At 32.0% G+C, this 144179-nt stretch overlaps 5 protein-coding genes across 5 annotated transcripts; 3 read left to right on the plus strand and 2 right to left on the minus strand.

The window, feature by feature from the left end:
• The first annotated feature begins 11932 nt into the window (after nt 1-11932).
• LOC145953908 (uncharacterized) lies at nt 11933-12621 on the plus strand. Its single transcript, XM_083067679.1, has 3 exons — nt 11933-12189; nt 12263-12430; nt 12498-12621. The coding sequence occupies exons 1-3, from the start codon at nt 11954-11956 to the stop codon at nt 12604-12606; spliced, it is 513 nt and encodes a 170-aa protein (XP_082923805.1). The 5' UTR covers nt 11933-11953; the 3' UTR covers nt 12607-12621.
• A 14587-nt stretch (nt 12622-27208) lies between these two features.
• Nucleotides 27209-27745, minus strand: LOC145951890 (uncharacterized). The gene has a single exon (XM_083064073.1). The coding sequence runs from the start codon at nt 27743-27745 to the stop codon at nt 27209-27211; it is 537 nt and encodes a 178-aa protein (XP_082920199.1).
• Nucleotides 27746-28929: 1184 nt separating this feature from the next.
• Nucleotides 28930-30647, minus strand: LOC109807225 (uncharacterized). The gene is made up of 3 exons (XM_020369743.2): nt 29952-30647; nt 29472-29840; nt 28930-29376 (listed from the first exon to the last, which is right to left on the minus strand). Exons 1-3 carry the CDS (start codon nt 30645-30647, stop codon nt 28930-28932), a joined length of 1512 nt encoding a protein of 503 aa, XP_020225332.2.
• A 23110-nt stretch (nt 30648-53757) lies between these two features.
• On the plus strand, nt 53758-66100 carry LOC109807952 (PH, RCC1 and FYVE domains-containing protein 1). Its single transcript, XM_020370711.2, has 9 exons — nt 53758-54262; nt 58343-58429; nt 60306-60395; nt 60527-60613; nt 60720-60839; nt 61536-63623; nt 63862-64008; nt 64411-64943; nt 65564-66100. The coding sequence occupies exons 1-9, from the start codon at nt 54215-54217 to the stop codon at nt 65715-65717; spliced, it is 3354 nt and encodes a 1117-aa protein (XP_020226300.1). The 5' UTR covers nt 53758-54214; the 3' UTR covers nt 65718-66100.
• A 53638-nt stretch (nt 66101-119738) lies between these two features.
• LOC109808774 (U-box domain-containing protein 28) lies at nt 119739-121506 on the plus strand. Its single transcript, XM_020371910.3, has one exon. It carries the CDS (start codon nt 120075-120077, stop codon nt 121299-121301), a length of 1227 nt encoding a protein of 408 aa, XP_020227499.2. The 5' UTR covers nt 119739-120074; the 3' UTR covers nt 121302-121506.
• Nucleotides 121507-144179: the final 22673 nt, after the last annotated feature.

Below are 144179 nucleotides of genomic sequence, written 5' to 3' on the forward strand. Positions count from 1 at the left end.
AATTTTTTAGCCCTGAGCATTGTGCACGAGCCTATTATTTATAGGCACTGAAATCCACCAGAACGGGTTGTTTTAAATTCAGAATGGGTCGTTTTGGACTTTTTTGTTACCTATAAAATTTGAACCTAGAATTGCCCGTTCCTTGAGCAGAACGACCAGTTATGAATTTGAATTTTACATGTAATAGACTAGGTTAGAATGAGACGTTCTAACCTAGCATTACAAGCTTCTTTCCTAGATGGCCCGTTCTGATTTGGGAACGGCCCGTTCTAAGCTACTAATTCTAGAACTTTGTGTTTTGATCTCTAGATGTCATGTTAGCTTGTTCTGGTATTGTTTCCGGGCTTTCGGGAACTCCTTCTTCATGCTAAAAGTTCATTTCTTCGTTCATGTGCCCCCTGATGAAATAGGTGTCTACACTCGGTAGTCAACATGGGTAGGTCCATCCTAAAAGGGACTACTAGAGCACTAGGAATGGAATGAGTGAAAGAAGAAGATGGGTTGGAAGATCTAGATGAAGATGAAGAATCATAGAAACTCAAGGAAATAACATAAACTTTCATTCCACCTAGGAAATGAGACTTCCCACTATTTCTTAAACTCATAAAAGGGATTTAAGAGGACACACCTGGTAGGTACTTAATTCTTAGTTGCTTTAAAGAAGGTTAAGGAAGGGATGTTCTTAGAGTATTCGGAAAACAAAGGTTATAGGTAAATCCTTATGAAGGCTAAGGGGTCATATTTATAGGATTGAAGAGCTTCGAGAAATGAAGAGTCACACCTTTATAAATTATTAAATCTCTTTAAGATCAACAATTAGAACAAATGCAACTCTTTGTGTTCTTTGCACCTACATTTTTAGAATCTTCCTAAGGTATCTAACATGCCATCATCATAACTGACACACCTTGATATTACATATCTCAAAATGATGATGTATCTTGAAAGCAATGACTTCAAAACTAAAAGGTGGGAAACAAATGTTTTCCCAACAATAAGACAACAAACTCTTCTCCCAAGAGTTGAAGACTTGGAGCACTTATGTACTAAATGAGTCCCAAAATCCAACATTAAGGACTTGTTAGTTCTCTTCCTAATGCCAGAAGGATACTCCCTTGACTATATAATAAGGATCCTAGTATTGATTGGTTAACCAAACAGGTAGTATTCCTTAAGGTTGAGTAATACTCGGCATGTTGAACATATCCCTCTATAATCAAGTCTAGTAGATAATAATGTTCAACCATTACACAATAACAAAAGGTTTTAAATACACTTAAATTCCCTATCGATTAACAATATTTTCTCTCCTATATATACATTTATATTTCACCTTTAGAAGATATGCTCATTCTTGGGATTATACATATACACTTTGAACACCTGTTAACTTAGGCATCAAAGTTTTGTTGGTACAATCACAAATCTGAAGATCGAAAATTGAGGATCAAAGACTGAAAACTTTGGGATGAGGATGAGTACTTTTTTGAGCAAGTACAAGAGATAAATAAAAGTAGTAAAAACAAAATGAGTGAAACAAGAAGATAGTTTTTTAAAATAAAATTTATTTCGAAAGGTAGGTTCGTTCTTGAAATTACACATATACACTTTGAACACTTGTTAACTTAGACATTAGAGTTTCTTTTGTAGGTACAACCATTAATCTAAAGACCAAAACTCGAAGACTTTATAGAAAGAAAATGAGTACTTTTCCCAACAAGTACAAAAGATAAATAAAATAATAAAAAAATGAGTGAAAGAAGATATTTTTAAAATAAAATTTATTTCAAAAAATTAAAAGATTATTTATAGAAATTGGCAAAAAGGTTAAAAAGAAGAACAATATTTATTAAAAAGGAGAAATATATACATGCCATTTCTTTCATTTGTCATCTAAAAATATTTTTTTTTAAAATGATAAACAAACAAGACTCGACCCCGCAATAGTGCAAAGATAAAACCTCATGATATATACACCTCCTTTTTTTTAATAAGTACACCTACTTTATTCTTTTTTTTAAAAAAAATTCTTAAAATATTCATAGTGTTTTTTATTCTTTAATCTTTAATTTTATACCTCCAACTTTTAATTTACTACTTTCTTCTTCTTTTTCACACACTTTCCTTCTCTTTCAATTTTCATACACAATCTCTTGTCTTCCTCCAATTTCCCACCTATTTTAGTGAGTAATTTTAGTTCTCTCGATTTTTACATTACTCTCTTCTTTCCTCACCTCTTTCACTTCTTCACATGCACCTAGATTGTAAAATTGGTATGCAACAACATTGTAGGTATGTGCAACTTTCTTGACAGTTTTTATCGAACTAGACACACATTTTTTTCTTCCAACACTTCCTCTCTTTTCACCCCTCCAAAAATCCTAATTAAATTTAGTAATATGAAGAAAAAAAGTTCACTATTTTGAAGTACTGTGCGGGATAGTAAAATTAGTGTTTCAAAAATAATTTTTCAAAATTGTGTTTTTTAATACTTCCGAAAAAGTACTTTCCAGAATAATAAAGTTAATGTCCCGGAAAGTACTTTCGAGAAGTATGTTAAAACCTCAATTTTGAAACATTTTTTAGTAACATTAATTTTATTATTTCAAAAAGTATTTTCTAAAACCTTAAAATTATTTGAAGTTATATTTTTTAGACGTGTAAATGGGAGAAGTGCTCGAAGAAAAAATGCACATTTGCCTTAGCACTTTTGACATTATCGAGAAAGTCACACACGCCTATAATGTTGTTAAAAATTATTTCTAAGTTCTAAATGTGTGTGAAAACTAAAAGCGGGAAAGAAGAAGATAATAGTGAAAAAAATTGGAAGAAAGGGGGAGAAAGAGTAATGTAAAACTGAAAGAATTAAAACTACCTACAAAAATAGGTGGGGTGGAGCAAAAATTAAGAGGTGCATGTGAAAACCAAATTAAATATTAGATGTGTAAAATTAAAAAAATTATGAAAATTTTAAAAATTTGATTACTACTTTTTTTTATAAAAAAAAAAGAAGGAAATATACTTATAAAAATAAAGAGATGTATATATCGAGCCGAAGATAAATTATGGAAAGCCCTTTGCTCTTCGCAGCCCAATAGCTAACATATCGGGTTTGCTTGTGAAGCCCGTGATAAGCTCCAAAACATTAGAAGGATGTAGCTCTCTTGTCCAACATAAAATGAAAAGATTAAAAAAAAACAAACTGGGCTCTAGTCTATGCTACAATTTCTGCGACCATTTTCCATGACAGTGATCAATTTCAATTTATTTTCGATTTTTCATGATTATAAAAGTTTTTTAATATTTTATTTTATTTGTATTATTTTTGAACGAAAAGAGTAGAGGAAATATTATTTCGTTTATGTGCAAAATGCTTCAATAATTCATTCACGCCTTCTCTCACGTTGGTCCAATTCTTTAGGTTTTTTCTTTTCTTTTCTTTTCAATATATATGTTTCTCCCATTTGTTTATTAATTTCTACTCTATCATTTTGAGTTTTGAATTTGTTAATTTTCCATTAAAGTCCTCTCGTTCAAAAGTTGACTGAATTGTAGGTGTCGAAAGAATTTTCTTATATTTTTTTTTGTCGGCAACAATTAATTGTGTTTTTTAGTCGTTTTTTAAAAATAGATTAATATTATAATTTTATTTAATTATACTTAAATAGAATAATAATGTGATGAAATATAACAAATCTTGAATATTTAATTTTTTTTAGTGTTTAGGGTTAATAAATGGTGTGATTATATTTTCTTTATCATGTTATGGTGTTTAGGGTTAATAAAAAATTATTTTTGTGATAGTGATAAAGCATGTAATGAGATAAAATAAAATAAAAATAAAAAAAACTTAATTTCTCAATTTTAAGGATTCAAACAAAGCATAAGAAATTATCAAAAATATAATCAATTATGTTTTCAACCGGTAAATGTATAATTTAAGTATTAGTGTTCTAAAATCATATAATATTAGGTGTGCTTTACTTGTTTCTCTTACATATATAAAAACAAATTTGAATCCCATAGGTTCATTTTGTTTTTGCAATCTATTTTTTTTCTTCTGCATTTTCATTTAGTACCAGAGAAATATTAAATTAGAAATTTCTGGGGAAATTTAATAACGGCAAGTTAAAGGTGGGGGATAAGGTAGGGATGGCAAATAAACCCGTACCCGTGGATAATACCCGAACCCGTCCCGACTTTGACGGGGAATACCCGGTTTGACCGGGTACGGGGACGGGTACGGGTAAAACCCGATAAATTAAACCGGGTACGGGTATGATACCCGTACCCGTACCCGTACCCGATTTAATTATATTAAAAAAATTTAACATTTTATTATATGTAATTATTTATTATAATGTGAAATATTTATAGTTGTATAATTATTAAGAAATCTCTTGATTAAAATATGAGATAAAGAAATAATCTAATTATAACTATAATATAATAGAAAAATAATTTAAAAATATTATTTATTTTTTTTTGCAAAAAAAATAATTTTTTACGGGTACGGGTACGGGTACGGGTATACCCGATACCCGACGGGGACGGGGATGGGGATAAAAATCACATACCCGACGGGTACGGCTACGGGGATGAGTTTATGTCGCGGGGACGGGGACGGGTATCATAAAACCCGTACCCGACCCGCCCCGTTGCCATCCCTAGGATATGGGGATGTTTTTAACATTCTCTTTAATTTAAATATTGTACTCTTGTATTCATGTATCAACTCATACTTTTTTTTCCCGGATTGAATTTCTTTATGACAATTCATTTTTGAAAATTGTTAATCGACTATTATCTGTTATTGGTTTTAATTAGATGCATTGACCTGAATTATTATACTAATTTCCTTTATATAAGAAATAAGTAAAATTATTTTTATCTTAATTATAAGAAACACAAACTAATTAATTTTTTAATATACTAATTATAAATTTTTTATATTTTTAATTTATTGTAAAATCTATTAATGAGACATCAACTTATTTCTCATAAAAGTAAATGCAATAATTAGACAATTAAACATATAATTCATACCAATTAGTTAAAAATTAATTTTTAAATTACAAATAATGTCATTGAATGTGTAGGTGTGTTAGAGAGAGAAACAAAATATTGTTCATTTTTGGTAACTACAATAAAGAGTACCACATATTATATACAAAATCTTCTTAACATTTTTCTTTTTTTGCTTTCACCAATCGCGCATGGAGAAAAATTAAAGTCGAAATATTTGTGTATTGGGGAATTGAATACCCCTTCGGCTAGTGCACAACTCGAAAGAGTACTCGACCTAAAGGAAAACTGGATACTCATCATCACTGAAGCCATGTCATCCTAGGTCGAGCAGCCACCCAGAAGTCATGAAGGTCAAAGGCCAAGTACCAGTTTGGCTAATGCATACACTACTACAAAAATACTATTTAATATCGCCATATTTACATCGGTTCTAGTAGAACCGATGTAAATCATAAACGCGGTGACAAACTTGTAAATAAATAGAAAATAAAAACATACTTACATCGGTTTTGCTTATGACCGATGTAGAAATGAAATCCGGAGAGTTATTCTACATCGGTTTTGTTTACGACCGATGTAGAAATGGGACCTAATTTTCTCGCGCAGTGCACACTCTCCTTTCACTCATCAGTGACGTAAACCTAGCCGCCTCCTCCCACTCCCAATCCCAATCCCACTCCCAATCCCTCTCCTCCATCCACCAAGTTTAGTATACCCCTATTATTGAAGCCACATTTTGCTAATTTTAATTAGATAACAGAAATTTACTTCAACCCAGATTAAGGTATAAAATTCAAGTTATTAATCTCTTAATCAAAAAGACCTATCAGACCCAAATAAGTCACTATAAATACAATAATGATGGGACAAAAGGTATTTATGTTTATTTAATATTACAATATTATTGTTTTGTATCAAGTACTGACTTGAGAGTCGCAATGCTTTTGCAGGTACCTTCTCCCCCTTTTTGGGAAAAGGATTTGGAAAATTATTACCTCAACTTGGAAGAAGATCAAGTATTAGAAAGCATCAATGTAAGAGTATTTTCTAACAAGAATAATTTGTTTTCTACAAGTTGATGCGTTGCTTTGAGCTTTTGGACACATATTGTTGTGTCATAACAGATAAATGTAGTTGTATAACTATTTTTATTGAACTATCTAAAAGATTAAGATATACATAGGACTCGAAGAGATGAGATGCTTGCATATAGTCAAGTAGTTTTGACTTATCTTTGTGTTCACACCACATCATATTATTCTACCTATATGGCTACAAGTAAAGTTTTGTACAAAATGAAGTTTAAACCTTAAGTCTTACCTTATAAATAGAAACGGAGTTGTAGTAATTATTCGTGAAGCATATTGAATTGTTGATACAGTCAAGAGATTTAATTTGGGAGGTGCAAATGCATGGGAAGAAAAATAATCTATGGTTGTTAGCAAGGAAATAGCAAATAATAATATCATGTTCATGGTTTTAATTAAATTGCATTTGTAGTTATGATTGCTATGTCATGAAAAATCTCAACATTGTAAAATTGTAATAAAATGTAATTAGGATTGTTATTGAATATGGTTGCAGATACCTTAAATCCTGATATTGCATCCGTATAATTGCAATTTTAGACTGTAATAATTTGCACCTCCCAAATTAAAGAACCTTAATATTAATTCCTTAAAACCTTGATAATATCATAGGTCGAAATTAAGAATACAGAATTTGTTCGGATAAATTTTTATAGAAATATTTTTAGGACAACAAAATAAGAAAAACAATGAAATAACTTCTCTATAAATTAAAATTAATCTATACGTAAATTAATTTATAAAAATTCTCACTATTAATTTTTTCAAAATCTTATTTTTAACTTAAAAATAAGTTAGTTTAATTTATAAGAATCTTATTTCATTTTTATTTCTTATTTTTCTTTAATATAATATTGTTCAATTTAAGTATAAACTCTTATAAATTTGTTTTTGTCATTACCGATAAGAAATTTTAATTGTAATTCAATAAGTATTTATAGAAAATTTTACTCAAACAACCCGCATAACGTGTTCTCTTTTCTTTCCATATCATAAAATATTACACCCACAGCCACTTAACCTTAAAACTAATTTGGCTCCCACACCACAATTCATTGGAATCTCAAAAACACAAAGCAATGCAGGACAATAATATTATAACTATGCCTTTAAACTGGTCAACTAACAATGCTAATGAACTTTTCGTAATAGTTCATGGTTTAAACTTTATTTTGTGTAAAACTATCATATAGCCATATAGAGGGAAATGATCGATATGATGTGAAGATGCATAAAGATGATTCAAAAACACAACTTGACTGTATACAAGCATATTCTCATCTCTTCTGGTCCCAAACTCATTTTGCCCCACAATGATATTTTTATTTAAAATGTATTCAAGAAAGGAATTTTCTTTTCTTGAAGCCAAATTGTTGACAATGACAACAGTTAGCAACAAATAAGACAATAGGCAAAGGCAGGCATGTAGTTGTTCCTTTAAAGTGTACTAACAAACAAAAGCAGTGTTCATGTTAGGAATGTTGCAATCACGCCAACTTTAATTGGCCCATCAAAACAAAGTTCACAGTCTCTCCTTTTCCCTCTCTAAGAAAAGCAAGTTGATGAGGCCAGGTGGGTGTTGCAAAGCCAAAGATCAAAGTATACTTACTTGGAAGTCACTTTACTTTTAATATGGTACGTGTAACTCATGTGTGATGAAAATTAGTGCCTACAAAGTTACTTTGTTTTAGATGGCTCATTCCTGTTTAGACTATCCAGTTGCAACTTGTAGTACAAATCTACTCTTTGTTTTGGTTAGAATAGACTATGTTAAAAGTTACTTAAATAATCTTTTTTCTCCAAAATAGTAACTTAAATGAGAGATTATAATCTCTCTCAAACATACTCTAATCCAAAAAAACAAATGTCCATATATGTTATGTGTAAATTTGTAAAGGCAAACATGAAGTCAGATGCATTATGTAATAATTTAGAACAGAAAAAGCAAAAAGCAAAAGGTATATATAAAAGTGACTGACGAGATTGTGTATTATTTAGCAGCTGCACTTGCATACCCTACATTTGTGTCCTTAATTAATTCATTAAAAAAAATTTGTAATGGTTATTACGTTATTATCAGTGAGAAAGGAGAAAAATATTGCTTCAGGTTAATGTGTCTTGAAAGACATATCCACACGCGTACATACACCGGGAACAGCATCATATCATTCCCTAATTCATATAGAATCAATTGTTACACCGTAGGTTTACTCAACAATGCTCAAAATATGGTATTATCTACATGTTTGAAAACAAACTTCAAAGAATTTTTTTTATATAGAATTTCTATACTATTTATTTTTGGTAGAAATTTTTTTAATTTGTTTAAAAATTGTATCCAAACATGTTCTATATATATAGTGTGCAGAAAATCTTCTTTTTGACAACAATGCTTATATTTTGAATAGCGTAACTATTTCTGTTTCAACATTCAAGTTTTAAAATTAAAATTACTATTTTGCTCATAAAAGTGTATAAGTTAATTAAAAAAGTAAAGAAGTAAGTGAGTAAAAATAGTTAAGAAATAGAGTAATAATTCAATTATTTGATTTAAAAGAAATATAAAACAGAGAAATAAAAATAAAAAATAATAATTCTTTTTAATAATTTTTTTAATCAGTTGATTTTCTTAATCGTTATGCAATTTTAAAAAATAATTTTTGGGGTTTTAAAACCGCCGGTACCCTTTAAAAAAATATTTTAAAATGATTGTGGTGGTAAAAAATAAACACAAATATATGATAATAAATAGATAAATAAATAAAGATTTGGCAGTTTAAAACCCACACAAATTGTGAACTCATCCTTCTGCAGACCACTTTTTTATACATCACTCTGCATTTTTCATCTACTAAACCAATGAACTCATTTTCACTCTCCCTCCTACTTTTTACTTATTTTCTATCTATCCTTAATTTACTAGTGCAAAATATAAAATTTACGCCAGCGTTTTCTCATCGGACATAAAATTATCCAACGTAAAAAAGACGCGGTAATAATTTTGAAAATAAATCAAACTTTTTTACGTCGGACTACACTAGATCCTACATTTGAAATCTACGTCGAACAGTAGCCACATCCGATTTAGATTGTAAATTTTACGTTGGCCCTAGTGTAGTCCGACGTAACAAAGCTTTTTATTTCCCCTGAGTGCCTTCGTCTTCTTCACGCGCGCAAGGTTATTACACACTAAGGAAGCTTTTTTTGGTGGTGCGATTTCCGACGAAGGGCTCCTCAAGTACGTGTGGGCGTTTTCAGTCACAGCGATTTCTAGCAAAGGGCTTCTCGACATCCGTGGATGATTCCAGATCTTTCTGACCGATTGGATTGGGCGCTTTCTGGGTTTTGGATGATTTGAGGTTATTGTCTTCCTTCCATTGTGTATGAATCGTGTTAGCCCAAGAGTCTATTTTAATGTTTGCTTGCATGAACTTGTTCAATAAGGGTTTTCTTCCATTGCATTTCTCGTTGGTGTTAGAACTTATTTTAAACCATTAGTGCAAAAAAGGGTATTTACGTCACCCAATTTACGTCGCAAACACTAAACACCGACGTTGTAAAAACGCGGTGGCAGTTTCGTAAATAAGTGGAGACTAATTTACGTCGGACCTCCCCTAGTCCGACGTAAATGTGGGAATTAACGTCGAAGTCTCATAGTCCGACGTAAATTTACGTCGAGCCCCACTAGTCTGACGTAAATTTACGTCGGGCCCCCACTAGCCTCCAGTCTGACGTAAATTTCAGTCGGAGCAACACAATCCGACGTAAAAAATGGCCCTATATTCCCCCGCTTTTCATTTTCCATTCCCGCGCTCACAGTTTACAAGCAACCCCTCTCATTTTCTCTGAATTTCTGAGTCTCCCACTGCGTTTACTGCTACATTCAACGTATCCAAGTCTCTAAGTGTCAGCACGTTGGTCGTTTGAGGTTAGTTTGTTGTCCCCGTAATTTTTTTGTTCTTTTTTTGCTATTTGTTCCGCTGGAACGGCCCGTTCTGCAAGGAGAACGGGCCGTTCTGCAAGCAGTACGGGGCGTTTTGCAAAGAGAACGGCCCGTTCTGCTGGAATTTTTGTTGTTGTAATTTGTTGATATGGAACGGTCCGTTCTAGTTTCAGTACGGGCCGTTCCATTTTAATAATGACAGTTTAATTTTTTCAGGATTATGGAGGATTCTGGGTCTGGCAGTGGAAGGAGAGAAGGTAGATCTGTCACCCAATTGTCTAGGTTGACAGCTGGGCGCATTGCCAAGGAGAGGACACCGGTTGAGGTGGATCCTCGTTCTGGCAAGGCATCAGGCCCAAATGCTGCCAAGTTTAAGAGCTATTTGGGAGTCCTAGCTCGACGACATGTTTCTATTATCATTCCATCATGGGATGACGTTCAGGAGGTTGACAAGAACCTCATGTGGCAGGATATTCAGGTATATACTTTCACTTCCTTTTAATATTATATAACTTAAATACATTATTTATTATTTGTTGTTATTTTCATAGCAAAATTTTGACATTCCCAACACTGAGGGCATGAGGAGGAAGATGTTATCTGCCCTTGCCACCAGGTGGAGAGACTTCAAGACTTTCTTGACACGGGAGTATGTATTTGGAGAGCGCCAAAATGAGACTCCCTGTCTAAAGTACCAGATCACTGATGAGGAGTGGATGCAATTTTGTGCCACTAGATTGGACCCTTCGTGGCAGGTTAGTTATTGATAACTTTTACATTGACACAAATACTTAAGGTATATTTTAATTTATCTCATTTTCTTTTTTGTATTATTGCAGGCTAAAAGAATAGCTGCCCAAGAACGACAGGCAAAGAATGATGCACCCCATCTATTGTCAAGAGGGGGATATGAAAGAAAAAAAAAAGCAAATGAAGAAGGCTAAGGCACAGGCAGCAGGGGTTGAGGATGCTGACCGTGTGGAGTCACCTCCCCGCCATGAGATGTGGATAGCAGCCCGGACAAAACCAGATGGGCAAATGACTTCTGAGTCTGCAAGAGTCGTTGCTAGTAAAATAGTAAGTAAAAATATACAAACTAAGACTCTTCATTTCAACTCATTTAATTCATAAGATTTTTTAATCTTCCTTATTGTTGCAGGAGGGTTTAGTTGAGCAGAGCACCCAGGGCTCATTTGTTTCCGATGGTCGGAATGATATCCTCACAACAGCCATAGGAAAGCCAGAGCACGGAGGTCGTGTGCGTGGTGTTGGTGGTTCTTAGAGCCACCGAGATTTCTTTGGTGGCCGATCATCGAGGAGCATTGTCAACTCTTGCAGTCAAGAGGTTATACAGGAATTAGAGCAGAGATTGGAGATGCAGTTTGAAGAGAAACTGAAGAATATTGAAAAATAGTTTGAACAGAAGTTTGAACTTTTGGCTCGTTCTCAGCAACAGACTGCACATGATGGTGTTCGAGTCAGCACTAAAGGGAGTTGTGCTGCTCTAGATCCCTCACCGGATCAGACTCACACTGATGTACCAAACCAGTGTGAGTTATATGTTGAGGATGACCCCCCACGGTTAGTGGCTATTGGCCGAGTATTTGAGGGTGGCTCAACCATCCATGGTGTCCCTCTACAGCCAGACTAGACACGGGTTGTGGTTGACCAAGTTCAAGATGCTGCTGCTCCAGTGCCTTTGCCCAATACAGAGGTTCAACTAGTGGGGCAGGCAACTGGCACATTCTTAGCTTGGCCAAAACGTTTGGTCATGCCGCTTTCAGCACGGGCAAAGGTAATTATATTATTGCTCTTTTAGATTCTTATAATTCTATTATTGTTTAACTAATTTTGATTATTTTTTTAGGATTTTATCAATCGTGGTAAGGAAGTCATGAGAGAACCTCATGTTCATGATGCCAATATCGCAGAAGCTGAGGATGATCCCATATCTAAGCTTCTAATCAAATTACCACGAATAAAGAAGCATCCAATTCAATTGCAGTGGGACATTAGAGTTTTTGGAGTTGATAGCTCTGATGTTCAACTATACATATCTCTGCCTGATGCATTAGAGATTGTTGGGGGAAACTGCATGTTAAATATATCTGTCATACAGTTGTGGGCCATGTAAGTCATATTTTCTTTTATGAGTCTAAATTTACAATAATTACATTTAACTTATAATAATTATTTGTGTTAGGTACATGGACAAATTGAGTGTGGAGCAAGCACAAGCAAAAGTATATGGATTTATTGAGCCTCAATCCATCCAAAAATCAGGAAACACTCAGGTCCAGATCCAACAATATATGCAAACATGGATGAGTGACTCAAGAAGACATATATACATGGCTCCATACATTGACGGGTTAGTTTTTTAATTGGTTTTTTAATCATGATAATTTTTTAACTGATTTGTTTGTCATACAATGTAGGTCCCATTGGCAGTTAATGGTAATCATTCCTAAGGAATATACCGTGGTGTGGTTTTGTTCACTTCATCGAAAACCAAGTCACGAAATTAAAAGCCAATTACATGGGTAACTAAATTTTTTCATTATGTTTTAAAACTGTAATTATATATATTGGCTAACATTTGTTTTTATTTCAATTAATTAGAATCGTGTCTGGAGCTAATATATTAAGTGGAAGAGCTAGATCATCAAAGTCATTGCATTTCATATACCCTAAGGTTAGCAAATTAATTCATACAGTCAATAATATTTAAATTTATTGACTTTGGAATTAATAGTTATTTGTTTCTCATTTTAGTGTAATAAACAACAAGACTCGTTTGAATGTGGCTATTACATCATGTATTGGATGAAAGCCATAGTTTCTGCGGGTATTATTGATTCTTGGGCGCAGGTAATTCATATCAAAATTTATTTAACTATATTTACCTTTAGAATAATTAACATTGCATATTAATGACACTTAAATTACCTTTTCAGGTCTTTCAAGATCCATCTCCATTGCCCGAAGATGAGATGCTCAAGATAAGAGAACAATGGGCAACTTTTTTTCTAAGTTTAGTTAGTTAGATATTATGTTAATAGTTTGATAGTTAGTTAGTTTAGTTAGTTAGATAGCATTGACAAACATGTTTTATAGCTTTTTTAGGATAATAGGATTTACATTGTCATAATTTATGTTTTTTAAGATTTATATATTATTTTCTTTTTGTCATTCAATTTTGAAATACAATTTGAATTTCTATTCTGGACTGCCTGGTTTAGATTTGGTATTCTGGATTATATTTATATGCAGGTGTTGGGTATATCAATTTACAAACGTTTTTAAAAAAAAAAACTGCCACAATTTACGTCGAACGTGGCCTTGTCCGACGTAAAATTGTGGCATGATTTTGCCCCTTTTTACGTCGGTCTGGAAAAATCCCCGACGTAAATTTACGTCGTCTTTCAGAGGCGACGTAAATTTACGACTCCCGTATTAACGTCGGACCCTTTTCCGACGTAAAAGGGTCAAAATACACGATGTAAAAGACCCTTTGTGTACTAGTGAACCCTTCTTGGAATACAAGGGTTTCCTGATGCATGTTGAAATATGCTAAAGCCTTCTTGGTTAAGTTTGCTTGATGTAATAAAATCACAAAATTCTAAAACGAGAGCAGGGACATTCGCACGAGCGCAATGTAGTGGCACACTCGTGCTAGCGCAACATTTCTAGTCTTCCCAATGCGTTGATCTGAACGGGGTAAAAGTCCTATTATATTGTTTTTTATGTTAATTGAAGTTTCAATTAACTACTTTAGTGTTGTGTATTGATATGATATTAATTTGCAGCTATTACATCATGCATGTATTGGATGAGAGCCATAGCTTTTACAATATTACTGATTCTTGGGTAGAGGTAATTCATATCAAAATTTATTTAAATATATTTACCTTAATGATAATTAACATTGCATATTCACGACAGTTAAATTAATGTTTCAGGTCTTTCAAGATTCATCTCCATTGCCCGAAAATGAAATCACAAAGATAAGAGAGCAATGAGCAACTTTTTTACTTCGAAGTATATGATAGTTAGATTTCTAAGTTTAGTTAGTTGGATATTATGTTTCTAGTTTGATAGCATTAACAAACTTAGGTTCTGTAGTTTTTTTAGGATAATAGGATTTACATTGTCTTAATTTATGCTTTTTAAGATTTATATATTATTTTCTTTTTATTATTTATATATTATTCTGGACTGCCTAAGTTAGGTGTACTACTTGATTTTGTATTCTAGACTGTATGCAGTTTTTGGATGTATCAAAAAGTAAAGCAAATTTAAAAAAAATGCACAAATTTACGTCGGACTATACCATGTTCGATGTAAATTTATGTCGGACTATGTCATGTACGACGTAAATTTACGTCGATTAGTAACACATTCGACGTAAATTTACATCAGACATGGCATAGTCCGATGTAAATGTTTTACTGTTATTTTGTTAGTTTACAACTTTTTTTACGTCAATCATGGAGAATCTCCGACGTAATATTATGTCGGTTGTGTAAATCCAATGTAAATTCACGTCTTTCGCATTGACGTTGGACTTTTTTCTAACGTAAAAATCTCAAAATAATAAACGTAAAATACCTTTTTTACACTAGTAATTTTTGTGGTTCAGTTTGTAAAGCTCTAAAATATAGGGAAAAAAATATTTTTTAAAGTATTTTAAACACCTAATTTTCTTTTATGTATATTGATATGTCTTACACTTTGTCAATAAACTGACCTATTGATTCAAGAAACAAAAACCATGGACACCCCATGTTATGCTATTAGACAGAAGAAAAAGAGAGAGAAAAAGGAATATAGTTACTATTGGACTGTCACATTTCTTTGAGGTATATAATTAAGTGATCATATACCAAAAGTTGTTAGTAAAAGTAATTTAATATTTGTATTTCTTAATCAAAGAATAAGATTTAATTTCTTATTTGAATATGAGGTCTTGATTAAGTATGTGTTTGATTTTCCGTTGAAAACTCACAAAACCACCTTCAACAGAAAAGACAGAAAATGTTACTTCTTAATTAGTTAGATATTTTAAAATGTGTGTTTTTTCCATTCAACGAAATTCAATGATAAAATAAACATACCTTAAAAGTACTATTATATCATGATAGAAGTTGATTGTGAAAAATAGTTATACTTTCTTATATGACAAAAAAAAAAAAAAAAAAAAAAAAAAAAAGAGGAGAAACCATATATCATTATTCAATGATTTATTGGGTTGCAAGTAGGTAAAAATAGGGGTGTTGTTGTTTGTGAATCAAACGCATCAATTGTTTCGTATGTTGTTTCGTGTAGTCTTACAGGTTCGTCTTCATTAGTCAATTTGATGAGTTTAGACTTTATACTTTATCTTCATTATTTTGATGAGTTGGGTTTTTGTGATGTCTTTAGAATAAAAATGGCAACTATTTATTCTTTTACTACTAAAAATGTCAATTAGTTTAAAACTGGTGATCTTCGTTAACATTTGAAAAGCGAAATCAGAGTTCGAGGGTTTGTTCAATTTTAGCATCTTGTTTGCAAATATTTTGAATTTGGGACCATCTTTTTCCTCTTTTGCTTTTCTCTCTCAGATTTATCTTTCTTTTCATCATTGTAAGCTATGCTCGCCTTGGATCTACATTTTACTCACTTTTTCATAATTTCATCCCAAAATATTCACGCCCATGCAATGAAATCGATTTTTAAGGATGCCACAACCGAAATCACCATGATAATGATACAAAAATATTTTTATGAAAGTCGTTATTAATATTTTATTAAGAAAAAACTATGAAAAAAAAATCCTTTAAAGAAAAATTTGTCTTTGAAAAAAGGTTAGATTTGAAAATCAATTATGTATAAAGAAGATATTAATACCTACAACGCATGTTAAAAATAACATATTTAATTAATTACATAAAATTATATAACTTTACAAATATTTATTTTATTGTTAAGAAAGAAATATTTTTTATCCTTTATTTTTTTAAAACTTTTATATGTGAAAATAAGATTTTTTGGTATTTTTATTAATATAAAGAAACAAAAATTACACAAAGATTTAATTTATTAAATGGCTAATCAATAAAACCTTACAATAAAATTAAAAATAAACTTATTATTCAATGAATGTTATTGATTGCTGTATATTTTTTTTAATACTTATTAAAAAGAATAACTTCTATTTTTATGCATTTTATTTAAAAAGAAATCATTTTTATACAAGAATTTAAATTAACAAATGATTCTTCATTAAATCTTCACAATCACATAACTTTAAAGATAAGAATTATTATTCAATTGATGTTATCAATTGTTATATATTTGAATAATTTTGTTTCTGTATTTTAAAACACAAATAAAAAATCTATTTTAAAAACAAATTTCATAATAATAAACGTTTATTCATTGAACCAAATAGTATCAATTACTCAATTAACATTATACATTATTTTTCTAAAAAAATGTATTATCAAGAAACAATTTAATTATGAAAAATTACGCAAATATATAAATATATACAAACATAAAAATTGGTAAAGTTCTTTGAATTTTTATTATTTTTGTTTTACATTTACAAAAGTAAGTCACGTGTTACTCACAAAACTGGAATTAACATGTATTAATTGAGAACCACACATAAGTTATCATTTTTATTTTTAACTTGCAAAATTTTTATAAAAAAAAATTGAAGATAGAAAGAGCAAGGAAAAATAAACGAAAATTTACCTGAAGTGAAGCAACTTTCTTTTACTTTCCATTAGAATAAATCTTTTATAAAGGACAATGCAATGTCCATGTTCAAGGTTCAGTATGCAGTGTAAAACAAAATAATAATCAAACTAACCAAAGAACATGTGAGTTTAAGGATGTAAAAGCACAAAACCAAAACTTGTGTGACCTTGTGTGGCATTGCAAATGTATGTTGCAATGGTTTTTCTAAAAGTCAGTCACAAAATCTCCTTTTTCTTTTTTGCATCTGTATCCTCTTTTATAACTCTCTAAAATTCTTTTTTTATAGCTAAAAATATGCTTTAATTACCTATCACGATCCTCTTATTTTTTATTTTTATTTTGCAGTTGTAATTGAATAGTCATTTCATTCTCGCTTTATAACTACTTTTATTTAATATTGATCGAATCATCTCATATTCTTTCAAATATTAATCAAGTCTTACACTTCAATTTTTCTTTTTTATTTTCAATAAAATAGAATAAAATTTGTTATTCACAAAGACAAGGGAATAATGTCCATATTGTTGTAATTGTGTAATTATTGATCCCTAGCCTATTGTACAGAATTTATGAACTGTATGGGACCGTATTTAATTGAGGAATTTCATTAATGTTCATCATTAAAGTGCATGGGAAGAACACGGGACTAGTTGAAGTGATGAATCCCATAAAAATGCTAGTTTGCAATAAAATGAGTTTGTCAAGTTGGCACACCCTCAAAAACATATTTTATAAAAAAAAATTATTTATTAATTATCTATTTATGATTTATGATTTGTTTGTAAAGGAAAAATGGTTGAGAAATAAGGTGGAAATAGGAGAGTGATAACAAGATTAGAAAAAAAAAAGATTATAATTTTTATTATATTTGGTTAGGGAGAAAAATAGAAAGAAAATAAAGAGAAAAATTATTTTTTTAGAGATAAAATTAATTTTTTCCTTTCTTTTTATTATCTTTCAACTCAAATAATTTTAATTTTTGTTTACTCCTGTAATGCAGTTAGTAGGCTAGAGCAGGGCGTTCTAAACTACAAAAACAAGGGTGATTTAGTAGCTCAGAACGGGTTGCTCCCAAACTGGAATGGGTCGTTCCAGACTACTAAATAGGCTTGTAAATCCTAGTTGAGAACGGGCCGTTCCAACGCTAGAACGGGCTGTTCTGGTTTAAGAATAGGTTGTTCTGCATGTGAATTTTACGCATGACGAAGGAGCCCAAAACGGGCCGTTCTGGATTCAAAATGGGTCGTTCTAGCCACTCCTGACCTCTATAAATAGGCGTTGAGGAGGGAGAGAAAGGGAAAGAAAGAGAGAGAGGAAGGGAGAGAAGTTTAGAGAGAAGGACTCTGGTCCGTTAAGAAGCTTACTTTTGGAGGATTGAAGTCCGGGAGTCGAACTTTGGAGGAAACTTCTTCGTCTTCTCATTTCTTGGCTATTTCTGAGCCAATATTCAGGTTAGGGAAGCTTTATACATTGTGTTTTTGTTGAAATGGTTGAGTTGTTGGGTGCTTAAGTTGATTTATGTTGTTTACATTGTGTAAGTTGGCATGATAGATGAACTTTAAATATGTTGGTTTATTTGTAATTTGTGTCGAATATGTTGTATATTGTTGAAGTTGTTTATAAGGTTGTAAAGTTTTTAAGTTGCCTGATGAAGATGAGCTGATTAGTTGTTGACTTAAGTTGTTTATATGTTGTGTGCTAATAATATGTGATATGTTGTTAAAGTTGCTATATGTTGTGTATTTGGTGAAACTAAGTTGTTTTTATGTTGTTTATTGTTGAATTATTAATAAGTTGAGATGTATAAGTTGAAGTAGTTCATTGTTGTAAAGTTGAGATTGATAACTATAGTTGCTTATTGTTGTAAAGATGGTTATTGTTGTAAAGTTGTTATGACGCCTATAGTTGTAAAGTGATAAATTTGTCAAAGTTGTATAGTTGTATAGTTGAATAGAAAGTTGTCAAGTTGGTATGTGATGTCTATTGTTGAAAGCTGCTTTTAAGTTGTAAGTTGCCTTAAAGTTGTTCAATTGCTCTAAAGCTATTGAAGTTGATATTTTGATGACTAAAGTTGCCTATTGTTGTAAAGTTGAAAAGTTGGGGACATATGGTGAAGATATATGTCATATGTTGAGATACACGGTACTAAGATGATAAGTTGAAAGTTGTTTTAAAGTTGAATCCCTTAGTCCTGTGTGGGCGACATGGAAGTAGTCGATCCATGTCATGGTTGAATGACCAATTTGAGTAAGGTATCTAGTTAGAGATGTAGTCTTTGACTAAGTACTGGAGGGTGCGTGGTACTTGGAGGGAAGTGGGTGGGCTAACTCCATCTGTGGATTGGTTATGCAAGCCAAGGCTGTGGTAGGCCCATACCCAAACCCTTCTGCCTTGATAGTAGTATTGGACCTTTGAGTCTAAGTGACACACCTGAGCAATTGCCTATTTTTGTCTATACCTGGTTCTCTTCGGAGTTCTTAACGATGCCCTATACCTGACCTGGTTGAGATAGGTCAAACGTTGGATTCGGTAGGGTTTATGCTACCAAGACTGCTCAATCTCAGTTGTTGGAGATATCCTAGTTGTATATATGTGCCGACGCATTAGTTAGTTTTGCATGGGTTGTTGCATTCAAGTTGTATATAATGTTGTATGAATGAGTTGATAGTTGAGCTACTGTTATAAATACTATGTGATTGTGTTGTGATGAGTTGTTGATCACTAGGACTAGAGGAGAAGTTTTCAAAGTTGTTCATCCCATTGTGCGGATTGAGATAGTTGTGGTGCTCTGAGAGCCCAATTTGTTTAAAAATCCTCCTTGGAAAGTTGTCCCTTGGAGTGGATGATTTGTTGTTCTCCTCTAGGACTTGGTTGGTCCCATGTGTTGGCAAGGTCGAGGCACACGTGTATGAAGCAACCACAGTATAGGGGTCAGGCCGAGCTATACCGATTACAAGCGGCCAATTTGAGTAAAGTGCGATGTGTTGAAAGTGTTGTTGATGTTGTATATCTATTGTTGTAGGTGTTGTGTTGCTTTAAGTTGCAAGTTGAAAGTAGAATTCTATTGTTGTTTTTTATATGTTGATGCTATTTTTTTTATGATTATTGTTGTAAGCTTACCCTAGCATGTTTTTTCTTATGGTTGGGACTGCGATGACCATACCTTGGTATGCGAGCAGATCAGGATTAGGTGCTCTGCTGAACTACGTAAGCTTTTTTTTTGTTGGGACTCAAGAGGAGGGTTGAGTTGTATTTAGTTGATTGGTAGTATTTGACTACCTAGTTGTTGTATAGGATATTATTCCCTACTTTCAGTTATATATATTATGGGACATTTTAGTTGTGTATTCTCATTATATATATAATTGTTTAGTAGTGAGATTTTATTTTATACTTGTATCTGGACGCTATAGACAGTTTGAGACCTAGCGGGTCATTACAACTCCCCTACTTTCTTTTTCCTTCTATCTAAACAAGTCATTAATTCAAGGTAGAACAAGAAAAAAAAAAGGAAGAAAATTGGAACAAACAAATCAAAATCTAAATATTTCTTGAGATATCTCTCGGGAACGGAGAGGAATGGAGACAAGGACCGTAAGAATGTTAAGAAGAAAAAAAAATCCATGTACTTATATTATTTATGGATAAAGTCTCTTAGGATAGAAAATGCACATTTAAATGGGCGTATGCAATTAATAGGTATGAGTATTTTTCATATTTACGTGTTAATAGGATAAATATAGGTATTATAGTATCGTATTTATTAATATTCAATTACATAAATACTCATATATATATATATATATATATATATATATATATATATATTTTAGTAAGTACCTTAACAATTATCTTTTAATAATGAGGTATTGTACTTCATTATCTTGTATTTGAATTTATGTGTAATCAAATTATTTTATTTTAATAATTATTGTTTGAACTTTAAATTTATTGAACGTTTAAAATTTAATATCTAAAATTCACTTATTTTTATTAGTATAATTGTGAAAAATATTTGAATTTTAATTTTATATTTTTTAAAAAAATTTATTTAGATTTTATTTAATTTTTAGTTTTATAATTTTCAAACTATTTTATATGCATATTTTTATAACCTTAAAAAATTATTACGACTAATTAAAATGTATGGTTAAAATGTTTTGTAAAATATTTTTAAACTATTTTTTTAGTAAATAATTACAGATATCCGTGGATATTCATGAATATTAAAAAAAATCATAGATACATATTTAATGAGTACTGCATGAATATAAGAATGAGTACGAAACAAATATTTTTCTAATGAAAAAAGTAATAAAAACTTATTGTCCATATCTTCCTCGTTGCGCTCTACTGATATCTTTAGTTATGTGATATATATATATATATATATATATATATATATAAGGCAAGGTTCAACAGGTATACGAGCTGACCTGGCATGTTTAAGGTTTGGCCCACGAAACTTACATTTTATATAGGGCAGGCAAGTTTGGTTCGTAAAATAAATAAACTTTTTTTTTCAAGTTTGTACCCAACCTACCAAAACTCGCGGATAAACAGACTGGTCCGTAGTTCTAAATAATTATTTGAAAACGTATTTAAAAAAATGTGTAAAATTATAAGGAGAAAAAATCTTTTTATTTTAAAGTTAAATTCCATCACACTAAAATTTATCAACATTTAAAATGATCTTAAACACTAAATATTAAAATGTTAAGATTAACAATATTAACAATACTTATATAATAGCTAGTATCAAACATTCAATAATAAAAATATTAAAATGTCTTAAAAATAATATAAATGACAATTATAATCAACTAAATATAGTTTTTAATGTTATAATAATTTAAAAATTTAAATACATAACCAAATATTAAAAATTCAATATCTAAAAAATTAATTAGTGAAGTCCACGAGAAAACTCATGAGTCCACAGATCAAGTTTATCAAATCCGCAAACTTCATAGACCAAACTCAAAAATTAGATATAATTATATAAATTTGAAAAAAAAAATCATTATTTGTGAAGCTTGGTAGTGGTAGCTTAATATATCGGCTCGTAAACCTAAATCCATTGACCTATCCCTAATCATCATCCTTATATCTCCTATACTCATTTCTCTAATCCATATGTGGGGTGTACCTGTCTGAGGGCACACTCCTAATCTTCTGTGGTGAAGGGCCGAACGGGAGCTTCAGGTGGATTCTTCAGAGGGGGGAGGTACCTGCAAAAGGCACTTCGATGCTCAAGTCAGGACAAGCACGATTTTCTAGGATAATAATTGAACAGTCACATACATCGTTACGTGTGATCTATTTATAATACCTGACATGGGCCTGAGCATGGTGGGCCTTCTCTAACATTTACCAAATTAGGTAATACGATGTTAATTGGCTGATTATGTCTTAATCATGTACTTGTCCTTGCTAATCGTGATCATTGTTGTAATCCTTGCTTTATCCTTCGGCTCATTATCGAGCCGACAAGTAAATGCTTGGGTTGTTGGGTGTCTTCGGCCATTGGCCGGGCTGACAGGCATTTGTTCAGTTATCCAAGCTCTATCGGCATTCGGCCGAGCCGATACGTAGCGTATGGAGACGCATCGTGGTGCTATTCTTATTGGTCATCAGCCGAGTCGAGGTTGCTAGCGAACTCTTCTCTGCCTTTGGTTGTATGCCGAGCTGATGTTAACGTCGAGGTTCGTGGGGGCGTGGTTGTTTTCAGTCCACGTGGGTGTCTAACGGAACGGCACGTGTTGGTCCACGTGACCGATAGGATCCCTCCGGTACACAAGCCCCCCAGCCTTGAGGAGTGGAACGACGCGAAGGGTAAATGTGATATGTCGGTTGCGGGAATTGCTTGAAAATGTGGGGAATCGTGACCATGGGGTGTGTTTCTTGGGGATACAACTGGTGGGCATTGATGACGCATGCGAGGGGTTACAACTGTTGGTGGAATGCCAAGGGTTGTAACCGTTGGGCATTGATGACGCGTACGAGAGGTTACAACTGCTCGTGGAATGCCAAGGGTTGTAACTGTTGGGCATTGATGACGCATACGAAGGGTTGCACACTGTAGACCGTTGGATCAAGTTGATCCAACGATGTTCAAGGGGGTGTGGCGTTTGAAATGATTGCAAGGGAGGCCAATAAATAGGCGTGGTGGTGGGGACCCTAATGTGTGTAACCTGTGTGTACTCCGAGCTGAGATCAATTGAGTTGCAGCGTTCGAGTAGCTTTCAACGAAGACCGATTAAGTTCTACATTTAGGTACGTAATGGCAGATGTTAATGTTGTTCATATCGGCTCCTCTGGGATACAGGTGACTCTGCCGGCGCTGGGTCAAGAGCAGCACTAGACCGACACCATGTATCGGCTTTGGCTTCCAATGGGTCAGACGATGCGGGATTCGCTTCGGGGTCAGGGCGCACAGCAAGTGAGGGTGATTCTTCATCTGTAGTAGCTTCAGATGGCCGGCCGGCTACGGCCTCTAGGCAGTTTGCACCTATCGAGACTCCTGATTATTCATGGGTGCATGGGGAGGTGGGCAGTGTTCACTCTCGGTATACCGACAAGAATTCTATTGCGCTCTTCATTTCGGCTGTGAAGTTTCTAACCTTCCCCGAAGAAGAGGAGCCTTCTCCAATTTTCTTTCAGCCGTGCCGAGGCAATGGCGGGCCGAATCCGGACTTCTTCTTCTTGGATCGAGGGAATTGTAAATATCATTTCTTTTATGTATACGACTACATGTTTCGCGATCTGAAGGTAACGCTGTCGTTTGATGAGTATTTTGCCGGTATACTATGGTTGTTAAACGTGGCTCCGACCCAACTCCATCCAAATACTTGGGCCGCGATGCAAGGGTTCAGACAGTTGTGTCTGGCTCTCGACATCAGGCCCACTCCTCACCTATTCCTATACTTTTATTCGTCTCGGCCTACCAAGAAGGTTAAGTGGTTGTCTCTGGTCCGGCATGCCGACTGTTTGCTACAGCCGTTTACCACTTCCTATAAGAAGTTCAAGGTAGGGTTCATCAAGGTAATGATTCGGCCGACTACAAGAAATAAATACTTTTTTGATGCTGAGGAGAGGCCGATGTTCCCGCTCTACTGGACCCGAAAACCGCGCAAATATGATACGGTGTCGAAGTCCCGAATGTCCCCGGAGGAGCGGTCTAGCTTGAATTTTTTGGAGAAGCTTCCTCGGCCTTTGTCGTGCCGACCGTTGGTTCGACTGTTTGAGTCGGCTAACGTGACAGAAAAGTTAATCGGTATAGTAGCTTTCTTACTTGTTTAAATTCTTACGTTATCATTGATTTTGACTAATGATGTGCAGGTATCATGGCGAGTTATGGAGACGACGATTTGGACATCCGTCATCTGATCGGAAGCCGCGTGGCTTCTGCTCCGGCCACGAGGGCCCCGACAAGCGCGCGCAGGTGAGAATCAACCAGCTCCCCAAGGCGGTGGAGCAGGACCGACTGCCAAACCAAGGAAGGGAGGCAAGGGTCCAACTCGGCCCCAAAGCGAAAAAAGAAGGCCCGAAGAAGCGAGGGCCGAGGAGGAGAGCCGCCAGGCCAAACATCAACGCGTGGCCAACCCGACCGTTCCGCAAGGCTTGGTTCGATCAAGCTTCTTGGCTAGCAACGTCAACGCTCAGGATTTCCTAAGCCAGGACTTGACCTCTAAATCGGGGCAAGGGGTTCTGAGCCACATGAGCTCGGCTTAGAAATGGAGCTTCTTTTGCGAGTTCCAAGTGCGGGCGATGGCATTAGCACAAAGTATTGTGATGGAGCCGAACGGCGAGGCCAATGGGCTTCGTCGGCAATTGGCTGAGCAGGAGAAGTCTCTACAAGAGACGTTGACGGCTCTGACTGACGCCCAAACAACCAACAGCAAATATCAGGCCGAGCTGGATGCCAAGAAGCTTGCCTTCGGGGCTTATAGGGAGAAGGCACGCAATAAGGTCCTCTCTCAGCATCAGGCTGGGTTTTCCCAGGCGGCTCGGCAGGCATGCTTCTTTGGCGACTTCCCCCCTGAATTTCACCTGGATATGACAAAGGACTTCTTCTAGGGTAAGTTGGTGGACCTGACCTCCATTCCTTCGGACCAGCAAGCCGACGAGGAAGCTCTGGCGCAACCGACTGGGCCGAATGAAGAGGAGATGGCGTACGAGGAAGTTGCGCCTGAAGATGGTCCGGTTCAGGGGGAGACGGAGGTGGGGTCTTAAACTTGTTTCTTGCTTAGTTCTTTTTGTAATGATGGGCCGATAGTGCCCTTTTAATGTACTTGCTTGGGCCGATAGTGCCCTGTTAATGAATTTGAATTTTACTTGTTGTCATATATTGGTGCAACATGATATATCGCCTTTTTCGAGAAGGAAGACTTGTAAATATTAATGTACGCCGCATCCTTGGCCGAGAGAGATCTCGGGAGGGAAGACTTGTAAAAATTAATGTAAGCCGCATCCTTGGCCGAGAGAGATCTCGGGAGGGAAGACTTGTAAAAATTAACCTAAGTCGCATCCTTGGCCGAGAGAGATCTCGGGAGGGAAGACTTGTAAAAATTAATGTAGGCCGCATCCTTGGCCGAGAGGGATCTCGGAGGGAAGACTTGTAAAAATTAACGTAAGCCGCATCCTTGGCTGAGAGAGATCTCGGGAGGGAAGACTTGTAAAAATTAACGTAAGCCGCATCCTTGGCCGAGAGAGATCTCGGGAGGGAAGACTTGTAAGAATTAACCTCAGCCGCATCCTTGGCCGAGAGAGATCTCGGGAGGGAAGACTTGTAAAAAATAAAAACAAAAGTTGTGAGAATCTTGGGTACTTGGAATGTATTTTCATTAATGAATTGATGCCTCGTTAAAAACCTTGCCGACCAAAAACCCCTTTTCACAATTTTATAAGAGGAAAAAAGATTGGTTCAAGGAAAAGAGTGCACCATTTTACACAGACTTGAAATGTAAATACAACATGATCTTAGTTCAACTGTAGTATGTCTTCAGATGGTGGAGTTCCAAGTTCTCGGGATGACCTTGCCGAATAGTTCCTCTAACTTGTACGCTCCATTGTGGACAGCGTGCCGTACCCGGAACGGGCCGTCCCAGTTAGCCGAGAGCTTTCCTTCAGAGGAGTTGCGTCTTGCTGACCCGGTTGCTCTCTAGACTAGATCACCTTCATGAAACGTTCTTGGCTTTAAGTTGGAATTAAAGCGTCGGTTCATCCGTTGCTTACATGCTTCGGCAACAACCTGTGTCTTCTCTCGCACTTCGTCTATAACATCGAGCTTGGCTCGGAGTGAATTGTCGTTAGACTCTTCATGGAAGTGCTGCCGCCGGAATGATGGTTCCCCTACCTCGACCGGAATCATCGCATCCGCGCCATATGTTAGGCGAAAAAGCGTCTCCCTGGTGGTTGATTGTGGCGTGCATCGGTACGCCTAAAGGACTTCCAGTAATTCCTCGGCCCATGCTCCTTTTGCCGAACCTAGCCTCTTCTTCAGTTCTGTCAGTATGACCTTGTTGGCCGCTTCGGCCTGCCCGTTTGACTGAGGATGCTCAACTGACATGAACACGTGCCGAATGGCCTTCGTCCGAGACGATGACGTATGGGATGTCGAAACGGGTAACCATGTTGTTCCAGAAAAACTTCTGGACGTTGGCGGTGGAGATGCAGGCGAGCGGTTCGACCTCTATCCACTTCGTGAAGTAATCCACCGCGACGAGGAGAAACTTGACCTGCCCCTTTGCCACAGGGAATGGTCCAAGTACGTCGATATCCCACAAAGCGAACGGCCATGGGGAGCTGATGTTGTGCAATTCGGCAGCCGAGGCGTGGATGAGGTTCACGTGCTTTTGACATTGAACGCATTTTTTGACAAACTCGGAGCAATCTCCCTTCAGAGTCGGCCAATAATAACCGGCTCGCAAGACTTTGGCCAGGTTCGCCCCCCAAAGTGAGAACCACAAATGCCATCGTGGATCTCCAACATCACATAGTCGGCTTGTAGGTCATCAATGCATTTGAGCAACGGGGTGGAGAATCCCCGCCTGTAGATCTCATCGTCTACCATGGAGTACCGAGCCGCTTGCGTTCGTATTTTCTTTGCTTCCATCAGGTCGCCCAACAGTTCACCGTTAATTATGTAGTTTCAAATGAGGGTGATCCATGAGGGTGCTTCATTTATTGCCATGCATTCGGCAGCTACACTTGGGGAGGGAATCTCAAGCTGAATGGTGGTCCGTAATTGCCCCGGCTTTCGGCTGCTGGCGAGCCGAGCTAGCTGGTCGGCTCGTTCGTTGTTACTTCATAGGACGTGCCATACCTGAACTTCACTGAAGCCGTCCTTGAGTCCCTGGAATAAGTGATAATATTGCAACAGGTTCGAGTCCTTGACCTAGAAATTATCGTTGACCTGTTCGGCCACGATCTTCGAATCGGTCCAGCATATGATCTTGTTCACTCCCATTTCGGTTGCTAATCGCATCCCGGCTATCAAGGCTTCGTATTTCGCTTGATTATTCGATGCTCGGAAGCTGAAATGAAGGGATTGCTCAACTGTGATACCTGAAGGACTAGCAAGAATTACTCCGGCTCTGCTACCTTGGGCATTGGAGGACCCATCGACGTGCATGGTCCATGGCTCTTCTTCAAAACGTCCCGGAGGAGTGAGCTTGTTGACAAAATTGGCTAAGTGTTGCGACTTGATGGGGCCTCTCAGCTCGAAAGACACGTCGAACTCCGAGAGCTCGACCGACCATGCCATCATCCGGCCGGTAATCTCTAGTTTCTGGAGGACTTTTGCAATTGGGCAATCAGTTCGGACGACTACCTTGTGACTTTGGAAATACTGCCTGAGTCGGCCGGCGGTATAGATGAGCCTTAAGGCTACTTTTTCTAACAACTGGTAGCGCCGCTCGGCATCCTGTAGCATCCGGCTGATGAAATATATAGGGTGTTGTTGTCTTGGTTCTCTTGCATCAGGACGACACTTATTGAACTGCCCGAGACGACCAAATAAACGATCATGTCGAGGTTGGAAATTGGTTTGGAAAGTATTGGAGGTGTGCTAAGACGCTTCTTGAACTATCGGAACGATTCTTCACACTCCTGAGTCCATCTGAATCGCTCCTTCTTCTTGAGTAAAAGTAGGATAGGCTGGGCTATCTCGGCAAGGCAAGGAAGGAACCGAGAGAGCGAGGTAAGCCGGCCTGCGAGCTTTTGAACTTCTTTCAAGGTACCCGAGCTTTTCATATCCAAGATGGCTTGGCATTTTTCGGGATTTGCCTCAATACCTCGATTAGATAACATGAACCCCAAAAATTTTCCCCCCGAGACCCCAAAGATGCATTTTTCGGGGTTGAGCCTCATCTGATGTTGCCGAAGCGCCTGGAATACCTCGGCCAAGTCACGCACATGCGCGGAGACGTCGCTCGACTTTACGACCATGTCGTTGACATATACTTCCATGCTTTGACCAATTTGGTCATGAAAAATCTTATTCATCAAATGCTGATAAGTGGCTCCGACGTTCTTCAACCCGAACGGCATCACCCGGTAGCAGTAGTTGGTCGTTTCGGTAATGAATGTCATCTTCTCTTCGTCTTGGGTGTGCATACGGATCTGGTTGTACCCCGAGTATGCATCGAGGAAGGACAAGAATTTGTGACCGGATGCTCCCTCAACGAGTCGGTCAATATTCGGTAATGGGTAGGCGTCTTTCAGGCAGGCTTTGTTCAAGTTTGTGTAATCGATAGACATACGCCACTTCCCATTCGGCTTTCGGACCATGACAACATTGGCCATCCATGTTGTATACTGTACTTCTCGGATGAACCGAGCATCTAGCAACTTGGATACTTCCACTTCGATCGCTGCTTTCCTCTCTTCCCCGACCTTCCGACACCGTTGGGAAATCGGCTTTGCCTCCTTACTGATTGAGAGCTTGTGGCAAAGGAAATCTGGGTTGATGCCAGGCATGTCGGAGGGATTCCATGCAAACAAATCACTGTTGTCAAGAACTACTTGTTCGATAGCTGACTTTTCTTGTTCGGAGAGGACGGTCCCCAGGTAAGTGAGCTGGGAGTCCAAGACTCCGACTTGGAGAGGCTGCTTGTCTTAGATGGGTTCAACTCTCTCGTCCTGATCGATCCGGGGGTCAAGGTCTATGGCCGATTGCTGTGACACCGAGTGGATGCGTCTCGGCTCTTTAGGGATTTCTCTGTTCGTCGTTGGTAACCGCAAGCTAGCAAAGTAGCACTCGCGTGCGGTTTTTTGAACGGCATGGACAGTGATTATTCGTCCTGAGTTGGCTAGGAACTTCATAGCTAAGTGTGGAGTGGAGATGATTGCACCGAGCCAATTCAAGGATGGCCTACCGAGCAAAATGTTGTAGGACGTGTTGGCGTGAACCACCACATACTTAACCGACATGTCTCGGTATTCGGCTCCTTCAAACCCAAACCGGGTCGACAGCTTGATATAACCCTTCGTCTTAACTCTCTCGCCCGAGAATCCCACCAAAGGCTCATCGTAGGGAACTAGTTCAGTTTTGGGGATGCCTAACTGTTTGAACGTGTTCCAATAGAGGATGTCGGCAGAACTCCCCTGGTCGACCAAAGTCTTGCGTACTATACAATTGTGATTTCCACGCTAATTACCATCAGATCGTCTTGGTCCGGGTCGATGCCTTTGAAATCGGCCTCAGTGAAGGTTATACTTGGTAAACGGCGATGGACTTTTTCTACTGCGTGTACATGCCGAACAGCACGCAAGTGCCTCTGTTGTGCCGACGAGGAGGAGCCATCGCCAACGAATCCACCAGCTATGGTGTTGATGACTTGCCGAGGTTGTGTAGAAGGTTCCTCCGCTCTTCGATCCCTGGACCGATTGCGTTCGCTGTATGAGCGTGATTCTGTTCTTTGTTTAGGTTGATCATGTCGGCGGGACTGATCGGTGTATCGGGATGAGCTCTGTCGGTTCACAAAACCTTGCAGTTGCCCCTGCTTGATTAAATCCTCGATCTTATCCTTCAGAGCCGAGCATTCCTCTGTTGAATGTCTTCAATTGCGATGGTACCTGCAGGATTTGGTGGTATCGGCCCTGGGAGGGGTCGAGGCTCTTTTCGGGATGGTTAATACCTCTGAGGCAAGCGCTTGCTCTAGTATGGTCGATCTACTAGTATTAAGCGGCGTGTACTGCGAGTACCTCGGCCCGCGAGGGGGCTTCTCGCGGGGGACCAGTTCTTTCGGACGACTCCGAAAACTACTCTCAGCCGGCTTTTTAGATTTAGCCATCACCCCCGCCCTAGCCTGGTTACGGAACTCAGCTAATTCCTCCATTTGCATGTACTTGTCGGCTCGTCGACGCAAATCATCCATGTCAGTGGGTGGTTTCTTACAAATGCTATTGGCAAAGGGCCCTGGCTTCAAGGCAGTGGTGAGATGGTGTAAGGTTATAGCAGGATTCAAGTCCCGAATTTCAAGCGCCGCCTTGTTGAACCGGCTCATAAACGTCCGAAGGGATTCCTTTTTCTCCTGACGGATGCTGATTAATGCCAAAGAAGTCAACTGGTGGGGTCGGCTCGTAGCAAATTGGATAGTGAACTGGGAGGCTAACGTGTTGAACGAGTCGATCAAGTTAGCAGGGAGTTGAGTTAACCAGCTCAGCGCACGTCCTTTTAGCGATGTCGGGAAGATTCGGCAGAGTGCCGCATCATCTGTGGTGTTGAGAGTGACTTGGGTTAGGAACACGTCCACGTGCTCATTTGGATCGGTCGTTCCATCATACTTGTCCAACGGCAGATATTTCCAATGGTCAAGGAGTGAGGACTGCATAATGTTTGGGGTGAACGGGTGTCGATGGGTGCAGCCAGGATGGGATGAACGGGTCGGCCGGGTGACTGCACTAAAGTGCGATTGCCTGGGGCAACAACAGAAGTGTGCGGGATAGAGGTGTGATGGCCGAGTGAGTGAAACGACCCCTGAGTGTGGGTCATCTCAGAGGGTTTCCACGTGGGATCACGGTACTAGTTTTTAAGGGAAGCATTCTCTTCTTGCAACGCAGCCATTTCGCGAGCATCTTTCTCCCGTTGCTGCTTCATGGCCGCCATTTGTTCTTTCATTTGGCGTACCATCTCGGTCAGGTTTGTCTCGTCTACTGTCTCGGCATTGTCCGCCCCAGCCTGGTGCTCATCTTCGGACTGGTGGTCTTCAATGTTAGTTCTCCTTGTCTTTGCCATTCATAGTGCTCAGTTTGTCTTCGAAAAGCTATCGGTTCGGCCCCACGGTGGGCGCCAAAATGTACCTGTCTGAGGGCACACTCGTAATCTTCTATGGTGAAGGGCCGAACAGGAGCTTCAGGTGGATTCTTCAGAGGGGGGAGGTACCTGCAAAAGGCACTCCGATGTTCAAGTCAGGACAAGCACGATTTTCTAGGATAATAATTGAACAGTCACATACCTCGTTACGTGTGATCTATTTATAATACCTGACATGGGCCTAAGCATGGTGGGCCTTCTCTAACATTTACCAAATTAGGTAATACAATGTTAATCAGCTGATTATGTCTTAATCATGTACTTGTCCTTGCTAATCGTGATCATTGTCGTAATCCTTGCTTTATCCTTCGGCTCATTACCGAGCCGACAGGTAAATGCTTGGGTTGCTGGGTGTCTTTGACCGTTGGCCGAGCCGACAGGAATTTGTTCGGTTATCCAAGCTCTATCGGCATTTGGCCGAGCCAATACATAGCGTATGGAGACGCATCGTGGTGCTATTCTTATCGGTCATCAGCCGAGCCGAGGTTGCTAGCGAACTCTTCTCTGCCTTCGGTTGTATGCTGAGCCGATGTTAACGTCGAGGTTCGTGGGGGCGTGGTTGTTTTCAGTCCGCGTGGGTGTCTAACGGAACAACATGTGTTGGTCCACATGACCGATAGGATCCCTCCGGTACATGGGGTGAATATAATAAAGGAGAAAGAGAGAGATGTCGCTATGAGATGGCCATGGTTCGCATAACCTTCTTTTTTGTTCTTTGATTTTGCATCTTTACATAAGAGGCAAGTTTTATCTTCTTTTTGCATTTTTGATCTTGTTCTTCATTCTTGTGTTTTCATTCTATTTGTTCTCTCTCATCTTTGCACAACTCCATCTTTGTTCAATTTCTTGCATAAGAGGTAAATTTCTCTTTTCTTTTTTCCATTAATTCCCTTTTTTCTCATTATATTATTTTTGTAATCTCTTAGATTTTGATACTACTTTGAATTCTATCTTCACTAATTCACTTTAGGTTTCTCATTATGTATTGCATTACAACTTTGTTTTTATATTTGTAGAGGAAGAGCTTTAGAGAGACAAGTTCCATTTTGTGCTATAATTTATATCAAAATGCTCCTCTATATGAATGAGTATATTATATATATATATATATATATATATATATATATATATATATATATTTTGCATACTACACTTCAAAAATTAAGTTTTCTTCTTCTTCTTAGGTTTATTTTAATCGAACAAGTTTGTAAATAAACAAAAAAAGCATAATATTTATTAGTGAACAAGGATAAAGAGAAAGTGAATAAAACAAGTGGAAAAAATTTATTATTATTTTTTTATCAAAACATATTAATCTTCCTCTTTTGCATTAGTTTTAATTATATATTAATATAACATTCAAAAATAACTATTCTTTTATATATATATGAAGAGGGCTATAATAATACTAGTGTAATTTTTACTAAGTATTACATTGCTAAATAAATTTATATTAAATATAAATTTATAAATCCAACAGTTAGATTGAAAGTTTTTTATTCTTAGAGCATATATACAAAATTTTATATTAATCCAAGATGATTTGATACTTCATTCTTATAAAATAAAATTGACGTAATATATTCATTTCAAAATATACTAAAATATGAATACTTTAATAATCTTCAAGTCGTTAAATTTTAACAAAATTTGATATACACATATAAAATGATATAAACTTTCAATTTAACAGTTGAATTTACAAAATTCACATTTAATATAAAGTTATTGAGCGTGTAATACTTAGTAAAAGTTACACCAATGTAATAATTGCGCATAGAATGACCCTATATTGAAGATTTCATCAAGTTATTTCACTACAAGAAATTTCAGAATTACAGACGATCAAAATCCGTAAGTAACCCAAAAAATCTATGGTTAACACTTTGTTTCTGATGGATTATAGACAAACAATAATCCATCAGTAAATTGTTCATATGAAACATTTACCAACGGATTTTCAGTTGTGGGTAACTTTTTGACGACTTTATCGACAGATACATCCGTGAATAATTACATACGGATATATCTGTGGGTAGTTACTTACGGGTAATTACCTAGGGATACACTACAAGAATGTTTCAATTTAGAGTCGGCCAAAAGCCGACTCTAAATCATAAAAGCCGACGCAATATTGTCGGTTATTCGTCGGTTTTTGGCCGACGCTAAATAAGTCGACACAATTTTTTTTGTGTCGGCTAAGCCGTCACTAACAAATTTATTTATTTTAATTTTTTATTGTCGGTTAAGCCGACACTATGTTGACACAAATTTTATTTTATTTTTTCTTTATCTTCTTTTTCTCGCTTATCATTTATTCGTTCGTATTTTTAACATTCCTGGGACTCGATCCGTGAACCTTGAGATCTTAAGTGAACTTGATAACCAAGTGTACTAGAACACATTATGCGTATATAACATTGGAAAAATTATTTTTATCTCTCTCAAAGCACGTATATTATTTAAATATAGCGTCGACTTTTCCGACGCTAAACTTAAAATAAATTTAATTTAAATTTATTTTAAGTTTAGCGTCGGAAAGCCGACGCTATTCTTTAAATATAGCGTCGGCTTTTCCGACACTAACTATATTTAAATTTAAATTAAATTAGTGTCGGAAAAGACGACGCTATATTTAAAGAATAGCGTCGGCTTTTCCGACGCTAAACTTAAAATAAATTTAAATTAAATATTTTAAGTTTAGCGTCGAAAAAGCCGACGCTATATTTAAATAATAGCGTCGGCTTTTCCGACGCTAAACTTAAAATATTTAATTTAAATTTATTTTAAGTTTAGCATCGGAAAAGCCGACGCTAAATCTTAAAAAAGCCGACACTATTTGCTTCAGCGCCGACACTTATTTTCCGCCTCTTATTCAACGTTTTCTTGTAGTGATACATCCGTCGGTAATTATCCATAGATGTATCCGTGGGTAATTTGTAACGCACGATTTATATAATAATAATTATATATTTTCTTATATAATATTTTCGCAATTATACCATTAACAATATTTTTTTTAATGAAGATAAAGATAAAGAAAAAGAATATTTTGTGAATTTATTACATGACATATCGTTTTAAAATATTTACAATAATGTACTATTTTACAGATTATTTCTTTCTTTCACTTCTATTATAATATTTACATTGATAGTGAAAAGAAAATTACAATTGAAATAATATGGTTGGCAAATAAAATTATAACAGATCCATCAAATAGCCTCTATATTCCAATTTCTTCCAAGTAGGACAGCAGTAATAACAACTGCAAAATTATTTGAAATCCCAAGTAGATCCATCTATTTTATAATATATTTAATTTTAAAAACAAAGAAAAGAGGAGTGAGAACAATATTCAATAAATACGATAATTCAAAAGAATATACAAAATTATTTATAATCAATATTAAACATATATATACATATATAAATATATATATATACAGATCATATATTAGATTTTTATGATACAATAAAATTTTAATTATATTTGTAGTGACTAGTCATGATAAATGAGCATCATCATAATACCAACCAACAAAAGGATATTTCACCTTAACCAACAAGAGGATATTTTACCTTCATTCCTTACTCATTTAAATCCCCAAGGTCAAACCTCCAGCTACAAATAATTCAAACTTTATCTTCTATGGCCATAGAATAAAATTTATCTTCATAAATACGTAAAGAAATAACAACAAGACGAGTCCAAGATATCACAATTATATCATAGTTGATTATAAATATATTTATAATAAATATATTTACGTAAAAAGAATATATTAAAAATACCAATGATATAAATAAATATGACAATCATTATAAAATAATTAAAAAATATAAAATATGAACACATTAATAATTATTATAGATAAAAATAATCATAGGTTAAGCAAATAAATGAGGTTAGGGACACCCCACTAAATAAAAATACATAAAAGATAACATAAATAAATAAACATCAATAAATATATTTACGTAAAAAGAATATATTAAGAGTACCAATGATATAAATAAAAAAAATGAAAATCATTATAAAATAATTAAACAATATAAAATATGAACACCTTAATAATTATTATGGATAAAAATAATCATAGGTTAAGCAAATAAATGAGGTTAGGGACACCCCACTAAATAAATACACATAGAAAATAACATAAATAAATAAAGATAGTAGTATATAAAATTTTAAAGAGATAAAGTTCTCCTTCCCCTTACCTTAGAACATCGGCTTATCTGCATAAAAACTTCAAGACCCTTTTTCCTACTCATTTTTCCTCTCTTTCCCTCTTTCTTTCTCTTTCTTTCTTTCTTTCTCTCTCTTTCTCTTTCTCTCTCTAAATTTTCACCTCTGGCTGTTATGATTTTTCACAGCCCCCCTCCCTCCTATTTATAGAAATTCGGAGTGGTCAGAACAGCCCGTTCTGAAACCAGAACGGCCCGTTCCGGACCCATTCCTCCTATATAAAATTTAAAACTGGAACGACCCTTCTAGGGTAAAAATTTTCTCACAAAGACCATAACTGGAACGGCCCGTTTTCAACTAAGATCTTTAGACATTTTTTTAAGCTTGGAACGGCCCGTAACGCTTTGGGAACGACCCGTTCTGGGCTAACAAATATAGTTTTCTTTGAAAATATGGAACGGCCGTTCTAGGCCTTCAAACATAGGCCTCTTTATTAATTTGGAACGGTCCGTTCCAATGGGCCAACAAACACAAGTCTTTTTAGAAATTTGAAACGGCCCGTTCTGAGCCTTTAAAATACCAAAATATTATTTTATTATTTTTATTATAAAATTACTTTAATAATTCCCATAAATATTTAAAATACATAATAATCAATTATTAAAATCTTTAAAATATTCTACATAAAAGACCTCTTTTTATTAATTAATAACTATAGGAAAATAATTTTCATAAATATAAAAATAATAATTAACCATTGTATGAAATTTGGGATGTTACATAATTACTCATGAATATTTCCTTGGGTATTGTTGATAATATTTTAAAAAAATCATTTTGAAATTGTATTAAATAACACCCTTATTTAGTTCAAAACACAAGACTTTTCACAAGTATGACCCCACAAATTAACGAAAGATTTTCATGTCAAACACGTTTAACTGTGAAGTTCTTATGAAATAAGCTACCAAAGAGTATATGCATCTTATTGGTATAAATAGTACAATGTAATTCCTTTAAGACATCCTTAACTATATAATTTCATATTTGTACAATCTTTAGATTTCTCTCATTCCGGTGTATTTCACAAGTTACATTTTTATTATATATAATTAAAATTTATTATAAATTATATATAAATAAATATTATACTTAAATCAATAAATCATATTTAAAATTTGAATAAATATATATTAAATTAAAATTAGTAACTAATCAAAGAATAATTAACTTCTATATATAAAACACAAATATTTTTCTTGTGCCATAACATTTTTAGAGATGTTTCTTGGACTAGAAAAATTTTATATATTTTTTAACTTTTTATCTAATTTAATTTTTATTTATCATTATTATTTATAAATTAATTTTATTATTTTAAAATAAATTATTAATAAAAATAATTACCCACAAATATATCTATTGGTAATTACCCATAGATACATCCGTCGATAATTACTCACGGATACATCTGTCGATAATTATGTGAGTATTGTAATATTGTTGATAACATTTTTAAAATATTATTTCAAAATTGTATTAAATAACAATCTTGTTTAGTGCAATCCCCTTAAATTTGATCTCTCAGCAGCTAATCTTCACTCTAATCTCAATCTTTTTTTTAAATCTATATTCATTTTAAAATTTAAATAAATATATATTAAATTATAATTAGTAACTAATCAAAAAATAATTAACTTTTATATATACAACATAAATGTCTTTCTTGTTCCATAGCGTTTTTAGAAACTTTTATTTGACTAGAAGAATTTTATACATTTTTAACTTCTTATCTAATTTAGTTTTTATTTATCATAATTACTTATAAATTCATTTTATTATTTTTAAACTAAATTATTAATAAAAAAATAATTATCTACAGATACATTCGTATGTAATTATCCATGATTACATCCAAGGGTAATTACCTATAGATACACCCGTGGGTATTGTTGATAATATTTTTAAAAAATTATTTCAAAATTATATTAAATAACAACCTTGTTTATGTAATATCCCAAATTTTATTAAATAAAACAAGTTATTTTGATTTTAAATATTTATTGAGATTATTAGAAGGTTTATCATATTTTTATTTACGTATTTTACTATTTACATATACGTATTTTACTATTCACATATACGTATTTATGTATTTATGAATAGTAAATATATTATTATTTTAATGAATAGTAAATATAATAATATTTTAATAAAAAGTATATATGATTAGAATGCCAATCATTCGAAGGAAATACGTAAGCCCTTACGTAAGTTTTCAAATAATTATATTAATATTAAATTATATTATATAATATTATTATCCTTATCTACATGAATAGTAATTTATGAGTCTTCAAATTGATGAATAGTAGCCTTCAATCAGAATTCAAATCGAATTTTCATGAATAGCGGATTTCAATTAGCAATTCAAATCAATTCGTGAATCTTACTATTCACTGAATAGTGAATTAATAAGTGTTTCAATTATAACGGAATTCAAATCGATTTCAATTTCACTTAATTCGAATATAATATCATGAATAGTAACCAGATGAATAGTACTTTATAATTTCTATAAATAAGAGGCAGGAGGCCGTGAAGATTTAGAAATTTAGAGAGAGAGAGAAAGAGAAAGAAAGAGAGAAAGAGAAAGAAAGAGGGAAGTAGCGAATCTAAAAGAGGAGATTCTGCTCAAGTTGTAGCTCTTATTTATCTAGGTAAGGGGGAGGAGAACCTTATCTTTTTAAAATTTTATATACTATTATGTATAATTAGTTATGCATTTATTTGATTATATTTATTTAGTGGGGTGCCCCTAACCTCACTATATTTATATATTTATTCAGTGAGGTGTTCCTAACCTCATCTAACTACTTAACTTTTAATTACTATGTTATTGTTATAATTATTCAGTGAGGTGTTCTTAACCTCATTTAACTACTTAACTTTTAATTACAATGTTTATTTATGTTATTATTATATTTATTCAGTGAGGTGTTCCTAACCTCATCTAACTATTTAACTTTTAATTATTATGTTTATTTATTTACGTTATTATTTAGTGGGGTGTTTCTAACCTCATATATTTGTTTAACCTTTAATTACTATTACTTATTCTATGATTATTCTTAAATCTATTTTGAGTAATTTTTGTATGATTAATATAATTTGTTAAAATGTCTTTTACTCATTTTAAAGATAATTAATACTCTATGGCCATAGATGATAAAGTTTGAATTATTTGTAGCTGGAGGTTTAACCTTGGGGATTTAAATGAGTAAGAAATGGAGGTGGAATATCTTTTGGTTGGTGTTATAATGATGCTCATTTATCCTGACTAGTCACTACAAGTATAATTCAAATTTTATTGTATCAAGAAAATCTAATATTTAATCTGTATAAATATATATTTATATATATATATATATATGTTAAAATTTTATTTATAAATAATTATGTTTATTCGTTCGAATTATTGTATTTATTGGATATTGTTCTTACTCCTTTCTTTTCTTTGTTTTTTTTTAATTAAATATATTATAAATAGATGGATCAACTTGAGATTCCAGATCATTTTGCTGTTATTGTTACTGCTGTTCTACATGGAAGGAAATTGGAATACGGAGGCTATTTGATGGATCTGTTATAACTTTACTTGTCAATCATATTATTTTAATTGTAATTTTCTTTCCGTTATGAATATATATATTGTATTAAAAGAGTAAGGAAAAAGGAATAATGTGTAAAATAATACGTTATTCTAAATATTTTAGAACGATATGTTATGTATTAAATTCACAAGATATTTTTTTCTTTACTTTTATTTTTATTAAATAAATATATAGATATTGTTAATGATTTAATTGCGAAAATATTATAAAATTTTATAATTTTATATTGTATAATTTGGGTATTAGAATTAGGCGTTACATTAAATGGTATCAGAGCAACGTTCCATGTGTAACTTGGGGAAATGTGCTAACCATGTTTCTATTATAAACTGATCTATAAAATTACAGATGGCAGGAAGAAGGAATACCGAACTAACAGAGGCTGTACAAGCTATTAGGGACATGGCTGCCGCCTTGTTAAGGAATCAACCACCAGGAAGAACAGGAGAGTCACAAGGACTTGTAGAATTCAGAAGCAATAACCCTTCCCAATTTGATGGAGGATACAATCCTGAAAAAGCTGAATTATGGATTAAAGAAATAGAAAAAATATTTCGAGCTATGAACTGTCCTGACAACCAAAAAGTAAATTATGCAGTATTTATGTTAGTAGGAGAAGCAGAATATTGGTGGGATAGTACCAGGAGATTATTAGAAGGAGGGGGAATAATCATTACATGGGAAGTATTTAGAACCAAATTTTTTGAAAAATATTTTCCTAATGATGTTAGGAGGGCTAAAGAAATAGAATTTATGCAGTTAAAACAAGGGAATATGACAGTGGGAGAATATGCTTCTAAGTTTGAGGAATTGGGAAAATACTCTACTTTCTTTTATCACCCTGATGAGAGGATGAAGTGTATTAAATTCGAGGATGGACTTAGATCAGAATTAAGAAAGGCAGTAGGGATATTGGAAATCTCTGATTTTCCCACATTAATACACAAGTGTCGATTTTTGGAAGGTTTTGATCATAATAAGGATAATAGACCAAAATCTTTTGGCCCTCAATTTAGTAAGAAAAGGGATAATGAAAGAAAACCTTATGTTCGACCACAATGGAAACCCCAATCCTCTCAATTTGCAGGAAATTCCAGTAGGTCCATTAATAATCAAGCCAAGTGTTTTAAGTGTGGACAGGGTCATTATACTAAAGATTGTCATCTCAAAGGACCTGTTTGTTTCAAGTGTGGAAAGTCTGGTCATGTATTTTCTGAGTGTGGACAACCAAAGACGCACGTGAATACTTCTGGATCCAAACCAAGACCTTCTACAACTGGAAGAGTTTACACCATGACCGGAACTGAAGCTGCTCAAAACAATGATCTAATACAAGGTAAATGTTTCATTAAAGGCAAAACTTTAAATGTACTGTATGATTCAGGCGCAACTCATTCTTTTATCTCCAATAATTGTGTTCAATATCTCCAATTACCAATTTCTTCTTTAGAGAATAATTTGATTGTTTCAACCCCTACAAACAAATCTGTAATTGCCAATAAGGTTTGTTCAGACTGTCCTATTTTTATTGGCGATAAAAAATTTCTTGTAAATTTGATCTGCTTACCTTTATCACAATTAGATGTGATTTTAGGTATGGACTGGTTATCTTCCAACCACGTTCTTCTTAATTGTGCAGAAAAGTCTATAATATTTTCTGATCCTAAGGACCTATCGATTTCATTATCTAAACCAATAAACAAGTTTCCTTGGGGTAAAGTTCAAGGATATTTAATCTTATCCTCTATGGAAGCTAAAGAGGAAGTCAACTTGAAAGATATAGCTGTCGTTCAAAATTTTCCTGAAGTCTTTCCTAATGATATTCCTGGTTTGCCACCTGACAGAGAGATTGAATTTTCGATTGATTTAATACCTGGAACTGGACCAATTTCAATGGCACCTTATAGGATGTCACCTTCTGAATTAGCTGAGTTGAAGAAACAATTAGAGGAGTTACTTGAAAAACAATTCATACGCCCTAGTGTATCACCTTGGGGGGCTCCTGTTTTGTTAGTCAAAAAGAAAGATGGAAGCTTTAGACTGTGTGTGGACTATCGACAATTAAATAAGTTTACCATAAAGAATAAATACCCTCTTCCTAGGATAGATGATTTGATGGATCAATTAAGAGGAGCCACTGTATTTTCTAAGATAGATCTAAGATCAGGATACCATCAAATCAAAGTGAAAGCAGAAGACATACAGAAAACTGCATTTAGAACAAGGTATGGTCATTATGAATATCAAGTAATGCCTTTTGGAGTAACCAATGCACCTGCAGTGTTCATGGATTATATGAATAGGATTTTTCGTCCGTATTTAGACCATTTTGTGGTGGTCTTTATAGATGATATCCTCATATATTCTCGAACTCATGAAGAGCATGAAGAACACCTTCAAACTGTTCTCCAAATCCTGAAAGACAAACAACTGTATGCCAAACTTTCTAAGTGTGAATTTTGGTTAGAGGAGGTTAAGTTTTTAGGACATGTGATTTCCAAAGATGGAGTGTCTGTGGATCCATCTAAGGTAGAAGCAGTTCTACTATGGGAACCTCCAAAGACGGTAACAGAAATCCGTAGTTTTTTGGGTTTGGCAGGATATTACAGGAGATTCATTGAGGGATTTTCTAAAATAGCTATGCCTTTAACTCAACTCACCAAGAAAGGACAACCCTTTGAGTGGACAGAAAAATGTGAGAATAGTTTTCAAGAGCTTAAGAAAAGATTAACTACTGCACCAGTCTTAGCCTTACCCAATCCTAATGGACAATTTGTCATATTTTGTGATGCCTCAAAAATGGGATTAGGGTGTGTTCTTATGCAAGATAGAAGGGTAGTAGCATATGCTTCTAGACAGTTAAGAGCTCATGAAAGGAATTACCCAACCCATGATCTAGAACTAGCTGCCATTGTTTTTGCACTCAAAATATGGAGACATTATGTGTATGGTGGTAAGTTTGATGTTTTTAGTGATCATAAGAGTTTGAAATATTTGTTTGATCAAAAGGAACTGAATATGAGACAAAGAAGGTGGATGGAATTTTTGAAAGATTATGATTTTGAATTACATTACCATCCAGGGAAAGCCAATGTTGTGGCTGATGCACTGAGTAGAAAATCCTTACATGTCTCCTCATTAATGATTCAAGAGATGAATTTGATAGAAAAATTTAGAGACATGAGTTTATCAACTACGGTAAGTCAAGATAAAATACAATTGCATACGGTTCAAATTACTAGTGACTTACATGAACAAATTGGTGAGGCTCAGGTAGTTGATAAATTCATTCAGAAGAAAAAGAGGTTGATAAGTCAAAAGAATAGTGAAAAGTTCGATTTAGATCAAAGAGGAGTTTTGAGATTTAATAATAGGATATGTGTACCAAATGATTCAGAAATTAAGAAAATAATTTTAGGTGAGGCACATAAGAGCAAGTTGAGCATACACCCTGGGGCAACAAAGATGTATCAAGATCTCAAAAGGATGTTTTGGTGACCCAAAATGAAAAAGGAAATAGCACAATATGTGGCTACATGTTTGATTTGTCAAAAAGCTAAGATAGAACACCAAAAGCCAGCAGGAATGTTACAACCCTTAGATATACCTGAATGGAAATGGGACAGTATAGCAATGGATTTTGTAGTTGGTTTACCACGAACAATTCATAAGTTTGATTCCATATGGGTTATTGTGGATAGACTAACAAAATCTGCTCATTTCTTACCCATCAACATTAGGTATTCTCTAGAAAAATTGACTGAACTGTATATAAGAGAGATTGTAAGGTTGCATGGGGTACCATCTAGCATAATATCTGATAGGGATCCTAGATTCACTTCTAGATTTTGGGGAAGTTTACATCAAGCATTAGGAACTAAGCTTCGTCTTAGCTCTGCATATCATCCTCAAACAGATGGACAATCAGAAAGAACCATACAATCCCTAGAAGATTTATTGAGAGCTTGTGTGCTAGAGAATTCTGGTAGTTGGGACAAATACTTGCCTCTGATTGAATTCACTTATAACAACAGTTTCCATTCTAGCATAGGTATGGCACCCTATGAAGCTTTATATGGAAGAAGGTGTAGAACTCCTTTGTGCTGGTTTGAAACAGGAGAGAATTTAATCTTGGGTCCTGAATTGGTGCAACAAACCACGGAAAAGATCAAAATGATTCAAGAAAAATTGAGAATGACTCAAAGCAGACAAAAAAGTTATGCTGATAAAAGAAGACGACCTCTTGAATTCCAGGAAGGTGATCATGTATTTTTGAAAGTTACACCAACAGCTGGTATTGGTAGGGTAATGAAATCAAAGAAACTCACTCCTCGATTTATTGGTCCTTATCAAATCCTTAGAAAAATAGGTCCTGTTGCTTACCAAATTTCTCTACCACCTTTTCTTTCTAATCTCCATAATGTCTTCCATGTGTCTCAGTTAAGAAAATATATTTCTGACCCTTCTCATATAATAATGCCTGATACAGTACAATTAAAGGATAACCTTACATTTGAAACAATACCTGCACAGATCGCAGACAGGAGGATCAAGCAGTTGAGAGGCAAACAGATTGCACTGGTAAAGGTAATCTGGAATGATGTTACTGGAGATGCTACTTGGGAACTCGAAGAAGAAGTTAAGAAAAATTATCCTTACTTATTTTAAGCAATAAAAATTTCGAGGACGAAATTTCTGTAAGTAGGGAAGAATTGTAATATCCCAAATTTTATTAAATAAAACAAGTTATTTTGATTTTAAATATTTATTGAGATTATTAGAAGGTTTATCATATTTTTATTTACGTATTTTACTATTTACATATACGTATTTTACTATTCACATATACGTATTTATGTATTTATGAATAGTAAATATATTATTATTTTAATGAATAGTAAATATAATAATATTTTAATAAAAAGTATATATGATTAGAATGTCAATCATTCGAAGGAAATACGTAAGCCCTTACGTAAGTTTTCAAATAATTATATTAATATTAAATTATATTATATAATATTATTATCCTTATCTACATGAATAGTAATTTATGAGTCTTCAAATTGATGAATAGTAGCCTTCAATCAGAATTCAAATCGAATTTTCATGAATAGCGGATTTCAATTAGCAATTCAAATCAATTCGTGAATCTTACTATTCACTGAATAGTGAATTAATAAGTGTTTCAATTATAACGGAATTCAAATCGATTTCAATTTCACTTAATTCGAATATAATATCATGAATAGTAACCAGATGAATAGTACTTTATAATTTCTATAAATAAGAGGCAGGAGGCCGTGAAGATTTAGAAATTTAGAGAGAGAGAAAGAGAAAGAAAGAGAGAAAGAGAAAGAAAGAGGGAAGTAGCGAATCTAAAAGAGGAGATTCTGCTCAAGTTGTAGCTCTTATTTATCTAGGTAAGGGGGAGGAGAACCTTATCTTTTTAAAATTTTATATACTATTATGTATAATTAGTTATGCATTTATTTGATTATATTTATTTAGTGGGGTGCCCCTAACCTCACTATATTTATATATTTATTCAGTGAGGTGTTCCTAACCTCATCTAACTACTTAACTTTTAATTACTATGTTATTGTTATAATTATTCAGTGAGGTGTTCTTAACCTCATTTAACTACTTAACTTTTAATTACAATGTTTATTTATGTTATTATTATATTTATTCAGTGAGGTGTTCCTAACCTCATCTAACTATTTAACTTTTAATTATTATGTTTATTTATTTACGTTATTATTTAGTGGGGTGTTTCTAACCTCATATATTTGTTTAACCTTTAATTACTATTACTTATTCTATGATTATTCTTAAATCTATTTTGAGTAATTTTTGTATGATTAATATAATTTGTTAAAATGTCTTTTACTCATTTTAAAGATAATTAATACTCTATGGCCATAGATGATAAAGTTTGAATTATTTGTAGCTGGAGGTTTAACCTTGGGGATTTAAATGAGTAAGAAATGGAGGTGGAATATCTTTTGGTTGGTGTTATAATGATGCTCATTTATCCTGACTAGTCACTACAAGTATAATTCAAATTTTATTGTATCAAGAAAATCTAATATTTAATCTGTATAAATATATATTTATATATATATATATATATGTTAAAATTTTATTTATAAATAATTATGTTTATTCGTTCGAATTATTGTATTTATTGGATATTGTTCTTACTCCTTTCTTTTCTTTGTTTTTTTTTAATTAAATATATTATAAATAGATGGATCAACTTGAGATTCCAGATCATTTTGCTGTTATTGTTACTGCTGTTCTACATGGAAGGAAATTGGAATACGGAGGCTATTTGATGGATCTGTTATAACTTTACTTGTCAATCATATTATTTTAATTGTAATTTTCTTTCCGTTATGAATATATATATTGTATTAAAAGAGTAAGGAAAAAGGAATAATGTGTAAAATAATACGTTATTCTAAATATTTTAGAACGATATGTTATGTATTAAATTCACAAGATATTTTTTTCTTTACTTTTATTTTTATTAAATAAATATATAGATATTGTTAATGATTTAATTGCGAAAATATTATAAAATTTTATAATTTTATATTGTATAATTTGGGTATTAGAATTAGGCGTTACAGTTTAGTGCAACACCCCTCAGATTTGACCTCTCAACAATTTCACTCTACGGCACTTCACACTAATATCAATTTAAAAAAAATATATATTCATATTTAAAATTTAAATAAATATATATTAAATTAAAATTAGTAATTAATCAAAGAATAATTAACTTCTATATATAAAATATTTTTCTTGTGTCATAGCGTTTTTAGAGACTTTTCTTTTACTAGAAAAATTTTATATATTTTTTAACTTCTTATCTAATTTAGTTTTTATTTATCATAATTACTTATGAATTAATTTTATTATTTTTAAAATAAATTATTAATAAAAAATAATTACCCACGGATACATTCGTCGATAATTTCGTGGATATTGTTGATAATATTTTTAAAAAATCATTTCGAAATTGTATTAAATAATAACCTTATTTTATTAAAAATAATATAGTTCAACATTGATAAAATTATTATAAATGTTAAGAAATTACCTTTTAATTTTAGACTATCATGCATCAATGTTATTTCACTAGTTATATATTTCTCAATTTAAATAAAATTAACTATATATAATATTAAAATATATTGATAGTAAATTATTATTTTATACTATTATTTAATTATAAATTATATATCTATATAATATTTGGTATGGAAAATTAATTAGCATGATAAAATTAGTTAAGTATTTAAAAATTTAATTTGTTAATCTTTTATCACTATATTTTTTAAAGTTACTAATGAACTTTTTGCATTTTCGACAAACAACGTTTTAGATATATAATCTGTGAAAAATATCTGTTTGAAACATCATAATTTTTCCACTAAAAAAATTTATAGGTAACATCCATCTAAAATTTTAGATGGAAAAAATTCTATGGATAATATCTATCGAAATTGTTTATGTTTCAAATAAACATATATTCGTTGGAAAAATCCGTCGATAATGTCATTTTTCAGATGAATATTTTTTCATTAAAAAAAGTTCGTAGATTATGAGTGTTTTTTTTATAGTGTTTTTCGCTTTTGTCGAGGTTTGAGTTATTGATTTCGGAAGATCAAAGACAAACTTTGATTAGAACCTTTGCTTATATTAGGAATTTTTTTCTTTGATAAAAATATATTAGGATTTATCTAATTCTATTTTTTACTTATGATTGCAATTTTTCATAGAACAATCTTCTTTATCTCATTACTTTTGTATCTTTTGATTCTTTCTTTGTAGAAATGAGACAACATCCACATGATACTTTTAGGTTTGCTTTTTTATCTATGCTAAAATAATATTTATCTATGAAAAAACATGTCCTACGAACATATATTAACCTTTAGTTATTCATTATAATCTTTTGAACATTATTTAGATCATGTTTATACACAAAAAATAATGAGTCACAAAAATTAAAATAAAATGTTATAGGACTATTATATGTCCAAATTAGAGTTCATGGGTATTTAAGGAGCATTATGGTACCCTTATTAATAGACAACCTACAATAAAAAATATTGACTAATTTTTACAAGAGACTATGTGTGCATATGAAGTGTGCATTCTCCTCCTAATATAATAAAGTTGTTAAAGTGATTAGGAATCTATGAGTTAACTCAGCTCCGCACAGGTTTGAGTCGAGTTGAGTTAAAAAAATTTGGTCCAACCACAAAGGGCCAACCCATGATGAACTAAGTTGGCTCATGAGTTAATCCACTTAATATACTTATTATTATTATTATTATTATTATTATTTTTTAGGTTTCTAAATGTTAAATTAGATGATTATATATTTATACCATTGACTCAATTTTGTACATATATACTAGTTATGAATTATGATAATTATTATCATTTGTCAATATTTTATGTAACAAATTTGATATTATAAGTTGATTAAGTTGGGTGTGGTTGTGATCTATTTTTTCTTTGACATTTTTTTGTCCTATTACTAACATATTTATATTGTAATTCTAAAATACAAGACTATATATAATATGTATTTTTATAAAGTTTAATATATATATATATATATAAATTTTTAATTTAAGTGAGTTAATTCATTTAATTCACTAATTTGTAGTAGACTAGGCTAGGTCGAGTTATTTCTTTTTAAACTCATCAAAAGGGGAGTCAAATTGAGTTAACCCACTTATTGTCCAACCTGCAGGGAATTAGACTGAATTACCCACTTTAATAACTCTATAATATAGTTTATTTCATATGCAAAGTCAAGATTCAAACTCTTATAACTTTGTTAAAAGACACAATATTATTACTTATATCAACCAATGTTGATTTTTACCTTGATATAAGTAATTAAGGCTAACAACTTTTCTTTGTTGCTCATAGAAGATCCAAACTAATATAGAGAGAGAGCTTAATTTGTACAACTTTGCGACATAGTGCATATGTAATGGGTAAGCACGAAAGTATTTTGTTTTAGACTTTTCACATTTTCTTTAGGCCAATAGCTAAACGATGACTCCTAAGGGGACACCAAAACACCAAAATAGGCAAGTACTTTTCATCTACAAAGCTTGTCATGATAAGGAGTAAGCTCACAATCTTTCATCAAATGGAGGCTGATTCTCTCTATGAACACTAAAAAAGATTTAATGAGTTCCTCAAAAAGTAACAACCCCCCCCCCCCCATGTCATACCAAAGTGGATTTTATTAGAATCCCTTTACAGGTTGCTTCCCACAACAAAGGTATATGGTAAATGCCACTTGTGGAAAATCATATAATTTGAAGCCACCATATATAAAAAATGACATGAAGAAACAATGGCAGCACAATTTGACATGCAACAAAGAAGATAAGTTATGGAAGTAGAGACTTTAGATTTTTTTTTTGGTTAAAAAAAAAAAACTTGCTAGCCAACAAATGATAACTCTAAGTCAACGGGGCAATTCTAAAAGTGAATGCAGTAGAGACACATACCACAATATGGGACTTATGGGAGGTCCATACACCAATATCAATTTTCATGTTTCTCTTTGTATGCGGGACAATAGAAAAACAAATAAATTATGTCAATAACAGTCTAAATACAACAATGAAACCCTTACTTCAACTCATTCAATTCAGGATGGAGGAATCATCCAAACAGCTCTCAAAAGCAAATGATAAATGTTGATGACATTCACTCTAATATTCTTTTTATTATTGTTTAAAAATCATGTATTTTTATGAGTCTTATCATTAAATCATGAGAGACTCATTAAATAAAATACAGAACAAAAAATTTGTAAATTTTAACAAATTTCAACTAAAACTAAAGATAATGTGAGTAAGTGAATGTTAGAATAAGTATCTAATACTTCTCATTAAAGTATTATAGAGACAAGATGCTCAAAGGAAACAATAAGAGAGACATCAAGGGGGTTACTTCAATCCAACACCTACTAAGGAGAAGCCCGAATGAGAAGCAAAATTAACAAAGTTGCTTCTTTGAAATAATAATATACTACTTATTCTAGTTATAAGCAATGACAAACTATCAAGATAAAAATAATAATTAATAAGATTAGTTTTAGTTAATTCTACTATAAATTTAAATTTTATTCTAAATATATATTTTTTACTTTAGGTAATTATCATATTTAATAAATTATGTTAATAATAAATAAAGAGTATAAAAGAAATTTAATTAGAATAAAATTAATTTGATTGCTTATTGTAACGACCCGCCATGGCCGTCACACTACGGAACAATACTACACATTACTAGAATATATATATATATACACTAAAATAGTATAATAAAGTAATTACAACCCAATAGTTGCTAATCAAGCAACCAACAACAACCAACTATATACAACAAAATATGCTACTATAAGGTAGCCTACAAAAAAATTCAACTTCAGGCACCTCTTGTGGCCTCTAGTAGCGATCTCTCAGCCTATCCCTGTCCTACTCCCATACATCGTATGATCATCGCAGTCCAAACCGCATGGAAATATGCAATGGTAAGCTAGAGACAATAAAAAATTTGTAATAATTGAATATGCAACACAACAACTATATAATCATCTTCACATCTGACACAGAAGACAAACAACACATATCATATACATCTTAACATCATTTCAACTTGATTCAACATATCAACACTGTATCAACACTTCAACGCAACTACTGTACAAACCATTAGAATAGTTACCATATTCATCATAACAACAACCAACACATGTATTACACATCTTTCAACAACACATGTTTAAAACAACTTACAACACAGGTAATCTAGCAACGCTAGCATCATCATCAACTTGTATACAAATAAGCAACTTACAACATAACAACACTATCATCATCCTCAACAGGGTCAACATACAACACAATCATAGCTTAACAACACAACAACATATATACAACTCATATCAACATCAATTAAACACATCAACAGCTTATGCGTCGTCACACATTTCAACTCGGAGATCTCCTACAACATGGGTGAGCAGTTTAAGTGACTAAGTCCTACCGAACCGACAACAAAGAACCTTTTTGGGCTTGCTAGGTAAACAACAAATTTGGATGCCAATCTACACCACGATAACGATTTCTCAAGCTTTGCCACTTAAACAAGGAAGTATAATACTATGTCAAGATAGAATAGCTGGGTTTAGGCCTACCACGACATTAGCTAGCTCAACTAAACCACCTATGGAATTAGCCTACCAACTATCCTCCAAATACTACAATCCTCCGATACTTGGTTAGGAACTAAGTTTCTAACTTCGTACTTTACTCAAATTGGCCGCTTGTAATCGATATAGCTCGACCTGGCCCCTATACCGTGGTCGCTTTGTACATGTGTGCCTCGACCTTGCCCAACACGGGACCAACTAAGTCCTAGAGGCGAACAACACAACGTCCACTCCAAGGGACAACTTCCCAAGGAGGGCTTTCAACAAATTAGGCTCTTTGAGCACCACAGCTTTCTCAATCCACACAATGGGATGAGCAACTTCAAAAACATCTCCCCTAGTCCTAGTGATCAACAAACTCATCATCACAGCTTAATCAACTTACAACTCAACAACACAACTCAGCTCAACAACTTAAACAACATGATCAACTCAACAGAATAGCTCAGTTCAACAACTTAAACAACATGATCAACTCAACAGCACAACTCAGCTCAACAACTTAAACAGCATGATCAACTCAACATCTTAACGGCTCAACTCATAATCTACAACTCAATCATCATAAAATAATATCTTTCAACACATAGTACAACATACAACTTTATAGCAACATACAACTTTCCTCTAACAACTTAGCAACACAGTCTACTAATAACTTCTATATAAATCTCAACACATCTACACACTTCACATCATGCTTCTCACAATATTATCATCATGCACTTCACAACTTTCAGCTATATCATTTCATCATATTTCACAACATAATTAGCCAACTCATAACATAAAATAACTTTAACCACTTAATTTCAACATGCTTCAACAATATCATCAATTCAACATATAATAGATCAACAACTTCACAACATACAACATATTCAACACATAATACAACTCACCCATCATGTTTACAACTCATCTATCATGGCAACCTACACAACATATACAACATGAATTAACCTATGCACCTAAGACAACATTTAACTTATCCAAATCACTCCTTGTGAAATGACAACCTTTACATAAAACAGCATATCGGAAGTTGTACTACTCCTATCATGCTCATCCTTATCTCATATAAAAGATAAGAAGATTTCCTAAAACTCTCATGAAGACACCAAGTCTTAATTCCTTCATCTACCTTATTAAAAATTCTAAAAACCGCAATAGCGAAAACCAATGCTGGCAACTTGAAACCTCTTCACTAAAACAGCCATATCTAGAGTTCTAGACCTCCTTTCTGGGTGATTCCAGCGCCATTAGAAAGCTAACATCCAAGGCTACAACTTTCATGAAGACTTAAAGACCAACATACTTACGCCCAACGCATTAGTATCACGCCTACGCAAACTCAAACAGAGACTCACAAGAATCCCCACGCCCAGCGCGACTAGTCTCTCGCCTGGCGTGATTTAACACTAATGGCCTCGGATGAATGCACGCCCGACGCCAAGAACTGAACCCGACGCATATTCAACCAAAAACCTCCAAAAACCTCAAAAATTCCTTCAAAACCTGAAAATCAGCAACTTCAACCACATGCAATCCATGAAATGCAACATATTGACTCCCTACAACTAAAAAATGAGTTCATATTCAACATGCAACCAATCAATGCATCAAAATTGACAAAAACCCCATTTTTCCCAAAAAACCCAAAAATAAGGAAATCACCCGATTCAACCACTTCTTCTCGAATTCCATACATCAATGGAGTTCCTAAACTCCCATGCAACCAAACAACATACATTCTAGCTTCCCTTACCTGAAGATTGGCTCCGAACAACCAAGAATTTGGGAAGAAGAAAACTTTCCTCCGAGCTCGACTCCCGAACTTCAATCCTTCAAAATCAAGCTTCCTAGCCTGAATTCCAAGAGAAGACAGAAGAAGTTAGTGATCTAGAGAAGAAGAAGAATCAACCAGAGAAATTTGAGAGAGAAAGAGCTCACGGACCTAGAGTCATTCTCTCTAAAACTTCTCTCTAGTTTCTTTGAGAATGAACTTATGAAATTCCCTTCTTAGAGAAACTCTTATATACTCTTCTCTCTCTAGAGTCAACTAAACTCAAAAATCTCCTCACTACGTTACACTTATAATTAACATCAGAGATAGTAATTCAATACTTTACAAAGATATTTAAAAAAAATTAATTTTTTATCATCATAAAATTTTAAATTTATAAACAATATTATGATTAATTTAAAATATAAAAAATTTAAAACATGAAACCAAATATTAGTTAATATTTTTAAAACAAATTATTACTTTTATATTTTCAAGTACTTGAGTTAAATAAATTTAAATAATATGTAGAACTTAAAATATTTCATATAATGTATCTAATAAAAAGCTTACTACATATATAAATATTATAAGACAATATAATACATGAAATAAAATAATAGTATTTATTCTTTTATAAATTATTAATATTCTACATTGATAAAATATTTTGAATATATTTCTTTAATAAATTATTTTAAAATTTTAATGTTATTAATAATTACTTGACCAGAACTATCTTTGGTAGAAAATAAGTGATCTTTAGAATAAAAAATTTAGTAGTGAAGTTTTTAGCATAAGTGTATATATTTGAATATATCTTTTCCCAAACAAAATAATAAAACTCAGGAATTATATTTTGTCATTTTCTCATTTATTACAACCTTAGCCAAACATCAACGTAAAGTTAACTGCTCTGTCCCCTTCAGATTACGAAAACATCCTCATCATTCCAACGTGTCTCCTTTCCAAACATGAAAATCATTTTAAAAAAATCCAAATTATTACACATTTTAATCAACCGATAATTTTAAAAGAAAAAGTCAAGATTTGTGTTTTAGAAAATCTCATCCGATTTCTTTTCAACTACAATTTTTCAGAGAATTTCTTCCTTTTATTTGCTAGCATTGCATGAATAAATAAATAAATTATTAATTTTATCTAAAAAGGCTCCATAACAAAAGTAAGCATGATCTCAGCAAAAGAAAAACAGATAAAAAAAAAAAAACTAACACTTGTCGTAAGGAATCATTTTTTATGTTTGCATGATTTATTACGTCAAAATTTAATATGTCCTTTTTAATAAAATTTTTAGTTCTTTTAATATATAGTAATTATTTAATCATAATTCATTATAAAAATTAAAATTTATTGATTTTTAAAATAATTATATTAAAAATTATACAAATTATAATATTTAATTAGTTGTTTCTGAAAATTTTTTACATTAACAATATATCATCATTAAATTTAATATATTATAAATATATAAAAACTAAACTTTACATTTATATAACTTTAATATTTTGATAACATTTATATAACCCTAAAAAATATTTAAATTTATGTTGAAAATTTTGAACTAATCCGCAGGCTGCAGCTTCACAAGTCTAATATTACAAAAGAAATAAAATAAAATATATTCGAAAATATCAAATTTATTATTATTTTAATATTTTTCCGTCTTTCTTAATCTTTGACTAGGTGTACTTTTACATCTTCCGATTCTCTCTCTCTCTCTTCACCTTTCACTGTTTTTTTTCTCTCTTTTCTCTGTCTCCCCACCGGAGCCAACATTCGTCGCCGGAATTTCACTTCGGAAACCGCTTTCCGCCGCGAGCCACGGCGACCCTTTAGAGAGCCCTGTTCAGCCGGTTCGAAAAGTTGGTTTTTTCCCGGTTCAGAAAACCGGGGTAGTCTTTGACTTGAAACGGTGAGTGAGTTTCGGGGATTTTTTTGGGTTCTGCGAAGAGGGGCAGATCCAGGAAGGTTCTAGAGCGAGAATAGGAAGTGGGTTTCTCTGGTTTTTGAGAGAGAGAGAGGTTTTGGTTTGATTTGAGGGTGAATGGTTGTGGAGAGAAGAAGAGGTTGGAGTTTTCTATGATGACCGGAGCTCCGGCGAGTGATCGGAGAGGGTGGTGGCGCGTCGGCGAATCTCTCACATGGAATGGCAGATCTTGCTAGCTACGGGAATGCCAACCGTGACATTGAACACGTAGGTTCCTTCTTTTTCCTCTCTCTATAGGTGGAGGTTGTAAGTTTTGTGTGAGAGTACAAGTTTTGATTCTTTGTTTCAGTTTTTGTTATAGTGTGTGTGGAAACGGTTCATTTTTTTGTTTTTTAAATTCCTTTGTGATGGCTAAAAATGTTATGAATTATGATCGTGTGTTATTTTCTTCGTTATTGGGAAGTCAACATAGCTTGCCTCAATTCTTAGGGCGCAACACCTTATATATCTGTTGAGCAATTTGGGTTTGAGATGGAAACTAACATGGGAACTTCACTTAAATGAATTGATTTTGGTCAACTTGTGTTTGAGATGGAAACTAACACGGGAACACCACTTAAATGCCAATTGATTTTGAGATGAAATCTAGCATTTGTTTGGGAGATGAGAGTTGAGAGATATACTTGTATATCGTAGTTATTTTCTTCTAAAGGTTTCATCTTGTGAATAATAAGTGTTATTTTCAATTTCAACCCTTTTACCTTTGGTAGAAGAGAAAAAGGTAACGTGATATTTATACCCCAATAAAACTTTCTTTTAACTCGAGAATGTTAAATTTTCACCATAATGGGAATAATTTTGTAGAAAATCTATGTAAAATCGCTTACTCAAATCATGGTTCTAACTTGAGGTCGCGGTTACGGCTATTGTGGCTACTGTGATACAGATTGTAGCTGTTGCCGCATGAAATTATTATGTGTTTGCATCGAACATAAACCAATAATTCTATAATAATTAAACTCAATCAAATCCTTTCTTCACAAATTTTCACTCCACACTCATTTCCCATTTTCCTAAAATGCATCATGCAACCTCCCAACACACTAAAACAACCTTCATTAGTTCTCTCCCTCCCTCTCCTAACATCCTAGGTGACCACACTTATCAGAATAAAAGATTAAAGCTTGGATTTTTTTTATTTTGTGAAAAAAATTGGAATGAAACGGTATTGTGGGTTTGTTATGGTTTCGTTGCGGTTGCGTTGGGGGATTTTAAATATTTCAAATGGTATTGCAGACCGCAATTTAAAACCATGGCTCAAATATTAGGGTGTGACTTATATATCATGGCTCAAATATTAGGGTGTGACTTATATATCTGTTGGGCAACTTCACATAAATATCAACTGGGGTTTAGATGGAATCTAACATGGGAACTTCACTTAAATGGCAATTGATTTTGAGATGGAATCTGACATTTGTTTTAGAGATTTCTTTATTAAATGGATGGAGGGATAACTTTTATTTTTTGAATTATTAATAGCTTGGTGCATGTTTGGCAAGTCCCATATGGCTTGCCTCAATTCTTGGGGTGCGACTTATATATCCGTCATGCAACTAAACATATCAATTGGATTTGAGATGGAATCTAACATAGTAACATGGGCACTTCAATTAAATGCCAAATGATTTTGAGATTGATCCTAACATATTTTTAGATTTTTTTTATTTATTTTTATTTTTATTAAACAGATGGAGTGGTAACTTGTTTTTTGAATTTTTAATAGTTAAGTGTGCGTTTGGGAAGTCCCATATCGTTTGTCTCAATTCTTAGGATGTGGCTTATATATCTGTTGGATAACTTCACTTAATATCGATCAGGTTTGAGATGGAATCTAACTTGGGAATTTCACTTAATATCAATTGGGTTTGAGATGGAATCTAATGTGGTAACTTCACGTAAATGCCCAATTGATTTTGAGATGGAATCTAACATTTGTTTGGGAGATGAAATATATACTTGTATTGTATTTATTTTCTAAAAGTTTTATATTGTGAATTATAAGTTATTTTTGACCCTTTGAGGCATCAATCACACCTTAAGTCAGTAGATGTCTTTTGACCATGTTACAAAAAAGTAAAAATGTTGCATTTTGCATTTTATAGTTGTCTTGGATTGTTTCAAACATCAAATTGAAGCTTGCATCATTGATGTTTATTTTTACGATTTTTTAGTGCCTTCAATCGTCATAAAAGCTTTTTTGCACCTGAAGTCTTGATTGCACTGACCAAGTGACTGAACATTTTATCATCTAGTTCTATATGGAAGCTGACTAAATTAACATTTATCTAGTGAAATTGAGCCAGAAACCTCTGTTTATTTTTTTTTTTGGGCAACTGTTAGTGTACCTAGAAATATCTGTAGTTAGTATGACATCTCTAACCTGTAACATAGGTAAAAATATTAGGAACGAAGAGAAATAGGCTTCTCATAGATTTTGAATCATTGTTGTGATGTACTGGATTTTTTTATGGAATTTCACAGCCCTTATAGTATAAGGTGGTTTAAATTCTTATTCTTTCTCATTAGTCAAAACTCGGACACAATGTTGTCAAACTCAAGATTATGTAAACTCTTGAAGGATCTATAAACCTTACTTCTAAACTCATAAAAGTTACCTAATAAATACATAATATTTAAAATGCCTATAGAAGTATTAAAACAGAATTTAATTCCATATGCATAATAAATATTCAATGTTTCTAATTTTATAATAAAGCAAACCACAATTGTGATGGCAATGAATCACAGATGAGCCGATTGATTTGCATTTTTGAGCGAGCTTCTACTTGAAGGTGAAGCATATAAAAGTCATTTTGCAAAAGCTGGTCCAAGCCTTTCAAGCTAAAAATGTTTCATTTTGGTTTGTGTAAAAGTAATGTGATCCAGTAACTCTCAAACTTGTCCTTGTATAACCGAAGTCTACCTAATTCCAACCAAGTATACTAACCAATGAGTTTTCATGCAATTCAACTCCTTTCCTCCATGTGAAAAGTAAACCCCATTCAAACCTACATGTTTACTCGAGAGTTCTATAACCATGTTAGGACATGCCTCCTATACTGACTTTATGAAACATGTTGAACATTGGTCATTATGTGTCTGATTAAAAATATATTTCTCGTCACTTTAGACCCTGAGTAGATTCTTCCATATGGCTAGATACTTTAAGGACACTGGTACTCTAAAAAAACCTAAATTACATCCCCCTTGAGAGATGCTTATATTACATTGTCCTCCCCTTTTATATTAAAACATACACTTCCCTCCCTTGAAAGATAAAAATAAAAAATGCATTACATTTGAATTCATTTTAATGTAAATGAGTTTTTTTAGAGATTTTTCCTCCTTGCAGTGATTCTTGACATGATTAATAGTTAATTTTGAACATATACTATCAATTTTGTGGTTTTTGAATATTAAATGAAGATTTTGTATGAAATTTCAAAGTCAATAAAAGTAGTATTTAAAATTTCATTCTATTCTTTAAAATACTAAAATCAATAATAGGATGTTCAAAATTAGTTATTAGTGACACAAAAAGTTGTAAAAGACACAAACTATCATTGGGAGGGACATTCACAGTTATATACCACTGTTAAGAGGTTCATTTATATTGAGAAGGACCAAAGTGCCTCTCACATTCATCTTTTAAAGGAGCTTAGTGTAAATTTTAAAATAAGATAGGAGGGGAGTGTATTTAAAGTTTAAACATCTCTCAAGAGATGATAGATTAATTTACTCCACTAAAGAAATCCATTTCTTTAACGTTCAGAAAAAAGTCATGTTAAAATATTAAAAATTAATGCTTTATATGTTTGGTGTATTGGAATGTGTAAACTTCTGCTTAAAAGGGTGGAAATGGGTTTTCAAACACTAAAAAATGTGTTTATTTAGAAGTGAAAAAAGGTAGCTTTTGCATTAAGTTGAAAATTTATATTTTTGCTATAAACTTGCTTTTGTGATGAAACTTTCCAAACATAAATAACTTTATTTCAAACTCGATTTTAACAGAAAAACAATTTTACACAATTAAGATTATCTAAAATAAAGTTTGCAAATGCTCATTCCAACAAAATAATAATCATCTTGTTTTGGGTGCTTGCATTATAAAATGATGCCTTTGAGTATTTTGTTGTAAGGCTCGTTGTCATAAGAAGGTGAATTTACAAATCTTGATCGTCGATTTAGATCTTTTAACATGTTGCACGTTTTAAATTTCATTTGAGTCTATATATATACTGCTGTGTTTATTTGATCTTAATTGCTGTTTATATTAATCTGTAGGCATTGATTGCTTTGAAAAAGGGTGCTCAACTTCTTAAATATGGTCGTAAAGGAAAGCCCAAGTTTTGTCCATTTAGACTTTCCAATGTAAGTTAAATGAAAGCCTTTTCAGGAATGTGTTTGTGGATTCTCGACATTGCATCTTTATTAACTGCGTGGTTGGATTGTTCTTAATTGATTATGTGTTCATGAAAGATAGCTGCTATTGCATTTTTTTATGCTAATCATGCTATAATTATATGAGCAGTTTAGTATGGAAAGACTGTTAATTTGTAGTTTCCTTATTTTATCAGGATTGAATTCTGACATACTTTTGCAGTGTGCACTGTGATTCCATTTCACAGTAGGGAGTGCCTGAAAAATTGTAATTTGTAACTAACTTTCATGTGTCAACTGTATAGCCTGGTTCCTGAACTTCTTATACCTTTTAGAGAATAGGAAATATATTACTAAACCGTTGATGAATTTCACTGTTACTTATATGCCACATACATTTAACTGTGGCTAAAATTGGTAATTTCTTGGGTAGACATTGGGAACTCTCTGGGTTCACTGCATTATAATGGCACATTTCAGGTCAATTTGTATTACTATTATTACTATCCATATTTTTATGATTTTGCATAGAAATTTTGTTCTATTATTTACAATTTTACATAATCTTAGGATTTGGACAACAACAACATCATCAAAGCCTTATCCTACTAGGGAAGTTCTGCTACATGGATTGCACATTGCTGTTGGACCTAATTAAAGACTAATTTCTTAGGGATATTATTCACCATGAGACTTCTCTTAACAATTTTGTCTAATGTCCCTTATAATTGATACAATTTTTTTTTATTTGGTTTTCTTTCCATAAGTTTTATTGTATTGCTTGACCATACTCTATGGTAGTGAATGTAGGGGTGTGTTTGGTAGAAGAAATTTTTTTTCATGCAAGTAGTTAAGAGGGATCTCATGGTGAATAATATCTTTAAAGATTTGGTCTTCGGCTGAGCCACACGGCGTGGTGTGACCCATATAGCTAATCCCACCTAGTGAAATAAGGGTTTTGTTATTGTTGTTGTTAGAACCATGCACTGGTTTCAATTCAGTAATGTAAAGTATGTATTTTTAGGATTAGTTTTGAAATCTTTTATTATATTTTTGCTACTAAAAAATGCATTTGGATTTTGGAAGTGATGGTGGATTCAAGAGTTTGAGGGGGTAACTGGCAATTTGTTGTTTTTGGATACCATGTTTTGGGTTTATTATAATTACTTGAGGTGTAATAATGATAATCAAATGTTTGTATATAAAATAAATGAGTGTTTTTTGTTAGATGAAATGCTGACTTGTTACTTGAGCCTAATTTCCTAATTTTAGTAATTAGTGCTACTGCTAACTAGGGGTGTTTGAAAATGTTGAACTGAACTGAATAGGAAAAACAGTTTGAACTAACTGAACCAAAGTATTATATTAGTTCGGTGAACTATTTTCTCAAATTTGAACAAAACTTTATTTTGAACTGAAATGAACTATTTGAATTGCACTAAACTATTTTTTGGCAATGATAAACATGAGAAAAAAATAAAGTAGGAGAATTTGAACCCTTCATAAAAATAGTTTAGTTTTTATAGTTTAGTTTAGTTGAATTCTTAAATCCTTTATAAAAAAATAAGTTTTCAGTTTTATACTTCAGTTTAGTTCAATTCATGACCAGTTCTGGTCGGGTTTATTTGAACACTCCTACTGCTAACAAGTACTTGTATTGTAGCTTTATTCAAGGGAAGACATATTTCTTATTTGGTGTATGCCTTTATGGCTGTATACTTGTCTCACAAGTTCTAATAAAAAAACATGTTTTCTGTGCTTCCTTGATTGTAGACTATAAAGTTGAACATTCATATATAGTAGGCTGGAATTTTACACTCTTTTGAGTAATTTCTATGTATACACATTAAATGTCTGTAAACTGCAGGATGAGTCATCATTAATCTGGATTACAAGTAGCGGAGAAAGAAACCTGAAGCTATCTTCTGTCTCTAGAATTATTCCCGGACAAAGAACTGTGAGATTTCTTCCCTTATATCTAATTGCACAGAAAACCATGACATTTTTTGTTATTAACAGTGATTTAAAAATTGTTTCACTGACTTACTCTTATCCCTTCTGTATTTTCTTTTCTTAATCTTTTGGCAGGCTGTTTTCCAACGTTATTTGCGTCCTGAGAAAGACTATTTGTCTTTTTCACTTATTTACAGTAACGGAAAGCGATCGCTTGATTTGGTTAGTAACAAATTATGTATTTCATGCATCACTAAATGGCTAAATCATTTGTTTTTATTTTCAGTATTTTTCCTTATTATAATAATTTCTATGTATTAATTTTCAGATTTGTAAAGACAAAGTTGAGGCAGAAGTGTGGATTGCAGGCCTCAAAGCACTGATATTTTCTGGTCAAGGTGGTCGGTCCAAAATTGATGGATGGAGTGAAGGGGGCCTCATTCTTGATGTAAATATGCTAACTTGTGGTTTTGTAGTTAAATGCATTTTAGTCGCATTAGGTTTCTTGTAGATCGTAGTCTCGGGTTAATAGTTGGGTGTTGTATCATTTTCCTTGGGCTACATTTTGTAGACGCGCAAGAATGGAACGGGACAACATATGGGTGTGATTCTACACTTGGTGCATTATAAAAATGAAACAGTATTAGGCATGAGGTTAACTTGTTAAGAAGTGGTACATTTTGGTTTTACTAAAAATTATGGAACCTAGAAGAATAGAATAATTTCATTTTGTTATGTTTTTTCAATTATTTTCTTTCTCCACACCAAAATGCTACAGTGCTTACAATAATGTATATTTTGAACTAATCAAGATGGAGAAAACTTATTTGCTCCATTATAAGAGTCTTTATTTTCTCACTTGGCAGCTTAACCTGAAAGGATATGTACCGTAGTTTTTTTATTTTATTTTTATCTGAAAGATATTGCCATTCATTCATGCTCTTGTTTGGTTGTTATTTGGTGTAACTGACTGTGCTGATTAACCTACTCTAATTTTTTCTATGATGTGATATTTTTGTGGAAAGATGATCTGATTGAATACAACTTTTCCAAATTCCTGTACTTCTGTTGTTGCCATTTTGCTTCCATAGCTCCTGATGAAATACCCAAGTTGCTTATAGTTCTGTGGCTCAAATAATATCAGGATAGCAGAGACATAACGTCAAGTCCAAGTGAAAGTTCTGCTAGCACATCACTAGGCATCAGTTCTCCTGAAATTTCTGCAAGTCTTCCAAACACTTCACCAAAGTCGTTCAGACCTGACAAAACAACTTCTGAAAGGTCACATGTGCCACCAGACCCAACAAACATGCAAGTGAAAGGATCTGGTTCAGATGCTTTTCGTGTCAGTGTTTCAAGTGCCCCCAGTACATCTAGCCATGGGTCTGCACCGGATGACTATGATGCTTTGGGGGATGTATACATATGGGGGGAGGTTATCTGTGAAAATGTTAAAGTTGGTGCCGATAAAAATGTCAATTATTTCAGCCCAAGGGCAGATGTACTTCTCCCCAGACCACTGGAATCCAATGTAGTTTTAGATGTGCATCATATAGCATGTGGTGTTAGACATGCTTCTCTTGTCACTAGGCAAGGTGAAGTTTTTACATGGGGCGAAGAATTGGGAGGACGTCTCGGCCATGGAGTTGGGAAGAATGTGGTTCAACCTTGTCTTGTTGAAGCGTTGACTACTACGACTGTTGATTTTGTTGCCTGTGGGGAGTTCCATTCCTGTGCTGTTACAATGGCTGGGGAACTATTTACATGGGGTGATGGTACTCATTATGCTGGGCTTCTTGGTCATGGCAGAGATGTAAGTCATTGGATACCAAAGAGAATTGCAGGTCCATTAGAGGGACTTCAAATTGCATTTGTTGCTTGTGGTCCATGGCACACAGCCTTGATAACTTCAACAGGGCAGCTGTTCACTTTTGGTGATGGAACATTCGGCGTCTTGGGCCATGGAAATAGGGAAAATGTTCCATATCCTAGAGAAGTGGAATCCTTATCAGGATTGAAAACAATAGCTGTTGCATGTGGAGTGTGGCATACTGCAGCTATTGTAGAGGTTATTGCAACGCACTCTGGTACAAGTGTGTCATCAGGTAAATTGTTTACATGGGGCGATGGAGACAAAAATCGCCTTGGACACGGGGACAAGGAGGCACGTCTTAAACCTACTTGTGTGCCTGCACTTATTGATTACAATTTTCATAAAATTGCTTGTGGGCACAGTTTGACGGCAGGCTTGACGACATCTGGACGTGTTTTTACTATGGGAAGTACTGTATATGGTCAGCTCGGGAATCCTCAGTCTGATGGAAAGCTTCCCTGCTTGGTTGGGGAGAAGATTGCTGGGGAACCTGTTGAAGAAATTGCATGTGGTGCATATCATGTTGCTGTATTAACTTCCAAAAATGAAGTTTATACTTGGGGAAAAGGTGCAAATGGGAGACTGGGTCATGGTGATATTGAAGATCGAAAAACACCATCTTTGGTTGAAGCATTGAAGGACAGACATGTGAAATACATTGCATGTGGTTCAAACTACTCTGCTGCCATATGCCTTCATAGGTGGGTATCTGGTGCTGAGCAGTCTCAGTGCTCTACTTGTAGACAGGCGTTTGGCTTCACTAGAAAGAGGCACAATTGTTACAACTGTGGACTTGTCCACTGCCATTCATGCAGTTCAAGGAAAGCATTAAGAGCAGCACTAGCTCCTAATCCTGGCAAGCCATATCGTGTGTGTGATTCTTGTTATGCGAAACTGAACAAGGTTGCAGAAGCTAGCAATAATAATAGAAGGAATTCCTTGCCTCGTTTGTCGGGTGAAAACAAGGATAGGCTAGACAAGTCTGACTTAAGATTGTCCAAGGCATTAATTCCTTCTAACATGGATTTGATAAAGCAACTAGATAGTAAGGCAGCCAAGCAAGGAAAGAAAGCTGATACATTCTCGCTCGTTCGCACCTCACAACCACCTTTGCTACAGCTGAAAGATGTTGTCTTGTCCACTGCTCTTGATCTGAGACGAACAGTTCCGAGACCAGTGGTTGCACCATCAGGAGTAAGTTCCAGATCTGTATCCCCTTTCTCTAGGAGACCAAGCCCTCCTCGGTCAGCCACACCTATTCCAACAACTTCAGGACTTTCCTTCTCCAAAAGTATTGCTGACAGTTTGAAGAAAACAAATGAACTTTTAAATCAAGAAGTGCAGAAGTTACATGCTCAGGTGCATTTTGCTTTCCTTCTCTATGTAAATCCAGTAGAAGTTTTTGACAGAGTACAGTTATCCTCCATTTTATTAATTATTTCTTACAATTTTGAGCTTGATAAATCAACTTTGCAAAATTGCATCACTATCACTTTGCTCAAATTGTCAGAAAAGTTAATGTCACGTGCATATAAATATATGTTGTTTCTTTCACTTTTTATGGTATGAAGACAAGTCTAATCATAGATATCATTAGGTCGAGAGCCTGAGACAGAGATGTGAACTGCAAGAGTTAGAGCTTCAAAGGTCAGCAAAAAAGACTCAAGAAGCCATGGCACTGGCTGCTGAGGAATCTGCTAAATCTAAAGCTGCAAAAGAAGTTATAAAGTCACTCACAGCACAGGTTTTTTCTTGTTAATTCATTTCTCTTGAAGTCAGATGTCTTTGGAATGGTTTATTTTCATGTGGTGCTTTATTATTTGTAACTTCTTTTTAGCTTTTCCACATTGAATAAATGGACATCCAGATTAAACCATCTATCTAATTGAAGTTTATTTTTATAAAATTTCTTAACTGTAACAACAGGAATTAAGAATTGATTTCATTTTCAGTTTTATTTGTTTCACTTTTGGTTTAACTGTATATTACAAAATTAAATTATTTTATTTGTTAGGACATATACACGCAGGTTTGAGTTTCACTACATACTCTTTACCCTTATCTTTTTCATAATAAATTACCCCACATATCTCTTATACTTCTGCATTATTACACTTATACTGATTGCTCACTAACATTGTTTCAGCTCAAAGATCTGGCTGAGAAGCTTCCTCCTGGAGTTTATGATACCGAGAACATTAGACCAGCTTACCTACCAAATGGTCTTGAGCCAAATGGCATCCACTATCCTGATTCAAATGGGGAGCCGCAATCCCGGGCAGAGTCAATCAGTGGCTCTAGTTTGGCCTCCATGGCCCTTGAATCCTCCCAATTGAATAGAAGTGCAGGGAATTCGCCAGGAACTTATGGAACTAATCTTCACCAGCAAATCCGGAGCCCCATGACTTCGAACGGGACCAACAGTTATCCAGATGTTAAATTGCCAAATGGTGGTGGTGTCATTCAGGCAAGCAGCGGTAGCGTGTCTGACACTGTTGATGGCAGGGATTCTGGAAATTTCCATGACGATGAGAGTGGTTTGAAATCAAGGAATGCTGCACCAGCTGCTATTAGTAATCAAATTGAGGCAGAATGGATTGAACAGTATGAACCTGGTGTCTACATAACACTCGTGGCACTGCGTGATGGAACAAGAGATCTGAAGCGAGTGCGCTTCAGGTAATAAAAAATCCTCCACATTATTCGTATCTATTTGGTTCTACTTGTATATTTGACTGTCTAACTGTAGATGCCCCAGTAATGTTTCACCAGTGATGATTGTTAGTGGGGGCGGGGATTATGGAATTACAAAATATGGACCTTAAATATGTTCTTCGACTTTGCATGACTTTAACTAGGCCTTGTATCTAATTGCTAGGGTTACACATTAAATATCTTTTTCGTTCTCAAATATGTAAATATTCATTTTTCATCTCCCATTTTTAAAACATCAACTTGTGGTCCTTCATTTTTTAAAATTTGTCAAAATTTATTCCCGCCATCAACTCCTTTAATTCAATTTAACGGTAATGTCTAGTCGGTGAAAGACAAGTCATCACCATTAATGACGTGTCTTTTGCTGGCTAGGCATCACTATTAAAATGGATTAATAGAGTTGGTGATGTGGATAAAATTTGACATATTTTAAAAAATGGAGGATCAAAAGTTGACATTTTAAAAATGTGGATGAAAAACGAACATTTAAATATTTATGAAGATGAAAAAGATGTTTAACCCTAATCACTATTACTTAAAATTGAGATGTTCAAATTTTCTTGTAATCATCGCTTGTATGGCAGCCGAAGGAGATTCGGAGAGCACCAAGCAGAAACATGGTGGTCGGAGAATCGGGATAAGGTATATGATAGATACAATGTTCGTAGCACAGACAAGTCTTCCAACCAAGGGGCACGTAGTTCAGGGGGTGCTGGTTCGCCTGCTTCCCAAACTTAGGAGAAGTAGGGGAAGGGAAATTCTCCATTAACACATTTTGTCACATGAGCAACCTTGTAGGGAAGCAAGAATGCATATGGAGTAACCAAGCATCCTTGTTTGTTGGTGGTTCTTATGTCTATCCTTATTCTCTTCTCAATCTTCATTTTCCCCTTTAATATATCTTAAATTAATTGTCTTCCATTTAATTTGGGCATATGCCCTTCACATGTTGTAGTGTAGTGTATATAAAATCATCAGTTCTGATCATTTTGGCCAAGGAACCACCCCTACCAATTTAACCTAAATTTTTCTTTGCTTGTTCACTTTTGTTTCCATCACACCTTTGTACATGGTGATAGATGTTATTTCATTCATTATTTTTTTCACAGGTTTTTATTTTACTTGGTGTTGAATATAGTAGGTTGATCATTCCCACCCTTAAAATAAATAAATGGCTCCCTATTAGGAAAACAACCCATATTTATCATCCTCTTATATGCATGTGTAAATGCTGCCTTAAGGGGCAATTTTAATCTTACATGAGACATTGTAAGTGTGATGATTTTACTTAAATGTTAGTTGTCTACTGTGAACCACTTATTAGAGGGGAGATTATTATCAAATTAATTTGGACATTTGTATTTTTTTTTTTTAATATTAGCATCCAAATTTGTTTCGATCGTATTTGTGACTAACTATATAATATAACTAGGTATGATTTCACGAATTAAGTGGTAGGTGATTGGTACAATCTTTTTCTCTTAATCAACCATAAAAAGGACTTAAATTTTATTTGAATAACCTTTCCACCCTGGTTAAACTTACCTCACTAGGAAAACACTTCTATTTTATATATTTTTTTGACCAAAAAAAAAATGTTAATACCCTTGTTTTTAGTTTTCCCACTTAGTTTTAGAGGAAGTTGAGTTTCACTCAGCTCACTGAATAAAAACAAGAAGCAAGTATTTATAATACTATTTAGATAATTATTATATAAAGGCTAATAAGTTTGTCGTAAATATAATTATAATCAGATAAAAATGTACAACTCTACTATTAGATTACAGTATTTACTCTCTAAATAATTAGACATCTTTTATAGTGCAACTCTATTAAATAAGTCATATCTAGTATTATAAATTAATATGTCCTTTATTATATGGACACAACTCTTTTCGGCCACCGCAATCAATAGTAATGCTACATGTCCACCCAATTAAACAGTTTCTTGATCCCTAAATTTCAATGAAAGGTTCAAATAACAGTGTAAACAGAGCAAAAAGGACTACATACATGTTTAACCAAACCCACGTGAAACTTGAAATTTGCCTCCCTCAAATCACCAAATGTTTAATATTAATTAACCACCATTGACTTGGGGTTTTGTCTTTGAAAATGACCATTAGTAATGGTCTCGGATGGTCACATGGGTTCAAAGATGGGTTTGAAATCAAGACATGACATAAGACAGCTTAACCACCCAACAAAGTTATATCATTTTCAGGAGCCAATTGATTTCAGTCGTTTTTCAACTCTTCACAAAATACAATACATGTCCCTCAAAAATTAAATAAATAAAATCTATAAAGACTATCAGAACCAGCCAGTTACTTGTGACCAATTTGGAACACGTCTTACATTTGGAGTATGTATATTAGGAAATGGGAACTATTTAGTAGACATGAATTTTGGCAAAAAAATATTGGGGAAATCAATGTAAAGATATATAGCGAGAAAGAATAATTCAATGTGGAAGGACATAAAAAGAAAAATGATAAGATGGTTTAAATTAAAAAAAAAAACAACTATTTTATTTACCTAAGATAATCTTCCTGCCGATAATAAAAAAAATTAATTATTTTTAAAACGTAAAAATTATTAAAGGAAATTTCATCTTTTTTAATAAAGTCTTCTTATATGCTCACCAGAGAATTGAACTTGTCGATATACATAAGAATTAAAGATACAAATTATCTTATCAACTCCATCATGTTGTTAGTTATAAATTTGATTTTATGGGCAAAATATCCTTATAAAAATTTATAATTAGTATTATATCTTGATAAATGTTTTTTTTTTTTACTATCATATAGTTGGTGTAAAGTATTCACCAGTTTTGTTAATGTTTGTCTCCATCAATGAACCAATTTGTATCACTGTAAAAGTTACATTAGTGTATATATATATATATATATATATATATATATATATATATATATATATATATATATATATATATATATATATATATATATATATATATATATATATATATATATATATATATATATATATATATATATATATATATATATATATATATATATAGAGAGAGAGAGAGAGAGAGAGAGAGAGAGAGAGATAAGTCTATTTACTTCAAGGGTAATGATCTAACTGTTAAATTAAAAATTCTTAATGCATATATCAAGTTTTCAAAAAATTTAAAAATTTTAAAAATTATTTAATGCTTTGCTTCATTAATTCAAATCAACTTACAAAATACTTTTATGATTATTTGCCAATTTGAATTTATGAGACAAAGTATCAAATGATTTTTAATTTTTTTTTTTTAAATTTGTAGATGTGATCTATGCACTAAGAACTTTTAATTTAATGATTAGATCGTTAAAATTTGATTAGAACATTAATTATTGAGTAGAGTAAGTATAAGTAGATTTACTCTTGTGTATGTTTATCCCTATATATATATATATATATATATATATATATATATATATTTATATATATATATATATATATATATATATATATATATATGGAGAGAAATTAAATTATTCAAAGAGTAATTCTTGATAAAGTTACTTTACTCAATAATTCATGGAATATGTTGAATTTCAACAATTTAATCGTTAAATTGAAAGTTTTTAATACATAAGTCAAGTTTATAATTTTTTTAAATTTTAAAAATTATTTGATAAGTCGTTTTATTAACTCAAATTGACTAATAATTATAAAAATATTTTATACGTTGATTTGAATCTATATAATAAAGTATCATATATTTTTTACTTTTCTTTTAAATTTGTAGAATTGATCTATATATTAACAATTTTTAATTTAAATGTTGGATCCTTAAAACGTAATATACATTATGAGTTATTAAGTGAAGTAACCTTACTTAGAGTTACTTTTGGAGTAATATATATATATATGAGAAAGGATTCATTTGCTACAGGAATAAGTCTACCTAGACTTATTATACACTCAACAACTCATGTTCCACATCAAATTTCAATCATCTAACCTTTAAATTCAATAGTGATGTAGAACATGAGTTATTGAACGAAATAAGTCTAGGTAGATTTACTCCAAGAGTAAACAGATCTCTCCTCTCTCTCTCTCTCTCTATATATATATTTATATATATATATATGAGTATATGTAAATGAGGAGGGGTTCACTTATTCTAAGAATAAGTCTACTTTCACTTACTCCACTCACTAACTTTGTTTTATTAATTTAAATTAACCTATAAAATACTTTTGTAGTAAATAGATTTTTCCTCTTTCTTATTCACTCACCCTCTCACCATCGTCACTACCACTAGTGCCACAATCGATATCGTTGTCATTGTTATTGGCATCTCTACCACAACCGTTACCACTATTATTGTCGTTACCACTGTCGCTACTATTACGACCAACATGTGACTTTTTTCTTTTAGTCTCTATCATGATTGTTTTACTGTTTTGGATGACATGTCAAATATTTGAACATTATTTCAAGTGAATTTCAATCGTTTGATGTTTGACACATCATTTAAAATAGTGAAAGAAACTCACAACAAGGACTCTAAACAAGAAAAAAATTACAAGGACCAAAAAGTTAAGTAAAAAAATTTTAGGGACCAAAAGAAAAGAACAAGTATATTTCAGAGACCAAGAAAATATTTAAGCCAAACTATTTTATGTCATTTTATATTTATCGACTAATTTTATAAAAACACTTTTAATTCAATCCATTAGCTCATAAGCTTCTAGCCTTTCAACTCCTAAATTATAGATTATAAGTTTACAGCTAGCTTATAAAATTTCAATTAATTTATAAGGTAATTTTATCTCACACTCGTATAGTGCGTTAAACAAGACATTTAAAGAGTTTATAAACTACTTTAACCAACTTATAAGCTGGTTTGACCAAAATGTTTGGTATAAAAGTTTATTTTAGGAGTTTATAGTTTATTTATGTAGCGTATACTACTTTTGGTTCTAATTATGAACAATAAATTAGATTTTTTTTATCCTAATTATCAACAACAATCAATTTTTTATATCCTTAATTTATTATTACTTTATTTTATTACTGAAATATGATTTTTTATACCTTAATTTATTGTTACTTTATTTTCTATGCATTAACTTATAAATAACATTAAATATAACAATCACTTAAATTAAAGAGTATTTTTGAATAAAAATTTAAATTATTGTAGAATTAATTAAAAATAACCAATTTTATTATTTTTATTGGTTTTAATTATTTGGCATGCTACTTATAAATTATAATTAAGATAAGATATTATAACTTATAAGCTCTTAATCTTTTTTTCTCTTTTCTTTTTTATTCTCATTAATTTACTTGAATTTTTTTTACCTCTTTTAATTTAGAAATCATTTTGTCTTATATATTCTATCATTCACATTATTAAATTAATAAATAAATATGTCTTTTAACATTAATCAACTAGCTCAACTAATGTGATCAAACACTTTGATTTAAGTTTATAAAAGAAATACTTTTAATTCAATCGGCTAACTTATATTTTTTCGGTTTTTCAACTTCTAACTAACTTATAAGAGAGTGTTTGGGAGAGGTTATAATCTCCCATTTCAGCTACGGAGAAAAACATCGTGTTTAAGTTAACAACTTATATTTAATTATAACATTTTTTATTTTATTTGAAATAAACTGCTTTTATGAAAATGAAGATTTGAAACTTATGGTTATTTTTTAATAATTTTTTTTTCTTTTAAGTTGATTTACTACATAAAAATTAACTTTTTTTTTGTATTTAAACGAAATTAAACATCTTAAAATATTTTTTCAACTGATTTATCCAAACAAAATTTTATTTTAATTATAATTGATTATAACAATAATTGATTATTATAATTGATTATTCATATAATCAATTATATTAAAATAATTTAATTTTTACAACTTTTTCACACACACCTTGTAAGTTTTTCAGCCAATTTATAAACTAGTTATAAGGTATTTTAGAAAACACAACCATAGCTTAAACCAAAATCTCACTCACTATCATGCTGCAAATCAATTACCGAAGCATAATTCTAGATAATTAAAGGACCAATCTCATGGGATTTGCCCCGAATTTCACTTTCCTTTCATGTACAAGAGCTATAATTTTAACTCAAATGAAGCTACAAAGTACATTATGACTTGAACCCTCAAGTTTCTATTACAAGTATATATCAACTTAAACCACTACTACTCCACACAAGGTGCATGGAGATCTCAATCTAGGATACATAGATACCCTTTTGAGTTTCTTAAAATTTTTTTTTATCCCAAATCAAGTAATACACATGATGTTTAAGGATAATTAAGATACCATATACATTACCCATACAAATCTTCTAACAGATCAGTGTGAACAAGGAGTAATGAGATAACCCTCTATGGTTGTTTCCCTCTTGAGTTTTGTAATTGAATGCTGTTGTGCTGCCTAGAAGGCCCTGAAGGTGGCAATGGCATTGCTTTTGGCAAGAAACCAAAGAAATTTTGAGCCAAACCTTGAGACTTAGGCTTCACATTGAACAGTTGAGTGTGCCTAGAGCCATAACTAGCACCAACCAAGTGTAGCAGCAAAAACATCAGCATTAGCAACACATGAAGATGTCTCCTACCCATTTCACCAAACCAAGGGAATTTCCTTTACATAAAAGAGAATACTAAAAGAAGAGAGGTAGAGGGGGTTGTTAAACAGAAAATGTTCAGAGCAAGTAGAGAATTTTGAATGGTGCAAGCGTGATCAATAAATGAACATTAAAGAATTTGGAGTGCATGAAGTGCCAAGAGTGGCTTGTTTATGAAGGATAAAGGAGAGAAGGAAAGTGGTACACGGGGGAGTAAATGCAAGATCATGTGATTTAAGATTTGGATGTTAGGAATCATGTTTGTGCTAAGCTTTTGGAGGCTTGTAGCATTAAATGAGACAACATGAAGCAATAGTCCTATTGTCCAATTAAATAGAGACTATGAAAGCCTTTTAAGGGACCTAGAACGGGTCATTAGGGAGTGTGTTATAAGTCACATAAAAGTAGTAACGACACAAAACAGCCAAAAGGGCATCGGCAAATTAAAAGAAAAGAAGCTCCTAATTAAATATTATATTGGGATATTTTTATTACATGGCTAAAGACTATGCTCTCATTTGTGTTATTATAATTGTTGTTGATCTAATAAGTTTTCACACAAATCAGAAATCAAACATAGAGACTAATTTTGCTTGTAGTACTGTAATTATTGTTAGTCTAATAAGCTTTTATACACGTTGGGGATCAAATATGGGTTCTATGCTACATAGATTATTCCAACAATGTGTATGCACATGGTATTTAACCGCTGTGCTAACCCAATGAATTATATTATGATCATATTTATATACAAGTTTAGAAGTGTTTTTTTAGAGATTTTTTACTAAAAAAAATACTCTTCATTTTTAGTTTAAAAACTTTTGAAGATGATAATAACTTATATCCAAATAGACTTAATATATCAATATGACAGATAGTACATAGTTACTTTAAAAAAAAAAAATCATATTTTAAATGTAATGATTCACATAAGATTTAACTGCTGAAAATTGTTCCTCTGACTCTCAGATAAAGTGTGTGCGTAGTATTTTGAGAGGAAAAAGGGGAGAGTGTCGTCTGGTTAGGTGAGTTTGTGGGCCTGCCTGGAAAATAATGTCTGAGAAATGAACTGAAAGTCTGAAACAGTTGTGCCAAGTCTTAGCAACATGGAAATGTTTCCCTCGTAAATAGCTTCTTTCGCTTTCCCTCTTTATTCAATATAAAGCCTTAAGACTAGATGAGATACTCAGTAAAAGAGATTATCCAAAGGCTTTTTGTGAAATAATTTGTAAGAGAGGAAAATGGGTGTTAGAGTTCTCACAAGTGATATAACAAAAAAAAAAGAGTGGTATAGGGATAAATAATAATCTTTACCCTTGACTTAGATTTTAGAGTTGAGTTAAGATTAATTAAATCCAAATTCTAAAATAGTATTAGTCCTATGTTAATAGTTGTTATTGGATTTGTTGAACTACCAATAATCAAATCAATATTTGACTACTTTTATTTGATTACTTTTAAATTTTCATTCTTGCAAATTTTATGTTAGAAGTATTTAGCTTTTGATATGAGACGATGTGTTAGAATTCATACATTAATTAGTAATATGACAAGAAAAATAGTAAATATAAATGAAAAATAATTTCATTCTAGCAGCTAATTTTTAAGATTAAGTTACACCTAAACTTATTAGAAGAATCCTCATGCATTGATGTGAAATTGTGAGTCTTGGCACAAGAGGTTATATAAACCATTAAAACTTACTGCAAATTGAAAGCTCCCCACCCTGCTAGCCTACACACATAGGGAATTGATGAATGAGGCGTGCACTGCATGAGCGGATAGGCCAAAGAGTTGGGTTTTCTTGACATAATAACTAAGGGTAGGACCATGAAATGCACCCAAACAAGAAGAGACACATTAAGCTGGACCCACGTGCTCTATGTAAAAAGAGACAGATATGATTGATGATATGAGAGGCTGGATTTTGGAGTAAATATAGCTCCGTGAATTTGGAGGTAATGGATTCAAACAAACAAATTGTTAAATAAGTTCTTAAATATAATTAATTATTGTGATTCTTATATATATATATATATATATATATATATATATATATATATATATATGAAGAAGAATCTGTTTACTTCAGGAGTAAGTCTACATAAATTTATTCCGTTCAATAACTCATCCTTTATATCAAATTTCAATAATTCAACCATTGAATTTAAAGTTCTTAATGCATAGATCAAGTCTGCAAATTTTTAAAAAAACTTAAAAATCATTTAATAATTCGTTTCATTAATTCAAATTTACAGATAATCATAAAATCATTTTATACATTAATTTGAATTAATGAAACGAAGTATCAAATGATTTTCAAATTTTTTTAAAAATTTGCAGATTTGATCTATGCATTAAGAATTTTAAATTTAACGGTTGGATTGTTAATATTTGATGTAAAATTTGAGTTATTGAGCGAAGTAAGTCTAAAATTCTAGAATAAACAGATCACTCCTATATATAAGAGTTAATCACCTATACACTGCCAATATAAATTTTTTTTACACTGGCAACCAATTATATCATTTAATTATGTCATGTCACTATAAACAGATTTAACAATTAAAAGATATAATTAGTTGTCGGTGTAAATTTTTTTTACATTGGTAGTATATAAGTAATTAACTCTATATATAAATATTATTACTTTATTACTCAAATATTTTAAGTTATGGACTATGAGATGCATTTAATAATTTTAGTTTCAGAATCTAATATCACAATGTTTTCCATACTCAAGGACCAATTTAGACGGTTAGTGGTTGATTTTGTTATAAACTCACCCTATGGATTTTCACTAGAGGGAAAGCTGAATGTTCATAATTCATGCGAGAGGAGACCAAGTTGAACTAAAAGGTGAAACATTGATTTGATGTCGCCAGAACATGATAAATGTGTAATGTCAGAATTACCATTTTGAGAAAAGATTAACAAATTAAATGGATGGACATAATTGGTAAGCACTGGCCTCTCTTATATGGAAGTTCTTTCATTTCAGCCTTAATTCAATAACATTAGCACAGAAAGCACGAAAACCTTTTAATTTACACCTAAGATGGAGATTTATACCCAATAGTTCCTAGTGGAAGAGAAAGTTATGACATTGCTGATGCTCCATGAATGGATTGGTGCCTACTTACATTTGTTTCTGTGCCTTGCAAGATAGTTTTCTTCAGAACATGATTGTGTGAACTATTTTCCCCATTTAGAGAGAAGCACATAAGAAAGAAACACATTAGGCTCACGTTGACAAAGGCTTGTAACGTAAAATTGAGTAATGCTAGGTTAGTGTGGCTATATGAACTTCTAAATAATAACTATTTGCAAATGGTTTTATTGGTTTTTTTTTTCTATTAAGGAGGTATAATTCTTTTTCCTAAAAAGGAAAATAGTATATCTAACTGAGATTTCATACTCAAATGAGGGATCAAATCCAAACCATTAATTAAGAAACACAAGTATCAAATCACTCAATCTAACAGATTTTAGTATCATTGAATTTGTTTTATATTTTGATTATATATGCTTTGTTCCTTACATACATGAGTAAAGAAAATAAGTAAAAAATATTAGATATCTATCTATAATTTCACTATATCTTGTTTTAGAAAAGGAAAAAGGGATCATGACCTTTTTTTAGCCTATGATTCCTTTCATGATATTGATATAAAATTCTAGAAATCTTCAAGTTGTCCTTTCAGCTCTTTCTGAATGCTTCATCAATAGTGTTTTGAATTGAAGACCCTCCTTTGGCCCAATACCAAACCAAAGCCCAATGGCTTTGTAATCTTTTTTATTTTATAGAAGTCTTCAAAAAAACATTGTGAAACTAAAACGTAATAGAATCCCACCTTCTACTTCTACTGGCCATTACATGCACCTAATGATTGGAATTGTCTCACCCAATTGTGAGGATAAAAAAAGTAAGGATTACATATAACTGAACAACAAACAAGGACTTTAAGGTACTCATTATCCAAGTAATAACTTTTCTAGCACTTGAATATTAGAGTCTTTTTGTAATTATCTACTCCCAAGATTTTAAAGCTTGTTAGGTATCAAGAATCAAAAGGAAAAGGAGTTAAAACTTGGCGAGCTTGAAAGAGTATTAATATGAAAGAGCAAGTTAAAAAAAAAAAAAAAAAAAATCAACAACAACTTAACAACTAAGTCTAACAGAACATTAACCTGAATGTAGCATTCCTCTATAACCTCCCACAAGATAATATGTGGTATCACCGTTAACAAGCTTGAGAATACAATTAATGATCATATCATATTCATGTAATTCTGTTTTAGTGCCCCTGTCTCTAAAGCATCAGAGCCTTTGGCATGTTCTTCTGATTCTGAATGCTTGCATATAGTTCACCAATAAAGAGAGCTTCTGCCTCCATCTGCTGCAGTAGTTGAGCTTCATTTTGAAAATACCAGGTTAAACTTGGGAGAAAACTCCATCAATAAGTAACGAGCAACTCACAAATGAATTCGACATTACATCTTAACCTAAAACCTTATAATATTATATTCATGTTTTTTTTCAGTTATATATTATTCAACATAGATAAATCTATTCAATGTAAAACTCTTGTTCATCTTTGCACATTAATTAGGTAAAGTCATGACTCCCCAATTTTTTTTTTCCTTTTGTAATTAGTACATGTATTAGTTATTTCATATTTAACAACTTAAATAATTTTAATTTTTGAATACATAAGTAGCTGAATGCTTGATGGGCAATGCACCGAATCTTTTTGTTGATGAATTTTTAGGATGGGCTCTAGGCCCAAAAGAAAGAAAAAAAATGTTCAAAAATTATGTTAGATAGTCTTAGAATATTAGAATATTATTATATTTAATTTTAATATTATTTTATATTCCTTAAAATAAGATAATTACATTTATAGTATCATTTTTAATAATAACTATTAGATTATAAATGTATATATCCGTAATCCTTAGAGATGTCAATGAAAAATATGAATGTTTACTGTATCTTTTTGTAACTCTAATGATAGAAATATAGGAGTAGTGATAGAATAGATTATTTCTTTTTATCATAAATATTTCTGGAAATTTAGAACTTGCACTATTCTGAATTTTTTCTAACCAACTTTGAAGTAGTGTCTCCATCGCATACTCCCTCAATGATTCCTAGTCGTAGATTTCGACATCAAGATACGTCAAAAGTTTTAAAGGGTCACCCTTGCAGCATTTAAAAGCCATTCATCTTTCAATAGTTTAAAACGTTGCTTTGAGACAGCAACAAATTATTCAGCAGCAAGTCCCCTCCAAAATTTAGTGTCCCGAGTTTAATGTTAAGCTTTTAAGAGGAAATTTATTAGCTAGAAAGGTTATACTTGCTGCTTTGCATACAGATTCATTCATATCCAAGGTACAATCAATGATAACTTGATCAGAGGCTGCACTAGAGGTGAAAATGCAACACGATAAATTTACGAACATCTACATTTTTTCAAAAAAAAAAAAAAAAGAGAAAAAAAAAAAACTAATCATATCCCAAGTTGTGATGTTGCATATGAAGACACATCTCTAGTGACTTCTGTAGCGAAGTAGATGACAATAATGATAATCATGAATAGGGTCTTAAATTGCTGTCAAATTAAGACTTTCAATTGTTATAGATATTTTCATGGGAATTGCGATCTTCGCGATGTGAATGTTTCACAACTATATATAGAATTATATTAAAATATTTTGTATATAATACAAAATATGTTATAATTAAAACTTTTTATTGTTATAAGATAACTAAAGTAAAAAAAAAAACTAATTAAAATAAGACTAAATAGGTATGTTTAACTAGTATATACATATTTAATAAAGTATATACATATTTGAATGTCTCAACAATATAAATAACTCAAACATAAATATATTAACTATATAACAGTGCAAGAAAATACGTTTATAGTGAATGTTTTTTGATCACTAGGATGCATAAATAGTCTCTATTTCATTTAGTGACCAATTGAGCAACTTAATCACTAGAATGCTAATCGTTGTTCTAAAGTGACTAATTCAATGATTATTGATTAAGTAGTTTAAATTGTTGGAAATCGTAAATGTACTCAAACACACACAATTATAAGAGAAAAAATAAATTCACAAGATACAGATATTTACATGGTTCGATAAGAATAACTTACGTCCATGGTCTCACTAGATGGTATTTTTGTATTTGTTAATTAGGTTTACAACTACATGAATATTTATTAAAAAGAAAGAAAGCAAATGAGCCAAACCCAATAAACCCTTCAGACTTCACATACTCAACAGTCTCCCACTTGGAGGTTGATCACATCAACTGCACTCCAAAGTAAATCTAATAAACCTCAAAATCACAACACCTCCAAGTTATTATTACGCCTTCTCAACAATTAACAATGAAGGCCAATTGAAGCTATGAAAAGTTTCAACTTCTCAGTAGTAACCACCTTGGTCAACATATCGACAAGGCTCTGTGACTTAGGGATCTTCTTCAAGAACAAAGTACCATTACTAACTAGTCCTCTAATGAAATGGTATCTCAACTGGATGTGCTTTGTCTTCGCATGGAACACAGGATTCTTTGCAAGATGAATGACACCCTAACTATCACTATAAAGAGCACTGTCACACTGCTTATTACCCAACTCTTTAAGAAAATTCTTCAACCAAATCATTTCCTTACCGACTTCTGAAATAGCCATGTACTCTACTTCTGTGGTTGAAAGTGAAACGCTTTTCTAAATTCGAGATATCCAACCAACTGTTGTGCCACCTACTATGAAAATAAATCTTGTAGTACTCTTCCTTATGTCTGAACAACCTCCCAAATCTGCATCAGAATATCCTTCCAAAATAACATCATTCTTACTAAAACATAACGCAATCTTAGAAGTACCTTTCAAGTAGCATAACAATCACTTGATAGCTTCCCATGCTTCCTTCCTAGATAAGACATGAATCTGCTAATAACTCCCACTACATGGGAAATGTTTGGTCTAGTGCATACCATTGCATACATTAAGCTACCAACTGTAAATGCATAAGAAACCTTAGCCATTGCTACCTTGTCTTCATCTGTCTTAGGTGAATGCTCCTTTGTGAGATTGAAGTGAGCCCCTAAAGATGTACTTACGATCTTGGCATGTTGCATGTTGGATTTCTCTGATAATTTCCTAATATATTTCTCTTGAGATAATATTAAGAAACCTTTAGATCTGTTCCTATTGATGTTCATGCCCAAAATCTACTTTTTAACACCCAAATCTTTCATTTCAAACTCTTCAAACAATTGAAAGCTTGCCGATCTAGCAACTCCCAGTCTGCCTGAGACATTGTTTCTAGTTTATTCTCGAATAGAGGTTGGTACAACTTTTTCTGATACAGATAATCTTCATTCTGCATCTTCCAAAATTTGAAATCGCTCCCATCGAACTTGTCAATCTTCACTTTCCCCTTCTTCTGCCATTGCTCTCACTCACGTGAAACCCTAGGCTCTTGATACCGGTTGTTGGGGATCGTAAAAGTACTCACACACATAATTACAAGAGAGAAAGTAAATTCACAAGACACAGAGATTAATGTGCTTTGGTCAGAATAAGCAACTTCCACGGTGATGGAAATCTAATCCCCAAGGATCCCTTTGGAAGAGGTAAGACCAAGAAGGGTGAAGGGTGATCCAAGGATGCTCACACTTGAAGACCATTGGGCCTTTAACTAGGTCCATGGTTAGGAGGCTAGAGGAGGCTTCTAGAGAGGAGGTGCTTCTTATACCTATGCTCAATATGAGTATTGAGTATGATTCCTCTTGTTAGTCTCATAGTCTCTATTGTTAATACATTGTATAGTTTGATTTCTTGTACCTTGTATATAGTAGATACTTGTATAGGTGTATTTTTGCCTTTGTATTTGTGAGGCACTTTATTTCCTTTTTAGTAGCTATTGTATATTGTTTCTAGGGTAGGTTACTTGGGCACTTTGACTCCATTTAACCTAACCTAGAAATACTTTCTTTTCTTAGTTTTCTAGTAGTAGGATTGGGAGTGGCATTAGCAAGCTAGAGAGTGCCATTAGCAAGCTAGAGAGTGTTACTAGCAATTTAGCCAAAAGGTGGTCCTAGGCTAAAATTTACATATTGGACTCATTTTACTCCTAATTTTTCATAGATTTGATTTAACTAAGTTCCATTCACATTGGATGAACCTAACTAAACCAAATTATCAATTTCAAAACCGGTTGGAGTAAATTAAGTCCAAAGAGCCGCCCATCTAGATGTGTTCACAATTGTGTTCACACTTGGCCAAATAGCTTGGTTCTTCACAAGCTTGGAAGCTTGAAGCACAAGCTTCTCCTTAGCTAGCTTACCAAGCAAGCTAAGTGAGGAGCTTGCTCTCCAAGCCTCTAGACCATGGGTGGTTAGCTAGACCTTACCATGGTTCCTAGTGAACCATGGTTAAGACTAGCTTACTCTCCAAGCTTCCTACTCCTATATTTTCGTTTTTCCCTCTTTGTAAAACACTTTTAGATGTATTGAGATTTCATTTCTGAAATATTGTTCAGATTTCTCTCTTCTAAAAGTCCCTAAACCTCTTTGATATTCATCCAATTCTCTTATCCCTTCACTAGAAGAGTGTGGCGAGAATTGAAGAGGCTTATCTCTTCATCAAGGAGTGGCGCCTCTTGGGAGAGTTCTCCACCAAACCTTGGTGGTTCTAAGGCCTCCTCCTCCATAGGAGACCTTAGCCAAGCTTAGGAAGGATCAAGGAGCCGAAGATCTTGGGAGGAACTTGAAGAGGATTCACATCAATCCGGATTTTCCAAACAAGTTTCCATCACACGACCTCACTAGATGGTATTTTTGTATTTCTTAATTAAGTTTATAATTACATGAGTATTTATAAAAAAGAAAGAAAGCAAATGTGCCAAGTCCAATAATCCCTTCAAACTCCACTTACTCAACATGAACTTCTAAAACTAAATCAGATTGATTTTTGTGACTCAAATGTAGATGTTGATTTTTATGTGTAGAGACGAATTCAATGACCACACACTAATTCAAGGCCATAATTTCTAAGATTGACTTAATGAATTCTTTTGCTAATGTGTTTAAGATTTGGGGATAGTAATTAAATTGCATATAAGTCTCTAAATCAATCACTATCATGTAAAACTAGTTTTCAAAAGTTCTTTCTATAATTGTTTTAGCAAAATAATTACTTAATCTAACTTGTAATTATATTTATCAATAAAATAATAAGATGATGCATAACAAGTTTGTTTTATAATATTTATCAAAACAAACATCAAGACTTATGAAAGTAGTTAGTTACTATCTCAAAGAGTATATCACAAAAAAATCAAAACATTAATACCCTTTATACTCAATATCTTTTTATATGTTTCTATGGTATTTCTCCATTTGTTAACTAATAATTGTTAAATATGTCAATATCTTTTACTCAATTTAAGTCATTATCGAGTATATCTTATACTTTATAGTCTTGTTTTGTCAAAAATAAATATTAAAAATTAGTTTTTTTTTATTCTTTAAGATTTAGGTTTTTTTTTTATGTTTTTGTTAGTGTTTTAGATACAAAGAAAATAAAGAAGAAGATAAGGCTAATTAAAGATCCAAAACAAGGAAACTGAACATAACAATTCTCATTTAAGCAAACCATATGATCGCTTAAGCAAGCAAGCACATAAACATCACTAGGAGCATCATGAAACACTCACATACGTGAACTAGCTGATTGCTCTAAGCAAGTGGACACCACAAGCCTAAGTAGTAAAAACCCATTTAAAATATTTTAAAAATAGGGTTTGGAGAAAATAGAGAGGCACTTCACATATTGTATATTTTAGATGGGTTTGAGAAAATAAAAGGAGTTGTTGTTAGGGATTGACATAATTGACTCTTTTCCATGTAACTCTTTCTTTTCGTACTTAATATATGTTGTGGAGAAAAGATATACGCTAGAAGAGAGGTTGAACAATATTAATCAAAAACTCACATTTTTTAAGTAGTGAAGTAGTAATGCTAATAGTAAAAAGTTTTGAAGAAGTAGATGAAACACAATGTTTTTATACTAGTTTACCTCAACCACCGAGACTACATCCATTTTTTAATCAAATTAGATTAAGTTCCACTATCTTAAACAAGATACAAGTATTCTTTCAACAAGTCACTTTTGGCTCAAACCTAAGTGTTCTTCAAATTGTCTCTCTAGGCTTCTACACCAACTATTCTTTTAGAGTCAAGCCTCTCCAATCTCAAATGAGTATTGTTTTACAAACAACACTCTCCAAGCTTAAACAAGTAATATTTTTTATAGAAAAACCTCTCCATACTCAACCCTATAACAATAGTTATATCTGGGTAAAGTTTTACAGATGTTGTTTCATCTTATAGATAAAACATGATACAACCAATTCAGAATAGAAGTCCTTTTAGAAAGAATGAATAATAATTTGTACAAAAGTTCTTCTAAAAATATTTCATTAAAAGTTCTCTTTCTTTTTGGACATGAAACTTCTTATATAGTAGCTCAAATGAAGATGACCATTACAAAATCTTGAGAGTTCCTCACAAGCTTGCTTCATCTATCTTTGTTACAAGTTCCTTAAGGTGAGAAGTGTCCATTGATGCATTAAATGCTTGCATTAAATATGTTTCATCAAATTATCACTTCTTATATGATCAAGGAGGCTACTTATCAACTTTAAGATACCAAATAGACTATGTAGCATGTGTCAATGAAGAGCAAGTTTTGCATCTATTTTTGCTGACTTTCTCCACAATTTCAAGGATCCATTTGTCCTTGGTTCTCGCAAAAAGCATGATTTCATTCACTTTAATAGATTTGTGAGTTCTAAAGAGGTTTCTTAGTTTGATTTGTTAAGTAATTAGTTAGACATACAACAAGTAGTTGTTAGTCATTATAAATTATATGTATTTTAAGACTTTATATGAAGTCAAATTGTATGTTGCATCTGATGAAAGATTGTTTGTTTAACGTTTTGCATCTTATACTTCATTTGATTTGTATTTTGCAAAAATATTTTCTCTTAGAAAAAATATTCTATTTGTTAACATTAAAACTTGAAATTTTGGGGGATCTAAGATCATTTTTTGACTTAACAAATGTTTTTATTTAGTTAATTTTTCTTTTGTTCTTAATATTTGTTTTGACTTGATCATCCATTACATGATCTCGTAGATTCAAATGAGGTTGAAAATTAATTTGAAACCATGATATAGAGAAAAACACTAACAATGCTTATTGCTAAGAATATGATAAGTCTTATTAGTCAACATTTTAGACTTCCAATCTTAATTATGTGGTTTGTTTAATAAACTTCAACAAGGAATTGATATTTTTTAAAGAAATCTATAATTTCTTACATATGAAACTAGGGTTAAAATATTTTCATAGGTTGTTAAATTAACTTGATAGATTCTAAAATTTAATAATAATTGGGAATGATATGTGTGAGGAAGGTTAGTGAAATTAATCCTGACATATTTTATTTTAAATTTTCAATTTTCTTTTTAGTTTTTTTATTCTAACCCTTAAAAATATGTTCTTTAAACAAATAATTTTTTATTTTTATAATTAGCATTAAATTAGCCTGACTGTTAAATTAGTAATCCAATTCATTAGGTGATTCAATTCAATTTTTGATTCAATGTGTTGCAAACAATCAAGATGAGACAAGAATTAAGAGTAGAAGAGAATCACTAATAGAAGTAAATAAATACTAATCATATATTTGATCAAAAGAAATACATGAAGTTGATTGATTATATTCGATACAGATAAATAAGAAAGTTTACTACATATACTAAGGAGTGTTAACTCGAGGTTATAAAATGATTGCATTAGATATAGCTTCCACTCTTCAAGATCAAGAGTAATGAGAGTGAGTTCCTTCCTGGTGCTAAACCTCAAGTCCAAAACAAGAGAGAGAGAGAGAGAGAGAGAGTTTGAGCCGAGAGAGAAAGATAGAGTTTTCATATATGAATCTTTTTCCTTTCATAATAGGAGAAAAATGCCCTATTTTTAGAAAAATTCTAGGATGGTATAGTATCTTATGTGGTCCACCATACACCATAAATAATAACCATCAAATTAATCTAATGATAACAAGATTGACCTTTCTCCTTCCCAACCCTTATCACTAATGACCACCGTGGACAACTGCTAAACATAGTTTTCAATAACATTATTTTGCCTCCTTGCTTCTATTTATCTTAGTTATTTGTATCATTCTACTCAATCTTTTGTGTTGATGTTGTCACTCATCATCCTCAGAGCCTACAATCTAGAGTTGGGAGGAGGTTGTGGATGGCAAAGGGCAAACTCCACCACTCTTTTTACAAGTTGCTTTGTCACTCCATTGTGCATTGCTGCTTTGCATTTCATTATTACTCTCTCTACCACTATTGCATTGTATGTTGCTCCATTGTGTCAAGCTTAGTTGTTGCTATAGGCTCCACTGCATCATGCCCCACCACTACTTTGTACTCCACCGCATTATGCTCCACCATTCCCCTATGCTTTACTGCATTGTGCTCTTCACTTTATCACTTTGTCGCATTCCACTTGATAGCATCATGCTTGGATGTTGTTTTATGCCCTACAACTTTGCACTTTGTTGTTGCTCTACTTCATTTCCTTTGCAATTTTTCATCTTCCTCCATGATCTCGTTGCAACCATAAGTGAGTGATGGATGAGGGAAATTTGATTAAGATAAGGGAGGGCACATAGTTGTAGACACCCAATTTCGTCCGGGGGGCATACAAACAAAGAAATGAACGTCTATAATCAAAAAAATGGAGCTCTCAGGCATGGAAATAACAAGACAAGACATCAGGAGGCCTAAAAGTCCAAACAAGCTGGTTTTAGTAGCCTGGAACGGGCTGTTGCAAAATCGGAGCGGGTCATTCCCAATTTGGAATGGGCCGTTCCAAGTTCCTAAAAGGGCCTAAAACCCTAGTTTGGAACGGGCTATTCCTAAATTGGAACGGGCCGTTCTAAGATTGGAATGGGTCGTTCCAAGATTGGAACGGGTCGTTCCAAACTCCTCAAAAAAAGACTAAAATCATAACTGGAACGGGTATTTCCTTAACTGGAAAGGGCGGTTCCAAGTTACCAAAATGGCCTACAAACTCTTGTTTGGAACGGCCGTTCCAGTCAAAAAATTAACACGTTCAGATCTAGAACGAGTCGTTCCGGTTTTGGAACGGGCCGTTCTGGTCACTTTCTAATGCCTATAAATAGACAGCTTGGGCACAGTTCTCAGGGCTCCAAATTTCGTCCAGACTCCTTAAAGCTCAAAATTTCTCTTTTTTTTGTTCTCTCTCTCTTTTATATTTCTTGAGATTTTGAGGCACATTGTAGTGTGAAAGGTTGCCACAAAGTACCTAAAATCTTCCTATTTTGAAGATTCAATAGAGCTCATTCAAGAGGTATTTCAGTTAATCTCTTTCTTTTTTTTTTATTTTTTATTTCTTATCTATAATAAATATTGTTATAATAAAAATAATCATGTAGACATTTTAGGGTTAATTGTATAATTTAAATTTCAAGCATGTAAATAGTTATTAATAAAAGGGGATTTAATATTTCTATTATTATCATTTATATTGAGAACTTCATCATAGGGTACAGATTAAGGGCATTGTAGGAGTGTTTAATACCTTCCCTACATGTAACCGACCCCCGAACCCAATTCTATTCTGGTTATCAAGGCCATTATTGGACTTTTAAAAACCTTTTCTTTTTCCAATATTTTGAGTAAAACATTGGTGGCGACTCCATGAACCTATTTTCAAAACCATTAATTAAGGATTAATCTGGTGTTCGGGCATTCCTTAATTGTTGAGATTTTCAAAAGGATGTCTAAACCATTAGTCGCGAGATCGAAAATTTTCGAGTTGCGACAATAGTAAGATCTTGTGTTAAGATTAATCTAAGGTTTATAAAGAATGAAGCATTGTGGACCGCATGCGACAATGGTCCACCCTAGAATTCATCTTGCTTTTATGTCAAAAATTTCCCAGCTAAAGAAATTCGTCAAGCGAATTTGAGGTTCCTCCACCTTGAGATAACAAGTTCACCATCCAATTTCATGTACAAGTTGCATCTTGGATCTTACTAGGCCAAGTTGGCTAAGCTATAATTCCTTCACCTAACCAAATTTACAACTTTTTTCTTTGCCCTCTTGTTTTGCCTTTAAAAAGTGTTCTTGTAGTATTGCTCTACCAAATCTTGATTTTTTCACTTGATTTAGACTGCACTTAACACAAAAAAATGTAATTAGGATTAATTAGCTGAATAGTTATAAATATAAAAAGTAATTTATTAAATATATTATTTACAAAAGTTAAGTAATTTTGAGATTGAAACAAGAAAAAGGCTAAGAAGTCAAGTTAGATGTCTTATTTTAAATAGTCAATTCAAGTAAATTTCTCAAGTTCCCTCCTTTATCAAATTTTAACTTTTAATTTGTATCATCATCATTCATTCCCATTTCCCCCTTCAAAGGGTCCCATTAACTGGCTAATAAATCAATTCATAAATTAAAATTGGTTTGAATATACTTTTAGGCCTTTAAATTTGGGGTATATATTTTTCTAGTCTCTCAAATTTAAAATTTGTTTTTTGTCCTTGTAATTTCAAAAATATTGGTTTAGTCTTCTATATATTTTTTATTTTATCAAATTTAAAACTTGTGTGTTTTTAGTCACAAAAATATTCAAAATTATCATTTTAGTCTTCATGCTCAAATGTAGTTTGTAACAGCCCATTTTTCGCTGGGCCTTAGGCCCAATTCGTGCCCGGAACGGGCCGTTTCAAAAGTGAAACGGGCCGTTCTGAAATAAAGAAAGTGGCTAAATTTTAAGTTTCGGAACGGGTCTGGAATGGGCTGTTCTCCAAAGGAGAACGGGCCGTTCTGCTTGAAGAACGGGCCGTTCTGCTTGAAGAACGGGGCGTTCTCCTTGCAGAACGGGCCGTTCCGGAAGGAGAACGGGTCGCTCTGCTGGGTTTTGGAACAGGCCGTTCTGGTTTTAGAACGGGCCGTTCCAGTTCAAAAATTTGCACAGATTCGAAGGTTCCGGAACAGGCCGTTCCGAATTCAGTACGGGCCGTTCCGGGTGCATCAGAATGCCTATAAATAGGGCCCTAGGGTATTTGGAAATTCATAACTTGGAGAAGAGGTCCTAGAGAGAGAAAGAAGAGAGAGAAAGGGAGAAAGAGAGAGAGGAGGGGAAGGAAAAGGGGAGAGAGAAGAAGAAGAATCCAGTAGAGGAGGTTCTGTCTAAGGAGAGAAAGGAGGAGGAAGATAGAGGAGGTTCTACTCTAGTTCCGGTCCGGTTTAAGAAAAAGAGGAGGAGGTTCTGCCTGAGTTCCTATTTATCCAGGTACGGGGGAAAAGGGGATTATTTATATGTATAGTACATGAGGGAATTGGGTAGAGGAAGAATTCCTTAGGATTATGATTGATTTTACAATTATTTGATTTGGAGAATTATTGGTTCTATTAAAATTATCTGTGTTGAGGTTTATAAATATGCCTAAGTGTAGGAATGATGATCTGTGAAGAAGAATGAATTGTAAGGAAAATGCGGTGAGCTAGATTTTGGAATAATGAGGGGTTTTACTGTTTATATTAATTATTCTATTGATTATTATATTAATGAAAGTTATTGTTATATTACTTGTTAAGAATTAATGATATTGATGTGAATTGCTTGAGGGGTATGTAAACCCTATTATATTGAGCTTATCTGTTATCTATGTGATATGGAATTGCGTACGTGATATGAATTTGAGTTATAAGATGAAAGGATGTATGAATGTGATTTTGATTGTGATTGTGGTGTCTCACATCGATGACTAGGGACGGCACGGCCCCTGGGTAAGTGGTGCTACAGGGAGGGCGTGACCCTAGCATGGTGTGGGATGAGTAAGACAGTTAACACCACCATTTATGTCGTTTATGGCAGCCCTGGCATAGGGTTAATTGCAAGAGATTGTATTGATTGTAATGTGATTGTGTTTCCTCACACCAAAATGGCGAGGGACGGCACGGCCCCTGGGTAAGTGATGCTACAGGGAGGGCGTGACCCCTGGTCTGGTGTGGGTTGAGTGAGGCAATTAACCTGTATCACTTGTATCAGATGTGGCGAGGCCTTGGCATAGTGTTAATTGTTGAGATTGGCACGAATTATTGATGATGTTGAGATTGACATGAGTTATGAATGGTGAAATAATTGTTTTAATGATGTGAATGAAAAAAGGTATAAATGATTTTGTTAATTATAAAATCTAAGTGGATTATGATGAATTGATAAACTATGATACATGATCGTAAATAATTTATTAAATAAAGAAATATGATGAGATTTTAACATGGTGTGTTTGGATGTACTTTGCATATAGATATCTTCTTTTCTCACCGTATAAATTGTGGATATTTTAGGTGGAGAAGATCCGGCTACGAGTGGCATCTAGAATGCCAACTGTTTTATTTTGGGAAATGCTCTGATATTGTGACATCGGGGCAAAGGATTTTTAGGATGAAATATTTATGTGAATTTGGTACTGTAATATTATTTTGAAAACAATTTGTAAAGAATCTTGTGTTTTATGTTTGATATTTCAATTAGTGTAGTTGTTGAAGTTTCTTATGTGAACCCTTTTACTGTAACTGAAAAGATTTATTACAATATACATGTTGGGGTAGTAAGGGTGTCACATTTAGTGGTATCAGAGCAGATCGATTCTATCAGCCGTGAGTTATGAGTCTACTATGCTTGTTTGGTAGATGAGTTATGTGATGATTTGAATGTAACTTATTGATGTGCTGATGTGATGATTGATTTTGTTTATTTACTTGTGTGCATTGTGTTCTTAGGATTTATCTTATAGATGTGATATAAATTGATGATGCTATTTTTGATTACTCTTGTTATTCTCAGGATTGCTTAATTGTTTTGGTACTTCTTGCTTATATAAGAAGTAGTGGTTGGGTGGAATTGCTCATGTTGTGAGCATAGGTACTAGTAGTGGTAAAAGATAAGGTATTTTGCTAACCAACTAGAACTATTATAACCTTGGGTGATACATTATTTTGTCGAGTGTACTAAGAGATTACGATTAATGGAATTTCTAGAATCTATAGAGGTAGCGATTGATTCCAAGGAGGTTGTACCTGAGAATAGGAGTTTTGATATTTTGATTGGAACGTTGGTAATTTCCTTGAGTGTTGATACTTGCCTGTTAACCTTTTAATGGTTTTGGGTAGAATGTGAATCTTACTCTCTAAAGTCTTTAGTACTGAATATGTGAGCTGTTTTGATTTAGGAAAGCTTGAATATGATTTTAAAGTGGAAAGGAGAAAGTTTGGAATGGTTGAGGTATTTTGTGGTATGTTAGTACACTATTATTGTAGGGTATAGGGGATATTTTCGTTGCAGTTGTTGTGCCAGTATGAGTATCGTATTAACAGAATTAAATTATGTGGTCTTCATGAAAGTTGTGGCTTGGGAGATTATCTTTCCAATAGAACTGGAATAAGATGAAACACTTCAGTTATGACTGCCTTGGTGATTAAAAATTTAGTTGTAAGCGCTGAATTTATTTGTGGTGATTTTTGAATCTTTGGCTAAGGAGATGATTTTTTTTTTTTTTGGAAATCTTATGTCTTCATAAGAGTTGTAGCTTATTCATTTAGCTTTCTTTTGAGATAGGTTTGAGATCATTTGGATGAGTATAATTCTATGTGTCATTTACTTTGACAGTTGTTGAAGGTAGATATATGTTATCATGATGTTTATGAGATTTTAGGCATTACAAGGATAAAAATGGATTTGGTGATGTTTTGAGGTTTAGTCATTGAAAGGTTGATTAAAATGAAATGATTGGTTCATGGTGATCAATTCATACATGCTTAGGGATGATATATGTGATTTGATATGCATGTATGTGGGTATGAGAATAAATGACCTTATGAATCGATTAGTGGATGTTTGTGTTAATAAGAGGTTTTGACCTTAGAATGTGAGATCATCATATTAGAATTAAGTGTAAAGATATATTCAATATAGATTTAGACTAGATTGTCTAAGTATGAATTTGGATTGTATGAGGTGAGAAATTTTAGGCCATGTAATTTCTTGCGAAGGTATAATATAGAGCTACCTAAGGTAGAAGTTGTGCTTAAGAGAGTGTTTAGACTACTCTCATTTCACTCGCATCTACTTCAGGAATCGCTTTTGCTTTCTTTTCCTCTAGCTACTAAGATGTTTCATTTCACTAAGTTATCTTTTGCCTACCCCTGAGTTCAATAGTAGTTTGAAACGTTAACCTATATCATAAATTCCTGGACCTATGTTTATTTTAACTACCCAAATCATTTCGTCGCTTACTTCCCTGTGTGGCTTACTATTACATTGATTGGATTGACTAGGAAAGAGTTACCTTTGTATGGGATAACAAATGAGAAGGTGGTTTTCAAACTCTTAAGGAAAAATTGATTAGTTTTAATACTAATAAATTTTAGTAAGACTTTTGAGGTATATAATTATGCTTCTATAGATAGGTTCGGGAAGAGTGTTGTGGTTAGAAGGAAAGATAATAGGGTATAATTTTAGGCAATTGAAAATTCATGAGAGAAATTTTCTTATCCATAACCTTGAGTTAGCAGCTTTAATATTTATACTAAGATTTTGGAGACACTATTCAAAGCTTGAGGTATTTATTGATCGTTAGAGCCTTAATTATTTGTTGACTGAAGGAGTTAGTTACGTGACTAAGGAGATAGTTTAAATTCTGGAGGATTAATATTTCAAACTTAGTTGTTAATTGAATAAAGCTATTGTGGTGACCGAAGTTTTGTGTAGAAAATCTTTATATTTATCTTCCCTCATGATTAGAAAGATGAATCCTTTTGACTCAAATTAGAGACTTATGATAGGATTATAAAGTTACCTTTAGTAGTGAGATTAAATAGGAATTGAGAAACAAGTGGATCGTTGAAAGAAATTGGAGAAGCATAATTATTTGATTCATTGTGGTAACAAGATATGAGGCTATAGGATAAAGTGATGAATAAGAGTAACTTGGGTGTAAATGGAGTGGTGAAATTAGAGATTTCATATGCATACGAAGTGAACTAACGCTTAGGTGCTTAATTTTTAGAGATGATCATAGAAGTAATATCAATATTGTGACAGATGCTTTGATTATGATGATCACTGATATAATATTTTTTTGATTATTTAAGGATTGGATTTGATTGAAGAATTTAGAGACTTATGCTTGATGTGTGAGATTATCCTTAGGGGCATTGAATTGATTATGTTGAAAGTGATTAGTGAATTAATGGGTGAGATCAGAGAAGCCTAGGAGTCAGATCTTTTATTAGGGAATCTAATGGAGAAGATTGGTAGAAGTATAGATAACCATTTTTTTTTTAAATAGAAATCGACATTGTTTTGAAGTGCAAAGAGTAAATTTGGGTGCTTAGTAACCTTGAATTAAGAAAGATGATCTTAGAAAAAGGACGTAATAGTACTCTTAGCATTCATTTAAGAGCTACTACGATGTATCAGAGTAGCGCAGCGGAAGTGTAGTGACCAAAGATGAAAAGAGGAATAAAGCAATTGTATACTTGTGATTAGCATACTAGAAGTCTTTAAGAATTTTGTAACACTTGGATGCTCCATTTTGGATTTGAGATGGTGAGTGGATAGACCTTAGTGGTAGGTTTGTCAGAGACGTTTAAGAGATTGATTTTATAGATTGATTTTATTTGTGTTTTAGTGGATAGACTCGCCAAGTTTACTTGTCTTACCATTAGAAATCCTTTGATGAGATTGATAGAGTTGTATATCAGTAAGGTAGGGAGATTGCATAAGGATTCGAAAGTGAGAAGAGAGAAGTCTACCCTTACAAAAAATTTCGGGGACGAAATTTCTTAAAGGAGGGGAGTATTGTAACAGCCCATTTTTCGCTGGGCCTTAGGCCCAATTCGTGCCCGGAACGGGCCGTTTCAAAAGTGAAACGGGCCGTTCTGAAATAAAGAAAGTGGCTAAATTTTAAGTTTCGGAACGGGTCTGGAACGGGCTGTTCTCCAAAGGAGAACGGGCCGTTCTGCTTGAAGAACGGGCCGTTCTGCTTGAAGAACGGGGCGTTCTCCTTGCAGAACGGGCCGTTCCGGAAGGAGAACGGGTCGCTCTGCTGGGTTTTGGAACAGGCCGTTCTGGTTTTAGAACGGGCCGTTCCAGTTCAAAAATTTGCACATATTCGAAGGTTCCGGAACGGGCCGTTCCGAATTCAGTACGGGCCGTTCCGGGTGCATCAGAATGCCTATAAATAGGGCCCTAGGGTATTTGGAAATTCATAACTTGGAGAAGAGGTCCTAGAGAGAGAAAGAAGAGAGAGAAAGGGAGAAAGAGAGAGAGGAGGGGAAGGAAAAGGGGAGAGAGAAGAAGAAGAATCCAGTAGAGGAGGTTCTGTCTAAGGAGAGAAAGGAGGAGGAAGATAGAGGAGGTTCTACTCTAGTTCCGGTCCGGTTTAAGAAAAAGAGGAGGAGGTTCTGCCTGAGTTCCTATTTATCCAGGTACGGGGGAAAAGGGGATTATTTATATGTATAGTACATGAGGGAATTGGGTAGAGGAAGAATTCCTTAGGATTATGATTGATTTTACAATTATTTGATTTGGAGAATTATTGGTTCTATTAAAATTATCTGTGTTGAGGTTTATAAATATGCCTAAGTGTAGGAATGATGATCTGTGAAGAAGAATGAATTGTAAGGAAAATGCGGTGAGCTAGATTTTGGAATAATGAGGGGTTTTACTGTTTATATTAATTATTCTATTGATTATTATATTAATGAAAGTTATTGTTATATTACTTGTTAAGAATTAATGATATTGATGTGAATTGCTTGAGGGGTATGTAAACCCTATTATATTGAGCTTATCTGTTATCTATGTGATATGGAATTGCGTACGTGATATGAATTTGAGTTATAAGATGAAAGGATGTATGAATGTGATTTTGATTGTGATTGTGGTGTCTCACATCGATGACTAGGGACGGCACGGCCCCTGGGTAAGTGGTGCTACAGGGAGGGCGTGACCCTAGCATGGTGTGGGATGAGTAAGACAGTTAACACCACCATTTATGTCGTTTATGGCAGCCCTGGCATAGGGTTAATTGCAAGAGATTGTATTGATTGTAATGTGATTGTGTTTCCTCACACCAAAATGGCGAGGGACGGCACGGCCCCTGGGTAAGTGATGCTACAGGGAGGGCGTGACCCCTGGTCTGGTGTGGGTTGAGTGAGGCAATTAACCTGTATCACTTGTGTCAGATGTGGCGAGGCCTTGGCATAGTGTTAATTGTTGAGATTGGCACGAATTATTGATGATGTTGAGATTGACATGAGTTATGAATGGTGAAATAATTGTTTTAATGATGTGAATGAAAAAAGGTATAAATGATTTTGTTAATTATAAAATCTAAGTGGATTATGATGAATTGATAAACTATGATACATGATCGTAAATAATTTATTAAATAAAGAAATATGATGAGATTTTAACATGGTGTGTTTGGATGTACTTTGCATATAGATATCTTCTTTTCTCACCGTATAAATTGTGGATATTTTAGGTGGAGAAGATCCGGCTACGAGTGGCATCTAGAATGCCAACTGTTTTATTTTGGGAAATGCTCTGATATTGTGACATCGGGGCAAAGGATTTTTAGGATGAAATATTTATGTGAATTTGGTACTGTAATATTATTTTGAAAACAATTTGTAAAGAATCTTGTGTTTTATGTTTGATATTTCAATTAGTGTAGTTGTTGAAGTTTCTTATGTGAACCCTTTTACTGTAACTGAAAAGATTTATTACAATATACATGTTGGGGTAGTAAGGGTGTCACATAGTTAGTAAACCTGTCAAATAAAACTCAATAATATTATTGAATTTGTCACTCATAATTCTTCTACTAGTATTATTGTTAGTAAAAATATTATATTAAACCAATTGATATTATATAACTATCTCAATCTATTACAATCAGATGTATGTTGTTAGTGATTTTAAGGAACTAAAATGATATATTTTGAAATTATAAACACCAAAAAAGATAAATTATAAATCTGATAAAAAAAATTGCTCTAAATTTAAGAGCTTAAAATAATAATTTTGTCAAAGATTAGTTACTGAATAAAAAGTAACTTTATCAAGATTTACCTTTATAGTAGAGATATCTTTGTCTTTCTCTCTATATATATAATGATTGTAATAAGATCTGTATTAATTTCATTTTTGTACCAAGCATGACGACCCATTCAAAATTTGATGACTAACTACTGATCCTGCCATCTGCATTTTATTGGTCAGTGATACGGTACGGGGATCTCATGTGATGATGCTGTGTAATGGTTTAGTAGAAGGTGCTTCGAAATTTTCTTGCAGTCAAAATTCATCACCTCTACACAGTACAAAATCATTAAGCAAAATTTAATGGAATTCAATATCATAGTACTCTCCCAAAAAAACAAAAGTCTGTGGTGGCTACCAGTGCATTAAATCAAAAGGGCATCTCACAAATTTTAATTGAAGCCTTATTTATTTCATGCATTAATTCTTCCATGTTCAAACTTCAGACTTCTTTTAAATAACTAGTTTTTGAATCACTTTGGTTTTTACATTCTCGCGCGCGCGCTGTATTTTCTTTTTCTCAGCATTTCATCTATTGTTTAATACTGGGTTTCATTACTAAAAAAAAAGTTTATTACAATCACAGGATTAGCCTAGTAGTTAAATGAGACGAGATTAGAATAATTAGAAATATGAAAATTTAGATTTAATTTTTATTATAATCATCTATATAATCTTTTTTATCTTTATAAAAAAAATTCACAAATGATTATTACAAAGCATCAGTTATCAATGAATATAACCGACAATATAAAATATTAATTTACAAGAATTCCATTTATCAAACTTAAACAAGAATGTAATTTTCTTTTATATTATTTAGTTAACTTCATTTTTAGCTCAATGTTAATTTAACAAAGCCTATCAGTAATTTAATTTCCCTCTTTCCACATGGTCCCTGGCATTGGTACGCATCTTATCCACAACCATTATGAAGATGACGACGACCATTGATAGTTAATCTATATACCATTTAAAGTATTGTCAGTAATTCTTGTAAGCCTTAACAGTTTTATCAATATTGAAAGTGGTTTTTGGTAAATTTTTTTTTATATAATTATGTTATTATTGATAAATTAAGAAAAAATATTTATTATATATATATAATTTTTTTTTATCAGAATTATAGTGACGGTCCTAAGATTATTTACATTTAGAATTTAAACTTAAAATTTTGTGTGCATGTCTCTATAACTAGATCGAGTGGTTCTATATACGTAATCTCAATTAAATAATGTGAGACTTTTTATATAAAGAAGTATAAATATAATTTTTTACTCTTTAATTAAATGCTTTGTTTGCTTTGGTAGAAAAATCCATGAATGATTCGTGATGATGAAAAAAAAATCAATTTATAATTCTTCTACTAATTGAAATGATATATGCATGTTTGGATATGCATCACCAAAGCTTCATATTATACTGAAGCTTTCTCAAGTAGTTTTGCTATTTCAGAAATTTGATGTGAATTTGTGGACGACCGTACGTGCATGGTGAAAGTTGAACCAAATACACAATGAATATGAAGCACAATGGAGTGAACGCATTTCAATGTCCTGCCTAAAATCTTCATTTATCTAACATCGGGTGGAATGGGGGAGCAAAGAATTAAGAAAGTATATAAAGACAAAAATCTTATATTTTTTATTTTTATTTTTATTTTTATTTTTATTTTTTGCTTTTTCTATCTCGTTTTCTTCTTAAAACTACACATGTTCTAAGTATGACAGATTCTAAGGTGGACCACCACGTACAATTTAGAATCAGTTATAAAGTAACCAATTTTAAATCCCTTATGTTAAATCTATATTTTATACACTAGTGCTAAGTAAATATGATGTTTACATTATTATGGTACTCTTCACATTGCAGCACCATCGTCCTAATAATCCCTTGACAAGATAAGGGGAAGTGAGTAGTCTTGATCTAAGATCTGAGATATTTGCAGGGTAGAGAGATTGGCTCACAATCTCTTATTTGTTCATGTATGTTGTGAGGGAGAAATTTCAATTCCATCTCTTAAGATTTGTGAATTTGTATTTTGTATTCTTCTTAATTATGGGCCTTGTTTATGATGATTGAGATATATTTGTAATTAATTTCATGGTAATTGCTTTAATCATGAATCTATGAGCATTTTGCAACCAAGAGGTTGTAGTCAAGAAGGAAGTAATAGTGTGTTAGTGTGATGGTGACTCAATCTATACAATAAAAGTTGTTGGAAGAAAATTAGGGGGAGGAATAATCTGGTGCCAAGGGTTTACAGTATAACCTATAAGGATGAGATTAATTTAACGATTCAAATTTATGGTCAATTGTGACCACCTATAAGGTGGTTTACCTTAGCATTCATTTATAAATGAATATCCTAATCACTAATCACTTATTGTCAAAGATGATTTGTCTAGTTTTGATAATGGGAGAGTTGTTAGTGTCACTATAGGAGGTGATAGATGTGAAAAAAGTGTACTTGATCCAAAAAAATATATATAGATATTTTTGTTAATTGGCTCAAGAATCAAGCTTGTGAGTTACAATAGTAAATGAGAAATGTCTAACACTCATAGCAAAAATATAAATAGGGTTAAAAATATGATAGATTGAGCAAGAGTTCATTTAAACAGGCTGACTTATCAAAAAATCAAGATGTAAATCTCAAATGTTACCTTTTCATAGTTTTTTCTTAAACCTAACATGACTTTTTGAAAGCTTAGTTTGACTTGCTAGCCTATTTAAAATTTTGTTTCACATAGCAGTTTTTACATAAATATAAATTATCTCTAAATAAACTAATTAGATAATAGACAAGTGAAAAAAAAAAGAATATATAAAATAAATTATATACTCTAAAAATTAAAAACACTATTACTCAAAATATGAGATAAGTGGAAAAAAATACACAAATTAGGTTGTATAAGAATTAAGTCTAACTTATTTATATAATATAAGCTTATTTAATTTTCAAATTCAATCAAACCTCATTATTACTTACTTAAATGTGTAATAATGTGTAATAAGACATCTAAATTGAGCATAAATTTGTCTTTTCAATAAGCTTATGTCATAGGTTTGATTTTTTTTTTACGTAGATCAACATACTTAATATTTAAAAGTATAAATATATATGATTTTAATACAATATAACAAATTTAATATAATTTTTATAAAAAAAATTATTTATATTTAATTAGTTTAATATGTTGGTCTATTAAATACTTTTTGAATCGTTTAAGCTAGCTTAACCCTTTTAACCAAATAAGCTTATATAAAAATATTGATCTAATTTATTTTTTTGAAAGTTTAGTTAATTTGGAATAGGCTTTATATATATATATATATATATATATATATATTTATATATATATATTCCTAGAATTATCATCATCATTAGATTTTATGATGATTTTCATATAAAATTCACTTGTCAAAAACTAGTTACCCTGGAATGAAAATTAGAAAATCTCAAACCACCAAAAATCATTAAAAGGTTATCTCCTATTGATTGGAGTTGGATACTTAAAAATCAAAGCCTGGAAAAGAACACAAGATTTTATCAGTTTGTTTTAATTAACATTAAATCTGAAGAGTTCACTTCGGAAACGGATAAAAGGGACTCCTTCATTGTCATATTCTAAACTTAAAGTAATAAAAGTGCTAATATTTTCATATTAGAATCAACATCATTTTACTGAAAAAGGTTTTCTAAGATTTTTTACTCCTTCCTCTTATAGTTACTTTGATTACCAAGAGGCCTAGTATAAGATTATTTTTGAAAAGAACCCTAAACATTCATAATATATCAGTTTTAAAAATAAATTACCTATCAAATTACCTTCTTGGTTTCTAGATTAGTTTCTATTTATAGGACCAATAAGAGTTATCTTACCATTTAAAATTGCAAAATATTATACTACAAAAAATATGTAATTTAGCGACCACCAAAATCGGTCGCTAAATTGTTAAAATCAGTCGTTATTTTATCTTAGCGAATGAATTTAATTAATCGCTAAAACCCTGGTCGCTAATTCGGTCGAAAAATGGTTGCAATGATTTTGGTCGCCGAAGTGTATGGGATCAAATTAGTTTAAATCGGTCACTAAATATTTATTTTTTATTTTATTCAATTTTATAGACGTCGCAAATTTGGTCGCTACGAAACACTCATATTTGGTCTCTTAAGGATTTTATTTCACAATACTTAACTTTTTAGCGTGTTTTGTCCTTAATTACACAATTTTTGGAAACTTCCTAGAAGGTCACCCATCCCTATATTACTCCAAGTCAAACACGCTTAATTGTGAAGTTCTGATGAGATAAGCTACCGAAAAGCAGATGCATGTTGTTAGTATAAGTAGTACAAATTAATTCATTTAAGTCATCCTCAACTATCCAATCTCATACTTATATTATCTTTGGATCCTTATCATTTTGGTGTATCCGGACCGTTACAATTATATAATAATATATATAATAATTATATTACTAATAATAATAATTATATTATATTTAATTAATCTATATTTATATATATACTTACTTTTATAATTAAAAATCTACTTATTTCTATTTAAAATTAATTTTATGATACATTGGTATAACTTTTACTAAGTATTACACCGCTCAATAACTTTATAGTAAATGTGAATTTTGTAAATTCAACCGTTAGATTGAAAGTTTATATCACTTTATATGTAATGTGAATTTTGTAAATCCAACCGTTAGATTGAAAGTTTATATCACTTTATATGTTTATATCAATTTTTGTTAAAATTGAACAACAACTTAAAAGTAATCAAGTGCTCATATTTTATTTGAAATGTATATATTACGTCAATTTTGTTTTATAAGAATAAAGTATCAAATCATCTTGAATTCATATAAAATTTTGTATATATGATCTAAGAATAAAAAACTCTAATGGTTGAATTTATAAAATTCACATTTAATATAAAGTTATTGAGCGATGTAATACTTAGTAAAAGTTACACCGATGTTATTATAATCCTTCTCTTTTAAAATATTATTTTTCTAAATTAAATTTTAACATTTTAAATAAATTATTAATTAACTTAATATATTTATTCATCTTAATTCTAAGATATAAAATTCAAAAAATGTATTTATCCTTGTTTTATTTTCTAATTATCAACCATTAATAAAATACTAATTTAAAATCTGATCTAGTTATATCATAATATTTTCATATCAAGTTTAAAATCAGATATTAGTTGTACAAAAATATTAAAATCATATAATAAATTATTAATAAGATTCTAGTTAAATAATTTAAAATAATCAATTTTATCACACCACAATAAAGAAATATTAATAGTTAAGAAAATACATTTGTACTCTTCCTATTAGAAAAAGAGAGGATGTTATAATTCTTTTTTCCTTAAGATATCACATCTCTTCTATCAATAAAATTTAAATATAAAAATTTATTTAAAAATAAAGTTATCATAAGTTAGAAATATATATTATAAATATGGATCAAAATAAATAAGAAATTTTAAAAAATTTATACTCTAATTAAAAAATTTCTAAAAATCTAATCGTAAAAAAATCTCTAAATATTTTTTTCACATAAATAATTATTGGTATTAATTCTGTAAGAGTGCATATAAATATTTTTTTTATTATAAATTAATGTCTTGCTCATACAAAAAAAAAGAAAATGGGATTGATACTCAACAACAATATTATCATCACTTTTAAGCAATTTATAATTTTTTTTAAAGTTTTATTTAGCGATCGAATAGAATTTCGTTGCTAATTTTAACTAATATTTAGCAACCGAATAGAATTTTTTTGCTAATTTTAACTAATATTTAGCGACCGAATAGAACTTCATCGCTAATTGTAACTAATATTTAGCGATCGAATTTAATTTCGTCACTAAAAGAATCAAAATTTATGATTTAGCGACCGAATTCAATTCTGTCGCTAATTTTAACTAATATTTAGCGACAGAATTAAATTTCGTCGCTAAAAAGATCAAAATTTTTGATTTAGCGACCGAATTCAATTCCGTCGCAAAATGTAACTACTATTTAGCGACCGAATTGAATTCGGTCGCTAAATTTAACTAATATTTAGTGATCGAATTCTATTTCGTCGTTAATTTTAACTAATATTTAGCGACTGAATTCAATTCCGTCGTTAAAAAAATCAAAATTTCTAATTTAGCGATTGAGTTCAATTTTGTTGCTAATTTTTAACTAATATTTAGCGACCGAATTTAATTCCGTCGCTAATTTTAACTAATATTTAGCGACCGAATTTAATTCCATCACTAAAAAAATCAAAATTTTTGATTTAGCGACCGAATTTAATTTCGTCACTAAAAAAATCAAAATTTCTTATTTAGGGACCGAAATAGCAACCGATTTTCTAGCGATGACTTATTTTGGATGCTAAATCGGTCGCTATTTTGATTATTCATAATCGGTCACTAAATCAATCGCTAAATAGGGACTAATAAATTTCGGTCGTTATTTTGTAATTTTTTAGTAGTGTTATGATAATTTCGAGGCATTAACTCCAAATATGCCTACCCATTTGAAACATCTCAATTTCTGCTCAACCATGGGAGTAAGTTGGTTGTTTCAACACATTTTTGAGTTGTATAAACACTTAGAGGCCCCTTATACAAAGTCTTTGCCTAAAAGTTTTTTGGTGGAAAAAATTTAATATAGAATTTCTTGAATCCAAAATCAAGGTTTGGAAGACTGGATATACTTTAATTTTTTTTTTTTTTGGAAAAAGCTAGATATGCTAAGGCATCATAATGTAGAAAAGAGATTCTAACTAGGTTAATACTTCAATCCACACCAATCATCTGCAGCATATCAAAAAGATACTAAATAAAAAGAAATATGAAATACAAGTACAAATGTTAGTCACATCTCCTCCTATGACAACCTATAATGAGAAAGATCACCTCTATCCCTAGAGTAAGAAGACACTATACAAGAGGGAATAAAAGTCCACTAGTAAGATCTAGGGTGTCTAAGACCAAACTTCGCTAAGCTATCAGCATAACCATTTCCCTTTCTATGAACATGAGAGAAATGAAATCTCATACTCCTAATAAAACCTAACATGTTCATCTACTGAACATACAGTCACTAGGAAACTAAATAAGGATTGTAAAAAGTCATGATGACTAGTGACGAGTCAGACTCAATCCAAAGAGACATCTAGCCATGATCCTGAGCAATCTGGACTACACAAATAACGGCAAAGACTTTTGCTTCCAAAGCTGATCTAACTAGATATACTTTAAGTCCGTATGTATCATCCAAAAAGATTGTAATGGTAAAAAAGAAGGCCCCTTTTGAATTTTCTTTAGAAGCTAATTCTAAAGAAGAGTTTAAGAAAAATTTATTAGAGGCCATTTCTTCGTTAGGTTCAAAAGATGAACAGGAAATAAAGAAAGTAAATAGTAATTCACAAGATGACTGCTACCAATTACAAATGGCGTAAAATCTTCATCTTATCCTTGAAGTCTTGTGAATAGAGCACTTCAGTAAGACTTGTAACGACCCACCCTAGGCCGTCACATCAATAACCAACCAAAATAAAATATTATAAAATAAAGAAAATAGAGCAAATGCCAGCTACGCTAGAGTGTAATTATACAATAACATATAAATTGTTTCTAAAATATATAATATAATCTGCTATAGCAGAGTCATCATCCTTAGTAAAATTATACAGTAATCCAAAAGATAATATAATATAGACACCCTAGGTGCTGGTCAAGCTCTAAACCTTGCTACTACTCATAGCAGCTATCAGAAGACTTCATGCTATCCCAAGCCTCACACCTGATCTGCTCCCCCACAAAGTGAGATCATCACAGTCCAAACCACATGGAAAACATGCAAGGGTTAGCACATATAAAACCAACCATAGTAAATGATAAAATATCATTAAACAGATATTTATCCATAATATATATATATCCGCACCAAGGAAATAAACCTTATAAATAGTTATTTCCATGCCAAATATAAATCAAATCTAAAATCCAATGCATACAATCCACACCATTTGTATTCATATTCCACATCCAGAAACAAAGTCACACCACTGTATAATTATTCCATGATCTCACACCAACATATACTCACAATGTTGGCCTCAACACCATCCACCAAGTGTTGACACGCACGTTGAAACATATCAGCAACCCAGGAATCACACCTGACCTCTCATGGAATTATACAGCTGGAATTACGTCGTCACGTAACCCTGGTGATCATGGCCACTTCATCCATCGGTATGACTCGGCCTGGCCCCCATACCGGTAGCAAATAGAATACTTAAAGGAGTACTTCAGAATCCACCTAACATCTGAAGTGATTTATCATATAACCTTTGGAAAAGTTCCACATTGGAATCCTCACCATGGGATTCCCAATTTCATACTTTTCCAAAGATTATATCCTGATCTCACCAAGAGATCTAATCCATACCATAACCTTACTCCTTTAAGTCCTATTTACTTTTCCAAACCACATACACAGCATATTCCATAATTAAACATAACCATAACCATGCCAATTTGTCAATATAATAATAATATAAATATCCAAAACAACCATCAATTGATCCAAATTATACTATATGAAATGAAAATCTCCACATAAAATAGCATATTAAAATTATACTATTCCTATCATGGTCATACGCACTAGATTAATTTTATAAGCACTACCCTTACTTAGCATACTAGATTAATTTTATAAATGCCACCCTTACTTGTATAAACCTGAACTGAAACTCGGGCAGAACCTCCACCTCTCTCCTTAAACAGGAACCGAAACTCGGGCAGAATCTCCTCTACTGGATTCCTCTTCCTCTCTTTCCTCTTTTCTTTCCCCTCTTCTCTCTTTCTCTCTCTAGGAATTCTTCTCTCTCAAGGCATCCATTTCCAACACCCCAAGGCCCCTATTTATAGCAAATTTTCGCCACCTAACCAGAACGGCCCGTTCCGAAAACGGAACGCCCGTTCTGAACCCTTCAGAACAACGTAAAATTTTCGACTGGAACGGCCCCGGAACGGCCCGTTTCGAAACCCAGCAGAACGGCCCGTTCTCCTTTCGGAACGGCCCGTTCTGCAAGGAGAACGCCCTGTTCTCCAAGCAGAACGGCCCGTTCTGCAAGGGGAACGCCCCGTTCTCCAAGCAGAACGGCCCGTTCTCCTTTGGAGAACGGCCCGTTCCGGCCCTGTTCTGCACAACCCCAGAACACGTGTTTTTCTCTTTTGGAACGGCCCGTTCCGCTTTTGGAACAGCCCGTTCCAAAATCCGAAAATGCCCCAAAAATTTTAATAAAAATTACGAAAATGCCACCGATAATTACTAAAATGCCATCCAATAATAAGATTACAAAAATACCCCTATACCTTTCAAAATTTACGAAAATGCCATAATAATAAAATGGGTATTACAATTCTCTCCAACAACAAAAATTTTCGTCCTCGAAAATTCACTTACTCTAAAAGAGATATGGGTATTGATCCTTCATCCTTTCCTCCAACTCCCAAGTAGCTTCATTAGTAATCTCATCCCAAATAACTTTCACCAAATTGATAGATTTACCTCGCAACTGTTTAACTTTCTTATCTGCCACTGAAACTGGCTGTTTCTCAAAAGTTAAATTTTCCTTAACTTGTACTGCCTCTGATTCCAAGACATGACTTGGATCGTGAATATATTTCCTCAGTTGTGAAACATGGAACACATCATGCAGATTAGAAAGGAATGGAGGTAATGCAATCTGATATGCCACTGGTCCAATCCTCTTGAGAATTTGATACGGTCCAATAAACTTAGGATTCAACTTCTTAGCTTTGATAGCTCTTCCCACACCTGTGGTAGGAGTTACTTTCAAAAACACATGTTCTCCTTCTGAAAACTCCAAAGGTTTCCTCCTTTTGTCTGCATAAGACTTTTGCCGACTCTGAGCAACTCTCATTCTTTCCTGAATTTGTTTCACCTTTTCAGTAGTCTGTAAGATGATCTCTGGCCCCACCATCACTGATTCTCCCTCTTTAAACCAACACAAAGGTGTTCGACATTTCCTCCCATACAGAGCCTCAAACGGTGCCATTCCTATACTTGCATGAAAACTGTTATTATAAGTGAACTCGACCAAAGGCAACATCTCTTCCCAACTCCCTAGATGATCCAAAATACAAGCCCTCAACAAGTCCTCCAAAGATTGAATAGTCCTCTCAGACTGCCCATCAGTTTGTGGGTGATAAGCAGAACTGAGTCTCAACTTAGTTCCTAACGCCTGATGCAAACTCTGCCAAAATCGGGATGTAAAACGAGGATCCCTATCAGAGATGATACTAGAGGGCACACCATGTAATCTAACAATCTCCTTAATATACAATTGAGTTAACCTTTCTAAGGACCACTTTATATTCACCGGAAGAAAATGAGCACACTTAGTTAATCTATCCACGATCACCCAAATAGAATTACAATTCTTAGCAGACCTTGGTAATCCAACAACAAAATCCATGGTTATACTATCCCATTTCCATTCTGGCACTTCCATCATTTGTAACAAACCTCCTGGTTTTTGATGTTCCACTTTAGCTTTTTGACACACAATGCAAGATGCAACATACTCAGCTATCTCTCTCTTCATACCATTCCACCAGAACATTTTCTTCAAATCTTGATACATTTTTGTCATACCTGGATGTACACTTAACTTACTTTTATGACCTTCCTCAAGTATCAACTTCTTCAACTCCTCATCTTGTGGAATACAAATTCTACCCTTATACCTCAAGATTCCATCCATATCTTGTTTAAATCCTTCAGCTTTCCCAGAACTCATCAACTCCTTAACCTTGTTCAAACTCGCATCCTGAACTTGTTTTTGTTTCACAATCTCTAAGAATTCACTAGTAATGGTAGTCATACCACAACTAATAAAATCTGAGGCAATCACAACATTAAGATTCATATCCCTGAATTTCTCTACCAACTCCATCTCTTTAACCATCATGTAAGACATATGAAGAGATTTTCTACTCAAAGCATCTGCCACCACATTTGCTTTACCTGGATGGTACATTAACTGAAAATCATAATCTTTCAAAAACTCAATCCACCTCCTTTGCCTCATATTTAACTCTTTCTGATCAAACAAATATTTCAAACTCTTATGATCACTGAACACATCAAACTTTGCTCCATAGAGATAATGTCTCCAAATCTTCAAAGCAAAAACCACCGCAGCCAACTCTAGATCATGCGTAGGATAATTTCGTTCATGAGTCTTTAACTGCCTAGATGCATAGGCCACAACCTGTCTATCTTGCATAAGAACACATCCTAAACCTTGATGAGATGCATCACAATAAACCTCAAAAGATTTATTAGGATCTGGCAGAATCAACACTGGAGACGAAGTCAACTTTTCCTTTAACTCTTGAAAACTCCTTTCACACTCCTCTGTCCATATAAAAGGATGATCCTTCCTGGTCAGCTGTGTCAAAGGCATAACTATTTTAGAAAATCCTTCTATAAATCTTCTATAATAGCCAGCCAATCCCACAAAACCTCTAATTTCAGTAACTGATTTTGGACGCTCTCACCTCAAAATCGCTTCCACCTTAGTAGGATCAACTGCAATTCCTTGTGCAGAAATCACATGACCCAAGAACTTAACTTCAGATAACCAAAACTCACATTTTGACAACTTTGCAAATAATTGTTTCTCCTTTAATACCTGCAAAACTATCCTCAGATGTTCTCTATGTTCTTCCATAGATCTAGAATAAATCAAAATGTCATCAATGAACACCACAACAAACTTATCCAGAAAGGGTCTGAAAATCCTGTTCATATAATCCATGAAAATAGCTGGAGCATTCGTCACTCCAAAAGGCATGACAACATACTCATAATGACCATACCGAGTCCTGAAAGCAGTCTTTGGTATGTCATCCTCCTTTACTCGAATCTGGTGATACCCCGACCTCAAATCAATCTTGGAGAAAACAGAAGCTCCCCTCAATTGGTCCATCAAATCATCTATCCTTGGCAAAGGATACTTATTCTTGATTGTCAATTTATTTAACTGCCTGTAATCCACACATAACCTCACACCACCATCCTTCTTCTTTACCAATAACACTGGTGCTCCCCACGGAGAGACACTTGGTCTGATCATCTGCTTCTCCAAAAGCTCCTCAACTTGCTTTTTCAATTCAAACAACTCCGTTGGTGCCATTCTATAAGGAGAAATGGACACTGGTCCCGCCCCTGGTATAAGATCAATACTAAACTCTAACTCTCGCTTTGGTGGTAATCCCGGAACATCATCCGGAAAACTTCTGGAAATTCTCTAACAACATCAATATTATTCAACAACTTTTCATTCTCTATACTAATAAAAGAGAGGATCACAAACCCAAGAGCTCCATCCTTCAACAACCCATCCACCTGTCTATTAGAAATAAATCTCTCCTGTTCATCAGTAGGAAAGATTAATTTCTTCTCTGAACAATCTATCAAAATTCTATTGGCAGAAAGCCAATCCATCCCTAAAATCACATCCAAATCGGATAGAGGTAAACAAAACAAATTCACTTTATAACAACGCCCTTCCACCTCCACTGGACATCTCAAACAAACCTCAGAAGTCAAAATAGACCCTGAAGCTGGGGTAGAAACAACTAGATCCACACACAAGGAACTCACCACTAAATTTAACCTTGCCACGCATTCATAAGAAATAAAAGAATGTGAAGCACCAGAATCAAATAAAATAGAAATATCATTACCATCAGCTTTGCCCTTTCCTTTTACCAGCTCAGATGTCGTTTCAGCTTCAGCACCTGTTAAAGCAAAGACACGACCTGCTGCAGTAGGCCGATCCACTTTCTGGTTCTCTCTAGCTGGAATATTTTTGACATTGCAATCTTTAGCCATGTGACCCACCTTGCCACATTTAAAACACGTATAGTTCTTTGTAGGACAATCCCTTATCATATGTGGGCCTCCACATCTATAACATCTAATACTCTGAACATCTCTTGTGGTAGTAGTCCCCATCGGTTTCTTATTAGCATTTCCAATTTGAAACTGAGATGGTCTCTTTTGAGGATGTTTTCCCCTACCAAATCCAGATGATCCCTCTGGACCCTTTGCCACTCTATTTCCTCCTTCAAATCTCTCAACTGTTTTTGCCTTTTCAACTAAAACTGGGAACTCCATAATTTCCATAGGGACAATAGTCTTTTTCAGCTCAAATCTTAAACCCTCACTAAACTTCCTGCATCTCCATGCTTCAGTGATAGCTTGAGAATAGTATCTAGCCAAGTGTTCAAACTTGACCACGTACTCCTGTACTGACATGTTCCCTTGTTGCAGTCTCAAAAACTCAGCTTCTTTAGCATACCTAGCACTATCTGGAAAATATTTCTCCAGAAACACCTTTTTAAAGTTATCCCAATTTACCGCTTCACCTCTAGCCTCCATCATAGCTTGAGCACCCTTCCACCAGAAGCTAGCCTCACCCACTAGCATATAAACAGCATAAACTAGCTTCCTCTCCTCGGGGCATTGCATCACCATGAAAATTTTCTCCATCTCCTCAATCCATTGATCAGCAACTTCAGGTCCATTAACACCTGTAAATTAAGGAGGATTCCCTTTTCTGAATTCTGACAAGCCCCTATATTCATCAGGTACTTCAGTCCTAGCTGCTTCAGCTGCAGCCCGGTTAGTCTCCATCTGAGCCAACAAGGTATTCTGTTGTCCAATAGCAGCAGCAATTAACTCCATAGCTTGAGCAATTTGCCGCCCATCCATGCTTGAAGAAGAATTAGAATGATTTCCCCTACCAGCCATCCTAAAAAGGTCAAAGAACTTTATGAGTTTACACGAAACTCATAAGAAATTCCTAATCAAGATCAAGAAACTCATGAAGTTCCTTTCATTTTCACACAACGGAAATGCAACAAGACCATTTCCCACAAACCCTAAAGAGACTTGACCAGCTCTGATACCAAAATTGTAACGACCCACCCTAGGCCGTCACATCAATAACCAACCAAAATAAAATATTATAAAATAAAGAAAATAGAGCAAATGCCAGCTACGCTAGAGTGTAATTATACAATAACATATAAATTGTTTCTAAAATATATAATATAATCTGCTATAGCAGAGTCATCATCCTTAGTAAAATTATACAGTAATCCAAAAGATAATATAATATAGACACCCTAGGTGCTGGTCAAGCTCTAAACCTTGCTACTACTCATAGCAGCTATCAGAAGACTTCATGCTATCCCAAGCCTCACACCTGATCTGCTCTCCCACAAAGTGAGATCATCACAGTCCAAACCACATGGAAAACATGCAAGGGTTAGCACATATAAAACCAACCATAGTAAATGATAAAATATCATTAAACAGATATTTATCCATAATATATATATATCCGCACCAAGGAAATAAACCTTATAAATAGTTATTTCCATGCCAAATATAAATCAAATCTAAAATCCAATGCATACAATCCACACCATTTGTATACATATTCCACATCCAGAAACAAAGTCACACCACTGTATAATTATTCCATGATCTCACACCAACATATACTCACAATGTTGGCCTCAACACCATCCACCAAGTGTTGACACGCACGCTGAAACATATCAGCAACCCAGGAATCACACCTGACCTCTCATGGAATTATACAGCTGGAATTACGTCGTCACGTAACCCTGGTGATCATGGCCACTTCATCCATCGGTATGACTCGGCCTGGCCCCCATACCGGTAGCAAATAGAATACTTAAAGGAGTACTTCAGAATCCACCTAACATCTGAAGTGATTTATCATATAACCTTTGGAAAAGTTCCACATTGGAATCCTCACCATGGGATTCCCAATTTCATACTTTTCCAAAGATTATATCCTGATCTCACCAAGAGATCTAATCCATACCATAACCTTACTCCTTTAAGTCCTATTTACTTTTCCAAACCACATACACAGCATATTCCATAATTAAACATAACCATAACCATGCCAATTTGTCAATATAATAATAATATAAATATCCAAAACAACCATCAATTGATCCAAATTATACTATATGAAATGAAAATCTCCACATAAAATAGCATATTAAAATTATACTATTCATATCATGGTCATACGCACTAGATTAATTTTATAAGCACTACCCTTACTTAGCATACTAGATTAATTTTATAAATGCCACCCTTACTTGTATAAACCTGAACTGAAACTCGGGCAGAACCTCCACCTCTCTCCTTAAACAGGAACCGAAACTCGGGCAGAATCTCCTCTACTGGATTCCTCTTCCTCTCTTTCCTCTTTTCTTTCCCCTCTTCTCTCTTTCTCTCTCTAGGAATTCTTCTCTCTCAAGGCATCCATTTCCAACACCCCAAGGCCCCTATTTATAGCAAATTTTCGCCACCTAACCAGAACGGCCCGTTCCGAAAACGGAACGCCCGTTCTGAACCCTTCAGAACAACGTAAAATTTTCGACTGGAACGGCCCCGGAACGGCCCGTTTCGAAACCCAGCAGAACGGCCCGTTCTCCTTTCGGAACGGCCCGTTCTGCAAGGAGAACGCCCTGTTCTCCAAGCAGAACGGCCCGTTCTGCAAGGGGAACGCCCCGTTCTCCAAGCAGAACGGCCCGTTCTCCTTTGGAGAACGGCCCGTTCCGGCCCTGTTCTGCACAACCCCAGAACACGTGTTTTTCTCTTTTGGAACGGCCCGTTCCGCTTTTGGAACAGCCCGTTCCAAAATCCGAAAATGCCCCAAAAATTTTAATAAAAATTACGAAAATGCCACCGATAATTACTAAAATGCCATCCAATAATAAGATTACAAAAATACCCCTATACCTTTCAAAATTTACGAAAATGCCATAATAATAAAATGGGTATTACAAGACTCATAAAATCAATTCGTTTGACGTCAATTTCAAATTGCTCATGTTATGGATAAACTCAAGTTGGCCGAAGACGACGAAATATTTTAAGAATTTTGTGTTGGAAAGTTACTTGGCTCCAATTGTAATTGTGTCAGTAAAAGCAAAAGAAAAGCATCCCAGTGAGAAGGCATGATCCTTTCATTGCCCAAAAGATACTTTTAATTTGTTCATTAGTGTTGACAATCAAAACTAAGGCTTGCTAGTTGTAAAATAATTAATTTAATTGTGTGTTGATAACCAAAAGTAAGGCTTGCCAATTGTAATTTAATTATTTTTGGATTATGTCTATCTATGGACTCTTTGATTATAAATACCTTATAATTTGAGATGAAAAGACACAACTCTCTTGAGCCTTAAACTCTTTTCCCCCTCAATCCCTCCTAACCTAAGCATCTAAACTTTCTTCCTTTCCTACTTTGTAAGTATTTGCACTTAAATAAATAAAGTTTGTTTAATTCCTTGCTTCCTTTCCTCTTTATTTTAATTATCTTTTACTTCAAATTTAATTATTGCACATCTGATGTCATTTGGTATCAAAGTCAAACTCAAAAATTTCTATGGTAATAAGTGTATTCTTCTAAATATTTTTGTGATATAAGAAAGTTTATTAAAAATAAACAAAGTTTAGTTTTGTTAAATATATATGCTAGATCATATATCTCTATTAAGTGGTTTAACCTATTGTTTTCTCAATTGGTAGAGAGAATAGAGAGAGAAAAAATGTAATAAATAATTTGATAGAAAAGAGAAAAAAAAATAAAATGAAATAAAATAAATTCACAAAATGATAATAATTACTTATAAAATATTGATAAAATTTACTTACAGGTAGCAATATATTACAGGAAAGTTTATAGGATTATGGTGAATTTTTTATGAGGTTCTTGAATCAAAATTCATTCAAGCTTATCTTCTTTTTTTTTTTTTTTTTATCAACATGTACAGATATGAAGTTTCTATTAGTTTTGCTTATGACAATCATTGTCGAAGAACAATTGATGAGCTTTAGTGAGGTTTTATTCTTCTTAACCATATTTCTTTTCATCTAAGATGCTTGAACTAAAGACTGTGATTAAGAAATCCAAATTAGTAACACTCAAGCTTATCTTTCCTTCCATCCTCAAGTTTTGATTAAATCTATAAATTATAACTATAATAAAGACTAGTTCTTTTCGTGTATATATTTTTATTCAATTTTATCCCTGTAATTACTTAAATCACTCTACAAACTACCCACACCTTTTCATTAATCATCCATTATATAATTTCCATCATCTCTTTCTTCATTTTTTTTAATATTTTTTAAATAAAAGGGTGCAGAATGTCTTTTTTCTTTTCCTCCTTAATTATCCATAACTTTTGGTATATAAAAATAAATTTGATAAATACGTTTAAATAGTATTTTGTGCGGTCTCTCTTATTCTAAAATGTATAAAAAGTTATTTTCATTTTATTCATCTATTATATTTCTTTTATTATACTCAATACAATTATATATTTTCTCAATCAATATTTTTTTAGTAATAGATTAATTTTTTTTATACATTGTGTAAATAAAAATTAACTTTTATTTACTCAGTTGCATTTTTTTTTATCTTTGCCTCCTTTAAATCAAAACTCTGGATTTGTCCGTTATTGTCAACATTTTTATTTTTTGTTTATATTAAATGTTTTTCAGCTATTTCAATAAAAAAAAATTGCAGGAAAATCTGCAGGAAAGTTTCCTACGAATTTTTTCGCAAGAAATTTTGTAGGAATATTTTTTACGAAAAAATTAAAGAAATTACTATAAAATTTATCAATAATTTTTTAACTTTCAAATGCTCACAATGAATTCATCCGAAATATTTGTTTTCATACCTCCAACATGTGATACATAATCTTTTAAATTCTAAGATTGTAGATTATAAGCCTAACACTCAACCATATAAATCAACTTGTAAGGTAAGTGTTGCCCCAATTTATATACTATTTAATTGATTTATTTTCAATCGATGTGGGACTTGAAGTTTTTTTAAATATTAAAATTATAAATTTAAATATATTTTTTTTATCTTTCCTGCGGATTAAAATTTGCAGGAAAATCCGTAGGAAAAGTTACTTGCAAAATTTTTCTACCATGTAGTAAACATTACTTGTGAATTTATTTTTACAAGAAAATCTACAAAAAACAAAATAAAATTCTTACAATATTTTCTGCAAATTTTTACCATAAAAAAAATTTCTATGATTATTAAAATTATAGCAAAATTTGTAAGAAATATTTATAAATTATTTTTCGCAAATAAATTCGCAAAAAATTTCTGCGAATATTTTTTTGCAAGAAAATTCACAAAAAATTTCTGCGAATATTTTTTTCAAGAAAATTCGTAAAAAATTTCTGCAAATATTTTTTTTTTAGAAAAATTTAATATTATTTTCAGGGAACCTAATAAGTTTGTATTTAAATAGAAGTTGGGGGTGGTTATCAATCTTGTCGTATAAGTGAGCACAAATTTAGGATTTCTCCCTACAAAAACACTTTTTTAGAAGAGTAAAATAAGAAAATAAAATGAAATAAAATTCTTCATACGGTTAAAATTAACTTATGAATAAACTATTTTGTAGAAGTTCCTTTCTACTACCCTGTCTAAAAACTTATTTTAAATTTATACATAGACTAATTTTAATTTATGAAAAAAATTATTTTTATTTTTCTTTTTATTTTTCTCTCCTACAAAAATTTCTAGAGGACTTTATTCAAATAATAAGTTTACTTGAAAGAGGGATTAATCCCACTAAATCATTTTAAGATTGGAGGTTGTTAGCATTGAGAAATTTTGGGTTTTTCTTCAGTTTTAGCTTGCGTCTCAGTATGTACTTTGACTAACTTAATTTTTAATTATAAAAGTCAAGTTTAATTAATGAGACTATTTAAGAGGACTCCAAAATTAAATACAACTTATAATAAAGACAGCTTTATCATGATGCTCTGGAGATGTACATCCATTTAAAATTTTGAGGCATTTATACATATATTTATGAAGACCATTAATATAGACATATGGCAAATTTTAAACCAGAAGAGTATCATCTCATTGTCTGACTGCATATGGCCACAACATTTATTTGCCTGACCCATTGGACCACCATTTAATTATCTCTGAATGGAATGGGGTCAATCATAAATTGAATGTTTCATCAATTTTTTTAAATTTAAATTTAACTTAATTATGATCATTTTAAAGTTAGGTCAATCATAATACGGCTAGCTAGCTAGGTCAATCATAATAATAATAATACGGCTAGCTAGGTCTATATATTTGTAATACGTCTTGATAACATTTTTCTTTTGGTTTTAGAACTTTAAATTTAAACTTTTTAAACAATGAAAATTGAAAAATGTTTACTACACTCTTTTTTTCTAATATTTTGCCTTATTAAAAATTACATTCTTTTGAGTTTAAAAGAAACTCATCAAATTAATAAGACATAAGATTCACAAAATTTATTATTTCAACCAATAATAAAGAATGATATAGCATTCCTCTTCAAACCATATCTTATAATCTTTAGTTGAGAATATATTTTTTTCCTTAATATATTCCATCTGTCAAACCTTAATGAACAATGTATTTTACATGGGCATTCATTGTAAGTTGGAAACATGCAGCGTGTAACAAAAGTTTCTCTCCCCTTAACCTGCCTTCTCTCTCAAACAGGGAAAACAAAACATAGCACGGATAGGTCGAAAAAATGCAGTGAATAAATAAAGTGTGGAACTATTTGAGACGTACGTTGATGTTATATTGCCTCTGCATTTTAGTATTTAACAGTAGCATGCATTGGTTACATGTGTTAGAGGACTAATGTAATGAAAAATGGAAAATATGGAAATACATAAGACTTTGGGTTTAGTTTGCATTTTGAATTCAAAGCATTAGGCATGGCTGATTCACGCATCTCTCTATATTAATGTGTTAATATGATTTATTTATTTTAGATCTAAATTTTTATTAATTGGGTTTTGTTATTATACAAAAGGACTCATATCAATGAATGTATTTATGTACTTATAAATTCATTTTATGTGTCCATAGACTTTTTTTTTCTTCTTCTTGTTTTAACAATATAAAATTTTGTTTGTATATAAACAATCATTTTGTTGAATAAAAAATCATAATTTAACTTCTTCTTTAACGATTTTTTTTTTCTATTCACGAGTATTTAATGGTTGATCCTTAAAACATAGTCAATAAACTTTAAGCATTAACTATCATTTAATTGTCATCATATTTTTGTCAACTTTTTTGGGAAAAAAAACTTTTTTGGCTAAATATTTCTATTTCTATCAACTTCTATGAAAAATAATACTTCTTTCGGTCCTTATTATAATGCACATTTTAAAAAAAAATTATCTTTTTTTATGTTATCTTATAATTTAAAAATAAAAATTAAATTATTTTTCTTTGTTTATCTATATTAAAGATTATAAGAATATATGTTTGTCTTTTTCACTTTTTAAATTTTCTCTAATTAATATTTATCATTTTTGTTAGTATCAATATATAAGTTTTGATACGAGTAATATCTTCATCTCTCATGAAAATTTAATGCTAAATAAAAAGGGTAAAATTAATAGATCATGATTTTATTATATAAACTAATAAAATCATCTAACATAAATACTTGAATTGATATGTGTGTTTCACTTAAATTAAAATGTCTTATAATAAAAATCAGAAAAAAATATTTCTTTGACTTAGTAACTCTTAAATCTCCAAAATTTGTCTCTATCTATATATGAATTGTGATGCTTATGCAGAAGAATTGATAATAGAGTGATTTGATAAGAACTAGATCATGGATAATACTCTTATTTATCATAATGCATGATAACTTGCAAGCTTGAATTGAAGGAAGAATGAAGTTTAAGTGAGATGCTATATTCAAAATAAATAGATGTCAAAATAATATTTGTTAAACACCTACATGCTAATACGCACCAAAAGAAATAACTAGAAATTTATATTTATTATAAAAGAGAATACATAGTACATACTTATTTTTAGTTTCCATTTTTAGTGGGATATTATATCTCTTATTTGTTGAGAAATAATAAATAAAAAACTACTCATATTTTTTTAAGTAATTATCAACAACCATTCATTCAATTTATCTATTTTTATTTTATTTATAATTTTTAAAATTAAGAAATACTAAACATTTCTTTTCTTTACTAGTATATATACAATAGATGATGTGGTGCGATAAGAATAAGAAATAAAATAAAATAAAAAAAATCAAGTGTGAAATGAGTATTTATATTATTTAAGTGTTCATATATTATATTGAGATTTTGGGTTTATTAGGATAAAATTCTCTACAAACACTTCAAGAGAGAAAAATGATTAATTTTTTTTTTTCATAAGCTAACTAAGTAAGAAGTTGGGCACAAGTGGTTAATGTATTAACTCAATTAAGGTTGAATCAATGTCTGAGTTTAATCTTTGACAAAAACAATCATTGATCAGACTTTACTTACCTCCTAGTTGAACGAGATTAGTCTAAGGCAAAGCCTTAGAACAATAGTGTAAAAAAAAATGCATAAGCTAATTTATAAAAACTCTATCTTATTAACTTCTCTAAAATCTTATTTTAAATTTATGTATAAGTTAGGTTTAATTTGTGAAAAAAATTATTTCATTTTCTTTTTCCATTTTTTTCTTCTTCTAGAAGTGTTGTGAAAAAAGTTTATCTAAACAAACCTTTATAAGGAACCATATGGAAAGTTAAAAGTATAAAAACTTGGGAAGAAGTAGTAAATAAAAAAGGAAGATATCTTTCCATAGTATGTATTTTTTTATAACGGTAAAATGATACATTTTGTTGCAACTCTATTCTTAAGTCAAAGATTGAGTACTAAGGTGTTGATTAAAGAATACGAGTATCAAATTACTATAGCTGTAGAAACTACCAACTTGGAGTACAGTAGGGGTAGAGGGAATTTTTGATAGAATGGTAAAATGCATAGAAATTAGAAAGAACACCAATGACGAAAGCTAGAGCAGTCAAAGTGGGCTGGGACTCGTAGGCCAACCCGGCCCACCTTGAAAATAGGCCGGGCTGGGCCAAAAAAAATTGAAGTTTTATAGTAGGTGAGTATATCTTAACTCGGCCCACTTTGACCCGGCCCACCCGGGCTGAACCTGTGGTGGGCCGGGTAGCCCACCAACCCACCAATTTTTTTTTGCAATAAAAATTTAAGTATGATTTGTAGTTAATTTTGTATGATGGGATATTAAAAATTTTTATTTTGGATTTTTATCATGATTTGTATTTAATTTTGTATGATAAGTTATGACTTATGACTATTAATGATGCTAATTTTATGACTATTATGTTAATTTATAATTAATTTTAAATTTTAAATTTTGTTGATAATTTTTTTTTAATTTTTGGTGGGTTGGTGGGTTGGCCCGTATAACCCACCAACCCATGGTGGGTCGGGCCGAACCAATTTTTTTTTTTTTAAAAATCAAAAGTGGGCCGGGTTGGGTTGACTCGTTTTTAAAGTGGGTTAAGGTAGGTCGCCCCACATGGGCCAGGCTGGTCCATTTTGAGAGCTCTAACAAAAGCACTCTGTTCAGCTAACACTAGCATTGAGAGATGAAAGCCAGGGGAGCAAATGGGATTAAATACCCTAGTAGTCCTATTCATAAACGATGGATACTAGGCATTGCGCATATTGACCCGTGCAATATTGTAACTAACGCGTCAAGTATCTCATTTGAGGAGTATGTCCGCAAGAATGAAACTTAAAGGAATTCACAAGGACCTTAATTAAAAAAATATTTGAGGTAACTCATGGAAGTTTTCTCGAACATAAAAAAAAAATATTTTAATTGTGGGATTGCAAACGCAAAATTAAGTATAATCACACTATAGGAATGGTGAATTTCAACTAAATATTTTTAACCACTATATGATTAAACAATCTCATATTCCCTACTGAAATCCTTTAAAATAAAAATTGTAAATGTAAATCGTTTAGGCTATACCATTTGCAAAGTTTGGTACAGAAAATGTAAATAGTTTAACACGTGATAACTTTTTTAACATAATAGTTTAGGCTATACTATTTGCAAGGTTTTAACAGAATTATAGAGTAGGTTTAGATTTTTAAACTTTTTATTTTCTCTAACAAGTATCTTCAATTAATCTTCTGTAACGTAATTTCATACCAACAAATTGTTGGTCTAAATGTAATTCAGCTCAAATTTTTAAAATAAAATCTTGAATTTAAATCCTATTGATAAAAAACAATATAATTGAGAGAAAAAAATACACTACTAAAATTAGTTAATTAAGATTTTAACAAGAATTAATCATTAATAAAAACAAATAATAGATCCACCTAAGACCTAACTATAACACGGGGACCTAACCGAAACTATAAGTGTGGTTAGATATTTTATGTAACATTTTTCTCAACTAAAAATATGGTCAGACACTAATTTAGCCTTCTAAACGTTAGAATAGGACAATCATTTTTCTTTTTCCCTATTAAACGTCAATGACAAGCCTAACCTAACTTAAAGTTGAATGGAAAATAATTGAGAGGAAACAAGAAAAGAAAAAAAAAACTTGAAAGAATAAGAAAACAATCAACCATTCAAAATAATATCCTTTATAAAATTGTAATTTAATAAAATAACTGTATAATTGATCAGGCCAATGTAACCTATTCATTTAAATGATCCTGTACTATCCATGGACGGCTTCTGAGGTCAGTACTTAATATACATTTTTCATGCATAATTATTGCCATCTTATATTATGCTATAGATGCTGATGTTATCGATCCAACACAGGTTAAATATATAATTTTCTCAAATGAATTTTCCTAGTATAAAATAGAAGAAGAACGTTAATTTCAATTCAGTGGTGCTTGACTCGTGATTTTGATTTTGTCAAACAAAGGTAGGTGAGGTTCTAGAGTCAAGGGAGTGGTTGAGGTTTTGGGTAAGTTATTATTTGTGGAAAACTTGCTTGTGATTTTAGTCAGTTACAAAGTTCATAACTTGTGGGAAGAAGAAAACAAGAACAAGGCTCGTCAATGGTCAAACTTAATGAAATTCCACAAAGACCAGAGAGTTTTGTGAATTCACTGACTCCACTTTTTAAGGCAGGTATCCCGCCACTTACATCACTCCCATGAACTTGTATGCTCTCATATAGCCGAACCCACCCAAATTTCCATTATGAATAAGAACAAGTTAAGGCTGATGCAACATATCTTAATAATATGCGCGTTATACTAAAAAAATAAAAATAAAAAAATTATGAATGACTTAAATGAGAACATGTAATAAGGAATAAAGTTAAAAGGCAATCATATACTGCTTTGTTAACAAAATTTTATATTAAAAAATTGCTGCTTTCTGTCGATATATTTTACTCCCTCCTTCCCAATTTTTCGGTGGGTTTACCCTTTAAAACAATTATTGTTTTAGAATTTCAATAGCAAATATGTCCTATTTTTTCAATTATATCCCTATTTAATAAACATTACTAACTTATTTGTACTAAAAAAAAAATGGGTCACACAACCAATGAGTACGCTAATAAGTAAGAATTTGTATTTTCGCTAATGGAATATTAAATAAGGTTGTTTAAGTCAAAATTTATATCTATTAAATGTTTATTAATTTAAGTGCGCAATCTTAAACCACTAAAGAAATGAATAGGAAGAAGTATATGTAGTATTTGATATTAATGTTTTCCCTCAAGTTGATATGAATGTATATTTTTAATGACAAAAACAAAAGTTAAAGGATCAAAATATTTTAATTTAACACTCCATTGCTTGACCATCTCTAATAAACCACTCAAATACTATATGACATTGAGAGAGAGAATCGATAAAAGTTATATATACATACATATAATAATAATAATAATAATAATAATAATAATAATAATAATAATAATAATAATAATGAATGATTTGATGGGATAAGATAAGAAATAAAGATAAATATGTTGTTTAAATGTTTAAAAAAAATGATATGTTCAAAACAATCATTACCTTTTTTAATTATATTCATGATATTATGTTGAAAGAAAACATTCCTTTACAAAAATATGAAAAATTTACTATTAATCTCCATTATTAATAAAAAGAGGGCATAAGTCCTTGGTTTTTTTGTTATATATAATAAGAAAATATAACTCTTCTCCGTTGAAATTCAATGTTAATCCTTATTAATATGTCTGTAATATTAATATATATATATATATATATATATATATATATATAAAAGTTAATCATCTTACACTGATAACTAATTATATTATTTAATTGTGTCACGTGTCACTGTTAAAAGTAAATCTGTTTATAATGACATGATACATTTAAAAGATATAATTGGTTGTCAGCGTAAAAAAATTTTATACTAAGTAATTATCTCTATATATATTAATAATTTGTTTGAGACATATCTATAATACGCTATTTTATCCTTTTGCTTAGTTTATATATTATTCTTCTCTATTATAAGTAACATTTTTGTAATTTATATATTATTTACTGTTTGCCATCCATGCTACTTCAGTCTTTACATCTTTTTCATGGAGAACTACCTTCAAAGCTAATTAATACCATCTTCGGATATTCTACTACACCTTAAAAATACTATATAAACCCATTAATTTTGCTGACATGTTTTAATATTTTTATTTCTCAATTCAAAACTACTCATATTTATGAAATATGAACAACCTTAATATCCAATTCACACCTTCTTAATTACCCTAAATATTAATGAGTTATGGTATTATTACCCTCAAAATAATATCCGAATTCAAAAAAAAAAATGATGGAGCGTTTGGGGTCCCCTAGTGAAAGACGAAGAGCAGTCCAAACTGCAGCTCAAAGTTTTTGAAAATTTTGATGGGTCAAACAATGAAAGATGTCGTTTTCCTCTTGAATTCCCTCTCTGTGACTCATGTTTTCCTGTTAGAGTGCCATTGTCATAACAGACAAAGTTTGACCAAGGACCTCACACCCGTTTAAATGGACCACACACAAATCAAATCACTACTACCACACTAGTGTTCTATCTTAATTCTCTCCCAACGCTCCCTCTCTCATAGTTTGTGCTGTGTGAGAAACAGAGAAACCAAAGAATTCAGAGAGAAAAGAAAAAAAAGAATGGCAAAGGTAAGGGATAAGCTATACGTCACCGTTCCGAGTCTTTTTCGGTGCCCGATCTCCATGGACGTCATGAGGTCCCCCGTAAGCCTCTGCACCGGCGTCACATACGATCGCACCAGCATTCAGCGATGGCTCGACTTAGGACACGACACGTGTCCCGCCACCATGCAGGTCCTTCCCTCCAAAGACTTCATTCCCAATCTCACGCTCCACCGCCTCATCCGCCTCTGGCTCCTCTCCGCCGAACCTCCCTCGCCGGAGCCCCGCCCCTCCGCCGACCACCTCCGCGCTCTCCTCCGCGCCATCGACCAAGACCTCGCCGGTGCACTCGCCAAAATCGCCGAATTCGCCAAATCCTCCGCCGACAACCGCCGCTTGCTCGCCGCCTGCACCGGCTTCGACTCCGCCGTGGTCCGCGCGCTCGCCGTAAGCGCCGCGCGGACCGACGCCTCGGAAAACGCGATCTACCTTCTGGACTCGGTTCTCCGCGAACACGGAAATTCGGAGAGAATCCGGAAGCTGATTCTCGACGCTCGTGAACAATGCTTTGACTCGATGGCTTCCGTTCTGAAAAACGGATCTCCGAAATCGAAGGTTGAAACGGTTAGGGTTTTGGAGTTTCTCGCGAGGAGCGATTTCCAAGCGAAGAAATCGGTCGCGGAAACTCGAGGTTTGTTCTCGCTGCTCGCGAGTTTTTTAAAGGATGAAGGTAAGGAGGAGTTAAACGACGCCGTTTTGTCGTTGCTAGGTGTCGTTTCGGTGACTCACTCGGCGAAGGTGGAGCTCGTTAACTGCGGAGTCGTCGCGGCGGTTTCCGAGTTGCTGCGAGCGTGTTCCGCGGCGACGGCGGAGAGGTGTCTGAGAGTGTTGGCGGTGGCGGCGACGTGCGCGGAGGGGCGGGCGGCGATGGCGGCGGAGGAGCATTGCGCGGCGGCGGTGGTGGAGAGGGTGGCGAGAGCGCCGAAGGGCGCGGCGGAGGACGCGGTGGCGGTGCTGTGGAGTCTCTGCTGTTTGTGCGGGAGCGCGAAGGTGAGGGATGACGTGGCGAAGCGAAACGGCGTCGCGGTGATTTTGTTGGTTATGCAGAGGGGGTGGGGGGAGCACGTGAGGAGCATGTGCGTTGATTTGATTAAGGTTTTGAAGGGCGCGTGCAAGAACGGGTTGGGGTTGGGGTTGGAACTAGGATGCTATGACACCAAAACCACTCATATCAAACCATGTTAATGTTGTAGCTTGATCAAGTTGAACCACTTTTTTTTTTTGGTGAATAGTTGAACCATCTTTTTAGCATGCAAACAAAGAATGTTTCATGTTGATTTTCACTCATTTCTTTTGATTTGAAAGAAAGGGTAACAAGGGTGATGATGTATATTCGTAGAGAGAATAATTTTTTAACAGAACAAAACAGACGGGAAACAAATTCATTTGACATCGGTGATCTCTTTTTAGGTTTATTAATTTAGGTTTCATGTTTGGTTAGACATAGATTAGAGAACTAGTACTTCCAAATCAAGGTCACGGTCATAGTTCTCTATGACTTGAAGACAAATAATTAATTCATTGATGGCTAATTTGTAGAAAAAGAAAGTTTTGAACCAATGGGTTTTTGGAATGTAGAGGCCATGGTGATAGAGTTGAAGTCTCTCATGTGTGAGATTTTTTGTCCATTAGAGATCATGGTTTTAAAATGGAAGGTTGAGAAATTCATTTCTTGTCTCCTTCGCATTTTTTACTTTTCTCTTATTGTTGTTGGAACCACAGCCTTCCAAAGTGGGTGACACCATTTCCCTCACTTCAAGGCAAAATGTCAAAGTCATCAATAACTTCCATAGAAACAACGTGCAACTTGCAAAAGTAGACAATAAATTCAAAGCCACCACGAACCATTGTAAAACTCACAGCAAGCACCACAAACCAGAATGAAATCCACCGCAAACTATAGAAACCAAGAAGTCACCATGCGTATGCACACACCATAACCAAATGCAGACCCTGCAAGAAACCAACAACTCACAAGGGAAACCTCTTGGCACATTATTACTCTTCCTTTCAAATATCTTACTAGGATGTGGGGGAAAAAACCCCTAAATAAAGCAACATTGTTTACATAAACTTAATTTCAAAAATTGAACTAGATTGATAATTAGGTTGAGTGAACCGATTTTTAAATAATGAAATAAAATTAAATTGAAATAATTTACTTATATCTTTTATATTTCACATTTTAGTAATATAGTGTCACATAAAATGTTTGAATATTGTGTATATATTTTTTCTTTTTGATTATCTTTAGATTATTAAAGTAAATATCAGTTATCAAATCATGCTTTATCATTAATTTTTCACATGATAAATATAATTCTTTAATGGATTTTAGTTAACTTCCATGAGTTTGTGTAAACTTTTTTTTTAATAAAATAAAAAATTTTCTACCTAATATGATGTGATTATCTACTCAATTACTCTTCAAGCTAAATGTCTAACTAGTAAAAAATAATAATTTGTCTCTATAGAGTGCATTAATCGTGACTTTGTTTACAATTTTGAAAAAAAATTTAAAAACAAACTAGTTTAAAACTAATCTAGTACTTAAATTTGATTTGAAATCGATTTGGTTTTGAAACCAATTCTAAACTTGTTTATAATATTGGTTTAGTTTTGAACCAATTTATTTATGTTGTTCAAATAGTCCATAAATCAGTTCAATTCGATAAAATAGTACAGTACAATGTAGAGTGAGTTTTTTTAAAAAACCAAATCATACACACCCCTACTCCTACTAGGATGAGGATATAGACTTTGGTGTGTTTATAACTTAGCACAATGAAGAATAAAAAATAGTAAAAGTCATACACAAGTTATACTTGAGAAAGTTCATCATTCATTGATAAAAAAAACAACTCTAATGGTAAGGTGGTACATAAAAAAAAAAAACTGGTGATTTTACTCTAAAAAAAAATGAAAATATATGACAACATCTAGACTCCCCTCATCTTCATCCTCACTACAAACATCGTTGTCATTATCATTCCCCTCTTTGTTTATTTGTTTAGCATCATCCTAGGGGATACTCAGTTGACTAGTGAGAACAAGAATTTTGTCATCTAATTTCTCACTTTTCAGGATGTTGTCATAGTTCACAAAGGCACCCTTATAAAAATCATTGTTTAAAGTGAAAAGCCTCAAGAACTTGGTAAAAATACATAGCCTATTGGACAAAATGCTTGATGCATTCCTCGTGCAGCTTACAAATCTTAACCTAAGTATATATACCTCAAGTACTTTTCATGTTCGACCTTTGTATCTCTCTTTCTTAGGTTAGCTTGGCCACATTCTTGCATAAACCAACAACCTACTAGGCACTTCTTGTCTTAGTCTTTTCAAACTCTTCCAACTTCACCTCCAAATCCCAAGTCAACCTTGAAGTCTCGCCACATCTACCTCTAGCTCTATATTGGTGTCAATTGGTACAATATTGGCATAAATAACATCTCGAATGGGCTTCTCAAAGTCCTTCAAGGCTTTTCTATGTTTTTTAGTGCCCATGGTTGGCTTCATAAAAATATGTTGAGTCATTGTTATGGACTGAGCTTGTAGCACACAAAAATAAGCCCATTTGGCAACGAAATCAACATGACCCAAAAGTTCACACCCATGGGAATATATGAAGTTCTAGCTTAATAGTAGTTGGGAGTTGAAGTTAGATAACAAGAAGCCATAACTAATAATGGAAAGAGGCCTGAAAAAGCCAAAGGTTCTTATTTAAGTTTTTCTGAGTGCTGATGGTGGTTGGACCAATCTTTGACTTTTCTTTTCTCGATCATTTTTTTAGGACTCCTTATGGGTCTTATGTTTTCCTAAACATGTTTTATCAACAACTAAAGGGGAAGTTTTTTCTGAAGGGGGGGTTGAGGTACTTAAACAAGAGAAACCGCTATTGAGGTACCTAGATAAGTAACAACAACAGTCTCTTAGATTAAATTCTTACAAATATTTTGAAATGTAAGAGAGTTGGTACCTACTGTCACAATAACTCTTGCCAACACAAAGGAGTCAACAATCAATATAAGAAGAAAACATGTTATTTAAAAAGGACTTAAATCTTACCATTTAAACCCCCTAAAATGTTAGAAGAATTGGGTAAAAGGACATTTTTTTTTGCTAGAAGGCACTGTAAGAGCATCACAAGAAAGGGCAAGTTTTCCTTCTTTTCGTTCAATAGATAAGAGGTTGAGTACTCATCCTAATGCCTTGACACCTAATCCTAATAGAAATGAAAAAATGACTTCTTTTCTCAGTCATAAAAGTACTTATTTTTGATGGCGAGATAAATTATCATTTTTAAATATCCAAACTTTAAATTTTTGTATGAAGTGGTGCAAGGGTCAAGTGATGGTGTCTCGGCATGTTGAACAAAAGATACCCAATTTGGTTTGTTGCTTGGTTGAGCACAAAAATAATGCAAGAAAAGGCTTCATGTGATTTTCATATGGATGTATTAGCATAGGTTGTGACACACCTACACTGCCACACAATCATTCATATGTATTCGAGTAGGTGCCACATTTAGAATTTTGAGAACACCTATGGTGAAATCATCAAAAGGTAGCACCAAACCAAGGTCCCAGAATAGGTAATTATTCATAATGTAGAAATTGTTCACAACCAACCCTTTACCCAAAAAGGTACAATATAGGTTCAGGATGGCATTGGTCCATCAACATCTAATGACAACCAGATAGGGATCCTCATCTTCGTTGTTGGAAATTGTAATGTAAGAGTTAAAATTTACCAAAGACCTCTTGTCATTGAACTAGACATAACTTGAGACCACTTCCCCATCCACCCACTCATAGCCTGGTATAGATATTATAGGATACTTTTATTGGTTAACAATACATCGATGTCGTGGTTGTCCATTCGAAGACCTACACATTAACGGTTCAAACTCGTGTTATTCCTTAGTACTCACAATGCCAATCACCTCATATGGAGTAGCCACAAAACCAACTTCTTAGTTGTCATTGACTTCCAAATTAGTACGTATTACCTACCCATTCGATAAGCATTTGTTTTTCAAAGGTGAGTCCCTCCAAGATGCATTAGATCTATCATCAAATGAAGTTGAAAGGGCATTGATGAGATGGACTGATCAACTTGCTCATCTCACAATTTGAACTCCTTAGAAGATGCTTCCAACTAAGGATGTCAAGAAAACTTGTATCCACGGATATCCATGGATAAAATTCGCTATGATTAGAAAATGAATATTGTGAATGAGTATTTGCAAGTAATAAGTATGAGTGTTTTTTCTTCCCGCATATTAACAAGATGGGTATGAGTATCATAGTATTTGTATCGCAAGTATCCGCTAATATTCAATTACATAATTACGTATTAAATGTGTTTAAATTTATGAGAATAAAGTGCTTTAAAAATTAAATTAGTTTTTAAGTTGAAGAATCTTGATTAATAAAATTATGTATAAAATTTGACAATTTTAAGTTTTGACTTTTAAATTTTTATTTTTGAAGAAAATATTAGAATAAATAGAAATGATTCTTAAAACATTGTTAAAAAATTATTTGTTTTTTAAAAATAAATATTCATGGATACTCGTAGATATTAAAAGAATATGTGAAGACTTGTTTAACGGATACCCACATGGATATGAGGATGAGTAAGAAACAAATATTTATCTAGAGGGACACGTAGCGGGGGTCTATTACCTATACCCGTCTCGCCCCTTTGACATCCCTACTTCCAGCACCCTTTGGCAAAGTGAAACAACAATAAAGAAACCATGTGCCTGAAGCAAAAGGTTGGATAACTCTTCAACTCAAACTTGAAATGAGAAGTAGAGTATTCGATATTGAGTGAAGAAAATATAGATGGAAGTGCAATGACAAATCTATCGACACCTCTATTTATAATGGCCAAGCTTACAACACCACAACATTTCCCAACACTTGGAACTTTCTAGATAAACAGTTGTGTGGTTATTTTTTCATCTCTTGACGAAATAATACCCCATTAATCTATCTCAAAAACATCAATAGATGGAGCTTATTTTAATGATAGACAGCGCTTAAAAAGCGTTCTCTACTTGAACGATGTCTATTAATAGATAGCGCTTCTAAAAAAGTGTTATCTATGTATATGCAAATAGAAAGCACTTCCTTTTAAGTGCATGATCATCTCCTACACCAACAACACATTCCCCACGGTATGACTAACTTTTAGTGTTTTAAACATTAAAATTTTGTCAATTTTATCAATAAGAAACTCACTTATTCTCTTCCTTGAAACAAGGATTATGTTCTCACAGTTTTTGAATATTTCAGCACAAATGTTATGGTTGATGGGAGCATAATTATATGTAAGCATTACATATATGATAAAAATGTTGATCCTAGTTGCTATGAAACCTTCATGGGAATTTCCATTTTACCAAATTATTATGCTTTCTACCACTAAAATTGTACGTCTAGGAAGGACATAAATATCCATTTTTAAGTCTCACTTCTTAATCTTTCATGTAAAATATGTAATATTTTACTTATTTATTTTAGTCTTATGAATTCAACATAGGAAGATTACAATAGACTGATAATTCTTCAGGTTCACATTTTCTAATTGAAGCCATGAAAGTTTTCAGGTTCACAATTAATGATTTCACAAATTTTTGTTATAATATTTCAAAAACTTATGAGTGGTGTTGTAAAAAGTAGTAAAGCAGGGACACTGATTACAAAATTCAGAATACAATATATATAAGGCAATTCAGACTCAACCAATGTCTCTTAATTGTAAAATTTATTCTCAACCATATCAGATAACCTTGTCTAATTATTAAAATTTCAAAACAACACAAATCATCATACATCATTCGCAACAAACTCGCAACTAAATATAAAAATAGTAAATATAAAAATAAAAAATAAATGAAATATTTGACTAAAAGAAGAGAGTCACATATATGAGAACTCACTTTTTTTTTTATTTCTTATAAGAAGAAAATAAAGGCTTAAAGAACGTAACTTCAATGAATCTTGCAAAAAGCCTAGTCAAGGATGAATCTTGCCAAAAAAAAAAGCCCTAGATTTCTCGATGGAAGAGATTAACGTCTTTGTCATGAAATTTGTCATAGATTAACGTCTTCATCATGAAAGTTGTCATTGTGCATTCATCTATTGATAAAAAAAAAGTATAGAAAGCAAAGAAACTAAATTTAATATTTGTTTTAAACTTGAATCAAAGTTAAGCATTAATGGAAAAAATATTCAATAAAGAAAAAAAAAGAAGAAAAGAAACACCTAATAATAAAAACCTAGAAAATGAGTCAATAATGTAAGTGCTGAGCGGAGGTAACTTGAGATACACTTTACGAACAACAATACAAATGTTGTGAATGATGGTGAAGGAAGACTCCACAATGAATGTAAAGGATGACTACGGGAGTGATAAGGAGCATGAATAATAGAATACTTAATGTTAATGTGGGTGTGAAAGAAAAGAACCGTGGGCTATGAGAAGAACGATGAATACAAATGTGAAGTGAACTAGTACAATAGATTAGTAAACAAAAGACCAATAGAAAACATTTTGTTAAGAAGGGCTTCGTAGTTATTTTTCTAAAAAAAAGTGATTTTTTCATGAGCGTCATAATAATGTTTTTAAAAAATTAATTAATTTATAAAACCTTATAAATGAAGTTTCTATTCACAAGCGCTGTCTATTTATTTTCTTTAGAAAGCATTTTTTTTAGAAAAACACTATAACATATTTTTTCATAAATAAAATAACACAAAGATAGCATTTTTATTATTAAGTGTTCTCTATATAGAACCTTGTTATAGTGCTTATTTAATTAAGTGCTCTTTTAACGTTTCGTGTTTTAAAACACGACACTTATTAATTAAGTGCTATCATCTATTACCACTTTTGGTGTAGTGTTATGACAGAAGGTAAAAAGATGCAACTTGAAGCTGAAACATTGAGCAAGATCTTTCCCTAAAAAAAAACCTCTTTTTTGCATGCTCCTTAAGACTTGGGTGCATGCATACCAGATAGGTATTTGATTAACTGGATACCAAAAATCCCAAGAATAATTAGTAAATAAGTTTAAGATAGAAGAGACACTCATTCAAACCCTTTGGTTGATGAAACCCTCACCAATGAATAGGAAAAATAAGAAGACAAATAATTAAGGTCATTAAAAGCATCAACATGCCTAAACCTTCATTAGAAACCTATTACCTATTACCTAATTGGTAATTAGGGATAAAAACTCACAAGTCCAATGTCCATTGCAATTAGTATAAATAGAATAACAAATATTTATGTAAAATTAATGTTTACTCATTTATTACTAACTTTTATTACTCTAAGTCAAATATTTACTTGAGTATTTGAGTTCCTTTTTCTAGGTAATTCACCCTTCGAAGCATTTAGTAACCTACAACTTGTTGGGAAAACTCTAGAGTGAAAAAGTTCAATTGAGAAAATTGCCCTTTTACGTTGAAATCGGTACACCTAGGAAACAATTTGAGTGTGTACAAAAGAAGTCACCAAGTCATACAACTTTTGTAAAGTTCACAAAATTAAATAAATTTCTATTCATAAGGTAGGACACATTTGCATCAAGAGACTAGGAGAGATAACTCTCAAAATTTCTCCATCTTTGCATGCTTTTTTCTACTTTCTCCTTCAGACTTCTCCATTCATAACTAACTAAAATCCACATCATCTTTTTCTAGTGTACAAGTCAAAGGAAAATGGAAAGGAAGCAATGATGGAGGCATGTTGTAAACCTTCCTCGAATGTCCTCTTTTATTGGATTCTGATGACCTTTCTTAAGTCTTCACAACCATTTTATTATTCCTTAGTCGTCTCAAATATTTTGGCTCTCCCAACCAAACCAAAAATTCAATGATAACCAAAGGTATAACCATCCTTTTAATCTCACTCTCAACCTCTCATTAAATTTTTGACATCTTCAAGTTTGAGAAGTCTCCTGAAAGTAAAACCAAATTAGACACTCAAACTCCACTACATGTTCATTCATAAACATATTACTATGATGCAACTTAATGTGTTTTGCTAAACTCCTATGCTCTAAAGGTACAATGCCCCTGAATGACTCAACAACAATCTTATTCCTCTCCTTTTAAGTCAACACCACTCGGGGTGTTATGTCATCATCAACTGTTGTCATATTAACAAAACATTTTACTAATTCATAACAACTACCACCATCTTCATCACTTTAGTAATCTAAGCTCAATCAATTATAGAAGGATATCTAGGAGGTTTACTTACCATCCTATACAGAGATCAATATTCTAAACAACATATAACACTATCACAACACAAAGAAACAACTTAAACCACACAATAGAAGCACAATAGGAGCCCTCCCCCCTCCCCCCCGACCACAAAGTGTCCAAATGACTTGACCAATTATGATACCATAAAAGTGTAATGACTCATCAAGCCACTACACTTCATAACTCAACAACTAACATCAAAAACATAACTAGTACTACCTAAGTTAACATGCAAGTAGTACTTGGATATAAATGCAATAATATACACATGTGTGTAAAAATTTCATCAATAACCCTAATAATAAAATAAATCCCTCCATGGGACTACAACTATAACTAGAAGATGTGAACCTAGATTGTCAGTAAAGCAACAATTGTGGAAGAACTACTACATAAGGGTAGTACAAAACAATACCACCCTACTCCATATCATGTATTATCATCACAGTCCAACCACAAGGAAACATGCAAGGGTAAACTTGAGATTAAATGAAACAATATAACATAGTAGTTGATAAGCTAACTATAAAACAATTTCAACAATGCAACATAACAAGCTTAGCTGAACAACACATAATATATCAACATATTAAACAAATTAGCAACATAAAACAACAAATCATAACATACATCATGTATTGCAACAAGTACTGAGTTAACAACATAAGCAAACACAAACAACTTAAACCCAACATATTAGCTCAAATCATAACATCAATATCATTCATCATTCACAACTTACAATTGTTTGTACAACATACATCATGTATTTCATTCTTAACAACATACACAACTTTAATCACGACTTAAACAACACATAACAACAAATGCATCATCACATATATCAACTTATGAAAATCTCTTACAATAAAGGTGAATAGTTTAAGTGGCTATACCCTACCAAATCATAATGTTCAACCTATCACAATCAAGTCAAGTATAGAAAGTGTTAGGTCTCTCAGAATGCCAGGTATACAACTTAAAAATTGATTTCTCAAGTTTTATCACTTAAACTATGAAAGTCTAGTATTATTGTCAGGATAGGACAACTTGGTTGTAAGTCTACCATGACCTTAGCATGCATATCTAAACCTCATATGCATAATTTTCAATCTCGAGTGATAACTCGTAATAACTACCAAGTTTACGAGATATGTCAACCCCACCTATACAACTTAGAAACAAACTTATTTATGAGTAATCTTGAGCAATTGCACCCAATCTCGAGCAATCTCACCTCCTCTATTACTAAAAGCAAAAATTAGTCTTTTCTTAGTTTTTTATTTGTTGTCATTTTAAGAACTTATGTCTTGTGTGAAATTCTACATGATTTTCTACTAAACATTGTTGTTTTAATATTTTAATTTGCTATTTTACTTTAATACGGAGATAAAATATTGAGTTATTATGTTATTTATAAGTATTACAACATATTTTGGTATTAAGTAAACTCTTATGATTTTACGATTCGAGTTTACAATTTGAATTTACGGTGTTTAAATGAGATTATATAAGCACTCGAGATTGACAACCTTGCTCATATGGAATTAGTCCATCAATTATCCTCAAAATACTATACATTTATCCTGTAATCAATTAAGAATTTTACCCCTCGACTTTATATTTTACTTAGTTGATCAATTTATATATGTATGGTTCAACCTAGTCCCATACGAATTTCACATAAAAGCTAAAGGAGACAACTTAAAAATACTACTCATTCAAAAGCCAACTTACTTATTGAAAGCTTATCAACTTTGAGCTCTCAAAGCATCACAACTTATATCTACACAGTGGAATATTTTAATTTCTAAAATAACTTTATTCTCCTTTAGTTTTTATTTATCTCAACTTAAACATATATCTCATCACCACATGTTCATACAACTCATCATCTTATAACTTCAATAGTAAGCAACTTAAGGTTATAAACAATTTTCAACTTCAACAACTTAAATTAACATCATATATCAACATATAAAATGTTACAAATTAGATTCAATTATCATCTTTCAAGTATTTTACAATATCATGAGCAACTTACATTTACATTTAAAAACCATGAAATAAATTAACTCAACACTTGGAATATTATCCAATTTTAATTAAGCAACTCAACATACTTCATTTCAACCTCCTACAACATGATTTATCAATCATAAACAACATAATATAACATCGCTCCATAATTGTTCAACTTGCAACAACAACAATATGATAGGTAAATTCCTAAATGTCTTGAATGTCCCAAAAATAGTCCAACCAATTTGATTTCAAAATAGTCTTAAACCTATTTTCCCCCAACCACAAATATTTAGCCAACCAATTTGACTTTAAAACACTTTTTAAGTGAATTTGTCCAAATTTTGTCTGATCAAGAAAATATGGCCAAGCTATTTCACCCATCAAGTGAATCTATATCCAAATTTTGCTTAACCAAGGAAATTTGGCCTAGTCAAATTAATTTTAGAATGGTCTCAACCCCAATTTTACTTGGCCAAGAAAATTTGGCTTAGCATAGTTATGCTAAACCTACATGCAAAATCACCATTTTTGGATCTTCTGCCTCATCAATTCATCTAAAAGTTCAAAAATGGAAGTTCAAACCATGGAAATGATTCTAAACAACTTATATAACACAAATCCAACCTTAGATTCAACATACAACATAATTACATCAAGAAATCATCAATTTTTGGTTTTGTTTCATCAACCCTAAATCCTAACTTCATCATCTTCAACAACTACCTCAAAAACAATAAATTAAGCCACCAGTGGCAATTTAACAACAATTACAACATACAACAACTTCAAAGAATCAAACAAGCTTCCCTTACCTTTGAAGTCCAAGAAAACAAAGGAGAAGGAAGAAGAAAATGACTTTCACTATCTCACTTTGCATGTGAACTTCGCACAACGTTGCACCTTCTCCAATTCTTAGTTATGCATGCTTTGAATCACCACTCTACTATTCAAGTAGGAATCTTTACACCATTGGGAAGGTTAGGGAGGAGAAGGAAGAATCTCAGGATATAGAGTTCCTCTTTTTAACTTCTCTCTAAAATTTTAGAGTTATGAACTTCTGAAGTTTATTCCTTAAAATTTGCCTTATATGCCTCAATTTCCCTAGGTCAACTCTCACACACTTAAATTATATCATCTATAACTTAAGTTTATAGTTATCACAACTCTAACTTCCACCCACTAAAGATACAAACAATAAAACAACACGAAATATATTACTTAATTACATTTATCACAATAAACATAATTATGAAAACATGTTACATAATTCATTTTTTTTAAGAATTTTAAATACTTTGAAGTGAAAAGTATTTTGTTTAGATGAAGAATTTACAAATAATTTAAAATTCAAACATTTTTTAAATTCTTTAAAAATATAAATTTCAAAATCTTCCAAAAAAATTAATAATTTAAAATTTTTCATATTTTTTATTTCTTATCTCATCTATATATAAAATCAATTTTATTGTAGTGGGAATTAAATTAATTACCATATCCAAATTAAGAATTTAAAATTTAAAAAATTTGAATTAATTTATTCAAATAAAATATTTAAAAAATGATAGAAATTAAAATTAAAGTAATTACGATTTCAAGAATTTTAAATTCCTTAAATTTTTAAAATTTCTTATCTAAACACACAATTACTGCATTTAGAATTTTATAATTTGAATTTGTGAGCGGTGAAGGTTATTTGTTTTACTCCCTTTTTTTTTCTACTATTGAGTTGATTCGATGGGATTAATTAGAATATAATTAAATATACTTTTAATCTTAAAAATTTGATTTAAATGCATTTTTCTTCTATTAAATTCAAAACCGATCATTTTAATTTTTAATTTCAAAAATGTTTATTTTAGTTTTTAATACCACTTGTAGCATTCTGAATAGGATATTCAGTAATTGGTGAGAATGTATCTAAGGGGCTTGGAAGGTACAGTTTTGACTTTTGAGTCCAGGAGAGTAGGAAAAAAAATAGTTTCATGATATATACACTTTCTTTCTTTCTTCTTTTTTCTATAAGTACACCTCTATTTTTTTTTATATAAATAATTAAAATTTTTAAATATTCTTAATTTTTTTAAATTTTCTCTTCTCGATTTTAGTTTTCACATACATATAAAACATAGAACTAGTTTTTAATAATATTATATGTGTGTATAGTTTTTTCGATAATAAGTAAAAAATTAAAAGAAAACAAAATAGTACGTATAAAAATTAAAAAAGAAAAAAAAATGTATGAAAAAGAAAGTAATAAATTAAAAATTGAAGATATAAAATTAGAAAAATAAAAAAATTACAAATATTTTATAATTTTTTAAAAAAAATAAAGAAAGTGTACTTATAAATTAAAAAAAAAAATGTATATATATCATGAGCCAAAAACGTATCCTAATAAAACATTGGGCTATTTCTTCAGCCCACCATTAGGTAAAAGAAATTGAACTCGGAATTTCCCTTCTTCTTGGTGGACCCTCTAACGGGTTGGGTTGGAGAATGGTTTTAAAAGCCCAAATTTTACTCCAAAATTATAACCAACATATAATAAACTGAATATAAATAAATATATAGGGTGAAATCTTGTAAGATAATTATGTTGAATAATAATAAAAATAAAAAAATAAAAAAACATAGACGGTAAATTTTAAAACAGAGACAAGAGGTGAGATGTTCCATAAAATTTAAATTTTAAAATCATTTAATTAAGATGAATTTTCACCATAAAATTTAATTAGAGAAGAGTAAGATTATAATTTGCAAAACCTTAAGCTGAGTGAAAGTCAGAAGGGACAAGAGGATAGTCGTGAAGATTTCTTGTATTTTCATTTAATTTTATAGGATACACGTGAAGATTTATTATTTTGATTTAATTTTAGAAGAAAAAAAAGTGTATTTAATCCATCTAAGTTTTACTCTTTTTTATAATAGACATATCAAATTTTAATTTCATCCTAATTAATATTTAAATCTTTATATTTTATTTCATTTGAAAATAGGTATCATAAATTTTAATTTTATTTCAATTAATCTAAGATCTTTAGTTTTTTTTATACAAATATACAACTTCAACTTTAATTTTATTCTAATTAATCTTTAAAATTTATAATTTTTATAAATGTATATATATATATATATATATATATCAATTTAGAGTTAAATTTTTTATTTTAAATATCAATAATTAATTTATCTTTTTCTTTAGTTACATTTTTTTAACAACAGGCTCTACGTCAAACGATGTTTTGTGAAAGACTAACTGTATCAAATACATTTATATTTTGGTAAAGATATCAAATACATTTCTAAAACACGAGACCCAAAATGACATTTTTTTAAGGAATTAAAAGAATTTTTTTTTATATTTATAAAGATTAAAAAATATATTTTTAAAATATGCAGAAGTCAATAGATATGCAGTCAAAAAAAATCAGTTGATACAACATCATGTAAATATTAATTTGTTCAATGTAGTTAAGAAGTCAGTTTCTAAGAAATCTACTTCTTAACTAATGATTTTATTAAAAAAAATTAAAATAAAATATGAAATAAAAAGTTGAAAGTTGGACTCATCATGGAGCTGAAAAAGGATCACTATAAGAAATTGTCATATAGTGGATACACAATTTGTGTTATATAGTATATATCACTAAAAATTATTTTGTCCACACAATAAATATAATATATGTTGGTATATTGTTAAAAAATATAGATATAAGTTATAATAACACATAAATAAATTGTTAAATTTCATTCAAAATCAACACTAAAATTATATGTAACTATATATTAACTAGCTATATACCTATAGTGACATTTTTTGTATATCGCTGTATGTAACATTTCTTATATTTCTTATAGATTCATTTATGATAAGAAGCCGGTTTCATGTAACATTTCTTATAGATTCATTTATGATAAGAAGCCAGTTTCTTATAGAAATATATTTGTTTAACTATTTTTTTATATATTCTTTTCAAAGCTGTATTCATCATGGAACCAATGAAAGATTTATTAGTTGTAATTAAATATATGTTTTAATATATAATATAATAAGTAATAATAAATAATAAAAACTTAAATTAGTGAAAATTTAAACTAATATATAGAAGATTTATAGTCTTATAATTAAATTAACAAGTATTGAATAGATAAATAATGAGTTTAATTTTAATGTAATCATAATAAAAATTAGAATGGCATGCGTGCGTGTTATGATATATGATTAATACTTTACATATACTTTTTAATATAATTAACATAAAATTGATATTATCATAAAATTAAAAATTCTAATAACTCCTTTATTATATCTGAGAAACAAATATATAACTCTTTAAATTTAACACCAATAAAAGTAGTTAAATTAATTATTTCATAATTTAAAATTTTATTTGAAAAATATCCATATAATTAAATAATGTAACTAATATTTACATTTAGTGACACTACTCAAAAGTCAAATAAATAATTTTTTTCAACAAAACAACAGGACTTATTGTGTTGTATTAGTTGTTCAATAAATACATATTTACTTTCATGAAGAATGAATAAATTACTCATTAATATAAACTCATAAAAATTTAAGGGTACAAAATTAAGGAAATCACTAATTAGTACATTCAAAAGTACACCTATGTAATGCATAAAAAAATAATAGACCTATATTTCTTATAATTATAACTAAAATAAAACTTTCATTTTTTCCTTATAAAAACTAGTATTATACATCATATGATTAAATAATGAACATAAAACACCATAATAATACTATGTTCATGCATTCTAATTAATTTAAATAATAAAAAAACGAATTGCATAACTAAAAATAACATAACAAATCAATTTTGACTTGAAGGAGATTTCATATTCTATAGAATTTATTCAATTCATAACAACCAGAGCCAATGACAATGTCAAAACGTATAGATTTCCAAGTGGAGGAGCTAAGTTTTTTTTTTTTTTTTTGTCTTAAAGGGTTCCATGTTTGATCCTTGAAGATTGAACTTTAATTGTTTTGTGTAAGAATAAGGGTGTTGTTTCTTTCTTTTATTAAGAGCAAGCTTGAACCAGTCTTACATTATATTATTTATATTGGTTCATGCATATATATATAAAAAATTATTATATTGATCCTTCAGGTTCTTTTGGGTTTAGGGTTCTACAGTTGAGAGGCCGGTTTTCATATTACCAATTAATGACACTGGACTGAATCAGTCAATGGATTGGCCTGTAGTTGAATTGGCCCATTCTGTCAATTCCTCTCACTAGTGGGATTTTTGTCCTGTGTATTTGATTCTATTTTGTTTATGCATTTAACAATTTAAATATTTTATGGCTGATATATTTTATTTGATTTGATTATCATATTATAGGTATAATATTATAAAATTGATATGTCATTATATCTTTTTATTCTAGAATTTGTTTTATACAGCTAATTTTTATTACAAAATTTACCTTTATAAAATAAAGTTTTAATTATGATATATATATATATATATATATATATATATATATATATAAATTTTAAAATCACATTTTTATATTGTTATAAGAGGAGTAATAGCAACACTCATATTGTGTCATTGGTTTAAATTTATGAAAACTACAAACTTAGGAAACAAACTCTTTAAAAAAACAAGTAGTGAGATGCAAAAAAAAAATGTAACTAATAAATTTTAGCTAATGGTAAAACGTGTGTTCAAAATAGTGTTTTGTTAGTAGTTCTATTATTACTATTATTTTAGTGTATGCAATACATGTATGGTTATTATATATAATATAATTAAAATTTATAATAAATTATATAAAAAAAATTATACTTGAATATATATAAATTATATCTAAAATAAGTATATATAAGTATTTTTAAATATATAAATTGTATTTTAAATTTCTGATAAACAATTTTTATTGTAAAAAATTATTTTCTACTTATTGATAATTTATTTTAAAGTATTAAAATCTAATTAATAAATAATTAAGATAAATAAAAAATAAATTAAATAAGAAGTTAAAAAAAAAATCTCTACAAACCTCTCGTTAAAAAAAAAACTCCTAAAATTACTTTCGCAAGATAGAAATTCGTATTTAATATATAAGGATTAATTTAGTTTTTATTTGTTTTAAAAAAAATTCTCTAAAAGAACTTCTTTTTAATAAAATAAAAAAAAAATTATGTGTTTGTCAAATTTTTTTTTTAAATAAATGATTTTCTACTCTTTTTTTTTTTTTAAGAAACAACTCCTATGAATTTCTTAAAGAATTATTTTTTAAAGTACTAAACACTTACTAAGGTTACACAGACAGACTCATTATATTTAATTATATAACTACAAACATAATTAATTAATTACGGCTAAATTAAAAAATGAAGTTGATTTTTCAATCCTAAATTTACCTACTACAATATAAATTAACACCTATAATCGTCAATATTTTGAAAGCACAAGGCCGGCTTGCTTTGTCTTTGTGGCCAACACTTTTACTTGACCCAGTAATTTAATCTTTCTTAGTTAAACATCTCACACATTAAACTATTGCTTTATATATCAATCTCATCTCTCACCATTCTTTTCCCCTCATGTTTCTAAAGTATCATTGATATGTTTTTAACAAGCAACAGTTCAACGGAAATTAAATATTTAATACATATTATATGCACTGATTGAATCAAAGTTGTTGGTACTTGATTATTGCAGTAATCTTTTTAAGAATATCAATATACTATATATTTGGTCTAGAACCACACTTTCAAGACAGTTATATTCGATTGAGCTTAGAATATTCACAACACGCTAAGGTTATTTCTTTCAACGAGTCTTTTTCATGCACAGCAAGCTATTTATTGTGGATTTAGATGGGTTTGTAATTTTAAGCAAATGGTTCTTTGAATTATGAATTTTGAAGTTGGAGCAACGAAAATGTGCTTCATTACATGATTATATCTCCTTCAAACAATCGAGTTCACATTGACTTAAAATTTGTGAAACGATTCATCATGGGGGACATCATGAGTAGAGGTAGCAAGTAATTAACAACGTTAAAAGAATAGGGGGAAATAAGTAGAGTTTAGTTATCATTTTTTGCAAGTGTAATAACATTTACACCATCAATCAATAAAAGATAATAGTAAAATTTGACTTTTAAAATAATTATATTATAAAGATAAAAAAAATTAATTATCATATATTATAGTAAAAATTTGTGGTTAAATAATTGTGTAAAATATTTTTACAATGTTAAAATGTATAAAATGTATAAAATATTTAATCATAAATATTTGTTAAATTAAGATCATTATTGTCGAGTTAAAATTGCTTTGAAAAATAAAATCATTATTATATATTGTTTAATCTCATTCAAAATTATCATTAAAATTGTATATAAGTTATATGTCAAATAGATTTATATCCTACATATATTATATTTATAATGACAGTTTTGTATATCACTATATATAACATTTCTTTCAGTACATCTTACACTGAGTGTAACTATTATTTACTTATATATATATATATATATATATATATATATATATATATAAGGAATCCGTTTACTTTAAGAGTAACTCTACCTAGATTTACTTTGATCAATAACTCATATTCTATATTAAATTTTAAAGATTCAACTATTAAATTTAAAATTTTACATTAAGTCTACCTATATTTACTCTACTTAATAAATAATATTCTATATCAAATTTCAACGTTAAATTAAAAATTCTTAATTTATAGATCTAGTTTACAAGTTTTTAAAAACAAATTAAAAATTATTTAATATACCGTTTTATTAATTCAAATTAACAGATAATCATATAAATATGCTATACGTTGATTTGAATTTATATAACCAAGTATCAAATAATTTTTAAAGTTTTTAAAAATTTGTAAACTTAATTTATGTATTAAAAACTTTTAATTCAATAGTTAGATCATTAAAATTTAATATAAATATGAATTATTGAGTCAAATAAATCGTAAATAAATCCTTTCTTATATATATGCCACAAGTTTATTAATTTTTATAGTAGCTATATTTTATTATATATATTTAACAAAATTTTCGTTAATTTGATTAATAATGTAAAATAATTTACATCGAAAATGCACAATTTTAAAGTTCTTTTTCAAATGCGTTATTATTATTATTATTTTTTTTTTTAAAAAGGGCTGTGTTGATCAGTCGTTGTTGTTTTTATGGTTATAATTTTTTTTTTCTAAAATAACAAAGTACACACACTTGCTAAACAAAAATATAGCGTTACATATATATTATATATCTTGAAAACATAAAAATTGTCTGGAAAGTTGCATAGCACCGTATATATCGGAGTGGAATCTAAAGAGAAAGTTTAAAGAATGGACAGTTTCAAGCCCAATTGGCTAACCTTTCAACTGTGTTGGCTCAATCAAACTCTCTCTTTCGTGTCTCTTTTGTAGTTGTGTTGTGGTTGACTTTTCTTTTTTCTCTTTCTTTCTCTACTACATTATTTTTTATAAAGCATGTTTTATGTTTTTCATACCAAAAAAAAATGAAAGAAAGAAACTTCCTGCTAGATAACAAGCTTCTACTTCTAGCCTTAGCCACAACTCAGATCATGGCTTATTCTCATTCGTTGAGGAAATTAGCGTGTGGGGTCTTTGTTTGTCCTAATGTTGTTATCATTTTCCCAAATTTTTATAGGGATTCCTCCAACCTCCCCCAAACAGGATAAGAAAGATAGATAATGCAAGAGACAAATTGCATGCAATTAGCAACATATGTATGTACCCGGTAATGTGGTTATTAAGCATTCAATAATTAAAAAATAAATGTGTTCCCTCCACAATGTTTTCCTTATAAAATATGTGGATGCAATAATTTTGCACTATTATTGGGCAGTGAGGGGAAAATAGAAAAGCAAACTCTAGATGAATCCCCCTTTGTAAGTTCACACTAAAAACCTTCTCTTTGATCTTTTTGCATGGCGCAGCGTCAAAAGTATGTGCCTAATATGGTTGATCATTTGGCATTATAACTATCTTAATCAAGAGAGTTGCGTGCAAGAAAATTAATTTGGTTAAAGCTAACCACTAAGAGTAGTTATGCTTTCTATTTGTAATCTTGCAATTAATCTTCCTTTTGAACCATCGATGAATTATTTAAATACATTATACTTAACAACGAGACACACATATATATGTATGGAGAGGTTAGGATATCAACTTAATATTATGAAAATCATATCGATCAATATAACCGACTTAAATTTTTTTTTTTTTTTTTGAAAAAAAACATAATGTATGTACCTTTAACATTATAGAATTGGTTTCCTTCCTGAATTATAGGCCTTCCATGTTGCATGTTTCTATCAATAATTTGAGTGCGATCTATTTGTAAGATTGAGCTATAAATTGATTGAGGAATATTTAAGCAATTTCAATTTGTTTATACGTGAATTTAGGAGGCATCCACACCGTTAAAGTAGAATTTAGGATAACAAAAAAAAAAAAAAAAAGTGAGAGACAAAATTTAGTCACAATATAGACTATTCTCCAATCAAAATTAAGTTTTAATTTGACAATCAACTTATATATAATAAATTTTTTATTGTATATATTACTAAAATAAGATTTCAATTTTGGTTAAAAAAACTAACAATAGTACCTGTTATTTTGATTGGAAGTTCTCTAACATCGTTAAAATTACTCGAAGTATTATTTATTTTAATATTCGTTAGATTGTTATAAAGATACTTGAAAAAGAATACTAACTTCAACTATTATACAATGTAAAAATTTTAGACGCACCAAAATATCAATTAATTGTATCTAAATTTCATAAAAACAAATAAAAATAATCCTTGGATATTTATGAAGGATGAAGAATATGAAAAGAAGAAAGGACAAAGACTTTACTACAATAATATTGTACAGTGTACAGGTCCACAAACCTAGCCATGCCTTACAATGAAGGAAAAGTCAGCATTGACAATAGTTGTAGCTTTCACAATTAATACTTTTGGAATTTTATTTGGCAACTGTCTCAGATCTGAGCCTTCAAAAAGAATCCAAACGCTAGGGATAGAAAAACCGGAGGCTGTGGTATAAAACTACTTTGACTGTGTGTGGCTTTAGGGTTTGTGTTTGGTGGATGCCAGCATGATATTTGTTAAATATTTAATAATCAATTTGAGGGAATCAGATCCTGTTCATGATGATGCTGGTGTGTGCCTAGAATGTAAAACAGTCTTGTGCTATCATTTCTTTGTCGGTAACCTATTGGTAAAAAAAAATAGTTTGACCCTAACATCATAAGGATTAATTAATTTCTTATGGTGGGCTATATAGATATTATTAATTAAAGTAGAGAGTTAATAACTCTAGTTTATATTAAATTATGTTTAAATTAAAAAAAAATTAATGAATAAATTAAATTTATAATTTTTGTGAAATTTAAAAATTATTTGATATTTTCTTATATTAATATAAAGTTATATATATTTATCAAAGTATATTATACATTAACTTAAATATATATATAGTGAAATATCACATAATTTTCAAATTTTACAAAAAATTATAAAATTGATCTATTTATTAAAAAAATTAATTTAATTAGAATACAACATAGATCATAACTCTATCAAGAGTTATTTTCGGAATGAGTGTCATTAAAATTTAATAAATAGAATTTTTTTTATTAAATATCACATTAAAATTATGATATAATTATAAGATTTTTTTTTTATGAAAAACTTAACTTTCAATTTTTTTTTTGGTTAATGCCTGTTAGCTGGCATTTATCTAATTATAAAATAAGCTTGTTGCATATGTTTAGCATTTCACACAAATTTTTTTTTTGGATACAATACATGATGTTTAAGTATTGCTTTTTTAATTGAAGTTAAGTTTTTATTTTGATGACTTATACAATAAAAGTCCACATGTTTTAGTTATTAAGATGAAACTCAAATTGTAATTGAAAAATTAATACCAAAGTTTTATAGTTTCTAACAATTTGAAGGATCTTATCATCTTGGTCCTTCGGATGTTCAATCTTGACCTGCAACCGAATAACAGCGAAACAAATGTTAAAAATATGATTGTGGTGCATATGCATGTCATGTTTGACATCATTTTTTAAACCTAATGTTCGTACATACATCAGATATCTATTTTGTCCTGCATAGGATCCTAGATCTAACAGCTACGTGTTTGGTTGATTTTCTCTTTGTTAAATGTTAATTAATTTTTTTAAATAAGAAGCCATTCTTCATAAAAATGAATAGATAATAAGAAGCCATTCATGTATTCAAGAACTATATCATCAGAATGATTGGTAACGCAATAATTACAACAAAGAAAAACCTTAATAATTAGTAATTTTATATTTAATAATCGTCAATGTCAGTTTTGCTCCCATTGGTGATTAGACAGTAAACAAAAACAAAAGGAAGATGTTACACGTAATTCCGAAGTTGGTAGCTTAATATGTTGTCCAGCTATGTTATAAAAAATTTCAAAAGGGCAATTTGTTATTTTATTTGAAAATATTGTTATTTTAGTTGAAAATAGTGCAAGGATAAAGACATGCATCTAAATCTAATCACCTAAACACTTTGCCTAAGTAAAAGTTGGAAACATTTATTGGATGCTTTCATTGTATGTTCTGGAAGTAATTCTGTTTGTGATTAATTCTACATGCCGTACATATGCTATGAGTAGGTTTTGCGTACACTAAAAGATTATGTATGTTGTGCAATATTAGTTATTTCACGAATTTTAATATTCAATTTTTAAAATTACACATTTTGCCCTATAATTTTTAAAATTATACTTATTTTATTATCCTATTAATTCAATCATCTAATACCAATAAATTGAGTATTAATATATCATTAACTAGTTGATTGTTGATATAGAGTGCTAAAATGAAATATTTATATTTATATTAATGATATAATATGGTATAATATGTCACATTATTAATTAATGTGATATGTTAATATTTAATATATTATATCAATAATTAATATATTATATCAATTATTACTTATTAATGAAAGGATATAATGTAAAAAAATTACATGACAAAAAGTATAATTTTGAAAGTTAGGTAAATCTTTTTTGTAAAATCATAAAATTAATGGGATAAAGTTAAAATTATAATTAAGCTTAATTATGTCTCATTCAATAATTCGGAATATTAGTATAATTATTCAAATAATTGAACTTAATTTATAACAAATATACGAGTTATTGCATTAAATATAAAAATTGACCTGCATGATTAAACCTATTCAAAAGTAAATTGTTATAAAACTATATTGTTTTTGTAAAATATTACTCAAATTTTGTATATAAAGTAATAGTTGTTACTTTCATACATATATATACACGAACGCTGTCATATCTGAAATTGACCTGTTCCATATGAACATACCTAAGATTCTGACTAGCTCCATGCATTTACTTTTTGGTGCAAGAGACGAAGCCAAGTCTTATACTAGTTTTAAGATGCATAGCCTCCTGTGGATTCTACTACACCCTTCCAGCAGACATCATGATTAATTATTGTCCAAATTCACATGCTAACTACCCTACCAATTTCGAGTTTTTCATTCCTACAATTTTAATTAATATGCTTGTATATATAATCAATTAATTATCAGCACCAAGAGAGAGAATATTTAAGGTGGAATAAAAAATACTTGATGATATTCACAAATTCCCTTGAATTGAATTTGTGATGTCTGTACAAG

This window comes from Cajanus cajan, chromosome 1 (assembly GCF_000230855.2).
Source record: "Cajanus cajan strain Asha chromosome 1, NIPB_CcT2T_4, whole genome shotgun sequence".
Classification (NCBI taxonomy): Eukaryota; Viridiplantae; Streptophyta; class Magnoliopsida; order Fabales; family Fabaceae; genus Cajanus; species Cajanus cajan.

Bases quoted from the DNA above. Each gene is read 5' to 3' on its own strand.
- LOC145953908 (XM_083067679.1), top strand. From the start codon at position 11,954: ATGAGAGAACCTCATGTTCATGATGCCAATATCGCAGAAGCTGAGGAT. The intron at 12,190-12,262 runs GTAAGTCATATT...TATTTGTGTTAG, and splicing joins GTCATACAGTTGTGGGCCAT to GTACATGGACAAATTGAGTG. The intron at 12,431-12,497 runs GTTAGTTTTTTA...CATACAATGTAG, and splicing joins ATGGCTCCATACATTGACGG to GTCCCATTGGCAGTTAATGG.
- LOC145951890 (XM_083064073.1), bottom strand. From the start codon at position 27,745: ATGCTACAGGATGCCGAGCGGCGCTACCAGTTGTTAGAAAAAGTAGCC.
- LOC109807225 (XM_020369743.2), bottom strand. From the start codon at position 30,647: ATGCAGTCCTCACTCCTTGACCATTGGAAATATCTGCCGTTGGACAAG. The intron at 29,841-29,951 runs GTATTAACCATC...TCGGCTCTGAAG, and splicing joins AGCAAGCGCTTGCCTCAGAG to GATAAGATCGAGGATTTAAT. The intron at 29,377-29,471 runs GTAATTAGCGTG...ACGTTCAAACAG, and splicing joins CGGACCAAGACGATCTGATG to TTAGGCATCCCCAAAACTGA.
- LOC109807952 (XM_020370711.2), top strand. From the start codon at position 54,215: ATGGCAGATCTTGCTAGCTACGGGAATGCCAACCGTGACATTGAACAC. The intron at 60,840-61,535 runs GTAAATATGCTA...AAATAATATCAG, and splicing joins AAGGGGGCCTCATTCTTGAT to GATAGCAGAGACATAACGTC. The intron at 63,624-63,861 runs GTGCATTTTGCT...AGATATCATTAG, and splicing joins TGCAGAAGTTACATGCTCAG to GTCGAGAGCCTGAGACAGAG.
- LOC109808774 (XM_020371910.3), top strand. From the start codon at position 120,075: ATGGCAAAGGTAAGGGATAAGCTATACGTCACCGTTCCGAGTCTTTTT.